Source organism: Notolabrus celidotus, chromosome 21 (genome assembly GCF_009762535.1).
Source record: "Notolabrus celidotus isolate fNotCel1 chromosome 21, fNotCel1.pri, whole genome shotgun sequence".
NCBI lineage: Eukaryota > Metazoa > Chordata > Actinopteri > Labriformes > Labridae > Notolabrus > Notolabrus celidotus.
Genome location: NC_048292.1, coordinates 15,614,108 through 15,758,286, shown reverse-complemented (window position 1 = coordinate 15,758,286; position 144,179 = coordinate 15,614,108). Strand labels below are relative to the sequence as shown.

The window sequence follows — 144,179 nt, the reverse complement described above, 5'->3', positions numbered from 1 at the left end:
ACAGTTGCGCGAAACTGCTACGCAAGCTGTTGACTCTCAGAAACTTGTCTTCTGATTTTGTTGTGGCTTTGGGTCTGCCAGATCTCTTCCTGTCAGAGTTTTCCCCAGTTTCGGAGTGCCGTTTGATGGTGAAGGAAATTGTACTCACTTTCTTTGCAATTTTTCTGTAGACTTACATCTTTAAGTGTTATGATGGTCAGTCTCTCTTCCATTGTTAATTGCCTTTTTCTGACCATTTCTAAAGCAACACACTACTTTCTGGAGTACAAGACTGTTCAAATAATGCTCAGGAGGGTATGGTACCACAGTGTGTCCCAACACTACTTTTATGCAGACAGAGGGAGTAGTAAGTAATCAAGGACAGTTGGTACACCTGTAAGAATTGGTTGCAGTTCGTCACTTACCTTTGTACTATTTCAAGCTATTCAATGGACTTGAACTGCTTGGATTTCAATAAAAAAGTGGAAAAATTGTGGTGCTCTAAAACTTTTGACCAGTAATAGTAAAAAATAAAAACAAATAGTTTCCTACACCTCACGTGATCAACTGCAACTTGTTGGGCAGCACTGGTTTAGAGACGCTGCTGGTCTGACAGTACTTCAGGTTGTTTTCTTCAGATTACCTTGATATGTGCAGAAAAAAAGAGATTAAAATATGTCTTTTGAATCTTGAGTTCTGAGTCAAGAAGATGACTTTTAAAAGACTCTTACCTGTGTGAAGCTCCAGAGCGACCTTTCGCTCCTCCTGACAGAAAAACTCTCCTCAAAGGTGTGAAGAAGACTTGAGCGGATTAATTAACACTCCATACCATCTTGTTTCTTCTTCTATGCTTAATATAGCACAGAAGAAGAAAGGGAGGAGAAGGGGAAGAAAAAGGGTAAAGAAGACAAATATAGGTAGAAGACAAGGATAAAAAACAAAGGAAGACAACATAGATGAAGAAGGACTACAGTGACTACATCTTTTTTATCTCAGGAATAAATAAACTCAGCTGTTTAAATCTTTATATTTCTGGTCTCTGGACACTCTAGGATTTACTCTATGTAACGTCTCTTATTCTCATTCTCAAGATTTAAGTTGTCCCTGTTCTTCTGAATGCAGAAGAACAGGTGTATGTGAGTATAAAGATCTGTGTACGCGTTAAAAGGACCCTGATCTCTGTCAGCTCGCCGTCCTCCTGCTGTCACCGAGCGTGTCGACAGGAAGTCTGAGGCTGTCGGAGCTGATCTGAGAGCAGCTGAGTTTGATACCATCAGCTGTGAAACATTTCCTCTGCCGTCCTCTTATCAGCTGACTGCAGTCACACTCTCACATCACACAGATCTCCGAGCTGATTACTGCTGTTTGGCTCTTTGCAGATATTTCACACATTCATCTTGTAGCAGACACACACAGAGTCTGAAGTTAAAGAAGTGCAGCTGAAGAGGAAAACTTCTTTAAGTCGAAGTAAAGGCAACTCGCTGTGATAAGGACTCCAGTCAGAGGGAGGACATAATGAAAAATCCTCTGCAGGAAGTGGGAAGTGTTTGGGGATGAATGCCTTCATGTAAATACTTTCTGATGCAATATTTTTGCACTTCCTTCTTGTTTATTTGTGCAGCAACAGAACCTTTGCAGAAGGTATCCTCGTAACCAAGCACAAAGCAAGTACATGGGTTAACTCTCCATAACAGGTGGTCTGAGCCAGTGGAAGAATGCAGGTTTGATCTAGACTATACCAAACAAGCATGTCCATTGGTTTGAATAAAGACATCTCATGTGTGCTCCCTCAGATTTAACTGTTCTGTTGTTTTCAATGTGTATTATACATAGACTGTATAAATAATGGACGTAGTATCCGTGACGTCACCCATCTGTTCCTGAGCGCTGTTTTGAAGCCAATCGTCGGCAGCAGCCATATTGAAAATGCTGAACTCAACCAAACCTTGTGTGAGGTAAAGGGGCGGAGTTTAAGCCTCCTAGCCAACAGCTACCCACATAGCAAAATTGGTCTGATAGGTCTGGGCCAGATCTGGCGTCAAGCCGGCACTGCTGGCTGACTGCTGGCATGGCAAGTGGTGTGTCAACCAGATGTGGACCAGGTCTGGCAATGATGGCATTGTATATATGATGGCATGCCACATCTGGCCCGATTGTGGCTTGGTTTATGTTGCCCAGATCTGTCCATGCCACATCAAGGCCGATTAAGGTTGAACTTGGGATTAAGCTGGCCCATGTTTGGGCCGTCTCTGGCAATCTGGGCCACTAAAGGGCTGTCATTATTTGCGGTATGTTGGCCGTGTCTAAGTGTATTGTGGGCCAGAACCGGGCCAGACCAATTTTGCTATGTTGGTATGTGTTCCCGCCTGTGAGTCATGTCAGTCATGTCCTTATTTGGGCAAAACTCATAATCTTAATATCTTCAGAACTGCCGTGTTAGAAAAAAACTCACCCCCCCGTACAGTGAGTGCCGATAGAGAAATTAGCTACGTAGACCTAAGCTGATTTTTAAACCAGGCTGTAAACATGTTTATTAATGCTGCAAAGGTCGTCTTTTTTGAATGGATGTCTAGGTGGTTTCTGGTGCTTGATAAATTGCAGTTTATAACACTTCTGCATGGGCTTCATATTTTGAGACCGGAGCTTTGCCGCTTGGTATTCACTGTATGCAGACGATACACAGATTTATTTCTCTGCACAAACCAACAACCTCAACCAGCTAACATTGATTTTCCAGCAGCTGTCAAAGAGTGAATCCCCCTGAGGTTCTCCATCTTCATCCTGTCATGACAGACAGACTTTTAATTGGGAGTGAAATGACTTCACCACTGCAGCACAGCTAATCCAGACTTTTGACAATAATGTCCTTAATCATGCCCATTCTTGTTTAATCCAGCAAAGAAATGCCACATTAATCAGATATATCTTGATTTCTGTGGTTGTCAAACTGTAAGCTCACAATCAGTTTAACATTAAAGTCATCTGCTGATCAAAAATCAAGCTTTGTAGCTTTTCTTCATCTTAACTTTCAGTTTAATTGTTAATGAAGTTGCCTGTTTCTTCTTAATGTCATCCCACTTTCTTAGATTACTGCTGCTATAATTGTACACCCATAAAAAAGTTGTAGAGCAGAAATAGCCTCAGGTCTTCTTCAGTTAAACCTTACAATAACAATCTGTGTGCAGACGCTCCCTGACTGTTAAATGTCCCACTCTTTGTGTCCCTTCTGTCAGCTTCTGTTTTTATCAGCAGCTCCTGAGACCAGAGGATGAAGAGGAGGATGCAGGGCCAATGAGGAGGCAGAGTTTGGATATTGTGAACAACATAGAGGAATGATATTCCGCAGAGTTCTGATATTTATCTGCACGTCAGCTCTCAGAGTCTCTCAGGATCTCAGAGAGAGAAAATATCAGAGGAATAAAACCGTTTCTCTGATGTCAGATGAGTTTAAAATCCTGCGTCATCGATCATGTGCAGACAGAACAATCTCACTCTCATCTGAACACGTGAACCAGAACTAGTCCTCTGTTTTATCATCAGATTCAGAGTCGCTGTCTGTGTCCTGTTACTGAGCTTGATCTCCTCTCTGTGTGTTTTTTTCTGAGTCAGTAAACTCTGTTGCCTGCTCCGTCACATCATTATGACCTGAACAAATACCAGAAGTCACGCTGATTCTCTGCAGCTGAAGCAGACTCAAAACCAAATGATACAAATACAAAAAGTGTATCTACTATTTTTTCGTTTTATTTGGATTGCAGTCTCTTTATTTGTAACCTGTCAGAGTCAGCGTCTGACATGTGAGGACTTGATGTTCCTCTCTTACCCCTTGTTGACTGAGGCAGTTTCAGGGCCGGTTTGGAGCCGGTGCCCAATTGAGAACCGGTTTTCGTGTTTCGACTGTGAGTGAACCGGCTCCAGGCCAGGAAAACCGGTTCCAGAGCTGCTCGAGGGGTGGGGTTGCCGGGATCAGAAACACAAACCAAACGTGTTTCCGCCATTGTCCTGCAGCGAAAAAATAAAAGAGACTGATGGATTCCAAGGCAAAGCAGTGGTCGGCCGAGGAGACAAGCTGCCGTTGTCCGCCATCGTTGTTGTTGTGAGGGAAAGTTCATACACCACACTACAAAGAACAATGACAAGGTTAGCTACTAGCTTGCTAGCTTAATTATAAATGTACACGGTGCTGCATTCTGACACTCACCTCTGGCAGGTCTACACACACTGGCACAGCACTAGAGCTGCACAGCGAATATATTCCTTGGAGAGGGGGCGCTCTAGAGCCACAAGTACATGTATCAAACCATTAAATACTAAAGCAAGTGGGAGAATATGCAACACAATACCCGTTACAAGGGCATGCAATGTTGCTATAAATACATTAATCTGATTCCATGTTTCATTAGAGGAAGTGTAAATGGAGTCTGACATTAGTTCTAGGCTTTGGCAATATTTCATTTACGCATATTTAAACGCCAGATTTTTCTGTGTTTACTCGCTCCATTTGTACAATTAACTCACTCTATTCGTGCGTACGAAAGACGAGAGGCAGTTCAATCAGGAGAGACACAATTTGAAGATTAAAGGTTATTTATTACAACTGAATGAATGATGAAACTTGACAGAAATCTTTGGCGTAAGGACTCTATGGGGATCATTTTGTGAGCGTAGGATGTGTGAATGTGGCAGCAGAAGAAATCCCCCTAGAGTCCAGACACTGGTGGTGGTGGTTGATGAATTCTAGGAATTGAAGACTTGCAGAGACCAGGTGGAGATGGGGAGGTGGAGGGGTGCGCACCATCAATGCAAGAAGGACCTAGCTGGAGAGAGAGACACATTTAAAAAGACAGCAGAAAGTTGATAGGCTGGTGATAAGGGCGTGCCACTGAGCTATTGGATGACAGCCGCCATTGATTAACCAATGACAGCTCCGTAGCATGATGCAGCTGGAAGCGGGTGAGCTATTGAACGAGGGAGAGGAGAGTTAAACAACTGCTGTAGTCTTCCTGTCTGAACTTTCGCTAGAGCTGCATTTGATGCGAAGCCGACACTTGCTTGCATAAACGATAGTTGTTACGAATCAAGTAACAAAGGATTTCATAACTTAGCAGATTTTAAAACAGCAGGTAGTGTTGCCCAGTTCAGGTTAGCGGCTCACTGACACTATCATTGAACCTCTACTGGTACGTTCTTGTCATCATACGTCACTGGGGGATCTCAATGCTGATTGGCATGAAAGACTCACTGAAGATCCAATTTTTCAAATCTGGCGTATAGCGAGTGAAACGAGGTAGAGCATTCAACGCGCTGTGAAATCCTGTTGCTCGTGTGTATAACTCACAAAATTTGTGCAATTCTTGTGCCCGACAAGAGCACATGTATAATTGCTTCTTTATATTGAATAACATGTAATTCACTCGCACGAACGATTTAATTATTTCGACATGAACACAACATTAGTGATTGAAGTGGCTAAGAATGAAAAGTGCCAAAGAGACTAAGTGGGCTTGTGTTTATGACGCGTCTTGCCATAAATCAAAATCAAAGTCCAAGGAAAGTTTTCTATTTATTGACAAAACACTCAAAATAATTCAATGCCCAAAAAGATGTAAATAATAGCTGATAACGACAATGACGGTGGCTGTCAACCAAAAATATTCAAACCCACTAACCCTCTTTGTAAACCACACCCATGAACCCAAAATCGGAAATGAAGTCAACCCAAAATAAAATTGGAAATAATCATGATTAACAAATATGACATGAAAATCAACATTATGGCCCCCACAGTGATCTTTCAGTTTGTGGCAAAAACTCCTTTTGCACTCAGACACAATCGTTCTCTTGAAACATTGCCATCTTTCATTGAGCATATCTTTTAGATACATAACTTGGGATCTAAAGGGATGTTCTCCTGAGATTATGGATAGAGTTGATGCAATTCGCCTCCAAAATATCTGCAATTTAGAGCATTTGCATTTAATTTGAAAAAAAGCCCTTCCCTTTATTGCATTTATTTATTATTGATACGTTATCTGATTAAAGGCTTAAAGAGTCTGTTAGATCTCAGCTGGACACGGTGAATAGCTAAATGCTCTGGCTGCAGCTGGTTTTGAGCAGATAGGTTCGTGGACGAATCAGATCACTTCCTGTTTCAAAGCAGAAAAGTAGAATACATTTTTTTAAAATCACCAGACCAGAAAAAGTCTTGATTGATATTGGCTCAGCTGAGTTTGAAAGTTTGACCAGAACGGCTGAACTTCAGGACTTGTTTGAATTTTTGTCAGTATAGTTAGTTGAAACAGCCCCTCGAGGTGTCTCCATCGTGTAGCTGGTAGGATAAATTGTAAGTATAATGTTAACCTGGCACACTGACCTGGTTTGAATGCTGCATAAAATAAAGACATAAATGAGGTCAGAGTTTTAACTCTACAGCCTCCTGTAGAGTTTAAAATCTAGTTCAAACTCATGAAGAACTTATGAAGGTTTCTAAAATCAAACCTGGATTCAGGAGCAGCTGCTGCTCTGCGGTCCTGATGTGTGCGGAAGATTTCAGCCTCTAGGGGGCACTGACGTCCACATTGACGTAGTTCTTCTCTGAATATTAAACCAACCTGATCTGGGAGAAGTTCTGGGATCTGTCAGAGCGGCTGGCTCACAGAACCGAATCCAGATGAGGAGCTTTAAATATTGAAGAATCTAAATCAAACATAAAGTCAGAGCGTTTGTGTCAGAGGAGATCTGCTCTGTGCGTTAGCATCACAGCTCAAAATGAATAAATAAGATCAGCGTGAGAGAAACCTCCACGGTGGATCCACCAGCAGATGCTCCCCTCTCATTTCACACGTCCCAGGAAACAGATATTAATAAGTTTGTACCTGAAATTAAAGCTGTAAGTCAGCGGTGATGAGCCACAATGAGGGTGTTCATTTATTCAGCAGCTGCACAGCTTCACTCTCTGACATTAATTAATAACAGCAGGGATGAAAACTGCATGTGAAGGAGCCGCAGCCTCCTCCTCATCATCATCATGACTCCAACACACAAACACAATTAAAGAGCGGAGGAGACGTCCGCAGGGAACATGAATGCAGATCACATACGAGAAGAATATCTGAGCTGAGAAAACAAACTGTAAATGAAGAGAGAATATCACGGCCCTCCCTGAAGGAAAGTAAAAACGAGAAGAAACCTTCAGGGAGGGAAAACGTGGAAGTGCTTAAAACTGCAGTTCCTGGAGTGGCCACTAAGTTCTACCTCCCAAAGTATCAGAGAACTGTACTGAAGTGCAATTTTGGGTAAATTTCTTTCCTAAAACAAGAAAACAAAAAAGTAACAAATTCAACGGTCAAACAAAGAAAACAACACAATAAAGTTAATGGACAACAAGTGAAATGAATAACAAGTTACAACTTTTCACCAAAGGTGGCAACAAAGATAAGAAGATACATAATGTTCTTATAATGTCAAAAGAAGGACTTTTTCTTGGAACTCAATAATTCTGCAGTATGTTCATGGTTAGCTGAAAAAATGTCTTGGTACAGAAACTTTGACCTTTAACCCTCAAATATAGTGTTAAAAAATGATAGCCTTAAAGGTGACAGCTGTCTCTGAGCAAACAAATCAAAAAGTCTCTCATACAGACATAGAGATATAAGAGATACTGTACATGTTACTGAACCTGGGGTGTGTCTGTCAGTCAAAAGACCTCTGTGAAGGCCGCTCTCGTGTACCCTCTCTCATCACTCCTCTCATTTCCCTCCTCTCTTGTCAGTCCTCTCTCCTCCAAGCAGCTTTAAGTGCTTTGGAATGCAACTTTGCATGGCGGGTCAGTAAGTATTTTCAGTTTGGCCAAGGACTGAGGACAGAGGAGATGTCGGTTAAGGATTGTGGGATCCAGGGTGTGTGTACAGGGTGAGCGATGACAGCCTCCAGTTCCTCCAGTGTCCACTAGAGGCTGCCTCCCAAAGTGGGTTAACTCCAAGAGTCCAATGCGGAAGTGCTAAAAACAGCAGTTCATTGAGTGTCCACTTGAGGCTGGCTCCGGAAGTACCGGAAACCACATACACACCAATTCAAAAAAGATGATCTTTACAGCAGAAATAAACATGTTTACAGCCTGGTACAAAAGACGAGTGTAGGCTGGATAGCTAATTTCTTGATCTGCACACACTGTGGGGGGGTACATTTTTTTTCTAACGCAGGTATTGAGATTACAAGTCTTCCAATGAGAGGCACAGCTGACTTGATTGACAGGTGTGAACACTGTAGCTGTTGGCTAGGAGGCTCAAAGCCCGCCTCTTTACATGACACTCACCAGTTATGTTTAATCTAACATTTCCAATATGGCTGCCGCCGACGATTGGCCTCAAAACAGCACCTCAGAACCAGATGGGTGACATCACAGATACTACGTCCATATTTTATACAGTCTATGGTTTACTCCCATCGAGCCCAATGTTAAAATGGCAAACTTTACAGTAGTAATACAAAATTTTACAGCCTGGTACAGAGACAGTTTTGGTCTCTATCGCTCATTTCTGTATTCATGACAACTGTGCAAGGGGCTGAATTTTTAATATAAATCACCTGTTTACAGTATATTAAGGATTCAAGTTGTGTGGAATAAGAGGCATGAGCAAAAGCATCTGAGGTTTTTTTTAAAAACTGATGTTAATGTTGTTCAGTTGTCAAATCTAAATAACTGAACCAATGCTGCACACAATAAAGCATGTTCTTTTGTCCTCTGTTTCTGTATGGTAACCTGGACTCTGCAGGGTAAACTTTTCCAGGTTGTTCTTTGAACTTTTGGGATGTTGTGTGAATTTGAAATGAATTCTTCCAATCATTGAAACACCACATGTATGCAGGGTTGGGTAAAGACAGGATGAAGGTGAATCAGTCCATGAGCTGACCTCACGGTTTCTTTCGTTCCTGCACTGAAGACGATTTGAAACAGTGAAAGACGAGCGTGTGTCACAGAGATGATGGAGCAGAGATTTAAAAATACCTGCAGGTGTTCTCAGGTGTCTGACAGAAACAAACTGATGAAGGATGAACAGGATGAATGTGGAGAATAAATCTTTGTGTCCTTAGGCGCAGAGACAGAAAGTCAATGTGGACACACAGAGGAATACAAGATAAGGACAATATCAAACTGCTCTCCATACGAAGGCAGGGGGGCGGTGAGAGACACAGGTGAAATAGAGAGGAAACTCACCTGCACCAATCCAGGAACACACAGCAGCATTTAAAGGTGACATATTATGCTCTTTTTCATCAAAATATATTGGTCTAAGAGGTCCCCAAAACATGTCTTTAAAGTTTATTGCTCAAAAAAACACTTTGAAATCAGATTTGGTATGCCTGTAAACCCCTCTTTTTCAGCCCTGCTCAGAACAGGCTTTTTTCTGTGTCTGTGCCTTTAAATGAGAATGAGCTCTCTGACCACGCCCCCTCAGGAAGTGGATGTGCCCTCGGCTGTCCAGCACGTTGATCTAATGTTTACATGTTGGCTGAATATACACGGCTGCTCACAGACCCGCGTTACTTCAACCTTCTGAATCTGATCCAGAATCTGATCCTGACGGAGAGGCGCCTGCAGCAGGACCTATCTGAAGGATTGGTCACAGATTTTGTGTTTCTTGTTGTTTTCTTTGTCAGTATGTCGATGTGTGTCTTCATACACAGCGACGAACATGTAGCTATGTGGCTATGCTAACTAGCACTTTTCTATGAAAAATGAAAGTGATCCACTAGATGCTCAAATCTTCAGACGTGGGGAGTAAAACTGACCTTTGTGTTTATTAAGACAGCCTACAACTAGCATGCCTCCCTCCTAAGCTCCTTGTTAGCACACATTTGTGCAGGTAATGGAAAACGGAGGAGGGGTTGAGTTGTATTTTATACAGTCTATGGGCTGAACCAGCTCCGAGCTCTGACTTCCGTTACAGACCGGATGTCGTTGTGACGTATGAAAAACACTGAAAACTGAAACAGCTAGTTTCAGCACACATTTACAGAAAGGTGTAGAAATCAGAACAGGGGCAGATGGATTTTTTTCATTTTCGGGGGGTTTGTAGACATGCCAGGGAAACATATTTCAGGTAGAAAACCATTAAAAAGTCAATTTTGCATGATATGTCACCTTTAAAGCTTTGAATCTTATTATTACAATCAAGTTCCTGCAAAAGTTGCATGATGTGTGTGTGTGTGTGTGTGTGTGTGTGTGTGTGTGTGTGTGTGTGTGTGTGTGTGTGTGTGTGTGTGTGTAGGTAAATGTGTGCATAAAGCATGAGGTTGTTAATTTTGGATAATTTGTTTTTTAATTTCATTCGTATTTATTTTCAATACAATTTTATTAAACACATAACTTTAATGAAAACATTAAAGGGGAAACTTTTAAAAATGATGTTACAGATTGTTTCACAAAAAACAGGAAGCATGAAAAAATGAAAAAAAAAGGCAATAAAAAAAATAATCAAGTATTTTTAAATTAAAACAGAGGAAAACAAGTACATAAAATTACTCGTGTGTATAAAACAGGGACTTAGTGTCTGCAAGTAAAAATTAAAGATGCTAATTATGTATGACTATAAATTACTTTACAACCAGCAGTAAATCAAATGCAAACAAACAGAGTATCATGGGGATAACTTTGGAGACCCTCACTATAGATGTTGAATATATTTACATATTAATTTGAATATAACTCTAAAATATTGACCATAACGCAGTCATATCAACAAAAAAACAAGAAGCTTGGTTCAAACATTAAATCTGTTCTGTAGCAGAGAAATAAAGCACAACGTTATGTTAAACACTGATTATTATTCAGACCTGTCTTTGTCTTTCCGCTCATCTTAATTCCAAGCTTTCTTTCTCACCGCCGTCACATGACCCGAGCGTCTCAGCTGATGATCAAAAATAGCTCCTGGATTCACTGGAACCAATTATTCCATCCTCACGTCGTCTCTGTTCTCGCTTTTAAAAATAGAAAATATTCAGAATGAAACAGAGCCGCTGCGACCTGCAGACCCTGAACATCTCATCAAGCATTACTCCGCCTCTTTTATCTTCATGATGTTTGCTCTATTTATAAAAAGACAACACTAAATCAGTGCTCCTGACGTCTGAACACAGCCTGAGGTTCAGTCAAGCTCCACAGACTCAGTCCTGAGGGGGGGACAGGATGCTGAGAGGATAAACCTGCAGTCTTGTGAGGGACAGACAGGAAGACATGTTCACCTTCAGAGGGCAGGAGAGACATTCAGGGGGAAGAGGACAGTGGATACATTCAGGAATGATATTAAGAAGACTGACGAGACTTTCATGGATGGAGAAGACTTTCAGGGGACTGGGGATATGTCCAGGAGAAAGTAGAGACATTAAGAGGACAGAGGAGAAGTTCAGGAAACAGGAGATGCGTTAAGGAGACAGAGGAGAAGTTCAGGGGGCATATGAGACATTAAGGTGACAAAGAAGATGTCCAGGAGAAAGAAGAGACGTTAAGGAGACAGCGGAGAAGTTCAGGGGGCATAGGAGACATAACGGTGACAGAGGAGATGTCCAGGAGAAAGAGGAGATGTTAGGAAGACAGAGGAAATGTTCAAAGGAAAGGAGAGACATTAAGAGGAGAGAGGAGAAGTTCAGGGGGCGTAGGAGACATTCAGAGGACAGAGGAGATGTCCAGGAGAAAGAGGAGACATTAGGAGAACAGAAGAGATGTTCAAAGGACAGAGGAGACATTAAGAGGACAGAGGAGAAGTTCAGGGGGCATAGGATACGTTAAGGTGACAGAGGAGATGTCCAGGAGAACGAGGAGACACTAGGAGGAAAGAGGAGGGTTTGGTTTTAAATTCAGATGTCCCTCCTCTTTAATGTCTCTGTCCATTTCTTTGTCCTTTACCATGATGACTCGAGTGAACTCAAAGCTGTAACCCTGCTCAGGACTCTGGAAGTAGCCCTGACTGCGTAGCCCTGACCTCACTGTCCATCTTTACGACTCTCCTGTCCTCCTCTGAACCCCCTCGTGTCTTCATTGTCCTCACAGGCAGAGTCCTGAGCTGCTATAAATCACTTTGGTGCTTAAATGTTATCTGGTGCAGAGCGGTGCTGGTGAGGGTGGGGGGGTTGGAAAAAGCCGTCACACCTTCACATTTAGAAGGACGTTGCATTGTCGTCAGTGTCTGAATATTCATGCGTGGCTGATTATCAGCAGGTCTGCGGTCAGCAGCCGTATTGATCGGCTCTGTGTGTTTGTTAAAAATAACAAAAGCTGCCAATAGCCACAAAGACGTCTCCATCACGTCTCTGACAGACGTGCTGAGGAAGAAATATTGAATCCCACTCCTTCTTCTGCTTCTTCTGATGCCTCTCTTCCTCCTCCTCCCCTCACACCTGCTGCAGAGCATCAGTCTGTTTTAAGCATAAATCTATAGGCTGCAGTCTCTGACAAATGATCCCAGTTTGATTTCCTCTGGGGAGGGGATGAAGGGGGTTGGGGATGAAGGGGGAGGGGAGATGGGTGGAAGGGGTCTGAACTGAATGTATTTAAAATTTTATCACATAACCAGCTTTTATTCGCCCTGAGAGAGGAAGATGATAGACGCTCCAAGTGGCTGATGGGAGGTGAAGCCCTGAGGCGGCGAGCAGGACGTGGAGAGGGGAGAGTGTTTTGGATTTTTCAGCTCTTTTTCTTTAAAAAATTGAAACTCTGTCCATGCAGATTCAGACAAAAAACCCAAAGTACAAAACACACAATGAAAATATAAAAGAATGTGAGCAGTGATAACCTGGAAATGGCAGGTATAAACTCCACTCTGAGAAAAGTAGAGTCAGAGTGTCTTTTTCTGTGTGGCATTTAAACGTTATTATCTTTCGTTAATATCTAATTAGTTAAAACTGTGTTTTCAGCTTTGTTTGATCATGTGGATGTCTGTACCAGTGGCGGAGCCACACAGTTTTGACTGGGGCACTGACTGTTAAAGGGTTGGCCAGGCGTGGAAAAAATTAGGGGCTTACCCCAAACCTAGGAGGGTTACTTCCAATAATCACATCTATTTTAACTTCTTTTTATAAAACAATTTTAAAAATGTTACATTTTTATAGATTTCTAACGTTAACATTAGAAATGTGACTCGACATGTGTCAACATTTAAATCTGCTGAACTGAACTCTTTAAGGACTCAAAATGAAGATGATTGTCCAAAGTCAGAGCATCAACAAAAATACAATTAAAATCCACAGAAACTACTGTCTCTGCAGCTTGCTGAAATGCAATAGCTGATTTGAATTTAAGTAATGCCTCTGACATGGCAAATAGCCAATCATGTTTAAGAATTTCAGGGTGGCCACAGGGATGGCCAATCAGTTTTCAGAGGTGGCCATGGCCACCCCTGGCCAACCCCAATGATCCACCACTGGTCTGTACGTATTTAAGATGGCCACTCACAAATGTTTTTGCAAATCGGCTCAAATGTCACTTTTTGGTAACAAACCTTCAACATAAGCCTCCATGTGAGCAGATTTTTGTTTTTTCATATCTTTCTGAGCGGTCCAGATTGGACCAGTCTGTTCCGACTCAAGTGTTAAAATGAAGCTTTTTTTAATCCAATCAGGCTATTATCCTGATTATGAGTGGTACATGTTAGCAATACTACTGTTGGAACCAGATGAAGTCATTGGAAAGGCTTGGTGTGATTCTATAGAGGGATTTTGTAGGTATGGTATCGTCTGCATAGAGGTTTAGACATCATTCATTTTTAATGTGTTTGCATCTGAAATAAACAATCCAGCGGCTCCAGCATGGAGCTAAAGGCAGCAGAGAGTGCGTGTGTTTCTACCTGCAACAAACAGAAAAATAAAACAGACTGACACACACACACACACACACACACACACACACACACACACACACACACACACACACACACAGGATCCTCTCCAGAGGCTCTGACCAGCAGTGTGAACCGAGCAGATTAGAGTCGAAAAAATAAAAAAAGCTTTAATAAGATGAGAATGTGTGTATTTGTCATGCTGTGCAGCTCTGTGCTCCCAGAGGGCCGAGGAGCTGGAACCAATGTGAGCTTATAGAAACACATGAGGCTCAGGGCATGAATGTACAATCTGATTTTAACCCTGTTCTGCTGCACAGACCGGAGACCCGCAGAGTCTCCACTGATTCCTGCAGGGTCAGGGTTCTGCACGGTCTTCCCTTAGAATCCTGCAGAGTCTCAACAGAGTCCTGCAGAGATTCTACAGAGTACTTCACTGTCAGAGTCTTGCAGGGTCAGAGTCCAGCAGCGCCTCCGTAGAGTCCTGCAGAGTCTACACAGTAATCCTGCGTCATGTGACCTCGGCTGCTGTAACACCTTCACTTCTGTGGATCTGTGCGATCCAAGAGCCGGGCGTGATTAATGACAGAAATAAAAGCTTTCAGAGGAAGTAAAACACCTGCAATCTGCTGGAACATTTTCTAATAGCCATCATTTAAACTATATAGAACACAGCATGTGAGGAAGAACTCATCACTACCTCTATCTTCTTTTGGGATGTTTTAATATTCATACCCTTGACCAATATGTGTAGTGATTTGCAAGGTAACTGATAAAACAAGCTACTGTGCACAAGCTGTGATAAATTTAAGCATGATTAAGTTTCATTGTGGATTCGCACACAAGAGGTAATAGTCCCAATCTCTAAAATGAAAAAATCTCATTCCCAAAGACATAATTTAAGGTGCAGACACAAATGCATTAAAGGTAAAGATTTCCACTTTGTGTTTATAAATGCTGAGCAGCAGCCTCAGCTTAACCTCTGCTCCTAAATGTTGGAGGCCTCGTTAATTAGAGAAGGCAGCTTGTTCCGGAGTCAGCACCAGAATACTAAAAACCTTATTTACTGCACAGATGGAGAGAAATTATGGTCGCAACATTTCTGTTTCTTTCATTAGAATAACTGCAATCAGTCTATCTGCTCACAGAGGTGAAGAGAATCTGAAGAAGCATGAGAATTTGCTGATTCAGAGAGGTAAAGCTAGAATGGTAGCCGTCTAAATCCACCTACTCTTGTCTAATCTTGATTTCTTTTGGTTATGACTCATACAAATATTTAATATGCAGACAACTCATGCCACTAATTGTATCTCAGTCAAACAATAACACAAGAGGGGATTTCATGACTTAAAGCAGTGTGGGAGGACGGTGTTATGGAGCCCAAAGGTGGCGGTCGCCATATTGGAAATGCTGACTTCCACTAACTTCTTGTTACAGATGGAGGTAGTTGGTGACCTCCATGGCTCCTAACGAGCGCATCATTGAGAGCACCTCCCCTCATTGCACCCAGCTTGAGCTCATCAGCCTGGCTACTCAATAAAAAGGAGCTCCTTTCCCTCAATTAGGGGTGTGCAACAGAGAAGACAACACCTTCAGTTGTTTGAAGAATGTTGTTGTGAGAGAGTGTGTATGATTGTGGAGGGAAGGAGGGTGGCAAAAGGATAATTAAAAAGAGGATTGATCTCTCAGGAGAGTTTTTGCAGATTACAGTTGGTTTAGGCCTGCTCCTTAGTTTATCTACTCTTTGTAGTAGAATTAGTGGGTGGCTGTGGAGCTTTACACCTTAACTCCACCTTTTAGACCCTAATGGCCTTACATTTGTTGTATATGAGGGTTTTAAGTTTCCTTTTGTTAGTGTCCCTGTCCATGACCTCTGTCCTTCATGTCATGCGACTTTAAACATAACTTTAACCCTTAATAATATAATATGAACAGGTGAGTTATGTTAAAAAAACAGCCTCATACAGTTATAATGAATAGATAAATTTGCTTTAGAGACCAAAACTGTTCAGGCTGTAAACATGTTTATTTTTGCTATAAAGTTTCACATTTGAGATCTATGGAGATTGACTCACTTTGGGAGGCAGCCTCTAGTGGACAATATAGGAACTGCAGGATAATAAACACACCCTGGATCCAAAAAACCTTAGGCCTACCTGATGTTTCCTCAATCCTCAGTCCTTGGCAGAACCAGAAGTACTGTACTTATGGACCTGTTGTGCAACGTAGTGTTCTAAAGCGCTTAAAGGCTTATACTGATGCGTCAATGTGTCCGTGACGCGCAGCAATTCACCGCTTGAGGGCAGTGCGGTCTCTCTGATAGCCAGTCGCTTGTTTTCGGGCCTGCTACGATCTCTGTTTACTTTTCCTCAGTAATTCAGGGCGTGTTATGTTAATCTACAGCTAATACATGTTGCTGTTCATAATACAGACATGATTACATGAAGAATAGAGAGGAGGAGATGAAATACACGACCGATGTGCGGCTGATGTCCGGGATCCCGGAAGTGCTGTAAATACGAGAAACAAATGCTGCTGAGCGGACCAATCACAGAGCTTGTGGTCTGCATCGATTCTACGGATAGTTACATTTTGGAGGAGGTGCACGTCAGCTACGTGCGTAGACCTCTGCGTAGATACTGGAGCTATGCGGACCACCGTCGGAGGCTCCACCGTGGATTCGACGCAGAAGTATAAATCAGCCTTGAGGCTGTTCAGAGCAGAGAGGATCGAGGAGAGAGGAGGGGAATTGGATGATCGATTTGAGAGGATACACAAGAGCAGCCCTCTCAGAAGCCTTTTAAATGACAGACACGCCCCAGTATTGGATATCATTCACTGACTGGACTGCAGTTTTTGGTATTCTCACACCAGCGTTCCAGCGGATATACCTGCTGATAGCTTTCATTCTAATAGATAAGCTGGTTAGCAGTGTAAATCAACGTGTTCTTGTTGAGCATTGCTTGTTGTAACAGTTATCTGGAGCATGTGGGTGCTTGTTATTTAATGTACACTAAGATCGAACAACTGTTTATCATTTTTGATCAATAACCCTGTTACTAATCGGTTTCCCCTCAGAATTTGACTCTTATCCTGTTATTTTTTTAAAGTTTATGATTTTCATTTGGAACCTCATCGTCAGTTTGTAACTTTTCCTCTTGCAGACCTCTCTGTGACCTCCTCTCTCTAACCTTTCTCTATAACTCTGAGTTAAAATCCTGCTCAGCCATAAAGCTTACAGGCTGCAGAGGGAAATAAATTCCTGAGGAGGTAATTACCCGCCGTAAGACTTGTTGGAGCTCTAATCGGCTGAATTACCCAGAGTTCCCTTGGTTATTTGTTGGAGAGGAGGGGGTAAAGGGGTTGCTTTCATTTCTCTTGTTCTGTGCTGATCACCACATTACTGTGGAGTGTTTTATTAACACAACATTAAACCTCAGATGAGGCTAACGGCTGCTTTTTATGTGATACTTCTGTTTCTGCAGTTTTAATGCTGCTCAGAGAGGCTGAGGCATGATGGGAAAACTGCAAGAGAAGGTCGATGAGGCAGGAACTGAAGCCTTTGTTGTATTTGGTTTCACACATTACAAGGTTTTAGAAATGACAACTGAGAGAGGTCTATAATATTCTCAAGAGCTTTTTTTTTTTTTACTGCCATTAAACTTCAAATACTTGCAGTTTTGTCTCAGCCAATCAGAGAGAGACTGGAGGATTACATCACATGGTCTTAAGGGGGGTACAGAATAGGCCTGATATTTGAAAGCATGGTCCAATTTCAACCAATTTGTGGTCTAAATGACTATCAGGGAAACAAACAGCTGTGACAAGGCTTTGTTCAAAGACACCGGACTCCATTGATAAAAACTGTGATTTTACCTGACAGACAATAGGGAGTTACTGCTCTACTGCAGCCTCTGATGATCACTTTCTTTATTGTGTGACTTTGGGGCTTCAAATTGTTAGTTAAAAGCCAACAAAATACTTCGAAGACACACAATTTTACAAACAAGGCAACGCACCGAGAGAGGTAGACCAACAACTCCTCTGTCCTTTTGAGGTAAAATCACTGTTTTAATCAATGGAGTCTGGTATGTTTGTAAAGAGTGATGGAACAGCTGTTTCTGGCTTAAAGATAATCTTACTCTTGAACAAAAAGGTATATCTTTGTTGGATCATTTCTGTAATGTTATCAGACACTAATGACCCTTTTCCACCGGCCTGTCTTAGCCCTACTCTACTCGACTCTGCTCGGTTTGTGTTGTGTTTCCACGGGTGCGGTACCTTATGTCAGAAACCAGTTTTTCATACCTGCTCCGCTCTGGTTCCAAGCGAGCTGAGCCGATACTAAAAAGTGACGTTGACGGACTGCCGGTCACTGATTGGTCAGAGAATGTCGTCACCAAAGAGTCATGAGCGCAACGCCCAACACAGGACTCAAACCCGCCATTTTTAAAAAACGACATCCGTACTGTACAATGTCTGCACGCAAAGTTTCTCCGTGGTCCGTTGACGGGGTTAAGGTTAGCAAGTACACCATTGCCTCCATGTCCTCCATTGTTTGTGAATGTTGTGTTTGTGTCACGTTCAAAATGACGTGAACGCAGTTTCGTGCAGCAGTTTCGCACAGCTTTGTTATGACAACCCCGCCCACCGTGAGTCGGTACTCGAGCTGGTGGAAAAGGTAAACAAACCGAGAAGAGTCAAGTCGAGTAGTGCCGAGTCGAGTGGAGTAGGGCTAGAACTGTGTAGTGGAAAAGGGCCATTAGAATGACAGCCTGAGCCTGTCAGGGACAAAATCAAGATCTTTTAGTGGACCCACTTTGATCCATCAAGGATTATGTTGCAGCCTGCTTACCTGCTGCAAAATGAATTCATCTGCTGGAGACATTTAAAACTTTAGAAACCAGTTAGTCATGTAGACCTCAATATATGTACAATAAGGGCCCAGTTTCATAACACTCATCTGAGCCAATAGCTTTCCTCTGTTCAATACTTTAATGTTCCAACAGCCTGACTTCAGCGTCAGGATGGAGATTAAACTGGAGTTATTAATGATGATCACACAGAGGTAAAGCTGTAATAATTGGAGCAGTGAGTTGTTTCCTCAGAGACGGAAAATAAAAATAGAAGCAGCTTTTTCTTTCTGTCCACAAAGAGACTAAAGAGGATTACTGTTGTGTTGATGATTCATTTTAACACTGTTATTATGTCTACAGCAAGGCTCCCAAATAATCTTCATTATTGTGAACAAGAGCAGCTTCTCAACACGGATTCATTTACACCTTAACAGGTTCATTTCAGCCGCACACATTTATCATTACTGCTATTACAACACAGTCAGACACACTGACGGATTCTGAGCTCTTTGTTAGCTGCGGTTATCCGAGTGCTGTTCTGAAGTAGAGTTTAAGGTACCTGACTTTTACTTCAGGCAAGAAATAAAAGATTAATTACTTCAGATGTTAAAACTTTTAAAAACAAAGGAAGAAAGGGAACATGAAAGAAAAAGAAACAAATTCAGTTCTCAAAGAAAAATAATTACAAAAACAATTGAATCATGGCTTAATATAGAAACTCTGACCTTTGACCTTTAAGTAATGGTGTTCACAAGAATGAGACAAACTGACAACTTATAGACCACAGCAGAAGTTTTAGTGAAGTACAAAGCACTGCAGCGTTCAATCAGTGAGTGATGTTCAATACGAGGGCATGTCTGTTAAAATGCGACCTGCTGTAGCGTACCCTCTCTCATCACACCTCTGATTTCCCTCCTCTCTCCTTGATCCTCTCTCCTCTGATTAGGAATAAGTGCTTTGGAATGCCACCGTCAATAAGTACTTCAAGTTTGGCCAAGGACTGAGGACCGAGAGGACATCAGTTAAGGGTTTTGGGATCCAGGATGTGTGCAGGGCATGCAGCAACATCCTGCAGTTCCTCAAATGACCACTAGAGGCTGGTCCCAAAAGCATGTTAGTCCCCATTTAGGGGTGGGAATTGATAAGATTTTATTAATGTCAATGACATTGTCAATTCTGCTTATCAATCCAATTCCTTATGACTTCTCCTAACGATTCCTGAGTATTTTCTTGAGGGGAAAAAAAGTTGTCTTACACAGTCTTCTGCACCTAAAGGAGGGATTTTATTTTTTCCAAAATTAGGTCTGCACAAGACTGAGCATGAACATATTCAACGTGAACATACTGAACAATAGGTTGACCTCATTCTCGGCCGTGTGAGTCCGGACATGGCCTCTCAAGACTGGATGAAAAGACTTTGAATTTGGAGAGGAAAAACGCTTTTCCTCCGGGGGTCATCGCGGAGGTATTTTATACGCTCTTGATGCCTCATTTTTGGCCGTGTGAGTCCGGACGTGGACCCCCGAACCTGGAGGAAAAGACTTTGAATTTGGAGAGGAAAAATGCTTTTCCTGACATTATCTGACGTGATGTGACTTGACGTCGTGCTGGGAAATGAATCATTAAGAAGAATCGATAACATTTGAGGTGATCAATTCGGATGGAATTGATCAATTGGAACCAGTTCTAAGTCAGATCCGGTTTTCGATCCCCACCACTAGTCCCCATAGAGGTCCATATTAAAATGTCTAACTTTACAGAAAAGATAAGCTTGTTTACAGCTTGGTACAAAAATAGTTTTGGTCTCTCTAGCTAATTTTCTCTATTTATGATAACTGTATGGGGCTGAGTTTGTTTATAACTCGTATGTTTACAGCATATTAAAATTAGGGGCGTGGCCTCTTTCAGTGACAGGTGGGAGTCTTTTGGAGATTTATTCATGTAAATAGCAAACATATAATCCGTCTTGCTTTGCACTTTATTGAACTAACAGACCGTCCAAGAAGTACGTCCAGTGCATACACTGGAGTGACTATAAATCTCTTTGATGAGAACATTCTGCCATCATGTGTTTCAATGATTGAAAGCTAATGAGTAACATGTAAATGAGAGTAGATGATCTTTAAATGCAGAGAAAAGTAAACAAGGTTTGCTTGAAGGCCGTGTGTTTGGAGCTGTGTGAAGCAGCTGTCAGTGTGAATCTGACGAGATGAACTCCTGAAAGAGAGTCAGACACAGAGCAGAACAAACATGATGAATAAATAATCTCATTTTAAGACTCAAACTCTGGATTCTGCTGAGAAAATCTCTTCAAGGCCAAACAGCAGCTTCCTTACAGTTCACACACACAAACACACACACACACACACACACACACACACACACACACACACACACACACACCCTCTCTGCCGCAGGCCCCAGGGGCTGATGGGAAACAGGAGAGGGGGGCTGGGGGGTCTGTTCACACCTTTTCTTTCTAAAATCGACCTGCAGACTTGACGGGAGCTTCTGTTGTCGAGTTTTTTTCTCTCCGTCAGCAGCAGAGACGCAAGGCCTCCTCTGGGTCTCCTCTTCCTCCTCTAGTCTGTGTGAAGACGAGCCCCATGGCCTTCTGGGAAATAAAAACTTTCTTCATTGTACGGCGCAGAGGGGAGCGACTTCAAACCGAGCGTCCCTGAGCTGATCTGAATGCAGCAGAACAAACAGACGGCAGGAGAGGAGGCTCAGTTTGGACTCAGGATGAAAAATCGTCAAAATCTCATGAAGTATGAGACGTGTACTACTAATACTAATACTTCAGAATCTGTTATGAGCTTCATATGAGACAGCATTTCAGCTCACTGCCTGTACATATGAAGGTGAAGAAACAGGGACATTAAAATCAGCGCAGAGAGGGACTAATGATCAATAATTGATAAATATTAAATAAATTAAAGATGTATCCCCCTTTTTCACTCCACTCTACCTTTCCTGCTTCCTGCTATTCAAAATAAAACACTTTTACAGATGAAGATATTAGTGTATATTACAAATACACTCAGAACATGAAGCAAAAGTGGGAAAAAGTTAAGGCACGTATGTAAATAAAATGATATTTTTATTTTCACTACTTTATCCTTTTTTTCTTCTTTTGTTTACCCTTTCTCCTTTTTATTTTTTGCACCCAAAAACAATTAAATATAATATAACTGAATATTTCTGGCCTCCTTTGGAGTGGCAGGAAGTAAAGTCCCGACAGCGTGGGTGGGTGGTTTTGAGTATTATTTTTCCTCTATGTTGTTGTTTTTGTTTTCCTTTTAGTGTTACTCACTACATCTGTTGACTTGAATGTTTGTTTGTTATTTTAGTTTTTCTTCATTTAATTGAAAAGGAGGAAAATATCTCTAACATTGAATGTTTTATTATTGCTACCTCAATAAAAAACATTTAAACATAAATAACATTTCTTGGGAAATTCATATATTAAAAAAATGTTAGACAGTTGGAAAAGTCAAGACTTGTACAAAAAGTTGAATTAACTACTTTCATAATCCTTCAATTCGTCATTTCTTCTGATTCAACTCTGACTTCATATCAAGCAAACTATTCCTTAATTGTGTGCCTCTCCTCCGCCTTTATATACATTTATATTTTGCTCATAAGAATGCTTACATATATTAGATATACTGAATATTCAACAAAGTAGGATAGGTTAAAACTCAAAGTGAAACACTGTTAAGAAACTACAGGAACCACAATCTTTAGTTTCATTTTTTAGCTGAGTCTGCCCCTCTTTTCCTTACATTTTTTTTCTCTACCTTAAACACTGTTTAAAGGTTGATTTTGCAAGACAACGAAAAATACAGCAGACAAACTAATAATTAAAAATATATAGCTTGAAGTATGAAGTTTTTATTTTACTATTACATCATACATATATTTATAAGGCCAGTAACATGGGCTTACATGACCCCATGACTTCCTGAAGTCCAGAGTCAGAGCGCACAGCAGGTCATGTCAAATATTCATTGTCATGAAACAGAAGAAGACAGTTAAAACAAAAGAAACACACATTAAAGTCACTACCATTTCTTCTTTTCCAGGCTAAATCGCCGAGATTAAATGTTTCAAACTTAAACAACCATTACACTGTTTGCTTTTCACAGTATGTCATGCTTTTTTTCAGGCTCTCTGAGGTCATTGTAGTTTGAACAGTGCAAAAGAAAAGGGGACTCAGTTTCCACTCAGTATAGAGGAAATCAGAAACTGAAGATAAGGGAAATAGTAATTAATAAACTGTTCGTGAAAAGTTGGAAAGTCAACACTCTTATAAAGACATTCACTTTGAGGAAGATTTAATATTTCTTCTTTTGTTTGTCTGGAGTATAAACATGCATGGAAACGTGTATGAGTGCTTAAACTCCAGCAGCTTCAGCAGATCATGTTCCTGTTTAAAGAGATAGTGATGGTATGAAGAATGTCTTTCCTCTACATAACCTCAAACACTGATCTGTCCGATGATTCCTGAGCACAACCCTTCCTCTGAGCGAGTCCAACCCAGCGTACAGAAAGCATCCTCAGCCTGAATAATGGAGGGAAAACAAAACGACCTCTCGTGTGAACGTCTCTCCGGAGACACAAACAGCTGAAGAGGTCGCTCGATATTTTCTGTTTGTGTCAAAGAGGTGTGAACGTTTCAGGACGGAGTCTCCTGAGAGGCTCGACGTGCAGGAGGAGAAGCAGAAGAAGAAGAAGAAGAAGAAGAATGGAGAGAAGGAGGAGAGGATTCATATTGATCACATTGATGTGTGAGAAGGAGGAAGTGTGAGGCCTTCTGGGGAAAAAGCTTCAGGAGAGATGGTTCAGGTTAAAGAGGAGCTGCAGCAACACTCAGTGACTGCTAATCACAAACATCCACCACTGAAGCACTAAATATTTCAGTTTATTCATTCAATTCAAAAACATTATTGATCCCTGCAGAGGTCATTTGTAAGCATATAAATATAAAACACATTTCTTTGATCCCTGTTCAGTCATTTCTACATATTAGCTGCTTTTGTTAGCTCGGTGCATATGTTCATGCAAATATCTGTTTGTAGCAAAACTCTGAGTGTGCTGGAGTTCAAGTTTATTACTTATTTATATGTTTAATCTGCGTGTGATGGCAACTAAGAATAAATAATTTCCCATGCATCTGTAACCAGCTGGCAAATGTCTGCAAGAAACACACTGTCATTTTTTGGTTGATTACATCCCCCAGAGGAGCATTTGTTCATCTTCGTCTGGTGAGTCTCAGCTTCACTGTAAATAGTAAGTTACACAGAGGCTATCGGGTAGGAGGTATGAACCCTGAAATAGAAACAGATTTTCTTGTGATTTTCTTCTAATTAACTGGTCTCAAGTTTGCTGAAATAACAACATCATGATGCAGATTTGTAGAAAGTCGAGCTTTGTCATGTCTGTCTTCAAGAACGAGAAGAAAACAACTTTTCAAATGTTTGTTGAATACAGGTCAGATGCATTTTTTCTGATGCATTCCAGGAAGTCAAGAAACCTACATGCACTGAAAAAAAGAACTTGTAAGATTTACTTTAAAAAACCTTGTCACAATTTGCACTCATAATTTTTCAGCAAATTTTACTGTTGTAATATCAATTAAAACTTACTTCCCATTGTCAAGTAAAATAACGTTACTTCATACATGTTACTTAAAGCTGCTGTGAGGAACTTTTGTTTTGTATCGATTCTGGCGCCCCCTGTGGACAAAGCGATACCTCTTATCTCTTGTCCTATACATGCAAAAGTAGTGTTTTCAACAAAAGCCTCATCCTGTTGTCTTCAACAGTCAACTTCATCAGGCAATGTGATTATTTTCCATGTAAACAGTCAAATGAAGTCTGTTTCTGAAGCGAGATGTCCATCATCTGGTCTGACACCTACCCCCTCAGGGCGGTTTCAGGCATTAAAAATGACAACAGAGAAGGTGTCAGTGTTGTTGCTAATGGTCTTGTTTGCTATTGAAGGTCATAAAGAGGCATCAGTATCATTTTCAGTCTGTTTCTCAGCCAGTTCAAAACTCCTCACAGGGCCTTTAATGTAACATGTGTGAAGACATTGAGTAAGTGTTACTTAATTATACTGATGTTATAATTTTGATTTATTTATAAATATCAAGTAAATATTTCTGTAATATTTACAGTCATGAAATAATTTATTAGATCGTGTTATTTTTTTCTGTTTGGTCATTTAAATTTCTGAGTTCTATTAAGTTATATTACCTAAATTAATTATGTAAATGTTGCCCATTGTTTTAGCTAAATATTACCAAATAAAAGAAATAATCACACAAATAAAATACAGTTCATTTATTTATTTAACATTTTGTCAAAAAACTATTATTTTATGGTGCATTGAGTTAAACATCATTTTAAAAGAACAGCGATAATAATAATGCATTTTATTTATAGGCGCTTTTCTTGACACTTAAGGTCACCTTACAACATTAAAACAAACAGAGTTTAAATAACAAACAGTAAATAAAACACAATTTAAAAAGTTTTAAGTGAATGGACAGTGGAGTTGTGGTCAGATGGAGTAAGCCAGTTTAAACAGATGGGTTTTGAGTTTGGATTTAAAATGTGGGAGTGAGTCAGTGTTACGGAGGTCAGGTGGGAGAGAGTTCCAGAGCTGGGGAGCAGAGCCTCAGCCGCTCTGCTCCCTATGGTAACAAGGCGAGCAGGGGGGACAGTGAGATGAATGGAGGAGGAGGATCTGAGGGTGCAGATGGGTGTGGCAGTATGGAGGAGGTCAGAAAGATATGGAGGCGCGAGGTTGTGTACGAATTTGAAGGTGAGGAGAAGTATTTTGTAGTTGATCCGGTCTGTGATGGGGAGCCATGAAGAGTATTGCTTCATACTGTCAATACCTCATTTCCTTCAAGAAAGATGGAAGCATCTTCTGCTTCTTCTCCATCAGAATGAATGTCTTAAGTGACACAGCATCAAGCCGATTTGTGCCTCAGTGTAGATGTTTGGGATGTCATTTTAATGGATGTGTTCTGCCTGCTTTTTTTCCTGCACACACAAAAGCCGGTGATACCTGATTGGTCAATACTACTCAGACTACAAACAGAAAGCTTAACACTTCTCATATTAAAGCCCAGACCCCTGTGTGCAGATTACACATGTACAGTCATGGCCAAAAGTTTTGAGAATGACACAACTATTAATTTTCACAAAGTCTGCTGTTTCAGTTTTTATAATGGCAATTTGCATATACTCCAGAATGTTATGAGGAGTGATCAGCTCAACTGCAATTAATTGCAAAGTCCCTCTTTGCCTTGAAAATGAACTTTATCACCAAAAACACATTTCCACTGCATTTCAGCCCTGCCACAAAAGAACCAGCTAACATAATTTCAATGACACACAGGTGTCACACACATTAACACAGGTGTGGGTGTTGATGAGGACAAGGCTGGCGATCAATCTGTCATGATTGAGTGACTGGACACTTTAAAAGGAAGATGGTGCATGACACCATTGTTCCTCATCTGTTAGCCATGGTTACCTGAAAGGAAACACGTGCAGCCATCATTGCATTGCACAAAAAGGGCCTATCAGGGAAGTTTATAGCAGCGAGTAAGATTGCACCTCAGTCAACTGTCTATCGAATTATTAAGAACTTCAAGGAGAGAGGTTCAATTGTTGCCAAACAGGCTCCAGGGCGCCCAAGAAAGTCCAGCAAGCACCAGGACCGTCTCCTGAAGGTGTTACAGCTGGGGGATCGGGCCACCACCAGTGCAGAGCTTGCTCAGGAATGGCAGCAGGCAGGTGTGAGTGCATCTGCACGCACAGTGAGGCGAAGACTTTGAGAGGAAGGCCTGGTGTCAAGGAGGGCAGCAAAGAAGCCACTTCTCTCCAGTAAAAACATCAGGGACAGACTGATATTCTGCAGAAGGTACAGGGACTGGACTGCTGAGGACTGGGGTAAAGTCATTTTCTCTGATGAATCCCCTTTCCCATTGTTTGGGGCATCTGGAGGAAGGCTTGTTTGGAGAAGACGAGGTGAGCGCTACCATCAGTCCTGTCTCTTGCCAACAGTGAAGCATCCTGAGACCATTCATGTGTGGGGTTGCTTTTCGGTCAAGGGAGTGGGCTCTCTCACAATCTTGCCTAAAAACACAGCCATGAATAAAGAATGGTACCAGAACGTCCTCCGAGAGCAACTTCTCCCAACCATCCAAGGGCAGTTTGGTGATGAAGAATGCCTTTTCCAGCATGATAGAGCACCTTGCCATAAAGCAAACGTCATAACAAAATGGCTCGGGGAACAAAACATTAAGATTTTGGGCCCTTGGCCAGTAAACTCCCCAGATCTTAATCCCATTGAGAACTTGTGGTCAATCCTCAAGAGGCGGGTGGACAATCAAAAACCCACAAATTCTGACAAACTCCAAGCATTGATTATGCAAGAATGGACTGCCATCAGTCAGGATTTGGTCCAGAAGTTGATTGACAGCATGCCAGGGAGAATTGCAGAGGTCTTGAAAAAGAAGGGTCAACACTGCAAATATTGACTTATTGCATGAATTCTGTGTAATTCTCAATAAAAGCTTTTGATACTTGTGAAATGCTTCTAATTGTATTTCATTATACCATAGAAACATCTGACAAAAACACCTAAAAACCTTGAAGCAGCAGACTTTGTGAAAATGTAATATTTGTGTCATTCTCAAAACTTTTGGCCATGACTGTATAAGTAGAATCTGTAAACAGAGATTTTAGCATCAACCTCCACAACACAGCATCATTTTGAAGACAAATAAAACTTGTTTGCAGTGTAAAAAGAGTTTGATTCCACAGTAAACTGCAGGGTCTTTGTATCTTTGCTCCCTGGTTTTCTCTCTTCATATCGAATATAAAGCATCAAAACAGAAACAGTGGTCTGTCGGAGGAGGAGGTGACTGTTAGAGAGGAGGTACAGATGAAGGTCAGATTCTTTTCATCAGGGTGTGAGTGAAGGTCACAGCTGAAGGTTTGTTTGGATGGTAAATGATTCTGTGCACTGCAGTGAATATTTCACCCTCTTTAAAGGCAGCTCTCGCTCTGATTGGCTGTTTGATTGATCATTATTACAGTTCAAAGTGAATCATAGAGCTCTCTCTCTCTCTCTCTCTCTCTCTCTCTCTCTCTCTCTCTCTCTCTCTCTCTCTCTCTCTCTCTCTCTCTCTCTCTCTCTCTCTCTCTCTCTCTCTGCTGCAGATTTCATGTTAATGACGGCAGAGGAACGGTTCATATTTAATCTGATGCTGTGGAGAGTCAGAGCTGCCTCAGGCTGACCTGCTCAGCACTTTGATGTCGGCATCATGTTAGTGGATCAAGACACGCTGCTCTGACCTCCATCACATCATACTGCTCCTCATGATGCACATGCAGAGAAAACAGCAGTTTGTGGTAGTATGTTTAAAAAATAAAACTTTGAGAAGCAAAACGAGGCCAGAGGAAGTTTGGAAAGATTAGAAGTTACATAAGTAAATAAAAGCAACCCAAACTCCCCATGAACATCGAACTGGACTTTATACTTTCACATTTCTGGCAGTGCATACATCAAACTTCTTCATAAACTTTTACATATACCCGGTGTGTCCAAATACCTGACAAACCTCAAACCTTCATCACTTTTTTTTGTTTTTACATCATGAGTATTGAACACTCATCTGTAGTCAGATTACCTGTTTTCATATATGTTACCTTCATCTTAATAACAATAACGAATCTGGAGCATAGACTGTTAACAAGAAGTCTGCAGTGACATCATCCATTGGTTTTGGGTGGAGCTGGAGCAAAGCGAATTGTTCCCTCACTTCCTTCATCGTAACCCCTCTGTCATGACAGTTCATAATAACATCCTGCTCCCCAGAGGAACCCTTTTATCTGTTTCCACTATTTTTTGTTATTTTAACCCATCATAAAATATGTTGGTTACTCATTTTCCTCAGATGATGAATTTTTGAAAAAAGACAGAATTCATCTGTCAGTTCATCAAGAAAGATTTGGATGTCCTTCCTACTCCTGGGAGGATGAACCTTTTGATTTTAACTACTGGTTTTATGCAAGTACTTAGTTCTCAGAGGATAAACCTTTAAGATTTTGATGATGTCTTGACCTTTGACACGAAACACAACTTATCTTCCTGTTTGTTTGTGCCAACAGTTCCTGATTTCTTCTTCTGGTCCTCGTAGGAAGAACCATTTGCATTTTAGCACCATATGGAATTTGGGGATATTCACGGTTTCAAGAGGATTAATCCTACTCTTTTAACTATGGCAAACCCCTGACATGATAGTAAATGCAACCACTCTGTTAAATTTTCCTTACCATTTCGGATCTGTACTTTTCTTCAGAGGATGAACCTTGAATGGTAAAACTGCTAGAAAATGTATGGCTGTTCAAGGCTTCAAGAGGATGAGCCCTTTGACATGAGTAATAACAAAGCCTACCAAACAGCTCCAGGTCTTCTTTTCTCTCCTCAGAGGATGAACCCTTATTTTTTCATCCTTAGAAAGCTACAAGAAATGTATGTTTATGAAACCAGGGGCTAAATCTCCAAAAGATATCTAATCAAAGTAATCCAAATCTACCTGACGCATGGTCCTGATGTTTCCTACACCTCAGAGGAAGAACCTTTTAGGTTTAAATGACTCTGTTCTAAAATGTCTCCCATGAATCAATCCTCCTGGTTCACCTTTTGCAGTTCAATCAGGTTGACCTTTGACCCGTGAGGTTCACAGAGTACAATTCAGGTTAGACCAGTTAGAAAGAGAGCAAGATAGGAAGAGAGGAACTGATCTGCAGAGAGAGAAGAACCAGCTGGAGGCTGCAGAGATACGAGGAGAATGTGCTTTTATTAGCCTGCTAACAGGTAAGCTGCTAATAAGGTAAGCAGGAAGTATAACGTTGCCATGGAGAAAGATGGAAAGCTGCTGTGAGCAGACGTCAGTAAGAGTCAGATTTTACATTTAAACTGAAAAGAAGAAGAGAGTTATGTCTTTATGTTTCAGAAAGCTCTTTAGTCAGCAGATTTGTCACATAAACACACACACACACACACACACACACACACACACACACACACACACACACACACACACACACACACACACACACACACACACACACACACACACACACACACACACACACACACACACACACACTTTTACTCTCTGTTAGCTCTGCAGGGAGACATCAATCACATGTATTGATTGATGGCTTCATGCACACAGAGAGGATCATGTGTGTAATGTAAACACACACACACACACACACACACACACACACACACACACACACACACACACACACACACAGAGCATTGATCAGAGCTCCTCTGGGCTCTTTTTGTTCACTGAATTAGGAGCAGAGTGAGACCTCCTCTCTGTATGCTCTGTTAAAACCTCAGCAGCTGGACAGAAGGAGCTGAATGGTGGTTGACATCATCACGACCACTGAGGAGAAGACCTTTGGACTAACCTGCACTTGATTATATCTTTGCTTGTTAAAGCTTTCTAATTTCAACCTGTATGGATGGATCAAGACAAAAAAACAAAATATGTCTGATATAAAATCTTTATTTGAAATCATAATAATCATGAAAAGTCTGATGATGCAAAAAGGATCTTTGGGTGTAAGATAAACCAAGAAGCATCGGAGCAAAGATCCTCTATGCATCAGTTTTTGACATCTAAAAGCATCACATCGACTGTGTTTGAATGAGCAAAAATATTTAACAGAAAACTACAAACATTTTAAGATTACAGATGAAAATTCACCAGTTTAAAATTGAATATTTTCCTTGATTTTAAATGTCACAAATACGCAAGAAAAAATCTGAAGAGAACGCACCTGCGATTTTGTTTCATATATTGTTTGTACAAGTTGAAGTCTGTTTTGAGCTGCCTCTAGTGGCCATTAGAAGAACTGCAGCTGTGGACACAGCTAGCTGAGGATATGACCTTTCTGACCAAGGGCACCGCAAGGAATTGGGGGCCTGTAATGAAACATCACAGTTGGCTTCAACACTCATTGCAGCAATAGTTTTAATAAAATCTAAGGTACCTTGCAAGTCAGTTTGGGGCCTGTAGAATCAATCTAACTTTAACACTAAAGACTACTCTGATATATCACATACATGTGGAATACTTGATTTCCAGTGCAATATCTCATAACCATGTGCAATATTGAATTTATTCCATAACATATTTTGTTATTACATTCATCAACTACATGTACACTCTGGCTTAGGCTAATTTAACTTATTTCATGTCTTTAAAAGTACTTCTATAACTTTCTTTGAACAGATAGTATTTTTATTTTTATTTAGGATTTTTGGATTTATTTATTAAATTATTTATTATATAGTTATTGCCCTTACTGTGTTGTTGTGTCCTTACTGACTTGTTAAGTACCAGTGTTCCATTCACCACGTCAAATTCCTTGTGTGTGCGAGCTCACTTGGCAATAAAGCTTTCTTGAATCTTGAATCTTCTCTCAAACATGGCGCCCTGCAGAGTCAGTTGAGATCAAAGAAGAAGAAAATAAATTCATCCTCCTTTACAAAATCGTCAGACTTCACCTTTTTTAAAAACACTTGTAAATCCTAAGCTGTGTAAGTTTCTTGTTTCTAAAATCTGTTAAAAAGTAAAGGAGACATTACAATTAAATGTTATTGTAATTAACTGATCAGATGAAAAATATGCTTTCAACAGAAAAACTTACAACTCTAGAGAACATCTAAGGCTTTTTCTCCCATTTTCATTATCTCATCAGTATTAATTGAAGCACTTTGTGTAGTTTCATTATCTGCTTATGTAAAGTGTTCTTCTGTATCTCCTTAAAACTTTTCTTGCAGAGGAAATAAAGTTCATCTCGACTCCCTACAAGTGTTTTTAAAAAGTTTATTTGCACAAAGTTAAAAGAACAATTAACAAAGAGGAGCTATTTCTCCTGCTCGTCTGCAGAGCTTTCTGAGAAAATTAAAACAATAAATGAAATTAAGGGTTATAAAGCTGTACAATTAAAGACGCAGCTTGAAAATAAAAATAAAGTCCTTATTAAAAATAAAACGGCTGCAGGGAGCAGTTAAACTCCCATCAAAACCAGTGTTATGTTCGACTTCCTGATGAATACTTAAAGTCTTCTGATTGGAGGAACTCTGTCACACCTGGTCCTCTAAAGACTGGTCTGAGGTCAGATTTAACTTGACGGATGTGACAGATCTGATCCGAGACCTGCTGACGGAGGGGAAACATCAAAATCTCCGCAAATGACAAAAACTTGATGACCCCGCCCCAGCTGGTTATCCTACACACACTGACACATTCTCAAACACACCCTGTCAAACACACCCTGACACACGATCACAAAGTGTCCATGAATTCATTTAAACCTGAAGGCGGCACCTTTCTGTCTCTGTGCGTAAAGAGGCGGAGAGTCAGCGGCGCGGGGTTTCTCCACGGACACGCCCCCAACGAGAGAGAGAGAGAGAGAGAGAGAGAGAGAGAGAGAGAGAGAGAGAGAGAGAGAGAGAGAGAGAGAGAGAGAGAGAGAGAGAGAGAGAGAGAGAGAGAGAGAGAGAGAGAGAGAGAGAGAGAGAGAGAGAGAGAGAGAGAGAGAGAGAGAGAGAGAGAGAGAGATGGTGTGCTGCCGTTTCCTCTCAGCAGCACCTGTGTGACCGGAGCACGAGCTGCTGCAGCTTCTCTTCCAGCTTAACATCTCCTCTCTCTCCTCTCTCTCCACTGCGGTCCAGCTCAGTTCGGTTCGGCCCGGCTTGGCTCGGTTAGGATCTCCCCTCTGCAGCCGCCGGTGTCACCTCTCTCCTAGGAGCCACTCTGTCGCTGCGGGTGGCTCTCTGCTGGAACACCGGGAAGAGGACCGGGAGACTCTGGCAGGGACACCCGGGGAGGAGCATGCCTGAGGCGGGTCTGAGTCCGCTTCGGGTCCTGGTCTGGAGCGCGGGATTCTCCTGATGCATGCTGGACTTGTTGCTGCAGAAGGAAACGCGCTGTTTGGAGGGAAAAAACAACCGAGACAGCACGAGAGGATTCACAGAAGAACCGGATTTAAGAAACGTATTTCAAGAGAAAACTGAAGCTCGTGAAGTTTGTTTAGCTTCTTTCTAAACATTCAAAGAGTCCGAAGCAACAACCAACGACTTTTTAAAGAGGAAAAACTGAACCAATGTGGATTTGTTTGTCTCTACTTTGATTCTTCAGCTTTTTCTTTCCGGTTCACGCTTCAGTTTCGTGCGTAAAATCTTTTTTTTTTTTCCTGGAGGAAACTCTGTTGATCATCCATCTGTTGCCTTCTCTCCAATTCTCTCCTGATGTTCTCTCCCCGCTTCACCGATTAGTAAACCTTCCTCTAACGAGCCCCACTGAGCTCCAGGACCAGGACCGGGCTCCAGGAGCACCATGGCAGCAGGAGTGGCGGCATGGCTGCCGTTCGCCCGCGCGGCAGCTATCGGCTGGATGCCGGTGGCGGGCGCGCCCATGCCGGTGCCGCCGAAGGAGAAGCAGCGCGGGACGGACTCGCTCATCGTTCTGAACGTGAGCGGCCAAAAGTTTCAGACGTGGCGGGACACGCTCGAGAGGTACCCGGATACCCTGCTGGGCAGCACGGAGCGGGACTTCTTCTTCCACGAAGAGAGCAACGAGTACTTCTTCGACCGGGACCCGGACATCTTTCGCCATGTCCTAAACTTCTACCGCACGGGGAAGCTGCACTACCCGCGGCAGGAGTGCATCTCCGCCTACGATGAGGAGCTTGCCTTTTTCGGCATCATCCCAGAGATCATTGGGGACTGCTGCTACGAGGAGTACAAAGACCGGCGGAGGGAGAACCAGGAGCGGATCCAGGATGACGATGAGATGGACCAGACCAACGACCTGGTCGTATTAGACCTGAACTTCAGGGAGACCATGTGGCGCGCCTTTGAAAACCCTCACACTTCCACCATGGCTCTGGTCTTCTACTACGTTACGGGCTTCTTCATCGCAGTGTCGGTGATGGCTAACGTGGTGGAGACGGTGCCGTGCGGCGCCGCGCCTGGCCGCGTCAAGGAGATGTCCTGCGGGGAGCGGTACGCGCTGGCTTTCTTTTGCCTGGACACCGCGTGCGTCATGATCTTCACGGTGGAGTACGTCCTGCGCCTGCTTGCTGCGCCGAGCCGCTGGAACTTCGTGAAGAGCGTGATGAGCGTCATCGACGTGGTGGCCATCATGCCTTACTACATCGGCCTCGTCATGACGGACAACGAGGACGTCAGCGGCGCCTTTGTCACGCTGCGCGTTTTCAGGGTCTTCCGGATCTTTAAGTTCTCGCGTCACTCTGCGGGACTTCGCATCCTGGGCTACACGCTGAAGAGCTGCGCGTCAGAGCTGGGCTTCCTGCTCTTCTCCCTCACTATGGCCATCATCATCTTCGCCACGGTCATGTTCTACGCTGAGAAAGGATCCTCAGCGAGCAAGTTCACCAGCATCCCTGCGGCCTTCTGGTACACCATCGTCACCATGACAACGCTGGGGTAAGTGATGCTGAGGGTGGGGTTGGGGTGTGGCTTTTGGGTGTGTCACCTGATCAGCTGAAGAGTAGAGGTGAGCTGGGTTGATGATGAAGAAGACAATGGTCTGTTCTGCATGTCAGAGGTCAGTCCAACAAAACAGTATTTAGATTTCGTCACATCCAGAGTTCGTTTGTAAGAGCTGTCGGATCGAGAGAAGCTGTTGAATCAGAGATCAGTGACACACCTATGAACTGTTTCTGATCGTGTTTGAGATATTTGACGTGCTGTGCTTCAGAAATCATAAAACTGAAGAAGCGTTATCGGCTGGGATGAAGTCAGCTGATGTGCTCATCTTAAAGGAAATGTGTCTGTATTTAAACTTCATTGAGAATTTCATTTGATTGTTGTCAGGGTGTGGTAACATCGAGCTGGAGATGATGTAGATGTAGATGATTACTCTACAGGCCCTCAGTGTGTGGATACTGGTTTGAAGTTCCTTAAAGGATGAGGCCTTGGAACAGATGTATCTGTGTCTTTGAGTCTTGTTTCTGCTGGATGCTTGAAACTCTGTGGTTTGATCAGACATTAATGAAGTTGAACCTGAAGATTTTCAGGGCCCTTCACCAGCCTGACTGAAAAACTAAAATCTCTGTGTTCCTCTCACATTCCTGGAAGTCTTCGCCTCCTGTCGGCTGTCTTTCTGCTGTTGTTGCTGTTTTCTCTGTCCATGGTGCTGAAATGATCCAAATTTCCCTCTGCTGCTGCTGGAGTTGTTTTACATAAATTCTGAAAAGCTCACACGACACAGAAACCTTTGCTTCCACTTGGTGTTAACAGGGTCTATATTTGACTCAGAAAGTCTCCCAATGATCTGTGTCAGTATTGTCCTCTGACCTCTGACCCTTGAATGCTGTTTTTTCTTTCCCAACATGGCCTCCTCCTGCAACTGATTTTCACTGAACTACAATCCTTCCTGCTCTGAAGTTTGATGTGATTTCATGAGGGAAACCTTTGAACTGCTCACTTTCTAAGTCTACACACTGCTGCTAATTTAAACTGTTAAAGTTGAGAAGAGAAGAAGAACTTTAAGGAGTCAAAGTTTAAAACTTTCAAATGTTTGATCAGAAAGTTTTGTGTCTGCGTGAGAGAATCGACTTCAAAGAGAAACAGTTTTTCCAAAACTAACTTCCTTTCAATGGAAATTAACTGAAACTAGTTCAAGTCACAGTCATCAATAAAATGTTTGTGTGTGTGTGTGCAGTAACCCTGCAGTAACCTCCGCCTGCACTGAGCGTGCTCCGTGGAGTAAATCTCTTCAGTTGTAGTTTAATTCAGTTTGAGGATCAGTCTGTCAGAGGGAAACAAAATCACTGACTGCCTCTCTTCCTCCTCCACCTCCTGTTCCTCTCTTTCTTCTCTTAACCTCTTTCTATCAGCCTCTGATGGCAGTCACAGCTCCAACATGGACTTTTTTGGTCTCACATTTCATTCAGTGTTTTTTGAGGTCAGCTCTTTGTCTCTGTCTGTGGTGCTGGAACTCAAATAAAAGCCCTGTTAGTCTTTGACTGAGATCTGTTTGACTTGATTTAGTGTTTGTGAAACAAAAAGGGCAAACATTCTAGTCATAAAAACTTAAAATGGACCTTCAAAAGCAAACAAGACCATCAGCAACAAGATTCACAACTTCTATACTGTCATTTTTAAGGCCTGAGCCTGCTGTGAGGGGGTAGGTGTCAGACCAGATGATTTACAGAATTTAAAGGTTCATATCGTGTGATACATGGTACTGTTAGAGACAGCAGGAGGAAACGCATTCACAGGGCAAACTCAGCAAAGATGTTAGATGTTTGTCCAGAGGTGGCGCCAACATCAACAGAAACAGAGAGGTCCTCACAGGAGCTTTAAAACTCTTCTGTCGTTCTCTGTCCATGGTGCTGAAACGCTCAGAGATCTAATTCATTTATTTTATTCATTGGTTATTTTTATTGTTTTTATTTTATTTTGTTTATTTATTTGGTTAGTTAGTTATTAATTATTTATTAATTATTTTTTATTTATTCATTACATTTTTTTATTGGTATTCACAGGGTTATAAAACAATGGGCTAAAAACAAAAACTTTTTATAGTGTGCCATCAACAGTGCACATATGACTCATAAAAAAAAGCACAAAAAATCAATTTGGATTTTCTTTCCTTGTTATATCAGGCTGCTCAATTTTTGCTGACTCATCACTTTCAGAGGCAGAGCGCTGCAGCAGAAGAAGTGAGTATAATTTAGTGACTCTGAAACATAGAAACATAATTCTGTGATCAATGTGAGCTGATCTAAAACTACAAGTCTCATTGTTAGGCATTCTCCTTCTCTGTCCGGACTAAAAATCATTCACTCTGTTGACCTTTGATTCCCTTAGAAAGAATAAAACAGATTCTCTTCAGCCCAATTAAAATGATTACAAATCATTGTCACGCCTGAACTCAGTTGAGTTACTTTTCACCAAAACAGATTAAGATTTGTTTAAAGGTCTAAACAGCTACTTTGAAACAGATTGAGCAAACGATCATGTGTGTATAGAGTCAGATGCGTTCTGTGCTCTGATTGGCTGAAGGAGTTTTAATGTTGACGGATCGTCCCCAAATAATGGTTTTATTCAATTATTTAAAAAAAGGAGTGGGCATCAAGCAGCAACTTGAAGTCTAAAAGAATGAATGTGTGAGTGCCAAAAACTGCAGTTCCTCAAGTGTCCACTTGAGGCTGTCTGCAAAAGCTCAGAAAGCGACATACATGCATTCAAAAAAGCAGATCTTTACAGAGAAAAATGAACATGTTTTCAGCCTGCTTCAAAAAACAATTATGGGGGCGCTGGTGGCCTAGCGGTCTAAGCTCCCCACATACAGAGGTTACAGTCCTTGCCGCAGTGGTTACTGGTTCGATTCCCGGCCGGTCGACCATCTCCTGCATGTCTCCCCCCTCTCTCCACTCCCCACATTTCCTGTCTCTCTTCAGCTGTCCTATCAAATAAAGGCAAAAAAAAGGGCAAAAAATATAACTTTAAAAAAAAAAAAGAATTATGGTCTGAATAGCAGATTTCCTATCCACACACTCTGGTGGATATTTTTTAGAACTGATTAGTTTTTAAGATATTAAAGTCACTAGTTTTGAATAATTAGGGGCATGGCTGACTTGAATGACACGTGGGCCACTGTAGCTGTTAGCCAGGAGACTAAAGACCTGCTTCTTTGCCTCTTGTTAGGTTGACCAAGAGTTAGGTTGAACCAGCTTTTCCAATATGGAAACCGGCATCAATAGGCTTCAAAACTCCACTTCAGTGGCTGATGTCATTGAGACAGAATGAGGGATTTGATGGTTAATAAACCTTGTCATCTTGTTGCTGTGCCTGATGCTGGCAATGTTCTGCAGCTGGGATTTTCTAAAACCTGTTATATCTGTTTACCAGACTGCTGCTAATTCATGAGGAACAAACTGTTGCAACAGATGCAGCTCCGACTGTAGACTCTGCAGAATCTTAGGGACTATTTTTAGCAGAAGTAATAAAATATTTGATTTACAACCATGAAATAATTTCATAATCCATATTTATGTGATCCTCTCTGGCTCCTGCTGCTTCCTGTTTGGTTTCATTTGATGATAACAACCCACTCACTGTGCCTTCTCCCTTTACAAAGCCACTGAGAGGTCAAAGGTCATCATGTGTTTTCCTTAAAGAAGTGACTTCAGGCAGATTTTACTTCTTCTATCAGGGAGGAGGAGGTGAACGAATCAAACACGCTTCTTATTCTGTTCTTGATTTATTTCTACTGTATGTTTGTTATGAAATTATATTTTACCCTGTGTGTGTGTGTGTGTGTGTGTGTGCGTGTGCGTGCGTGCGTGCGTGCGTGTGTGCGTGTGTGTGTGTTTCTTTAATCCATCAGCTTGTATAGAAGCAGCTGCAGTCTGATGTTCTCTTTGTGTTTCTGCGGCTCGACAAGTTCACCTACAATACCAGTCTTTGTTGCGCTGTGTAAACACACACACGCACACACACACACACACACACACACACACACACACACACACACACACACACACACACACACACACACACACACACACACCTGCTGCTCTGATCCCAGGTTGTATAACCACAGAGAGGAGAAAACCTGGAGTCAGACGGTAAAGATCTTTTCGATGTTGGTGTCAGTTTGAATCAGTCAGTGAGGATGATGAGGATGATGATGATGATGATGATGGTGGTGATGAAAGTTCTTGCATGATGAAGAAAATCAAACATTTACACCAGCTTTCAGACGTGTGTCTTTTGTCAGCCTGCAGACTGAAGTGAGGAGGAGGAAACTTTAAAAATGTCACTGTAGAGACATGAATAGTCTCTCCTCCTGTGTGGGCGGAGCTTAATGTTCCCTGTCTCGATTTACTGTCGGCTGTTTGTCTTTTCTTTGTTGAAACCCTCCTCCTACTCGCCCTCCTCCTTCTTTTTCTTCATTAATCGTCATGTTCCTCCTCCTCCTCTAATTGACTCATTACGTGTTTTATTGTGAGCGAGCGGTGATGCTTAAACTCTGTTGACACTCTAAGCTGATCTCAGGTCTGTTTGTTTTACCGTCATGAGAGACAGGAGTCTTTAACAATGGAGAGCTTCTCCTGTTGATCTTAGACTCTGTGGGTAGAAAGTGTGTCACTGTGTGGGGGAAATTATCTGATGGGAGTAACTCTAACATTTATAGAAGCTGGTGAGAGGAGGAAGAAATCAATCAATCAATCTTTATTGGTATAGTGCCAAATCACAACAAATGAGTCTTTACAAACATAGCAGGTCTAGACCGTACTCTATGTTATATTATTAACAAAGACCAAACATCAAGACAGGGTAAGACTGTTGTATCTCATCTTAATCCACCATGAGCAGAGCACTTTGCAGCATTTAGCAAGTTACAGCAGTGAGGAAAAACTTCCTTTCACAGGCATAAACCTTGAGCAGAACCAGACTCATGTTAGACAGACATCTGCTGGGACCGACAAACATCTAAAGTATCTCTGTTGTCAGTAGGGTTGCAAAGGGCTGGAAAAATTCCGGAAAGTTTCTGGTAAATTTCAATGGGAAGTTAAGCTGGGGAATTTTGGAAATATTCCAAATTTGAAACTTTCCATGGGAATTTATGGGAGTTAACTGGGAATTGAGGGTCATTTAATGGAAAGGTATCATATCCAAGCACAAATATTTGGGGGTGGCAGTAGCTCAGTCCATAGGGACTTGGCTTGGGAACCGAAGGGTCGCCGGTTCGAGTCCCAGCATGGACGAAGTTTGGCAAGTGGACTGGTGGCTGGAGAGGAGCTGGTTCACCTGCCTGGGCACTGCCGAGGTGCCCCTGAGCAAGGCACCGAACCCCCAACTGCTCGGGGTGCGCTGGTTGATGGCAGTATCCTCACTCTGACATCTCTCCCTAAGCATGTTCACTGCATGTGTGTGCATTTGTATGAATATACCAAAAAAACTGTATGTGTAGCATGTCCAAAATAGCATGAGTGAAAAAATTGAATTCCCCCCCCTGGGGATCAATAAAGTACCTTTCTTCTTCTTGTTTTGTTATAAGCAGACATCCATCCAAAATAATACAATTAAAACAGATTTAGTTGTAAGTAGAACTTTATCAAGTGTTAAATATCTTATTGTACAATCAATTATTTCATTGAAGAACAAAAACATGAATTTTGAGTTAAATATTACTCATCCCCAACCCATCCAAAAAATTAACAAAAATGCAATCCCAACAAAGTCCCATTCAAAATGTTAAATGAAAAGAGCCCCTCTCCCTCCAAAAAAGTCCAATTCAACATGCAAATAAAAAAGCATCTTCCCTCCAGCTTCTCAAGCCTCTGCAGGATTCTAGGAATCATCTGTGCATGTGATGGAGGAATGCACAGTGCATGTAGGGGGCGTGGTCTCAATAACCCTGCAGTAAGCAGTGTGCTATGTGCATATGATTGAGGAATAGTATAGATATTTAAATGTCATTGCATGAAATCTGGTTGTTTTAGTCAGGATTATGCTAAAATATATTTTCCCCAACTATATTTAAGTTCCGTATTAAGAGCCAACCTTCAATTTAGTAAATTCCTGGTTTATTCACGTTGAAAGTTTCCATCTTTGAAAATTGCCAGAATTTTGCCACCCTAGTTGTCAGGGAAAAACACTGCTTCTTCTATTCAAGTACGCTTCTGTAGTGCTGTAAAGCAATGCCTCTGCTTCAACATGTCCACTACTGACAACAACAGAGTGTCATCTTCCGAAAGAATACTTCCACATCCTGTGTTTATGAACAGAACCAGTTACCAGAGTCCCCTGTGGGTCTCTCCCTAATCACCCGCTGCTTCCCTGCAGTAGCACTGCGCTCATACTTTCAGCCCCGCCTCCACCCAGCATCCTCCTGCATATATTATCTCATCCCTCCTCAGATTTCTCCTGTAAAATAACTTGAGAGGGGTGAAGGGGGCGGAGCCTAACCACAAATGCAAACGTGAGTTGTCTAACTGAACTTGACGTTGTGGTTCCACCTCCAGAGGATCGGAACCCTGTGTCACATGACGGGCCGTGTGCTGGTTACAGACACACGCCTGTATACGTGTGTGTGTGTGTCTCATGTTGCAGCTCAGTGACCCTTCTGCAAACCTACACAAACACACACATGTTTTATTCAGTCACATGATGACCTTCTGCTGCTGTCTGCAAACGAACCCCTGTATCTGGTTTAACAAATCCAGACTATCAGGATGTTATCTGGTTAACATGATCCTGGTTATGTTAATCTGGTTGTCTGACAGGAAGTTGAGGTTTGATTTGTTGATCCTGGATGTTGTTTTAATAAATAACAGTGGACTCTTATTTCAAGGAAGAGGCAGAATGAACAGAGAGCTGCGGGCTGTATATGTTAGCATTTACAGCTGTGCTTAGTCTCTAGAATTATTTTAGTTTCTGAATCTCATACCACTACACGCATATTTCCAGCATATGTCGCTTATGTTTTCTTCTTCATCTGTTAATTATTGCGGTTATTAAACAGCTTTAAGAAGCTCTTTAGCCACCGTCTGGCAGGAATTCCGTATTACAACCAGGCACCAGTGAAAACGATGAAAAAATGTATTTACAAAATGAGATGATATTTATTTTAACTCTTGGATTTTGAATTAGTTAGCGAATAATCCGAGCATTGGAAAGTCATGTCCCATCCCTAGTTGAAACCAAGGGCTTGGAATTATGTACGGACTGTATGGACGTGTCCCTACCAATCTCAATCGATGGCTGAAATGTCCCCACCAATATTAAGGTTGAAGGGGGAAAAAAAGCGCATCATGCGCCACACAAAAGGTTAAATCCTTTCCCACTTCATCACCGCCTCCCAAATACGTCTTTCAGACCGGTCTGTTTTTTGATTGGCTTAGCTCCCTGTAGGCTGTTTCGCTTGCAGGTTTCGCCAGTGTTGACGGTGCACTCATGTCTGAGGATGCCGGCAGGCAAGAAAAGAAAGATGTAAATTAGAAGCTATTTCAACAAACAATGTGTAAGTCACCAGAGGAAAATAGTCCCCCCTCTTAGGCAATCGCTAATTAATGCAGCGTGCACCAGGGCAAAACATTCATTCATAAATAAGGTTTTCTGTTGGGTCCCATAGGATGTTACTTTTTTTTTATGATTCTGAAGACGTTTGGGATTTCTTTGGGTTGGATTGAACAGCAGGAAACAGGAAGTCAGATTTTGTCTACTTTTTATCAGACTTGCAGAAAACAGAGAGTTCAGTTTGATCCACCACCAGGCTGAGTTTCATGTTCTGTGTAAGAGTGATAGAAACTGTTGCAGGTGCAGTTTCTCCAAAGGTCGCAGAAAGGAGGTTTGATGGTATCCAGTCCTGGTTTGGACCTCTCCAAGGCCGCAGATGGGAGGTTTCCTGTACTCCCATCCTAGCTTTCTCACGTAGCTTGCTTACATATCCTGTTATGCTCTCTCATGTGTCCTGTTTTCTACTTAGCCAATAATCTCTGTTAGACTAGAGGATTCTACCTTATTTGGAAGAGCTTCCTGTCATATGCCACATGTGTTTTCACTGGTTCATATACTCTGTTTTCATGCACTTTCGGGGAAGAAGCCTGACTTCAACTGAGAGAAGTTCACTCGTCACTGCTTTCTCCCTCTTTGCAAAGAGTGTTGATAATAAAGACTCGACTAAAGACAACCATTTGTTTCACCATAAGTTTATTTCATCAATCAGGCTGACATTTTAACCTGAACAAGAAATGGCCATTACAGCTGTAAAACGTTTGGTTTAGTTTAGGGATGACCACAATTAATCGATTATCGATTAATTGATTGTTAAGAAATTACTCGAAACACGCATTTTTGTTATCAATTTTCCGTCACGTGGAACAAACATCATGTGGTCTCATATTACACTCATCTATCAGGGAGGTGTTTTATGTTTAAAGCATGTTTGGATGTGAATCAGCTGTTAAAGGTGTTGCGCACAGCAGAGACGCTAAGCTGGTGGCTGCGCATCAGGTCTCCATGCGCGCTTTTTCAAAGAGGATCAATACAAAACTGCTGCCAACAACAACACGGACACAAAGGTTGACAACTTTAAACACGACATTTCCACCTTTGGATACGAAGGCAACAGACAGGTGGGAAATTACGGTACGCTACCTTTACAGACCAGCAACATCAGAGCCGTCTGAGCTTTTCTGCAGCTGGACTGATTATGACCCGGTTGGGCTCCCGGCTGACACCTGATTGAATACACATGTTTATTTTTCTCAATAAGAACGAGTAGACAGAAAACTGGACACTGTGAGTCTGAAGTACTGTTCTGTTTGTAGTCTCAGCCTTCACTTTATAAGACTATGTCCACTGAGAATATTTTTATGAGCCTGATCGTTGATATTCTGCGTGTCAAACGTGTGCCCGTATTCAATACCGTCAGTGATATGCATTTTGTTGATGTAGAAAATACAATTTGGGGGGAAAACAACGTATTTGTCATTGTTTTTGACGTAAGAATAATAATGTTTTTTTTAATCAATTAATCGATAATTGATCGTTAAGATTTCCAAAAATCGATCACGGAAAATATTTAAAATGTACATCCCTAGTTTAGTTTGGACCATGTGAGAACAGAAAGTCCGGTTCAGTTTTGTTTTGATTGGACCAGCAGGCAGTAAGTCAAGGTTTGATTAGTTCAGACCGGACCAACAGACGGCAGGAAGTCTGGTTTTGTGGACTTGTGATCGGACTTACAGAAAAATAAAAGCTTTACTTTTGAGTGGACCATCAGGCAGCAGGAGATCAGAATTAGTTTGGTTTGATCCATCACAGGGCTGTGAAGAGTTTGGTTTAGTTTTGACCAGTTTAGAGCAGGAAGTCTGGTTTTGTATATTTTGCATCAGATCAATTAGAGGTAAAAGTTATATTTAGTTAATCTCAAAGTGGACCAGCAGGCAGCAGGAGGTCGGGCTCTGAAGACAGCGTCAAAGAGTAGGGATGCACAATATCATCGGCACATTATCAGTATCGGCTGATATTGGCTTTAAAATGAACTTTCGCATATCGGCCAACACGCCGATATCAGCCGATATAATTGACAGATAAAATAATGGGCTGCTGCACACATGTTGGGCTCATGTTTTAAGTTAAATTTGAATTTAAGCAGCAAGCTGACTAATTTAGGCACATTTACTGTCAGAGTAAACTATTTAATTTAATTTGGGTTTAATTGCTGTACAGTTTCACTTTTCACATGTTCCCTGTGAACAGAGGTTAGGTTTACTTACTATGTCAAATGTGAAATTGGCCGAATTTGCCCTGGTTGTGAGTTTTGTTATGCTTGTCTCAGGGAGAGCGTCATCCAATTTTAAGTAGGATGTATCTTTTTGTATGAATTTTGTTTGACAGCAATTGTCATAAATGAATATGCAGTTTTAAGTATAAGTATTTTTCTTATTTTGCACAAGAAATTAATATTACATAACAAATATGATAAGAGTATCACCATAATACTGTACTCTAATTCCAATACAGAAAAGAGTTGATGATCTCTGTAATTAGGTGTTCAGAAAAAAAAATCGGCATCGGTATAGGTAATATGCAAAGTTAGTTGTAAAATATCGGCATATCGGATATCGGTAAAAAATCCAATATCGTGCATCCCTATCAAAGAGTCAAGTTTAATGCTTAGGTTAATTCGACTAGGCGCCCAATGTACAGAAGCTATAAGCTAATTTGGCAGCCCGGATTCAAATCCAACCAGCGGCTCTCCAGTTTCCTACTCTCTCCCATCTCTGTAAAAAGGCATCTAAAGCCTAAAAATCATCCTAATTAAAACTCAAATTTAGTTTATTTTCAATTGGACCAGCAGGACGAAGGCTTCATCAAGTTTAAATCAGACCACCAGAGAGCAGGAAGTCAGGATCAGTGTGGTTTAGAAAGGACCAGCAGGCAGCAGTAAATCAGGTTTTGTCTCAATCAAACAAGCTGTCAGCAGGAGTTTGGGATTAGTTATGTCAGATTGGGCCAGCAGACAGCAGGGATATGGGTTTTAATTAGATCTGAATCAACCAGCAGGCCAGGTGAACAGAGAGTGGATCAAGATGGGTTTGGATCAAGCAGCTGAAAGTGTGGTTTAGTTTTAGTCCAACCAGCAGGCAGCAGCATCGTCATGCATGCTCAAGAAGCTTCATCTTTGCTTCCACCTCCAGTTATGTGGAATTATAAGCAAATCAGTCTTCAGTCTGTTGTTGCTTGCATAGAGCTGCAGGTGAAGCAATCACAGATAACAGGGCCTGATCATCAGACCTGCTGGTATCCACCTTCATGTTGAAACACCTCTGCACGGCTCCTTTCAGGGTTACAGTTTCCTCTCTTCCTGTATTTTTTTCTCTCAGTCTCTGTGTGGGATGATCCGTCGTTAATGCTGCTAATTAAATTAATGCATTAGCTGCTCTGAACACACACACTCACTCACACTCTGTCTGTGTGTGTAAGTGATTATTTTTAATGGGCTCTGTAATGAAGCCACCTCAGAGGAGCAGCCGAGCAGAGAAGATGGTTTGTGTCGTCAGATCGTCCCTGAACGCTGCTCCTGTTTAATTTGGAAATGACCGTTTTAATGACACTTAGAACGACTCAGAGCCGAGTGATCCCGGACGCCCGACGATTAGACGTGGCTGCCGAACAGTCTCATTAGGGGGAGTAGGAGGATTTGCATATTGGAGAGAGTGATGAGGCTTTTCTAAAAACTCACAGACTGACAGGAGGACAGATGGTGCTGACCTGAAAACCAGTCACAGGGCCGACTTCACTGGGCAGAGGGCCCTGAGGTTACACTGAGGATCCTCATCGCGTAAAAGCATATCCTAACACTGAACACTCCCTGTATGATCTCATCAAACAGCCGACAGGGAAAGTTCAAACATCTCTTATTGAGGAGTTCCAGTGTTTCCAGGAACATTAATAATTAATGTCTGACAGCTGACTTCATAAAGTCTTTCTTTAGTTATCACACTTTCTGCTGTCTGATGCTGCAGTCTGCACACTTTACATCTCTGTTTTCCTGTGACACGGTATTTAACATCTTTACAGCTTTAGTCCTCTTGGTTTTTAACTGCCTGGGTTCTGTGGGTTCTTTGGTTTTGCATTGAATTCTGTGTTTTGTGTGATTTGTTTTCTTGGCTGCTGAAGCACTCTGTGAACTCTTGCGCTGAAGGTGCTTTATAAACAAACTTATCATCATCTTTCATACGCAACCACTTAATCAACATCAATTCATAAAGTGCAAGATATTGAAAAGAGAAAAAATCCAGCACACTGCTCTCGCCGAGCTTTACAATTTATCAGAAGAAAACACGTTTCAGTCCCTCTGGACTTTTTTCAAATGTGCTTTGAATGCACATTGTGTTTCATCACCCTTTTTTTTAACAACTCTGTAACACTGCTCAACAGTCCAGGGCATCCTTTGTTTTACTTTTTGTGTCATGATCAAGCGGCAACCTCAGGTCTCAAACTATGAAACCCATGCGGAAGTGTTATAAACTGCAATTCATCGAGAATCCGCTTGAGGCTGGCTGCAGAAACACCAGAAACCACATAGGCAAGGCAAGGCAAGGCAGCTTTATTTGTATAGCGCATTTCATACACGAGGGCAACTCAATGTGCTTTACATTAAAACATTAAAAGCATTGGAGACATTCAAGCATAAAAGAACACAATTAAAATGACAAATATGATAAAACAGAAAATAAAAGGAAAATTATAAATATATTAAAAATTACATTAAAATGTTAATTTAAAGTGGGTTAAAATAATCTAAGATAGGAAGGCAGTGCCAAATAAAAAAGTCTTAGTCTTTGATTTAAAAGAGGTGAGAGTTGGAGCGGACCTACAGCTTTCAGGGAGTGTGTTCCAGGTATGTGGTGCATAATGACTAAACGCTGCTTCACCATGTATCGTTCTGACTCTTGGGACTGAAAGCAGACCAGTACTTGATGACCTCAGAGGTCGAGATGGTTCATACAGTAGTAGCAGATCAGCAATGTATTTTGGGCCTAAACCATTCAGTGCTTTATAAACCATCAGCAGGATTTTAAAGTCTATTCTCAGACAGACAGGAAGCCAGTGTAGGGATCTAAGAACTGGAGTGATGTGGTCTACTTTTTTGGTCCTTGTTAGGACTCGAGCAGCAGCATTCTGTATGAGCTGCAGTCGTCTGATGGACTTTTTAGGGAGTCCAATACATAGACACCAATTCAAAAAAGACGATCTTTGCAGCATTAATAAACATGTCTACAGCCTGGTTCAAAATACGGCTTGGCTCTACATAGCTCATTTCTCTATCAGCACACACTGTACGGGGGGGGGGGGGATTTTTCTAACGCGACGGTTCAGAAGATATTAAGATTAAAAGTTTTGCCCAAATGAGGACATGACTGACTTGACTCCAGGATGGGAACACATAGCTGTTGGCTAGGAGGCTCAAACTCTGCCCCTTTACGTCACACTCTGCCTGGTTGAGTTCCGCATTTCCAATATGGCTGCCTCCGTCGATTGGCTTCAAAACAGCGCTCTGGAACAGATGGGTGACGTCACGGATACTACGTCTATATTTTATACAGTCTATGGTCATGATGTGCCAAATGTTTCCAATAGGTGACAAGCAGGGACTTCAGGCAGGCCAGTTTAGCACCAGGGCTCTTCTACTACAGAGCCATACTGTTGTAGTCAGGCTTGGAGACCGAAAACCAAATTTCTCACAGTCGTAGATTTGATAAGGAACGCACATTTCGGTTCCGCTTTCCGGTTCCTAGCTTTTAGGATTAAACCTCAGTAAGAATTCTGCAGTCCACAGAAAGCTTCCAGACCTGTTGTGTCAGTGTAACATTACATTAGGTGTGACGCAGCATGTCAACAAAGTCGCAAGGAAAGGATCATGGCAGACCCCAACAAAGGATCTGAAGTTTGGCTAAGCTTAAAAAAAATGATACCAACACAGCACAAGGAAGGGAAGACCGTCCATTGCGACATTTACTTTCACATGGCGTGAATTTGAGGGAAGCTCTGTCTTTGATGTGCTGCGGTCTCATGTGCAGAGTATTAGCATTGTCTTGCTGAAATATGCAAGGTTTCCCTTTGATAAGCATTGGCTGGACGGCCGCATATGTTGCTCCAAACCTGTGTATATAGACTTTAGCCTCCCAGATGCGTAAGCTACCCATTCCATGGATGCTTATCCACCCCTATACCACCACGAATGCTGGCTTTTGAAGTGTGTGATGATCACAAGCCGGGTGGTCCCTCTACTCTTTAGAGCTGAAGATGCAGTTTCCAAGATTTCCAAAAAGAATGTCAAATTTTGATTAGTTGGACAACAGGACAGTTTTCCATTTCACCTCAGTCCATCTTAACTGGGCTCAGGTTCAGCAGTATCTTATATAGTACAGTATTTCACTATATCGTAGATTATCATATTGAACTGTTTATTGTACAGTATTGTATAGTAGTGTACTGAACAATATCATATAATAATGTATGATGTATGAAGTAACTCAAAAGTGTAGTGTAACTGAAGTGTGTGCTAAATAAATAACAGTGTATGAGCAGGGAGAGCTGTAGGCTGATTAAGCTTTAGTTTAATGATGTCCATAATTATAATTATTTTAATTATTTTATTAATTTTAAATTATTATTATTATTTATTTATTATCTTTATTTGTATTATTATTTTCTATTATTATACGCATTATTTGTATTATTGTTATTTTTATTTATTATTATTATAAACATTGGTTTTATTATTATTATTATTATTATTATTATTATTATTATTATTTTTATTATTATTATTATTATTATTATTATTATTATTATTATTATTATTATTATTACCACCAACAGGCTGCTGTCTCTACAGCTTCAGACTCTGTGTTTCTACAGCGACCTTTATAGTGTAAGGAAATCTGTGTTGTCAGATCAATTCTTCCTCTCTTTTACCTTTTATCGCTCGTTCTCTGGAGGCTTAACTAACCCCCCTCATCACCACCACCACCATAATCACACACACACATAACTACCCTCCTCCCTCCCTCCCTCCCTCACCATCATCTCCTCTTCTTTGTGACGAGTCAGCCAAAACCGACAGAAACAGTTTATCTGAGTCCTCTGTTAGAACAGGAATGGAAATAATCCTATGAGAGAGAGAGAGAGAGAGAGTGTGTGTGTGTATGTGTGTGTGTGGGCTCATTGATCAGAGCTGGCTGTGCATATCAATGACAAAGTGCTAAACACACAGCTGCTGCTCACACACACACATACAGAGAGAGGGAGAGAGGGAGAGAGGGAGAGAGAGAGAGAGAGCGAGAGAGAGAGAGAGGGAGAGAGGGAGAGAGGGAGAGAGGGAGATGAGAGAGAGAGAGAGAGAGAGAGAGGGGGAGAGAGGGAGAGAGGGAGAGAGAGAGAGAGAGAGAGAGGAGAGAGGGAGGAGAGGGAGAGGAGAGAGAGAGAGAGAGAGAGAGAGAGGGAGAGAGGGAGAGAGGGAGAGAGAGAGAGAGAGAGAGAGAGAGAGAGGAAGAGAGGGAGAGCTCTTTTATTCAAAGCAGCAGATAAAAAGAAGAAAAAACACCCCAGAGGCTGTGAGCTCTTCATCTCTCCCTCAGCATGCTGGGAGCTCGGATCGGCTGATGTCAGCAAAACCGGATCATCAGAGCTGGTCTGAGCTTTAATGTGGACCTGATCGGAAGTGGCCTGATGGTCTGATGTGGATCTGATTTTTACTCTGGTCTCATAGAGTCTGTAGACCAGCTCAGTCAGGATGGGTCGGCATGTTCAAGAAACATAATTTTTAAATACTTAAAGTCCCTTTTACTCATCTAGCAGTTTTCTGTCTTATTAATTGACAACATATTTACAATGTGTGATTACTTTTGGACTACTTGATTGCTTGAGCCAGTTTCCCTCTATCATAGGACAAAACAAGAGCCCTTTTTTTTAATATTGTCCAAACAAAAGTCAGAACTCTAAAACAAGAATGAGGAATTAAATGAAACATTTAAAAATAACTGAGGAGCTGTGAAGTGAATGTCTGTGTGGTGCTGACAGGGTGGATATTTCAGGAAAGTTTCTCCTCTTTTATTATAAAAACCTAAAATATTAAAAGTTTCTGTCAGAGCGAGATAAACACAAAGCTTCTTTATGTCTCTGACTGATAAATAGACTCTGACTGTTTCTGAACACACTGAAGTTCTTCTGGAAATCCTCAAAGGATGAAGAAGTGATGAAGAGAATGGTTTTTCTGTCTGAAGTTTACAGTCCGGACTCTCTGTAATCAGGATCAGACGGTTCTTTTGTTAGACTGAGTCACATGCAGAACTACTTTTTCAGGTACCTAACTCGGGTCCTGTGTCTCTTGTATAACAGACCTGAGATCCGAGTTAGTGTGTCCTCGTGAGTCTAACGGACTCAGGTGAGAGACCTCCATCACTGCACGGACTCACAAACCTTCAAACTTCAGAGTTTACACCTCTCGACACGTGCTGAAGTTTAAGTATCACCCTCTGTCTTTCTTCAGTAGCAGGTATGACTCAGCGTTTCTAAACCTGCAGTCACGTGTCCTCCACGCTTTCAAGGAACAGGGGCCCCCTGGGGCCCCCCTGTTATGATATGTGTCTGGATCAGGATCAGGGTCAGGATCATGATCAGGTTTCTCTCCTCTCCATGTGCTCTGTGTGTGCTGATCTCTGCTAAGTCCACCACGAGGGGATCGGGTCACTCCACAGAACACCTGTCTGCACCTGTGACCTGTGGCCCCGCCCCCCAACCCGAGTCCCACCTGGTCATGTTGAGGAGCAACACGTTGCTGCAACGTGATGACACAACTCAACCTGTTGCATCATGTGTCTGAAACAAAACAACCATCTGAATATGAAGCACTGGCCACTAAGGCTCATGGGTACTGTAGTTCAAAGTGTCAGAGACAAAACTCAGCTTTAATTATAAAGCAAATTTTATATAAATGAGCGCACAGACTGGAGGGATTCACTGAGGAACAAACAGACGGGAAGTAAGAGGAGATATTTATAGAAAGGTTCAATTATAGAACACAGGAAAGAAAAGGAGTTAACAAAACAGATATCCATATGTCAATAAAAGTTCTTCAGTAAAAACAATAACATATTAGAAATCAATAGAATAAGTCAAATGCAGTAAAAAGTTCAATAAGTCATGAAAATCAATTTGGAAAGGTCTGGATTATGAGATGGGTACAGTTTTTTGTATCTCTTTTTATTTTATTTTATTGATCTTATCTTATTGAAGTATTTCATATCCACGTTTTACTTATTTCTGTTGTTTTTTGTCTCTCTGTTCTTTTGTGAAGCACTTTGGGCTGTATTCTTTAATGATAATAATAATAATAATAATAATAATAATAATACATTTTATTTATATAGCACCTTTTAAAAACATGTTTACAAAGTGCTTTACAGAGTGCAAGACATAGCGAGTGAAAACACTAAAGCACATGACAATGGTTTAAGAGAGCTAAAATTAGTTAAGTAAAGGACAATAATAAAAACCATGCAGAAATTAAAAAGTCAGTGATGAGTTAAGAAATAAAAGCACATTTAAAAAAGTGTGTTTTTAAAAGAGGACAAGGATGTGGCTTGCCTGATCTCCTCTGGCAGGTCATTCCAGAGTGACGGGGCCCTGACTGCAAAGGCCCGGTCACCTCTGGTTTTTAACTTTGCCCTTGGGAGTGTAATGTACGAAAGGTGCTTTATAAATACAGTTGAGTTAAGAGTTGAAACTCTCAATTTGATCAAGAAATTAAAAAACACAGAGTTGCTTTTTAAGTTAAGTGCTCTATAGATGAAGCATGCGCCGCCTCAGTCATCTTCCTCTACCCCTCTCTGCTGGATTCTTTTTTTTTTTTTTTTTTTTACTTAGTCCACATTACTGATGTTATACGCCAGACATTGTGGACCTTGTCTCTCTCTTCAAGCAGGTAACTGGCTGTACACCAGTGGTGTCGCTGTGTTCAGTGTCTGGCATTGAGGGAAGAGGCCGTAAATTTAATAGCCTTGTGTGCAGGCAGATTTCCTTAAAACCCTGCAAACTAGACATTAGAACTTAGCTTAGAATCTCTGGATTCTCACTGTATGTGTTGATTACTTCCACTTTAAAAAACAGTCGTAGTTTAGCTTAAGCTCTGTCTTTATCACTCAGGAAAACTCAGTCTCACATTGAGGAGGAGGGAGCACCACACACACATAATAAAATCATAAACAAGCTCTATGAAATAAATCCAAATTAAAGTCAGATTAAAAAGACAAGTCTTATCTCTCTTTATTTTCTCTATAAATACTCTGTTTGATATCCACACAGTGAGTTCCATAGCTTTGGTAGATCTAAGCAATGAATGCTTCACAAAACAGAAAACTGAAAAGATTTCACATGAAGAGTTAAAGTTAAGATCATATTTGCTGAAGTCATGACAGAAAGTCCTGAACTCCCTGTACCCATGTGTCAGGTGGGAACTGACCTCTGCAGGAATCACACTTTGAGAGGACAGCGTGAGAGTTCAGAGACAGACCAGAGTGGAAAGAGAGGAGACAGGAGGAGGAGGAGGAGGAGGAGGAGGAGGAGGAGGAGGAGGAGGAGGAGGAGGAGGAGGAGGAGGAGGAGGAGGAGGAGGAGGAGGACAGTCTGAGATGTGGCGACAGGGGACAGAGGAGACAGAGACAGAGAGACCTAACATCGCCCTGCTGCAGTCAGTCACCACTGAGGGAAAACACAGCTTTAACTCCTTCTGCACCTTTCTTTCAGCCACATCTTATAGTCCTCATCGAGGATTCAGGGTTCATCATGTGGCCTGAATCTGAGACTTCACTCAGGAAACCAGCAGACACACATTCCCCTATTTTCTAGGGCTGGTTCAGAGCCAGTGCCTTAGCTCGAGCCGGTTCTTTGTGTTTCCACCACCAGAGAACTGTCTGTCAGCCAGAAAATAACAGTTCCACAGTAGCACTAACTCTTTTCTCGGGTTATCAGAACTAAAACAACACAATTTTTTTCATCTATTTTAAAGGAAAAATTCTGGCGAACGCAAACTAAGTGTTCAAGTGTTGCTCAGAATTCAGAGATGTAATCAGTGTTTGCAGTGACAAGATGACATGGCTCTTTTCTGGCCTTACATGTAGAAAACCAAACTGGTTCTAAAAAAGTTTGCAAGTTGAACCAACTCTGAACTAGTACTAGTACCAGCCCAGAACTAGCACCAGGTTTATTTTGGTGGAAAAGGAGTAACAGAGGTGGGGACTCTAACATCGGACTTCCACCAGATCCGTGTCCTGGACATCTCCGTGCTCTCTCGTCCGTCAAAAACCAACGGCTGAACGTAGCACAGAGCTGCACCGATGGACAGCTGGACTCATGTGACCAAGTTTTGCAGTAATTACTGAATTATTGAATAACCGACTCTTCTCCTCATCCATGTTGTCTTTATTGTCCTCTAAAAACCTCTGACCTGTTGACTCCAGGCCTGGCTCCGCTCATTAAGACAGTTTAGTGTTGTATAAAATACGATCTGGTGATAACACAGAGTGTTTTATTCTGAAAATTAACTAGAGATTTTAATGTTGTTTTGGTGCCTGACTTCCTGTCCCGCTTGATCTGCTTTGTGAGATTGATGGTCGTGTTCCTGCATCCGGCAAAAATAGAAGTCTTGCGTATCTGATCCGGCGGGCTTCGACCTGCCAGATCAGATACGCAACCAGATCGCAACGGAGCGGATCCAGTGGAAGTTAACACATTGAGTAGAATAGAAACCTATCAGAGCCGGTGCTGTGACGGATCGGAGATGGACCGGACACGGATCTGGTGGAATTTGGCTGTAAGAACGTTTGGACTCTTAACTCTGAACTAGTACTAGTACCAGCCCAGAACTAGCACCAGGTTCATTTTGGTGGAAAAGGGGTAACACAGGTGTAATGGACTCTTACTGTCTACCTCTTCTCAGTCACATCTCTGTTGGAGTTGCTCTCCTCGCTCCTCTTGGCTGTGTTCTCAGAGGTCTCAGTTAGAAAGCCAACCATGCAAACCATCCAGTCATGTCAGCATGCTTGATGCATCAGAGGTCAGTCTGAGGGAAGATATTTTTCAGGCCTCTGTGTAAATATCTGAGAGTTTGGAGCACAGACAGTTTGATTTAAAGGGTGAGTCCTGCTTTGAAAGAGTATTTAGATGATATAACATCATCTGCAGGTGTAGTCAGGTGTTGACTGAGGTGTAAACTCAGAGCAGCAGATTAGTGTAACCCCACATACATCATTCTGTAAGTACGTCACCTCACAGTTCAAGCTGTGTCTTCATCTCTGATTGGACGCCTCAATCCCAGTACAGTTCAGGTGTTTGGCTCCTCCCCCTCCACCTGTCTCTGTCACACCAGCAGGTGACATTCAGACACCCGATCTCAAGCTGCTATCCATGCTTTTTTTCCCCCACGTGTACAGACATGTTGACAGAAGCATGATCACATGACCTCACCCCTCTGCGTGCACACCTTCAGAGATGTGTTACATCACTGCAGGTGGAGACTGTGTCGGTGCTGCAGTGTGTGATCACTGGATTCATTGATCATCTGTTTGGTCTGTAAAGAAGTTCCTGTAGAGTTTGTGTCTGCAGGCGTAAACATCCTCCCCCAGGTGTTTCCTATTTTCATCACATCACTTGAGTGTTTAAAGCTTCACCTGAGAGGTTCCTGCAGCACTTTTTCGTGTCTTAGCCGATGGAGCGACTCCTCCTGTTTGTTTCCCGAGATTAAAAACAGACTCAACGACTCCCCGAGGACTGTGAGGAACAATAAAACTCAATAAATCTCAATAAAACCCCATAAACCCTATAAAGCAGCATAAAACAGGATAAAACAGTGAAAACATGGTGCATGTGAGTTATAAAGCAGGATAAACGGGGTGAATGTGAGCAGCAGCAGTTTATCAGAGGCGGTGCGGAGAGTGATTGATGATCTCTGAGAGCACAATCCGAATATTTTCAGCTCTTTCTGATGTTTTTCTCATTAAAACAGAAACACAATAAGTCCATTAACACATCATCACTGCAGCGTGGAGGAACAGGAAGCACATTAAGCGCTAATATGCAAACGCTGCTATAAATCTAACAAACAGTAATAACTGCAAACAGGAGACCAAACTCCTACAGCTCCCTCTTATTAGAGTGGAGGAAGACTTTCTGATTTTGAGGCTTTCTGCAGAGTTTCTGCTGCTCGCTTCAGACCTGAAAACTCACTGAGATATTCTGAGGGATCACTTCCACATTGTACTTCGTTGTATTGATTCAAGTTGACCTTCAGTTTTCTCTTTACCTTAAAAATAACTCTGCAATGGCTACATTTACATGAGACTATTAATTCCTCTTTAATTCAGAATAAAAATTAAAACCTCTTTAAAAGGATTAAAAATGACCTTGTAAACACCTAATTCCAAATGAAAATGAATGACCACTCCGAATTAAACTTAAATCCGAAGTAAGTGGCTGGTTTATTCGGATTTTGAATCTGAATTGAATAATTCCTCGATCATGTATACGTTCATTCCGCTTTAAATTAATTCCGGTCGTTCTGCGCATGCTTGTTTCCTTGTCCTGTTGCGATGACGCACATATTCCTTGCTGGCGGGCACATATTTCAGGATGGCCGCCCGAAGCAAGCATTGGACTCGAGCCGAGACTATTTATTTATTATTCCTTGCATCGTACTTTCATCCACTGCTGTCTGGCCTTGCGAGCGGGATGTGGCAGTGGGCTGAGGTAGAGCAGTTGTACTAACTGTTGGCTTTGATTCGCCAAAGTCCGGTCTTCCGCCACCCTTCTCTGGTCCTCTATCTCTCTTCGCCTCAGCTGACGAAAGTGAAGCAGTATGTTTGTGTCGAGCTGCTAATTCAAAACTATAATCAAAATCAAAGGGAAAATTGTACTTATTGCATGGTCTTCCATGTTGTAACCGAAAATAAAAGAAGCAGGAACTGGAGTCTGTTTTCTTCCGGTAGACGTAAATACGTCACTCCCGCCCCTGTCCAATCAGAACCCTTCCTAACCCCCAGACCTTAAGCAGAATTGAATAAAGACGATTAAACGCGCTTTCCATGTAAACCTCAATTCAGAATTACTATTTCCATGTAAAGGCGAAGGAGAATACTTTAATTCAGAATTATTTAATTCTGAATAATTAATTCTGAGTTAAAAAACATCATGTAACCGTGGCCACTGACATACCCTGATTGATCACTTCCACAACGGTCCTCTTTGTATTGATTCAAATTGACCTTCAGTTTTCCCTTCAAAACAACTCATCAATGGCCATGGTTACATGAGTTTTTTAAATTCGGAATTAATTATTCAGAATTAAATAATTCGGAATTAAAGTATTGCATTTAGTAATAGTTGTTCCGAATTGAGGTTTACATGGAAAACATGTTTAATCGTCTTTATTCAATTCCGCTTAAGGTCTGGAGGTTAGGAAGGGTTCTGATTGGACAGGGGCGGGCGTGACGTATTTACGTCTACCGGAAGAAAACAGACTCCAGTTCCTGCTTCTTTTATTTTTTAAGTTACAACATGTCAGACCACACAAGTGACAAGTCCCTCGATTAATTTGAACGCTATAGCTTTAAAAAGGTCCACATTTTAATGCTTCCGTCCATTAACTCTTTTCATGATATCCATTTATTCTAAGGCTCATATTAAATAAATAGTCTTGGCTCGAGCCCAGCGCTTGCTTCGGGCGGCCTTCCTGAAATATGTGCCCGCCAGCGTGGAATATATGCGTCACTGGAGCAGGACCAGAATTCATTTAAAGCGGAATGAACGTACACATGATCCAGGAATTATTCAATTCAGATTTAAAATCAGAACAAACCAGACACTTACTTCGGATTTAAGTTTAATTCAGAATGGTCATTTTCATTCGGAATTAGGTGTTTACAAGGTCATTTTTTATCTTTTTAAAGAGGATTACATTTTTATTCTGAATTAAAGAGGATTTAAAAGTCTCATGTAAACGTAGTTATAGACTCATTTTTAAATCCCTCAGTTCATCGCAAAACTTCAAAACACCACATCCAAAGAATACTTGAGACAAGTGGAATAAGATGACCCTTAATCTACAGAATGATCTTTTACTAACAATAAATTGCATAACTGATCTGTGTGCATGTTTTTTCTGCAATCAAATCTCCAATTTCATCCTGAGTTTCCAGACGTCTTTCTTTGTCCATAAACAAATAATGACAAAGTTGTAATTTACTGTGGAAACAACGACAAATGAAATCTTCACTATAAAGGAGATAAAAAGCTGCAAATGTTTGACATCAAGCCTTAAAATGACAGAAACAAACCTTGTAATAGGCAGCCACAGTGACCGAAGATATGAATAAAGTTTAAAAAAGGAGAAAAAAAGCCTCCTTCAGGCTAATAAATTCTGATCTTTAGTAGAGTGTAGTTATTATTCTGATGAATCTTCAACTTTATTGTTCATCTCTTCTTTGGCAGAGTACTCTGAATACGAGCTTGGGGGGGGGTGAGGAGAGTTTGCGACCGTAATTGTACAAAAAAATTAACAAGAAAGAGCAAGTAAACTGATGATGAATAGAGAAAAGGCAGCCTGATAAACTGAACATAACATATGACAACGATATGCAAACTGAATCAAATCACAAGCTGGTGCAGGGATGAGATCTGAGATCTTTGGTTTAATGTCCACTGATCATGTCTTTAGCTTTGTCCCTGTCCATTTGTCGTTTTCTCCTTTTTGCAGTCTTTGTTCTTCTGCATTTCCTGCAGACTGGAGTGTCCTCAAACGCCCCGTCTTTAAACGGAATAAAAAAAACCTCCCAAACAGGCGAGGAAACTATTTTTGGAGTACTACGCTGTCATCTCCACCAACATGATTAGAGCTACTAATAATAGCTAGCTGACAACCGAGTCTTCTTTTTTTGCCACTGCTGCTTCTGTGTTTCGGCGGGTGACAACTTGCCTATAGAAGCACAAATGCCCACTTTTATGAACCAATGGATTACTTGGTATTACTGTACGCTCATTTTTAGTGTGACGTCAACATTTAAGTTCTTTTAAAGACGATTATATTGCAACAGCATTAGTTTGTCCAAAGGTTTTTTTTAATATCCCTTTGTTCTTGACGCCATTGGAAGTTAGGTAACCATTAATATCTTTTCATGATTAAATAAAGGTTTGAAATAATTTAGTAATTGAGTAAATACACATCTCTGGTCATTTTAAAAATAAAACCCCAGAAATTACATGAATAAACAAAAACTAAGTCAGTTTGACCGAAAGATGCAAATAGTATTTTCTCTGTTATACTCTGTATGAACCTCTTATCATAAATCAGCCTGTAACACACCTGTTGAGTGTTTTTTTCTAATGTTTCACCTCATGATATATACAGTATGTGTGTTCCTGTGTGTGTGTGTGAAGCAGTTGAAGACACAATCAGACATTCAGGCCAAAGGTAAATGTGTTGCTATGGTGATGGCAGGGACCTGGTCAGCTGATAGGCTCTAAACTGGTTAAGTCAGAAAAAGATGATATTAAAACCATCTGTAAAGCAACTGTGTGTGTGTGTGTGTGTGTGTGTGTGTGTGTGTGTGTGTGTGTGTGTGTGTGTGTGTGTGTGTGTGTGTGTGTGTGTTTGTGTGTGTGTGTGTGTGTGTGTGTGTGTGTGTGTGTTTGGAGTTGAACCTGGGTCAACCGATCCTTACAGACTAACAGCTTCTTCTTCTTCTTCTGGTTCTATTTCATCATCTTATGAATATGTCATAAACATGTTTAAATCATGAAGTTCAGATGGTTAAATAACAGAGGAAGTTTGACCTTTCAAGAAATGTGATGACATATTTATTACACTTTTTCATCAGTTGTTAACAGTCAATGCTGAAATGAGAACCGTTGCTGTAAAAACTGTCCACACACACTAAACTACACAAAAGATGAAAAAATATTGTAACTAGAAAACACGTTGGACACCTGTTTGATCTGACAGGTTTGTGGACAAGTAATGAGTCCATCAAAAACTACAAGAAAACCTTTGAAACATGTTTACTGACACGTTTGTCTGCAGATATGTTGACAGTAAGTGTGTTTTTGACAGATGGAGAGCAGCAGTGTCCTTATAATGTATAAATATTTTAAACACACATGCACACATAGACACACTCAGGCCGTGAGTCAGTGTCTGGAGAAAAGCTCATCCTGCTCAAATATCTGAGTGTGTGTGTGTGTGTGTGTGTGTGTGTGTGTGTGTGTGTGTGTGTGTGTGTGTGTGTGTGTGTGTGTGTGTGTGTGTGTGTGTGTGTGTGTGTGTGTGTGTGTGTACAGATAGTACAGAAAGTACAGAAACAGACAGCAGGTTGCTTTTATTCATTCGCAGCAGCAGCCTGTCTCCTACACATCACATTTACTCGCTGATAATCTCTCACACACTGGTTACTCAATAGAAATGAAATAACTGACCTGCAACTGTAAATACACTCTGATGGAAATCCTTACATGAGATTTAAAGCTGCAGGACCACGGCAGAGAGACATGTTTACGGTGACCAGACACTTGTCTCCTGTTGTTAAACAATAGAGAGACAACAACAGGACAATCTAGATCAGGGGTTCCCAAACTTTTCAGCCTGCGACCCCCAAAATATAGTTGCCAAAGTCTTGTGACCCCCACTGTCCCTCAAAGTGATTTAATGTGGCTTAATTTACCTAGTCTGCAGAAAATTACCCTACCTATATGAGCATGTGTCTGGGTTTCCCGTGCCATTATGAATTAACCTGCTGCTACTGATGCTTTTGTTAATTAACTGTTTACTAACCCTAAACTTAGGAGTCATCTGGCAAAATGAAGGCAGAAAACTCATTACATTTTCTATTTCAAGGGTTTAATTTAAGTTTAGCTACTATTTTTGTTGATATTTTTTACTACAATGGCTAAAATCTACTATTTTTAGATAACTTTTAAAAAAACATTCTGGATGACATCTCAAACCCCCCCATTTATGTCTCGCGACCCCCCAGGGGGTCCACTTTGGGAACCCCTGATCTAGGATATCTGCAGACACAGATGATGGAAGTCAGACATGCAGGGAGCATGTGCAGGTGTCTTTGTTCTATAATCACTGTCCTTTTTCCCCATAATTAATCACTAGCTGTCCCTCTAGGCTGATGATTTGTTCATTTTTTTTATGTATCTTCTCCAAAAAGTAAACAAAAAGCTCAGGACCTTAACACTTCACACATCTGTCGCTCTTTAATAAAAGCTGATTAGCTTATTAACTTGTACAGCTGCAGATCATTGATGAAAGTGGTTCATTATTTTTTAACCTGACTTTAAACATGTTAGTTTTTGCCATGAAGATTGTTTTTTTCTTAATGGGTGTGTATGCGGACTGCATCTTTCAGCTCTTCTTCATTTGCTTCATATTTGAAAAACGGAGGTGGTCATTTGCTTCAGACGAGACGAATTGACATCCTAAAAGAAAAGTCAAAGTCAGATAGCGCCCTCTGCTGTTTGTTGATGATATCAGTGTTCCTTTTTCATCTCACTGATTTATAACTGTCTCTGAGGTAAAGCTACATCCCGGCCAAATCTCAATAATCTGTTTTCATCAAATGACTGTGAAAAAAATTAATCTGAAGTTTCTAGATTGAATAAAATGATTCTTAAAGCTAGGGTTGGTAGTCTCGGTAAACCAGCATGAATTTGAATGTAGCTTTTCCTCATGACTCCGTCTAACCCCTCCCTCCTCCCTCGGAGCTCCTCAAAAACGACGCCCCCCCGCTCACATGCACGAGCGCCGCTGATTCTCGACCATATGATCGTGACTGATTCAAAACCGGTCCTCACCAAAACATTATCATAGTGAAAGTTAAAAACACAAACAAACATGGCTGCTGTTAGTACTCACAACTATCATGCTAGCATTATCCAGTTGTTGACACGATATCAGGAGAAAAGTTATAATACATGTAATACTGTGACAACTCTCCTGTTTGTTAAACCTGTTCAGTGTAGATGTTCTTAATTCCTACAGTGTTGACGGTCAGTGAAGGCATCAGGAGAGGTGTAGAGTGTGCGAGCTGGAGAGAGGAGAGGAAAAGTTTTTCATTCATTCAAACATTGATTGTTGCTTTGTTGGTTGGCGTGATCACGGCCGACAGTGACCGGTTATTAAAGCTCAACGTGTTCACGAATCGGCTCATCATCCCTACAGCGTCCTGACGGACGCTACAATAAATATATATTTTCTGTAGGACTTACTGAACGTCATTAATTATTCTGCTTGTTGGTGAGAGCTTTTTAGACTCTGATCCGGACTACAGTCCTGAGCAAAGCACCTCATCAGGTCAGAGGGGACAGGCCCGAGGACGAGCGAGAGGGGCAGTAAATAGAGTCAGGGGAAGTAGAGACAGGAGACGGGGACTCGGAGGAGTGCACGCCGGGGGAAATGTACGCGCAGGAGGAGGGCAGAACGGCTGGACGGGATTTGATTGGTTTAAAATTTGGGGACCCAAAAAACGGTGATTGGTTGGTGTTTTCCCAGGTTTACTCCGGCTGTAGATAGCAGCTTTTTTTCACTCTTTTTTAGGAACACATCATGTAATGATTGCCATCAGGACATAAAGATCATTTTAACCAGTATGACAAAAAGTGTATCTAAATCTGATTACCAACCCCAGCTTTAAGTTATAGAGATGGAAATAAGGTGGTAAGCATAATGACTTTAGGTAGAGCTGCTTGTTTGAAACCCACTGTGGGGTAAATTAGAGTGATTCTTTGTGTCTGAGTAGGAGGTAGAATCCGAAACCACCCTTTTTTTTTTCAGTGATTTTCAGTCTGACAGTTTTTTTGCTGCCTGAAAACTTTTAGTGGAGAAAAATAAGAGAAAGTAAGAAAAGAGAACAAAAACAAAATATGGCTCCAGCGGTGAGTGGTGCTGCTGTGGTTTCTTATGAATAATTCTGAATATAGAAACATAAACACACCATGAAGCTCACAAACAGGGTTGCCAGGTTTGTGTGACAAAATCAGCACAATGGCCAACCCAAAGCAAAGCAAAAAAATAAGCTCAATGCCAAAATTCAAAATAAGCCTCTAAACCTCTGCCACATACAATTTGCCTTCAAAATGTATAGCAGTATTTACAAAGTAACACAATTCACTGATTTCAACTGAAACACCTCATTACGTTGCTTCACTATGTCTTAAAACTAAAATTGAATACAGTTGTAAACAGGTTATGTATTACCTGTTAGCACGTTGTTTACATGGTTTCAACTGATAGACCTTGTCCTCTTAATTCACCATGTCTGGTGGACCCATTTGCTTCATGCTTCACGTGCCAAGTTTGGATGAGAGTGGATGCAGAGTGGGCGGACGCCGGCGGCCATGGCTGTTGTGCATGCAGGTGGAGCTGCTTCTGTCTGTGTTTACATGTTCATTTGGTTGTCTGACAGTCATCTGTGTACCTGCTTATCTGCTGGTTGGATTAACAACATTAACAAAGCAGTTTATGTATAATACTGATTTTTATTGTTCATTTGCTTGACATCACAAAAGATCCCCTCAACACACTCATAAAACAAATCTTCCCTCGGCAGCACCCATAAAGTGGCCCAATTCCACAGCTCAACCACAGACCTGGCAACCCTGCTCACAGAGGAACAGCTGACATATTTATCCACCAATCAGAACCAGCAGAATAGAATAAAGACGCTCTGACAGCAGCTGGTCCTCCTCCTGAGAGTGTGCAGGACAAGAGCTCCTGAAATAAACTCCTCTGTTTGTTTCTGCTGTCATCCTCACAGCCAACATCCTGTCCTACCAAAATAAAACGGCAGGATAATGAGGACAGTGATAACTGAGCTGTCAGTTTGGGGCTGTACTGGATGTTGTGATGGAGGGTTGGACAGGTTTTAAAGAGTTTCATGACTCTAGGAGTCATTGAGAGGACTGCAGACCCTCAGTGTCAGCTACAGAACAAATAGGTCAAAGAAAAGGTAATAAGTGTGTGTTTGACTCCATTAAGGGCCACGTGTGTTTATCATAGTTATCTAAAACTCATTTATGCTTACTTTATGTGTGACAATGGACCCTTTTAGTGTCAGTAAACAGTCTAAAATGTTTTAGTGGGCGGGGCTTAGCTGGAGGCAAAAAAATCCTATGGACACGTTAACCAGCACTACCTAGCAAAGTGTTTTAGCTGGTTTTCGACAATAGAGAACCACAGATTGTTCTGAATATGTGAGGTCACTTACTTTAAGTTATATATTTTTTTGAGAATTTTTGCCTTTTATGTATAGGACAGCTGAAGAGAGACAGGAAATGTGGGGAGCAGAGAGAGGGGGAGGACATGCAGTAAATGGTCGAGGCTGGAATCGAACATGCGACCTCTGCGACGAGGACTATAGCCTCTGTATATGGGGCGCTTAGGCTGCTAGGCCACCAGCGACTCAAGAGGTCACTTACTTTAAAATTAAAACTTACAATTCATACCAGATTGGCCGACCTGTACGCTCAGCAGATGGATGAATTGACAGGTCTACTAAAGGTGAAATAGCCAGATGTTTATTCTGAACTGGTGAAAAATCAGGTGTGTTTAGTGAAGACAAACTGAGGGCGTTGAAGTCTTTAGATGCCTTAACTGTTGTGGTTGATTACTAAAGCAATCGTACAAACGTGGAAGGCAAATAAAGGGTTCACTCTGTTTTTTCTTTGATTTCTGATTTATACTTCTGCATCGAATCAACGGCATAGCCTACGCCGGAGGTCCACGTAGCTCCCGTAACTACGCAGAGTCCTACGCACATAGCTGACGTGCACCTCCTCCAAAATGTAACTACGTGAATCGACACGGGCCGCCAGCTGTTTGATTGGTCCACTCGGCAGCATTGTATTTCCTGCATATACAGAACTTCCAGGATCCCCGCTCATCGGCCGCACATCGGCCGTGTAATTCATCTCCTCCTCTCTATTCTTCCTGTAATCATGTCTGTATGATAAACAGCAACATGTATTAGCGCTGTGGAAAAGTAAAAAGAGAACGTAGCGGGGCCGGAAGCAGGCGACCGCCTATCAGAGAGACAACACTGACCTCAAGCGTTTCGGTGGAGAATTGCTGCGCGTCACGGACACATCGACGCACAAGTATGTGGTGCTCATGTCCGTGTCAGCCCCTGCTGCGTAGGGGCGACGCAGAAGTATAAATCAGCCTTAAGGCTTCCCCAATTTCTAATTAGGGGGTGATTGTTACCCTTAATGTTCGTTGTGTCAACCATCCATACAGCAGTAAGTAAATGCTATACAAAGTGTGCACTGCACACACAAGCCTTTTTGATGATCGCCTGCGTCCTGTCCTTACCTCCACTCAGTTTAAGGACAGATATGAAACATAAGCACATGCAGTTTAAAAGAATACTAAACAATAATAAAAGATGACAGACTGATAGGATTTGAAATGATCCTGCTGTGTCTCACAGTACATTACTGTATAATAACATCATGTTACAGTCTATAATACAGTACGAGGGGAGTAGATTAGAGCTGCTCTGTTTCAGCGTCTGCTCTCCTGCAGTCAATAAAAGAGAATAAAAAACTTCAGCAGCAGCTGCTCTTGTATTTTTAGCTTCATTCAGATAAACATCAGTCACGCGCACACACACACACACACACGCAAGCACACACACACACACACACACACACACACACACACACACACACACACACACACACACACACACACACACACACACACTGATGTAAACACAGATCTCTGAGCACAAACAGATCCACTAACCATGTGTCTCTTGGTCTGTCTCTGCTCTCAGTGGAAATGAACAAAATCTGTTTTTATTTTTAGATTTGAGACAAAATAGTTGAAAAGCTGGAAAGAGAAAGTTGCGTTCAGCAGAAGGATCAGCAGGTCACAGGACATATGTATGTGTTTATGATTATAGGTCAGCCCCTTCAGAGGCTATAAATCAGCCTGTGTTAGGAACATTGTCTCTAATGGTGCCTTGAAATGGGGTCGTGTTTACCGTGTTCTTGAGACCACATGATCGCCCCTTTTTTATGGTATTCACAACATAGTTTGTTGAATTATCCCAAAGCTTAGATTTTACGAATCATGACGTGCCTGGTAATATTCTCAGAAATGGCAGGGCCCAGTTTGATTTAAATTGAGTCATTTTTCTTTGTAGTTTTCAAATATATTTGGTTAAAATGTCAGCTACACTGAAAACTGTAAAAGTCGTATTACAACATTCTTTCTGTTGTCATGCAGAGTTAACGTTACTGCTATATTTTTCAGCAGTCTCTTGTTTTCTCTCACATTAGCTTAAATTTGCTAAGTCATCGTTGCTAACATGAACAGATAATATGGCCTCCATGTTGCAGCTGTGTTTCCATTTGGTTACCACTTGAACGCCAACACAGCAAAATCTCCAAATCTTACCAAGTGAAATTGTCTCATTTTTAGACAAAATGTCTTATCCCACTTGATTTAAGATACATTTACTTAACAAGTAACATTTCAGCAAGATAAAGGGACTTGTTTTAAGACAATGCATCTTAAATATCTTGTTAAGACAAACAATCTTGAAATGATCTTGTTTTGAGTTGTAATTTAGAAGAAACAAGGTTTATTTAACATTTCATACATTTTTCAAGCTGAGATCTTATTTGTAGAAGACAAATAATCTTAATTTAAGACAAGCCCTTTACTTATTTCAAGGTAAAGGTATCTTGAAGTAAGGTTTTTTTTCTTGTTTTTGGAAGGGCATTTTTTTCCAGTGAAGTCTTTCCTGTACACGACTTAATGACACAACATTAACAATAAAATATGAATAATCGTTAGCATCTGTTGCTTTATTGCTTATCTCATCAGTACATCTCTCCCCACTGACCGCTGTGAAGCTCACCACAGTCTTGCTGTGACAAAATGCAATTTCAATTCTCTTTATCTGGGTTAACTGAAACAGTAAGAAGTCTGGAAACAGATTATTTTTTATCATGTTTGGTGAAAAGAGCTGGGAGAAAATGAGGTTGAACTGGTTCTGGGTAAATCATGGTGTTTGTTCAGAGTGTGACCTGGTTTTAAAGCATTAAGGGCGAGTGTGTGATGATCAGAAAGAGAGCACAGCGACAGCGACAGACTGATGCACAACCAGTGTAATGGTAATAATCAACATCGTTACATGTGCTTCATTTAAATACAGACACAAACTTTTACGAACAGCTGCATATTTTATCATTGTCTTTTTGTCTTTCTAACACACTTGTTTCTGCACACACAGTTAAAGATGCTGGTTGGCGTCCATCTTTCTTTTGGGAAAGAAACACGTGACAGTTACTGCTCAATGTATTCAGTTTGTGATCCTCCCTGTGTCTCAGATAATAAACCATAGGTGTTTTTCGACCAGAGGAACTATACCCCAGAACTACTACTGGTGGACCCAGGGTCTAAATTTAGTTCAGGGGTAGTTAATCTCCCCCCTAAAAAGCCCCTGCTAGAGGGGTAGTACTTTTCAAAGGTCCTGGGGCTTTTGGCTACTGCCCTCTACTGGTCTGGTGGTGTAGTGCATTTACTTTGTTTTTTCTCCATACGTCACTGGCCTGATTTGCACAATCTACCTGGGACTTCAGCCTGCGGTCGAAACCCAGGCAACAATGGGGGGCACAGAACCTTTTAGTTCAGGGTAAAGTAGTTCTGGGGGCTAAAAGACCCCGGAACCCTTGGTCGAAATGCACCTCATGTCCATGTTGGTTTGTCTTAGGAGCTTCCAGTCTTTAGCTGATGTGCACCAGACTCATGAAGTAGTGACCTTCTGAGTTGTGACACGACTTCCTGGTTTGCTCAGTCTCTTCTGACATGTGACGCTTTGTTTATTTGGTTGATTCTCTTGGAGTTGTCCTCGGGCTGTGTCTGGATGTGTGTCTGTTTGTTTTAAATGTGCTGATAGGTCAGGTTGTGTTCTGATAATGTAGTCTGAGCTGATTTATTAAACTGAGTCAGGTTTGATATTTTCTCTTTTTAACCTGATTAAACTTTGTTTGGAGTTTCAGTCTGCTGATTAATTCAAAGCTTCGTCCTCCTCATCCATCAGACTTAACAGGTCATTATATCACCCTGACAGCTCTGCGTGTGTGTGTGTGTGGGTGTGGGTGTGTGTGTGTGTGGGTGTGTGTGTGCGTGTTTGTGTGGTTATACAATCCTATTTGTCCCAGAGGGTAATTACAGCAGCAGGTGTGGAGCTGAGAGGAGGAACTCACCTTGTTTCTGTACGTAACATTACACACACACACACACACACACACACACACACACACACACACACACACACACACACACACACACACACACACACACACACACACACTATAAAACAACAATACCTGCTGACAGCTGTTACCTGTAAACACCTACTGATCTCTCTTTGTCTCCTGTGGAGGATAAACGCTCGCTGTTTGATCAGTTTATCTGAAACCACAGAAGAAGAAGAAGACGATGTGTCATTATCCTACACTATGTGTCCCAGTTACACACTGACTCTGTTCTTCGAGGTGTGTGTGTGTAAATCAGGTCATCAGGGTCCTCGTGTTCTGTGAGTGGCTCTTGTTAACACAGAGGAGGTTGAAGAGGTTCTGTAGGGGCTCCTGGTGTCACTCAGGATCTGCTGTGGCTCCTGTCGGTGGCTCAATGATGGGCTGTAGTCATAACATTAGGAGACCTCAAGAGGTTCTCAAGTTCTCTGTTTTTAAGAGCTGTGTTGCTGACATTTTAAGAGCTTACACTGAGTCTTGTTTTGCTGTTTCCAACCTGGACACGGTTGAGGCAGATGGCTGTCTAACATGAGTCTGGTCCTGCTGGAGGTTTCTGCCTGTTAAAGGAAGTTTGTCCTTGTTGCTGTAACTTGCTAAATGCTGCGAAGTGCTCTGCTCATGGTGGATTAAGATGAGATCAGACTGAGTCCTGTCCGTAAGATGGGACTGGATCTTATCCTGTCTTGATGTTGAGTCTTTGTTAATAATAAAACATAGAGTATGGTCGAGATCTGCTCTGTTTGTAAAGAGTCTTGAGATACTGTTTGTTGTGATTTGGCGCTATACAAACAAAGATTGATTGATTGATTGATTGATATTGTGCTAACGTTTACAGTAGGATGTATAAATGGTGGTTGTTGGTACTGAATTGGCTCTTGTGTTCCACCAATCATCGTACACTCACTTATGGAGGTTCTGGTGGTGTTTTTGGTCATTCAGGTGGTGTTGGTGGCCATGTTTGTAGATCCAATGGTCCCAGTCTTTCCTTTTGTCACAGAGGACGTTGTAGTTTCTCTAAGGACAACCTCAGTGTATGTTCTACATAACTCAAGCAAGTGGCTTGCGATCAATACTGCGGTTTCAGTACACACACGCATGTTTTCAGTGATGTATTTGAGTGTGACTGGATTGAAGCAGGTTGCCAGCCTGTGATAAATCATGCGGTGTGTTTGCATACAGTCTCTCAGTGATAATGTTATAACCTCTGATGCTTCTGCTCTCTCACTTTATTGGAAGAACAGAACATTCGAGGTATGAAGCGCTCATCTTCTGATTATGTTGATGAGAACAGCTCAGCAGAACAATAAGCTGTGTTTCCTCTGTGTGTGAGTGTGTGTGTGTGTGTGTTTGAGGTAAATGAATGTTGGAGCATGATGAACAACGTGCTGCTCTGTGTTTTTCATTGTTTCTCTGCGTTATATCGATCCCTCCGCTGTAATGTACTCGCCTGTTTAATGTGCTGCAGGAGAGCAACAGCTCTTTGTTTCTACGGCAACAGGCAGGATGGGGGTTCGAACCCTACGTTGACTCTGAGCACTATACCGCTTTAAATTCTGATTATCAAACTGCGGGAGGATTACTCATACTGATATATGCTATTAACTCATCCCTTTAAACCTTTACCTTACAGTTCATGTAAAATAGAGGGTTATTCATACTTAGACTGAGGCGTGCACTGAAATATTTCACAACATAACCTCTTCATATCGACCAAATTATTGGACGAGTATTCAATTCAAGGATGTCTTTGGTGCCTTTTATCCCATTTTAACCATCTTTCAACTCCTCAAGGCCAACCTTAACTGTAAAACAGAACTGCTACAAACCTTTAAAGAAGTTAATTCCATTAATGCATCAATGACAATGATCTGTGTAAATGGTTATGAACCTCCAAAAGTAACATAAAACACAGTAGTTAGCAGCTGAAAGAAGATAAATCCATAGATAAATCCATATTCCCGAAGAGGATGGTTTTTCTACATGAAAGATCTCTGAGGTGTAAAAATCTTTAAATATACAAAACAACATGATAACCATCCAATAGGGCCCATTAAAAGACAATATATGACATGTATAGATTACCTCTACAATCATTTAAGGTTCCATGTTTCCAGAAAGTAAGACATTTTCATTGTGATGTGTTTTTTCTTATTTTTGCTTACAATGGATGATGAAACTGTGTCGATAATAACGGCAGAAAGAATTAGGGATGACGTGCAGGAATAGGCTGAGGGTTGCTGCTGACACAGTTGAACATGTGCAGCACTTAAGACCAAGACAAGGTTCCCCCAGGGGATAATACTGTGTGTCATATTGTACTATATTGTGCCTTTCACCTCCTATTGTATCGCTTAATGTTGAATTGTATTTTACCGTATGAGTTGCTTTTGTTTAGTTTGTGTTTTCCTCATTTTGTATTCTATTGTAGTTTTATTTTCTAGATGTACCTTGTGAGTATTTGTTTGTTCTTTTATTATTAGAATCTTATTCTGTACATGGGTAATCCTCCGTTTTTCCCCATGATGACAGTATTATATCATAGGGCTGAGCACACGCCCATTAAGCTATTATTGGCATTCTTTTTTCATTAACTATCACAGCAATTTATAAAACGACTATCAAAACCTTTAACTTCCTTTAAATCCAGTTTTCTGGGGCGCCGTTGGCCTAGCGGTCCCCATATTCAGAGGCTATAGCCCTAGTCGCTGAGGTCGCAGGTCTGATTCCAGCCTCGACCATTTACTGCATGTCCTCCCCCCATCTCTCTAATCCCCACATATCCTGTTTCTCTTCAGCTGTCCTATCTGATAAAGGTGAAAATGCCCAAAAAACATTTTGTTTGTCAAAATTGCTCCAAAATGACGTTCGAATATTCGCTCTAAAAAAATCCCATAGGTTCGAACCATTCGAATATCTATATTTGCACATTATGTCGGAACAGGTGGACAAACTAATACAAGGAGACATAACTACTTGTATATGTATTTTTATTTAAGATATAACATGCCTAAAACATACCTACACATTACAAAACAAGTTACCTAATGGTCTATACCGAAACACTTTGAAGACCGGAGACCTCTCGCTCGCTCGCTCGCTCGCCCCCCTCTCTGTGCGCAATGTGCTGAGTGAGTGCAGAACAAGACTTGTGCGAGCAATTAAAGGTCCCGACTCTTGTCCCTAATATAGGCAGGCTTCATTCAGTGATTGAAGCAAATATTATTAACATTAATTGAAGTTAAAGTTAAAAATGAAAAAGTAGTCCACTTACATTCTTGGCGCTTGTCCTGTATAAAAAAAATTTAAGGAAAAACTGCATTTTATCCCAGTGTCACTGATTGTCGGGCTCTTTTAGTCCACTGTCAATGTAGGGTCTTAGGCCTGACAGGTTATTTGCCAAAAACACAAACAGTCCACATGTGAAGAGGCCCGATCTCTTTTTATTCAGTATATTCCCAACAGAGGAAAAGACGCGTTCAGAGCGCACTGAGGATCCGGGGACGGAAAGATTTCTCTCTGCCGTCTGCTTCACGCCGTACATGTGTGACTCCTGTGACCTGTCTCTGACCCGTCATGCAGTGCGCCCACTCGCAAAGCAGCCACCGATGTGTTTTTTCCACAGTCGAATATTCATTTTCACAATCGAATCTCAGTTTTTTTTTTATATTCGAATATATATTCAAATTTAGAATATTCGTTGACAGCCCTAGTAGTCACTGAATAAACATCTGTTCAGAGAGAGGGACTTTGAATGTCAACGCTATCCCTCCAAACCAGATTTCCTGTTAGCCCCAAACACAGATCGGCAAGTGCAGTCTTGATAGTGCCGGACTAATAAACCAATCTGAGGACGTAGTAGAGGCCGCCCCCTAACCAATCAGGACAGAGGATTGGAGATTAGCTATGATTGGTCTGTCATTACAGGAACAAGGGGAATAATAACATTGCTTGATACAAAGGCATAGGAAAACACAGAGATTTCATGATACTCTAAAATTACTCCACTTACTGATGAGCACTGATGGGCATTATGAACTTTTCTCCAAACCCAGCAGAAAAAAAGTCACGTTTTCTACACCATTCCCACCAACAGCAGCTTTAAATTCAGTTTTCTTTAATGTTGTCATTTTTGCGTTGCCTCTCTTCACAGCAGGATTGCAGCACTAAGGCAGCAGACAGCATGTACGCTGTGTAGGATGCTAACGACTTGGCTCTAAGAGCCGGCTCTCTATAGCCAAAATGGTACTATGAGGACTCGTTTGAGCCGGTTCTTGCTGAGCCAAATGATCTGCATCACTAAAAAGAATTCCCATAGCTCGAAGCATCTACGCTGAGGTTGTTTAGAAAGAAGAAGGATCCAAACCCTGGTCTTACAGGGTGGGATAGATCACAGAAAGCTTGAGCAGAGAATACGGCCTTCGTAGTTTGGAGTCGTCCGTGGCTCTTGATATAAAGTGTTTGGATTTAATCTTTTACTGGAAGTGAATTTCCTTTAATTTGAACAGAATTAATGGATTAACATTTAATGGGTTTCATTTTTTGATTGATTGTGCCCAGCTCTGATCGTATTATATTGTATCCAATCATACCATATCCTACAACCTCACTAAAAGCATAATTTACAATATAACGTACATAAACTTGATGTTTTACGGTGTCCTGGTATAGAGGCTTTTAACATTAATCAGACGTCAAAATAAGTAAAACTTGTACCCTGTGCGCACTTGAGGAGCATTTCTGCTGCAGAGCTCTGAGGGTCAGCCAGCAGTCATCCTGACGCTGCTGATCAATAATTATTTAAAGATCAATACATCATTTGACAGAATTAACGAGAGGTCACCACCACGTGCAGAGTGTTTCCTCTGCGGATCAGAAACATACACAGGAGATCTTACCTGCATCTGACCTGTCGTTGAGATGCCAAGCCTCCTACCTGCGTGGCGCTGCTCAAAGGACACAAACAGGTGATACCTCCTGATTAATATGTACAGGTTTATGTTGCATAAGATCGATGCAGGTTTATAAAAAGATGTCCAAAGTGAAAGTGTCCACTTGTCCCTCCCGTCCTTGTCTCACATGTTCTCACAGGATAAAGAGAGTCAGAGTGAATGTGCAGAGTTTAACTCATTTATTCTCCTGACGTTATCTGATGGTATCACGCTCACCTTGGAGAGAAAACATTATCATGGAGATAAAGACACAACATGAGCCTGCTGCCTCCCTCCCTTCTCCCTCTTCCTCTCACCTTCCTCCCCTTCTCCTCGAGCGGAGAGTCGATGAGGTAGATCTCTCTGGGTAAAAGTGGAGGTGAGAGCTGAAGGATGGTGGAGTTAGAGAGGAAACCAGAGAGGATTCTGATTGGACACAGGGGGATCATTTGATAAACGATGAAGGATGAAGGGAATCTAGAGGAGAGTCAGGTCCTCGACCAATCAGAGCGCAGAGCAGTCAGAGATCAAAGAAGTGAAAGTCTGTGTTACTGCGCTCACCTGCTGCCCATCACATGACATATAATGAACGAAAAACTCTGTATTTTCCCCTTTATTTATCACACTTCATTATATTTAGACCTACTTCATTATCAAACAATTAAATAAAATCATTGAATTTAAAAAAATTTCAGAAAATGAACTTCAAACAGAAAACATTCATTATTATTCTGTAATTATTTCACAAATTATGACAATAGGAGATATAAAAAGACCTCGAAATGACACTTATTTAATGTTTAATAAAAACTGAACTCATTATTAAATAATGGTAATTATGCTATAATTTAACATTTTATAAGAAGTGATAAATTAACTATGACATACAGGCCTTACCTTATTAAAACCCTTATATTTAAATTAAAGCTCCTGTCAGGATTTTTTTTTAACTGGTTATGAAACAGACTGAAATTAATATTGGTGCCTCTTAATGACTAACAAAAGCAAACAAGACCATCAGAATGAATATTGACTACTTGTTGAATTATTTTAATGTTTAAAACGACTGCCTGGGGGTAGGTGTCAGTCAGTGTAATTATCTGTGCACTATGGAAACTACCTTTTTGTAACCTTTTCCCAGGTAAAGACTTCTAATGAGTGGTTCCTTTTTTCTGTTAGAACAAAGAAGGGTGAGAAAAAAACAGAGGTCAAAATTAGCAAAGAGATAAAAGATACGGTTGTCCACAGGGGGCGCCAAAACATGCAAAAACTAAAAACTCCTCACAGGAGCTTTAATTGAAGGTGAACTTTTGAAGGCTTTACTCTTTAAAAATCTTTTCTTCCACGTAGAGAATTCATGAGGCGTACATTATTTAATTCCAATAATTAATCCATAAATAATTCCAGATTAGGGTTGAACCTTGTGTTTTCCTCCTGATTTAATAAGTGAAGGTCATGTGAGGACCAAATTAGAGTCTGTTATTTCCTGCGGCTGAAACCTGTTCACTAAATTAAAGTCATAAATAAGTTTTTATCTGCAGAGAGTTAATCAGACTGAAGCTGCTGCTGCCCGACACATCATATAATATATACACAACGTGGGTGTGTGTGTGTGTGTGTGTGTGTGTGTGTGTGTGTGTGTGTGTGTGTGTTATATGAATGAAATCAGTGTGAAGGAGTTCAGGTTGTGGAGTCAGCAAATTAAAATGTCACAGAAGAAGAAGAAGATAATGTTAATGTTTCTGGTCTTAATCTATTAGCTGTTTAATCAGACTCAGTTCACTATAGTTATAACCATTTTAGTTATAATTGTATTATAATTCATTTTAATTATTTAAAGGAGCAATCTGCTGATTTCACACATGAAGCTCAGTTTTTCTGGTCTTTGTCACTCCTGCTTCAGTTGTAGGTAATATTTCATCTGTTTGACTTTTTCTCATGGGAAGATGTGGATTTGTTTTCAACATTTATGACCCCAACTTCTTACTGTTGCTATCTTTGCTAACTCACAGCGACCCATCGCCATCTTATGCTGACTCTTTGCTGACTTGTTGCTCGATTATTGCTGACCTGTTGCTGAAAGTCTTCTGTTGCTGACATGTAGCTGACATGTTGCTAATGTGTTGCTGACATGTTGCTGACATGTAGCTGACATGTTGTTGATGTGTTGCTGACATGTTGCATATGTGTTGCTGACATGTAGCTGACATGTTGCTGACATGTTGCTAATGTGTTGCTAATGTGTTGCTGACATGTTGCTGACATGTTGTTGATGTGTTGCTGACATGTTGCTGACATGTAGCTGACATGTTGTTGATGTGTTGCTGACATGTTGCTGACATGTTGCTGACATGTTGCCGTTGTGTTGCTGACATGTTGCTGGCGTGTTAATGGCATGTTGCTGACATGTTGCTGACATGTTGCCGTTGTGTTGCTGACATGTTGCTGACATGTTGCTGACATGTAGCTGACATGTTGCTGACATGTTGCTAATGTGTTGCTGACATGTAGCTGACATGTTGCTGACATGTTGCTAATGTGTTGCTGACATGTTGCTGACATGTTGCTGACATGTTGCTAATGTGTTGCTAATGTGTTGCTGACATGTTGCTGACATGTTGCTGACATGTAGCTGACATGTTGCTAATGTGTTGCTGACATGTTGCTGACATGTTGTTGATGTGTTGCTGACATGTTGCTGACATGTTGTTGATGTGTTTCCGACATTTTGCTAATGTGTTGCTGACATGTAGCGGACATGTTGTTGATGTGTTGCTGACATGTTGCATATGTGTTGCTGACATGTAGCTGACATGTATGCAACATGTAGCTGACATGTTGTTGATGTGTTGCTGACATGTAGCTGACATGTTGCTGACATGTTGCTAATGTGTTGCTGACATGTTGCTGACATGTTGCTAAAGTGTTGCTGACATGTTGCTGACATGTAGCTGACATGTTGTTGATGTGTTGCTGACATGTTGCATATGTGTTGCTGACATGTAGCTGACATGTATGCAACATGTAGCTGACATGTTGTTGATGTGTTGCTGACATGTTGCATATGTGTTGCTGACATGTAGCTGACATGTAGCTGACATGTTGCTGACATGTTGCTAATGTGTTGCTAATGTGTTGCTGACATGTTGTTGATGTGTTGCTGACATGTTGCTAATGTGTTGCTGACATGTTGCTAATGTGTTGCTGACATGTTGCTAATGTGTTGCTGACATGTTGCTGACATGTTGTTGATGTGTTGCTGACAAGCGGCAACCTCCGGTCTAAAAATATGAGTCAATGCAGAAGTGTTAGAAGCTGCAGTTCATCGAGGATCCGCTTGAGGCTGGCTCCGGAAGTACCGGAAGTCACATACACATGAATGGGAAAAAGACGATCTTTGCAGCATTAATAAACATATTTACAGCCTGGTACAAAAGATGAGTGTAGTCTGAATAGCGCATTTCTCGATGTCCTCTCACTGGGAGGGGGGTGAATTTTTTTCTAATTCGGCAATTTCGAAGATATTGAGATTACTAGCCTTCCAATGAGAGGCTCAGCTGCCTGCAGGAACACTGCAGCTGTTGGCTAGGAGGCTCAAAGCCCGCCTCTTTATGTCACATTGGCTCGACAGAAGCAATATGGCTGCCGCTGCCAATTGGCTTCAAAACAGCGTTCAGAAACAGATGGGTGACGTCACGGATACTACGTCCATATTTTTTACAGTCTATGGTTGCTGACATGTTGCTAATGTGTTGCTGACATGTTGCTAATGTGTTGCTGACATGTTGCTGATGTGTTGCTGACATGTAGCTGACATGTATGCAACATGTAGCTGACATGTTGTTGATGTGTTGCTGACATGTTGCTAATGTGTTGCTGACATGTTGCTGACATGTTGCTGACATGTTGCTAATGTGTTGCTGACATGTTGCTAACATGTTGCTGACATGTTATTAATGTGTTGCTAACATGTTGCTCACGTGTTAGTGAGTTTTATCCTGAATTGTTGATAACTTTTGGGTAACAGTTTTCGCCTGACTTGTTACTTACTCAAAGCTTTCAAACCCTTGCAAACCTCTTACTGACTTGGTAAAGTCTCAACTCCTTTTTTACTTTTCTGATTTTACAAAAAGATGTTTCATAGCTGGCTGATCTTGAACCTTTTGGCACTTTCGACACTGACTCACTGCCAATCTTGTTTCCAACTTAACATCAACCTAACAAAGACTTGCAGCCAAGTGATCATCAACTTTTAGGAACTGAATGGTGACTTCTGATCAATTGGCAATTTGTTGCCAACATGTTTCCATCATGTTGCTCCTCTTTATAAACTCCCTGCGTATTTATTTCCAAACTGTTTCCAACTTGTTGCTACATTTTCTGGACTCACTGACTTGTGGCTGATGTGTTGCCATCTTTTTGTCCAGTACACGTTATGGTGTTAACTTAAGGGGGACTGCTTTCTTGATACTTTCAGTTAGGGACCTTTTTTGACAGCTTCTTGCTCATCCATTTGTTGCCAACTTTTTGCTGAGTTGTGGCAAGTTTTTTTAAATAAGTCATCAAGTTGTTGCAAACTTATGATCAACCTTTGATCACGATACCTCAACCCCTGAAGCAGCGTGCTTCCAATCTATTGTCTTTCAGTTGCTGTCTGATTGCTAAGTCTTTACTAACTCACTTGTTGCTAACTTGTTAATTTATCATCAACCTCCCTCCGGTCTAACCAGGAACTAAATGGCAACTTGTTTCTAATTCACTGGTGCTCCATTGCCAGCTCATTTCTAACTAACTGCTGACTTGTTTCCTGCCTCTTTCGGTCCTATGTTGTTGCTCATTTCCATGTTTCAAACCCGAGACGGTCTATGACAGTGTTCATTCACCTCAGTGTGTACTACAGGGAGAACTGTTTTCATGTTGACCTGCTCATTGACCTGTGACATCATCAGGTGCTTGATGTGGATGAATAAACTTGATGTTCAGAGTGTCAGCAGGTCACTGATCACATGACCAAATGATGTAAATCAGGTGGCACATGTTGGCTCACACGGTGTGTGTGTGTGTGTGTGTGTGTGTGTGTGTGTGTGTGTGTGTGTGTCTGTGTGTGTGTGTGTGTGTGTGTGTGTGTGTGTGTGTGTGCGTATGTGTGTGTGTGTGTGCGTGTGTGTGTGTGTTCAGAGCAGCAGAGCGTGAACTGTAAACTCCTTGCTGTACTGTACCGCCACAGAGACCAGATGGTGCTGCTTGGAGACTGTCTCCAAGGTGACCTGAAAGCTGTAGGAGGGCTGACGTGCATCACTCACACACACACACACACACACACACACACACACACACACACACACACACACACACACACACATGTAATTCCTGACATGGACTGAAAAAGTAGCCCTGAACTTGGTCTAAAGTCTGAAACAGAATTTGGAGATGTGAAGGTCAGCTGAAACGCTCAAAACTAAAGGAAAGTGGAGGTAATTCAGTCTGAGGTAGGGTTATTTTCATGTTGGGGCTGAGGTAGGGTTAACCGAATTCATGGAGATGTAAACCAGCCAGGCCTCACCCTGCCGCAAAAAAAAGAAAGGATGAAAGAATGGAAGGAAGGAAGGAAGAAGACAGAAAGAAAGAAGAAATGGGGGAAGGAAGGGAGGAAGGAAGAAAGGAAATAATGGTGGAAGGAAGTGGGAAGGGAAGGAGGAAGGAGGAAGGAAGACGAGAAGGAGGAAAGAGAGAGGAATACAGGAAGGTTGGAAGACAGAAAGGAAAAAAAATATGAGAGAAGGGAGGAAGACAGCAAGGAAAAAGACAGAAAGGATGGAGTACCGGAAGGCAGCAAGTTAGACACACAAGAAATGAAGGGGGAAAGGAAGAAAAAGACAGGAAAGAAGGAGGAAAGGAAAGTAGCACGTGAAAGACAGGAAGGAAGGAGGAAAGGAAGGCAACAAGGTAGAAAGACAGGAGGGAGGAGGAAAGGAAGGAAGACAGCAAGAAAAAAGTACAGGAAGGAAGGAGGAAAGGAAGGAAGACAGCAAGAGAAAAGTACAGTAAGGAAGGAGGAAAGGAAGGAAGACAGCAAGAGAAAAGTACAGGAAGGAAGGAGGAAAAGAAGGAAGTCACCAAGGAAGAAGGGAAGACAGACAGGAAGGAAGGAGGAAAGGAAGGCTGCAAGGAAGAAAGAAGGAAAGGAAGGCAGTAAGGAATAAAGACAGAAAGGAAAGAGGAAAGGAAGGTGGCAAGGAGGAAATAATAAAAGGAAAGAGAAAAGGAAGGCAGCAAGCAAGAAAGTAGGATTGCAGAAAGAGAGAAGTAGGCAGGAAGGTAGGAGGAAAGGAAGAAAGACAGCAAGGAAGAAGGAAATACAGACAAGAAGAAAGAGAGGAAGCAGGGAAGGAGGTAAGAGGATGGAAGGATTGAAACAGTGAATGTGGGAAGAAGAAAATAAATATAGAGGAATTTAAAAAACACCTGCTGTGAATTATTCAGAAGTCTTTGTTCATTCAGAGTAGAGAGACGGGTCAGTTATAACTCTGAGGTTATTTCCCTCATGAAGCTGAAACATGAACACATGAAATCACGTACATGTTCACACAGAGAAGACAAAAATACACTCCTGATTCTGAATCCGAGTCCCTGCCATCAGAGTGGTTCTAATGAGGCAACTACACCACAGAGCAGGAGAGAGATGTTCTGGTTTGCAGGACTCAAACTAAGTAGAGAGAGAAGGAGCGTAACGTGGTCATAATGTAGTCATACACAGTCTCTCTGCTGCAGAGGATCAGATCTGTCACCTAACTGAGTGATGAAAATAAACACAAAATGACTTCTGGGATAAACAAAGTCATTTTATCAAACCCTGACCCTACAACACTGAATAATCTGATGAAAACATGACACCCCCTGATACTCCTTTCAGACGCGATGAGAATCTGTTCGCTGCTGTGAACTCTGACCTTCATTAGTGTGTGAACAGAGTGTCCCTGAAACCAGATTGAGTCTTCAATAACATGATCAAGGTTTCTGCAGGAGTCAGCAGAGGAGGAGAGAGAAGAAAACAAACAAGTTCAGGGAGGAGAAAAGGAGAAGAATCAAAATGTTGCAGAGCCTATTTTCTGTCAGAGTAAAAAAACACTTCTATGTAGATTTATCAATAATCAGTAATCCATATAACCTGATGATCAATATGTTGTTCTAAATCTCTGTGGACCTGTGTGTCTCCTCTGGTTGAGTGACTTTTAAAATGCTTACATCACAGTTAATGAGCCAATCAGGACGTTTCATGTAAATATAATGAACTCTGCAGCTCTGTTATTGACTGACCTTTGACCTGTTGGTCACATGACCACGGATAAAATATCTACGATCAGATGGAGAGGAGGATGTTTGTTTTCTAATCCTGGAAGTTGTTTTCTGTGTCCCTCCAAAATAAAATATTTGATCATCTCTATCATCAGGGAGAAAGGAGGAAAAGAAGGTAGCAAGGAAGAAATATAGAAAGGAAGGGAGGGAGAAAGGAAAGAAGACAGCAAGAAAGACAAGAAGGAAGGAATGAAGGAAGGAAGAAAGACAGAGAGGAAGGAGGAAAATAAGGCAGCAAGGAAGAAAGATAGGAAGGAAGGAAAGAAGGGAGAAAGGAAAGAAGAAAGACAAGAAGGAAGGAATGAACAAAGACAGGAAGAAAGACAGGAAGGAAGGAGAAAAAGAGGCAGCAAGGAAGGAAGACAGGAAGGAAGGAAGGAAGAAATAAAGACAGAGAGGAAGGAGGAAAAGAAGGCAGGAAGGAAGGAAGACAGGAAGGAAGGAAGGAAGGAAGAAAGAAAGACAGAGAGGAAGGAGGAAAAGAAGGCAGGAAGGAAGGAAGACAGGAAGGAAGGAAGGAAGGAAGGAAGACAGGAAGGAAGACAGGAAGGAAGACAGGAAGGAAGACAGGAAGGAAGACAAGAAGGAAGACTGCAATCTTTGAAGTTGTTCCTGTTTCCCTCCAAAATAAAAGCTTTGTCTATCAACAGATTTATTCTTCTCACCTGTTGACAGTTAGATTTCCTCCATATTTAATCCATATTCTCTTGAGTTTTCAGCGTAGTTTCAGAGTTTCCAGATGTTTGTTTCATCTCTCTCTCTCACTATGTTCGATCTCAGACGGACTTCACATCAGACTCAACATGTTTCAGTTTGTGTGTGAAGCAGAGACATCATGAATAAATCAGGGCTAAAGCTGGCGAGGAAACAAAGTTTGGATGTGTTTCACTCAAACTCCTCTCTCTGTCTGCGTGTTCAGAGGAGCCTCTCTGCGTCTTTCTGATCGATCTCTCCTTTCCTTCATGTGTTTCATGTTTTAGTCGATGAAATCATCAGAACGATCCGGAGTCGGTCCTGCAGAGAGATAACGAGGGAGAAACTCGGCATGCAGCGGCATTAAAAATTCAACACCACACTGTACGGTTAATCTTTGCGATTCTACGTTTACATGCAGGAAAACAGCAAACACTGGAGGAGATGAAACAATCCAGGAATAAAGAATCTCTGCACATCGGTGGACTGATTGAGAAAGCATTGTGTTATCAGGTTTAACAAAGAGGGAAAAGATGAGAAAGTTTCCAACAGAAATCAGGTTGTAAGAACTTATAATCAGAGTGTATCTTGACCGCCCGTGATGTGTAGATGCAGAAGGAATCTTCGTGACACTGGCTTGCTTGCATAGTAATACGTTTATTACAAGAAAACAATACCAGTATCGAACAAGCACCCGGAATGCTTGGGAGAACAGCTCTGCAAATCTGCTGACTCCCAGAATGCTGTTGACCAGCACCTTTTATAGGTCTTTGATCCAATGACATAGCCTACTACCAAGCCCAAACTTATCTTGATCTCTAGTTATCTACTTTACCCTCCTGGGCTCTGCTAGCCTAATGGTTACAAAACTTGTCCATGCATGTCACTAAATTGGAAGGGGGTCTCAATTCAATTTCCTTGAGAGTCTGGGAGAACATAGGTTTCTCCTTGACTTGTTTTACGTCAGTTACTTATTAACTATCAGATACTTCAAGAGTTTTTAGGTAGAAATGTTTTCCTGCTGTGTGTATTTATCTTCACTGACTCAGCTGCTTTATTCCAAATGTCTTACCTGTTGCTGCTTAGTTTTTTTGCTGTGAGGAACTGACGTCATCACACACTGAGCTGCTGTGTTGTTGTAGGCTGTAGTTTATATAATCTGTATGTTTTTTGGTGCTTTCAAAGACCACGTAAATGCCCCCTCTCTTGTGGTATTCACAACATTGCCAGTCAATTTTTCTGAAAGCTTTGAGTTCACAAGTTGTGACCATAGACTGTATAAAATATGGACGTAGTATCCGTGACGTCACCCATCTGTTCCTGAGAGCTGCTTTGAAGCAAATCGACGGCAGCAGCCATATTGGTAATGCGGAACTCAACTAGGCAGAGTGTGACGTAGTGTGAGTCTCTTAGCCAATGGCTGTGCGTTCACGACCGGGAGTCACGTCAGTCATGTCCTTATTTGGGCAAAACTCATAATCTTAATATCTTCTTAACCATCACGTTAGAAAAAAACACACCCCCCGTACAGTGTATGCCATTAGAGAGATTAGCGTTGTAGGGCCAAGCCGTTTTTTGAACCAGGCTGTAAACATGTTTATTAATGCTGCAAAGATCGTCTTTTTCCCATTCATATCTATGTGGTTTCCGGTGTTTCTGCAGCCAGCCTCAAGCGGATTTTCGATGTATTGCAGTTTATATCACTTCCGCATTGGCTTCATCGTTTGAGACCGGAGTTTGCCGCTTGGTTGTGACGTGCCTTATGACGTCTTCAGAAACGGCCAGGCCCAGATAGTCCAGTTTTTATTTACATTCAATCCTTTTAAGTAGTTTTAAAAAGTATATCTAGAGAAAATGTCCGCTACACTGTAACATGTAAAAGCTGTATTACACAACCTTCCTTTGGTCATGCAGATGTAACAATAACATTCCGTTGGTCTCATCTTCTCTAACGTTAGCTTAAACCAAACAGCAACCTCCGGCCACGAGAATTGAAGCTAATGCGGAAGTGTTAAAAACTGCAGTTCATCGAGTGTCCACTTGAGGCTGGCTCCGGAAGTACTGGAAACCACATACACACCAATTAAAAAAAGCCGATCTTTACAGCAGAAATAAACAAGTTTACAGCCTGGTACAAAAGACGAGTGTAGTCTGGACAGCTAATTTCTCGATCAGCACACACTGTACGGGGTTGAATTGTTGTAATATATGTAAGGAAAAGTGTATAGTGAGCAGGTGCATTATTTGAATAATTGTCGAATAGATGCCAACTATTATCGAATAGTATTTTGGCTTGGAATGCCCATCCCTACTTGATTGTTGAAGGTATCGAGAGACCAGTGATTTTCAACTACTGTGCCGTGGCACACTAGTGTGCCGTGACAGACCGTCAGGTGTGCCATGGGACATTATCAAATTTCACTTAATTATTCCAAATAATTAAAGTATTATTCATATACTGCAAATAATTTGGGTCTGTGCCTGCAGTGTAGTGACTGGTGGAGTAATTAAATACTTATCCATGTACTGACCTGCGCTCCCCACTCACTGGGTGGCAATAAAGCACACTAATGACCTTTTTACTTTAAGACAATAGAATTAATGATGCATGCGAGAGGTGTATGTGACAAGACGTAGGCGTACAAAAGCGATGGATAAATATTCAAAAAGGAAAAATAAGTACTCCAAACAGGGCCTTGGACAAATTCTAACCTGGATGAAGAGTGTAATATGTGTGGTGGAAAAGGCAACTTTTATGAGAAAAACTACAACGGTGTCTGCGAGAGCTCTCAAAGCTAGCTACTTAGTTGCTGAACTCGTAGCCAAATCAAAAAAGCCACTCACTGTGGCAGAGACATTATTATTACCTGCAAAAGCTATTGTAAATAAGATGCTTCGCTCTGACACAGTTAAAGAAGTAGCCAAAGTCCCTTTCTCAGATAAATAGATTGATAAATTGAGAGACTAAATGTGTCATTTTGTAAAACTTTTGGTTGGTGGTGTGACTCAGGGTTTTTTTAATGTATGAAATGTGCCTTGGCTCAAAAAAGGTTGAAAAACACTGCGTTAGACGACATGAACAGGACTTCTGCAGGAATATTCATGTTGACATTTCAGTCCTCATTCAGCTCTCCTTCTTCTCAGAGCTTTGCAGTTGAGACACCTTTAAACGTAAATGAGGCAAATGTCAAAATGAATGGTTGAAGTTTCTTTGCAGAGATCTCCAGCTCTGGATCACAGGGCAGGATGTTGCTCCACTCCTCCCTGCCAGAGATGGTTGTGGTTCAGTAGCTCCTCATGCTGCTCTCACAGCTGTGCCCACTCACTGTCATCATGTCCCCACTTTAAGGACCAGCCTGAGACAGACACTAACATTTTTACCACATTGTCAACAGGCAGAGGTGAAATGTGCTAGACTCTTTTACACGGATGGATTTCTTTTGACGTGTGCCATCACTCATTTTGTTGCTGCATCACTTTAGCTGTTTAGAATGAATCACTGCTGTTATGGGGCTTTGACCAATCAGAGTCAAGTGGTAACACAGCCAGCTGATTAGCAACAGAGCCGGGTGATAAAACATAATGGTTTAATCAGTTGTGTTCTGTGTTAGTGAGAGAAACAGAGTATGAAAGGGCTGAAATCACCCACCTGGCTGCTTTCATCAAGTGTGTAGTAAACAGTGTGTGTGCTGTTGTGTTTTCATCAGGGGTGTAGTAAAGTGTGTACACAGTGTGTATCGTTGTTGTGCAGCCATGTGTCTGCAGAGCCCCTAAACCACACACTGGACAAATGAAGTCAAACGGTTAAAAAAACCAAAACTACAGCAGCAAAGAAGAGGTTTCCACGGCGACAGCAGCATCCCTCAGGCTCACCAATGTGATTACCCCCCAAAGTACATCACTTCCTGTACTCAAATTAGGAACGAATGCAGTTAAAGAAAGAAGAAGACTTACACAGAGAGGATGATGAGTTTCCTTTTCCATTTCCGATCAGCTCACAGCTGATTTATACTCACTCAGCTGATCTCAGGACAATTTCTTCAGCCAGCTGCAGCTGATCTTGTGTCTGCAGAGAAACAAACACATAACATATGCAAGGAAACAAGGCCACAAGGTCCTTGAGGAGGTTTCAAAGATCTTGAGAGTGTTTATGAGAGAAGCTGCAGGGTCTTTGAAAGGCACCTGGGGAGTTTTTTTTTTATTGTTTATCTTTAGGTCTTGAGATTCCTTGAAGGAGGCTCCTTGAGATTATTTCCGTTTTCGAGCTGGTGTAGAGTCCAATTAATCACGTTTCTATAGAAATAGTGGATCAAGGACCCAGCTATCGTCCTTGAGGAGGTTTTAAATGCTCCTAGCAGAGCTTTGAGAGGTCTTTGAGATGCTCCAGGGATCCTGAGATGGTTGCAGAGGCCCTTGGTTGGCTCAGAATTTCTTAATAATGTTGCATGAGGCACTGAGGAGAGATTTTTAAAGGTCTTGATGAGGGTGTAGGATCCAGAGAGGAGTTATTGTGTTGGATTCAACAGTTTTTCTTAAGGAGGTCCTTGAGGAGGTTTTGAAGCTCCCTGCAGAGAACAGCTCCAGTAGTGTTGGAGGGGGTTGCAGAGCTCCTTGGATCAGTTGTTGGGTCCTTTAAGGAGCAACAAAGAAGGTGCTGGTTGTGTTTGAAGGGTATTCCAGGAGCCTCAGAGGCAGCATAGTTCTTGGACGTGATATTAGATTGTAATGTGCATGGAATATTAAATGTTACCTTATACTGTATGTCGGCCGGCAGCTGCCCTGCTCTCCAATTATCGGTATCAGCCCTTGAAACACCGTTATCAATCGACCATTACTGTGTGTTTGTGTAATGTTTGAGTGACAGGTTCTCTGATTTCATTATTTCTAATAAAAAACTGGACTTATTCTGTAGAACAAAGTTTAAACAGGAGATTTGGCACTGCAGAAGTTTGTGTCTCCTCTCACAGAGACTGAAACAAAAAAGACCTGCTGAGTTTTGCTGTCACTGTGTGTGTGTGTGTGTGTGTGTTTGAGTGTGTGTGTGTGTGTGTGTGTGCCGGCACCCCCACCCACTGTGTCTGACACCTGATCGGCTGACACGTTGTTCCACCCACTGGATCACACCTGAGGCCTCGCTCTCTGCTGACACTCACATCACAACTGTCTCACACCTTTCCTATTCTTCTTCTTCTTCTTCTTCTTCTTCTTCTTCTTCTTCTTCTTCTTCTTCTTCTTCTTCTTCTATCTCTTCTCTGTCTACTTCAGCAGCTCAGACACTCACACTGCCTGTTCAGCTGTCACTCAGAGTTGCATGCACATTGTATGACACCAGTTCTATGCACTATGTCTCCAGTAGTACTCACTGCATAAAATCCACTGTCTGCAGACTCTGAACTATCCACAGTGAAAACCCAAATTCTCATGTGTCTCCAAATGTGCAACCCTCGGCTGTGTGTAATTCAATCCATCAACCTTTATTTATACTCCAGAGCTCATTGAGGGGAAACCCTCATTTACAATGATATCAAGTCAATTATAGAGGCATTTAAAAATCAACAACAAGGCATCATCAATGTTATCAAATGGGATAATTTGCAAAATGAAGGTAAAAACAACTGAAAGATAAAATAAGAATAAAAAGAGGTGGATGAGATTGAATGCACTAAAATGCGAAGGGACTATAGATTGAAATGATACAATAAATATATTAATACTTAACTAAAACAGTTAGAAGAAGGGGTTAAAAGGTTGAAAATCAAGTTTCCAAAGAGGTAAAAGTGCATTTAGTTCAAGGAGCTGCTGCAACTAGTTTCAGGAGTCAAGAGCAGAATAACAAAAAAAAAGTCTATTGTCCGAATATCTTCGTTTCCTGGGTATTCATTAAAAACTATCAGCTCAGCAGCAACACGCCTAAAATCAACCTGTATCTCTGTTTTAATGATTACTTTTGCCATCTCGACTTTATTTTACTTGAATTTTTGTCAATATTTGACAAAAAGCAAATTTTTTAAAGCCGAGAAATGAAGTAATCCAAAATAAAGTAAACATTTTTAAACTGACAGTATCATTATTCAAGAGATTATAAATGTGTACCAGCAGTCTGGTGAGTTAATCTTCATAACCAATAGATATTGTAAACACAGAAAAGCATAGAACTGAGATGAATAGATCTGCCATTTTGATCGGCACTATATATTAGGGGTGTGCCAAAATATCGATACTACGATATATCGCAATATTTCGTCTTGCCATACGTTATCGATACACTGGCACCAAATATTGCGATATTTAAACAATAAACATACAGCCGTTCTAAACAGATTCTCTCACAAAAGCCTGCTACAATTTTGATTTACAGAGTCACTACTTCAAGCCTCCACATGATGGCGCTTAGCATGAATAAGAGTGGGTGCTGCGGTAGAGTACTCTTTGAAAGGAAATAAAAAGAAGAAGAAAAAGAAAATGGTGCAAGGCGGAGGATTAGCAGCAGAGAAAAACACTGGAAAGATACACCGTCGAATTTCAGATCTAAAGTCTGGGCCCACTTCGGCTTTTACTATACTGACAATGGAACCACACTTGATAAAGAGTTCGCAGAGCTTACCGTGGAGGAGAGGACGGTTCACGACGCTAATGGTAACGTTTCTGCAAGCTGGCAAAGTGCCACTCTGCAAACTGCTCCATAAACGAAAGTGAAAGTTAAAAAGTGCAGTCGCAGCAGTGAACTCTAAGTGACCCAGAAACATGCTGTCTGCGTGTCGTTGGCACGGAGACAAGTCGCGGTTTACACGTGCTGACCCGACCAAAACATATAGTGAAGGAATAACAGTACGAGGGCCACAAATAGGTGGCCGGCGGGCCGGATGCGGCCCAGGGGCGCCTATTGAGGGCCTCTGATAGATACAAGACAGATACTAAGCACATATGGTCTAAGACTTGACTTAGACCACATGTGCAGTAGATACTTTGTTTTACTTTGCTGTCATTCATGTGAATTGATTGACAATGATTTGTAATTCTTGTGAAATGGATTCAGTGCAGTCAATACATTCTGAATTTCTTCAGTGACACAGATATCGTGATGTATCGTGGATGATATTTCTTGCAATATATCGATTATCGCAGAATCGCAGTATCGTGATAGTATCGTGATAGTATCGTTATCATGGGCAAAATATTGTGATAATATCGTATCACCAGGGACCTGGTGATACCCAGCCCTACTATATATCGGCGCCTTGTCGCCGATATCCGATCTAGCTTTTTGAGTCTGATCTAGCCAATATCCGATACCAGGGTCGGATCGGTGCATCCCTAGTTACAACACCAGTTTTGGTCTCTATTGCTTATTTCTCTATCCATGACAACTGTACAGGCTGAATTTTATATAACTCGTTTAAATTATATTAAAGAGGTGGCATCTTTTTTTTTTCAAGTTTAAATGTTGGATGTGAGATTTGCTCAATTTGTGACATCACTTGTTGCTGAATCTCCTTAAAAAGGTAAATTGGTCATTTTAAGAAGAGAAACAGAATCTTGTCTCATGGCAACAGTGAAGGAGGCTTCTGGAATGCTTCTAGAAAGCATTTCAGACAGGATGAATGAGGGGTTTCAAAGCAAGTGAGTTAGCTGTTTGCGTAGATGGCGGACGTTGTAGCAGTGTTTGATATTTGTCTGTTAACAGCTCCATCACATGTTCACACAGGCATAAATGAGACTACATGTGAGCTGATTTATGAGTTTGTTTCATGTGTATATGAGACACTTAAGGTGAGCTATAAATAAAAAGTGAAGTGAAGTGTGACAGAGATAAACAGAAGAAGACAATCTGTGCTGACAGGTGGAGGTGCGAAACCTCTCTGTTCTCCTCTCTTCTTCTTTCTTCTTCTTCTGTTTGTTTGTTTCACTCTGAGTACACGCTGTGTGCTCATCATGCTGTCATTACAGATAAATTACCCACAATCCCGAGCTGTGTTCCTGCGTCCCACTTTGTGTGTGTGTGTGAGGAAGAATGTGTCGCCCTGTCTGTTGTCGTGTTTTCGCCGAGAGGATAACGAGCCTGAAAGTCATAAACACGCGTGATTAAACATGTTTATGGCATGATGCACTAACACATGTGCATGCTGACAACATGCTAATTCAGGCACACGCTGCAGGACACACACACACAGATCCATTAATAAAGACAAAGAGAGGTTGATAATGAAGCAGATCAAACAGATCCCCCACATGAGCTCCGACATGTTCACTGTGCGACATGGAGGCAGACACGACGCGCGGATTCACTTTGATACTGAAACACAGATTCAGCCACAGAGTCTCTGCTGCTCTTTTTATGAATCTAAACAGACACGAGGATGTTAATGAGTCTATACTCCTTGTTTTCACTTCATCTTGGTGTTGTTTTTGGCAGCTTAACAAACATGCACACGTTATTTTCATGCTGCGGCAGAAAGATTATTTTTGGTGCAATTGATTTCAGAGAAACTTCCTGAACAGCAGAAAATCATTACCTCAGTAGTGTTGACATATGAAACAGTGAAACAATGATTAAAGCTGCACTAAACAACTTTTTGTTACCCCACATTCCAAAATACCAACAGTGTGTTACAGTGCTTTCATGTTCCACGTGTATCAGCAAGGTGGTGTCTGTTTTGAGGTACCCTCTGTGTTTTTTAAGAACCCTTAACTTCTGACCCAAGGTACCCTGACTCCTGTTTCTAGGTTTCCTCAACCTCTATTAGAACAAACCCTAAGCCCCTGTTTCAAGCTACCCCAATCTTCTGTTTCAAGGGTTCCCTAGCTTCTATTTGAGGTACATCTTGTTAGACGTTACCCATGTTAAGTTACTTCCTGTTTTAAGGTATGTTTAGTTTTTTAAGGGCTTCCCTAAGCGTCTGTCTCACAGTACCTGTATCCTTGTTTTTAATTTTCTCTCATCTCTGCCCTGGGTTTGAGTTACAGCTCTTGCAGCTCCCGTTTTAAGGTACCCCTTAAAAGTTGTTCTCAATGTCATCATACATTCTGTTCTAAATGATCTTAGCTTGTATTTCAAGGTTCCCTGAGTCCTGTACAAAGGTTATTGGTTCCCTCAGGTTGTGTAGAATGGTACCATGAGTTCTGTTTTAAAGTATCTAAGTTTCTGTTTTAAGGTATCATTTGGATCATGTTCAAAGGTTCCTGTAGCTTCTGTTTCCTGGTACCCTCTTATTTTACCTTGGAATCAGTTTTACGGTATCTGTTTTAGGGAATCCCTTTGAATCAGTTTTAAGGTATCTGTTTTAGGGAATCCCTTGGAGTCTGTTTTAAAGTAAATGTTTTAGGGAACCTTTGGAGTCTGTTTTAAGGTAACTGTTTTAGGGAACACCTTGGAGTCTGTTTTAAGGTATCTGTTTTAGGTAACACCTTGGAGTCTGTTTTAAGGTATCTGTTTTAGGGAACACCTTGGAGTCTGTTTTAAGGTATCTGTTTTAGGTAACACCTTGGAGTCTGTTTTAAGGTATCTGTTTTAGGTAACACCTTGGAGTCTATTTTAAGGTATCTGCTTTAGGTAACACCTTGGAGTCTGTTTTAAGGTATCTGTTTTAGGGAACACCTTGGAGTCTGTTTTAAAGTAACTGTTTTAGGGAACACCTTGGAGTCTGTTTTAAAGTAACTGTCTTAGGGAACACCTTGGAATCTGTTTTAAGGTATCTGTTTTAGGGAACACCTTGGAGTCTGTTTTAAGGTATCTAAGTTTCTGTTTTAGGGAACCCTTTGAGTCCATTTAAAGCCTTATAAGGGTTTGAAAGAGTTTTTGTGTCAGAGTACCCGGAGCCTCTTTTTCAAGCAAACCCAAAGCGTCTGTTTTAGAGAGCACTTCGCTTATTAATGGGTCTCCTATCTTCTGCTTTAAAGTTAACTTTTCTTACCCTATATGTCCATTTCAAGGACTCTTGGCACATGTTTTAGGCTGAACAAAGCACTTGTTTCGAGGAACCCATAGCTTATATTTCAAGTTTCTTTCTGCCCTTTAAAGGTATATATTTAGCTTCTGATTAGACGTTGTCATCGTTAAGTTTTCAAGACACATTCCCTTTGTGTGTATGTGTATGTGAATTTTTAATAATAAGCGCCAAAAACATCTGTTTCTAAGTACCCTACGCTTTTGTTTGAGAGATATGCTAATTATTCTATATTTAACTAACCCCTACCTTTTTTGTATAGTATCCAGATACTGTACATTCAGTGTTTTTCAGGCTTCTTCAACTCAGCCTTAAGGTACCCAAGCATCTGTTTTGAGGCACCCTTAGCCTTACTCTTTAAGGTACCCTTAGAATACGTTTTAAAGTACCACTTACTTCTGTTTGAAATTCTCAGGTTATTCTTTCAAGGATCTTTAGCTTCTCTTTAAAAGCACCAATGCATGTTTCTGGGTACCTTTGATATACATTTTTAAGACTTCCTCATCGTCTCTAAATCTTCTGTTTCAGTGTGCCCGAGGTGTCATTTTTACACACAGTTTTCTGCAGCTTCTGTAGGTTGGATTTTGTGCTAGATCATCTTGAAATTTCTGTAATATTGGGATAAATGGTGCGGCTGTGTGAATGTATAGATTGGTTTTCTGTTGTGTGCTGACTGGGAGGAAACTGTAAAGGTCTTCATGTCTGTGGGAGGACTGATGGAGGTTCAGTCGTCTCATTAATATCCTCTTTTTCAAATTAAAACCTTATTATTGCAGTTTCCCCTCCTGCTTCTCTTTCGCAGTCATTATTCAAACAGAGCCGTAGCTTTCAGAGCTGCACGGATCATTCTGTGTGTTAATGTTAGAATAATGTCAGGGATCAATCACATCTGATACCTATCATCAAACTGTGCTGATGCAGAATCAGAGCTTTATTTATTCTTAAATCACTGACATATAAACACATCCTGGTATTTAACATCTGATCTCTGAGTTTGTTTTCCCATCAGCTGGTTTAACCCTTCGCTCTCGGCTGTTTCCCCCTCTAATTACTCCCCCTCCTCTTCTTCTTCTCTCTCTGCTGCAGACCGGTCTGTTGCAGAGCGTGACATTCTGCTGTAACGAAGGGCTGATGTTAGGAGCTGCTGCAGGCTCTGATGCTTTGGGGAGGGGGTTAAGTGTGTGAGGATGAGGCAGGGGTCTCTGGTGTGTGTGTTTGTGTGTGTGTGTGTGTAGGGGGGTTTACAGCCTGAGGGAGCTTTTACACTCTCACACCACAAACACTGTTTCTGTTCTGCTGAGCTGCAGGAAAAAAGTGTTGAATACTGAAGGATGCAACAATACTATAAATGACTATCAATAAAAACCTTAGAATTAGACCATGGTTAGACTATGACTCCAAGAGGATGGCTGAATCCCTAACACGTGTTTTCTGACACTCAGTGAGAACAACCGCAGTGACCCCCCCATACCGTGACATCATCTGCGTATACCTCTATATTAAGTGCCACTCATAATTTATGTAGTTAAATCAGTACTTCATTATCATCGGACTAGAAGCCACTTTTTATCACTGATTCACCGGCAGATAATTTTAATGACTTACAGATGAATCTGTCGTCTCTGTAATGATAATTAGGATAAATCTTTTCAGTCATTTTGGAGCAGAAACGTCCAAAACGTTATGGTTTCAGCAAGCGGCAACCTCCGGTTTCAAAATATGAAGCCCATGCAGAAGTGTTATAAAATGCAATTCATTTAGCGTCTGCTTGAGGCTGGCTGCAGAAACACCGGAAACCACATAGACACCAATTAAAAAAAGACAATCTTTGCAGCAGAAATAAACATGTTTACAGCCTGGTTAAAAAAACGGCTTAGGTCTACATAGCTAATTTCTCTATCGGCACACACTGTAGGGGGGTTGAATTTTTTTTTCTAACTCGACGGTTCAGAAGATATTAAGATTACGAGTTTTTGCCCAAATAAGGACATGACTGGCTTGACTGACGGGTGGGAACACATAGCTGTTGGCTAGGAGGCCCAAACTTCGCTTCTTTACCTCACACTAAGTTTGGTTGAGTTCAACATTTCCAATATGGCTGCCGCCGTCGATTGGCTTCAAAACAGCGTTCAGGAACAGATGGGTGACATCACAGATACTACATCCATTATACAGACTATGGGTTTCAGTCTCTGAAATTTGGGGATTTGCTGTATTTTTTTGTCATTTTTAGATAACAGAAAGGTGCCGGTAAAGTTACCAGAAGTGCTCAGATGGTAAAAGGGATGTGCCTGCTAGTGACGTGACATGATATGACTGTTTCAGAACCGCCTGCTGCTATCTAGGAATGTTATATGCAATACGTACAAAAGTGGAAGTAAACAACGGCCAAGCTAATTACAAAACTGCTTCTTTAGTATCCACTTACGATTAAAAAAGTCAAGAATTGGTTTATATGTAATTTGATAATTTTCACAGTCATGAAGTTACATGTGGGATGGATATATCAACCCTGTAATTACTGGAAGTTATAAGATTCACCAGCGTTTCTTTGGCATTACTTAACTGTAAATGTAATGGACTGTTAAACGTCTGAAACAACTCCAATACAGTACAGGATGCTAATGCACCTAAAAACTGAGCGCCATCTGTCATAAAAGGAAAAAAGAAGGAGAACGTTAGCTCTGTGCATTGTGGGAAACCATACGTGAGGGAGACTGGTCCGCTGCATACTGAGACATTTTCCCGAATCAGTACGAAATCCGAGCTGTTGTGGCATACTGCAGATTTTGCTCTTGTTCACATACCACATATTGATTATTTGGACGGATCAGTACGTACAGTACTACTAGTGAAGTAGGCGGTTTCGAAAACAGCCTTTGATTGGCTATACGTTTGCATGATGGTGTTTCACATTGTGATTGGCTGGATGTCGGAGTGTGTATAGATGTGTTTTTTGTGGCCTCCATTGAAAATGAAACAGTCATTAATACATAATGGTACAGCCTCCCAGCTCACAATAACCAAGGCTTAAAAATGGGGACCACAGGGGCACTGGTGGCCTAGCGATCTAAGTGTCCCATGTATAGAGGCTATAGTCCTCGTCGCAGAGGTCGCCAGTTCGACTCACGGCCGGTCGACCATTTCCTGCATGACATCCCCCACTCTACTCGCCACATTTTCTGTCTCTCTTCAGTTGTCTTATCCAATAAAAGCAAAAAAGGCCCCCAAAAAATATAACTTTAGAAATGGGGAACACAACATATAAAAGGGACGCCACACAAGATATGGAACTAAAACCCTGAGCTTTATTTGAACATATGAAACCCTAGAAATATTAAAGAAAAAAGAAAATAAAGGAAACAAAAGAGACTTGAGAACCTGGCCAAAATGAATAAAAGTGGACCAGCTGTGAATAACTAATAAGTAGAAACTGAACCTCTCCTGCCCAAACTAAAATAACAAAACCCAACAATCTCAAACATGCCGGGGGAAGAAAAGTAAGAAGGAAAACACACCAAACACTCCTCCCTGCATGCTGCTCAGTGTGTCGGCGAGAGCCACTCTAAATCATCTCCTCCTACCTGAGCGCTCACAGCACTCAGGTACACAGCTAGCAGAGCGAGGAGGGAGACCAGAGAGACAGAGAGATGGAGGGAGAGAGGGAGAGAGAGATGAGCCAAACATGACACATAAAACAAGTTAGAGCAAGGTGGAGTTCTCAAATATATACCTCAAATAAAGAGCATAAATGAAGCGTTTCGCAGCTTTTTTACTTTGAGAAATGGACATAGTTCTGATGTGCTGCTCAGTGTCCTTTCTTAAAGCTATAAATTAAGGTTTGGAAAGACTGGATTTGGCACCGTTGAGTATGATGAATGAAGTTGAGAGCTGTTGGTTTTACAACAGTTTGAAAATATCACTCTGTGCTTTGAAAAATGTTAATGTTTCTGAGGAGGGATAAACTCAACATTTAATCAGTTCATTCTTAAAGTTATGAAGTTAACAGTTTCTTGAAGGGATTTTTAAAAAGCAGGAGATATCAAACATGTCTGACTGCCTTGTGATGATTTAATAAAAGAATGAATCTGTCCCCAGGTTGGACCTTTAATTAAAACACAAATCTGAACCTGATACTCTCTGAGGCTGTTCAACACATCTCTGTAACCATGACAGCACTGACATGCAGCCAATCAGATGTCACCCTGAAGGTGTAAAAGTCAAAGTGTTATTTCACACATGCACACACACACACAGTGCAGATGGACTTAATCAGTGCAGGTTTTTTTCTGATTTTCTTTCATCACATGAACCTCCTGTAGTCACATGACCTCATAACTCCCACCCCCACAGAATCCTCAGGTATACAAAGGACAGTGTGGTCCACATCTGACAGCATCGTGATGATGAAGACTCAGTGGACTTCAGACTCTGTGAGATGTGAGATGTATCTACATACATAAATCTGACGCCAACAGATAATCTCTTCTCTCCAACAGCTTCATGATGAGATGCCACGCTATGATTGGCTGAATGAAGTCCTGATAAATAACAGCTCCTCTGCAGAGAGCTGACACGTTAATCTCCTGCAGCTCAGAGCACCCGTTTACACCATCCTCTATCTTCCTCCTCCATCATCATCTTTTATCATCATCTTCCACTTCTTCTTCTTCTTCTTCTTTTGTAGATTATAGGCTTTTCCATTTGATTGATAGATTACAGAATCTAATTTATAATACAAAATAAACTAATGAGCTCCTCCAGTGTGTGTCAAAGGTTAAATGTGAACCATGATTATTAAAAGGTATCCTAACACACACAGCCTGAAGAATACTTTAACATGTTAATATTTTAAATATTCAACATTAAGTTTTGAATATTACATGATAGAATGTTTTTTATTATATATATTTTTAATAATTTCAATGGATACAAATGTAAAAGAAAAATCTCCATTGGGCAAACTCTTAAAATTCATCTTTTTTTTTAATCAAATCTTTTTATTTTTATTTTATTTATTTTTTTTATAAAAATGAAAAAATAATGACACATAGTGTACATTGTTATCACATTCGTAGAGTCAAGTAATTACATTGGCTAAGCAGCCGCACACAAATTTAAGTTTGGGTATACATACATAAATGTACACTTAAAATAAAATAAAATAAAACAGAATAAAATAAAATAAAATAGAATAAATACATACCAACGAAATAAAATAACAAAATTGAAAGAAAATAAAAGCCCACCCAGAACAAACTGAGACCCCCAGCTGCATCAGACCACAAAATTAAACATTTTTACTACAATTTCCCATCCCAACAGAGTCCCTCAAACTAACCGTCCTATCCTTGTGTTTTTGTCTCTAAAATCAACTTTTTAAAAATTATAACCCTTTCTTTTTTCCAACCCTCGTAGTCTCGACAGCAGCAGATGTGAACCTGTCAGCGTTGTCAACTGTCTTGTTTTGTTTTTGGGCGGGGGGGTTGGTGCACAGTTGAACTCTGGGAAGTCGGAGAGAAGTCATCGAGAAAATGTTGGGTACACAGAAATAAAATATGTGCATTTTTATTCAGATTTTCTTCTCCTGTCCTCCATCCTCCACATTTCATTTGTTTTTCAAACGTATCCAGGGCCCCTGCTCTGCACAAAACAAACCTTGATATCCACACACAGCTCTGAAATATACTGAATCAAAATGAGCTCAAGGTTCAAGACAGAAGCCAAGACTCCAGAACACAAAGGTTAAACCAACAGGGTGCTGCACAGCGCCCCCTACAGGCAATAACTAGGATGATTTCTCTCTCCTTCAAAACTGAACAGAAAAAAAGTTTAACTTGAAGCCTAAAGAAGTAATTTACATCTAAAGGGTTCATCCTCTGAAGAGCAGGAACAATCAAATCCAGATTACTCCCATAGAAAGAGAGCAGATTTATTTCTTTACTCTGACAGAGACACCACCTCACGCAGAGAATAAACAGTACGGTCTTCTTTTCACCCTCTGTTTCATAAACTTGATGATCCGGCTTTAATGAGAACCGGACAAAAAGCACAGAGGCTGAAGCTTTGATTTTAAACAAACCGGTCTGAAACTGTGTTAAACGTCTTTAAACTCAAACTGTCAGTATATTTCAGCATTTATGAACATGGCAAAATAGATTTCATCCTTGAGAGATTTTATGAAACTAGCTTTATAGAGTCAGCAAACATATAACATTGTATCATCTGCATATCAACTGATATACATTTTTGCACAGGTCATCTTTAATTTGAATAAGAATGTAAAATGAAGTGGCCTTGGTATATAACCCTGTGGTACTAAGTTGAAAACATGGTCACTTGACTTTTAATTGTCAGATAGTAGTCAGCTAGAAATATCTGAATGTAAACTCTGATGGACGTTCTTCTAACTCGGGACCTCCACCAGATCTGTGTCAGGTCCGTCTCTGATCCGCTGCGGTCTGGATCCGTGCTCTCTTGTCCGTCAACACCCACCGGTTGCGTTTTCGGAACGCAGCACAGAGCAGGACCGCCAGACAGCTGGAGTCATGTGACCGAGGTTTTCCCGCGGCAATCACTGAATCAAGGATTCTCCTCCTCCTCTCCTCATCCATGTTGTCTTTATGGTCCTCTGAAAACCTCTGACCTGTTGACTCCAGGCCTGGCTCCGCTCAAAATGACATTTTGTTGTCATAGTTAAGTTAAAAACGATCCAATGATAACACGTAGTGTTTTATTCTGAAAATTAAACGGATGTTTTAATTTTGTTTTTGGTGCCTGACTTCCTGTCCCGCTCCATCTGCTCTGTGCTGAATTGATTCATCTTGCTCCGGCATCCCATAAAAATAGAAGTCTTGGGTATCCGCTTCGTTGCGTTCCGACCTGCCGGACCAGAGACGCAGCTGGAACGCAACAGAGCGGATCAAGTGGAAGTTAACACATTGACTAGAATAGAAACCTATCAGATCAGGTGCTGTGACGGATCGGAGACGGACCGGTCATGGATCTGGTGGAAGTGGCTGTAAGATGTACAACTCCAGCATCATGTAGTCTCAGACAGGAGTTGGATGTTGGGCTGAAAAGGGACAGATGCGCAAAGCTGATAACTGAACAACTTAATCTAATTTTACTGACAAATTTCTGAGGACAGCCTCGAAAAAATGACCATTAAACTTTTATCAGAATGTAAAGAGTTCATTAAGAATTTGCGAAGTCCCTAAACACATACTGAAAACAGCAGGGTTTCACTATTGTGAGTCTCACAGCTATGTGTGTGTGTCTCCTGGCAGCTTATTAAGAAGCTGAATGTCCACCTGTGAATGATTCTGTCCTCCTGAGAGGAAATAACTCAAACAGCACTTTTTAAAAAGAGGAAAGAGCCGCTGTGATTGGCTGAAATTTGAATCAGTAAAGTTTAAACATGATGTTTAAAGAGTCCACTTTTGTACAGCTTCAGATAATATTTAACCACAGGCTCTCAGTGTTGATGTTGGATCAGTGTAACACGCAGCCCGGTCTCTTCTGTCAACACTGAACCTCTGCTCTACAATCTGGCACGCTCAGAAACCACATCTCCCAGAAGGCCGAGCCATTATCTGATGAGAGTGAGCGAGCGGAGGCCGTGCCAGCTGATCCCTCGTTCACAGGCGCTCAGTAATTTAACCCACAGCGCTGATTCAATTATTCACACAGCAAAGCCACACGCACACATCACACAGGAGGGCTAGAGGGTTTAAATACGACTCAGTGAGTAACTCTCTGATATACATTACACACACAGCTGCTCGCTCTGTGGGGAACACTTTGGAGTGACTATAAAGTAACAACGATACAGAGAAAAGAGTTTTAGTTTAGGTGTTGGAAGGTTGATTTCCTAAATAAGTCTAATTGTTGAATTTTCATGAGTAAGATATGAGCGAAACAAAACTGAACCATTTTGCACATTATTAAGATAGATGTAAAACTAAAAGCAACAGTAATACCTCCTATAGGCTTAACTTATCACAGGACAGACTCATTCTTTTTTTTTTAAGTTATATTTTTGGGGCATTTTTGCCTTTATGGATAGGACAGCTGAAGAGAGACAGGAAGTGTGGGGAGCAGGGAGAGGGGGAGGACATACAGTAAATGGTTGAGGCTGGAATCGAACCTGCGAGCTCTGGGACGAGGACTATAGCCTTTGTATGTGGGGTGCTTAGACCGCTAGGCCACCAGCTTCCCTAGGACAGACTCGTTCTTGTGGATTTAGAGGCATATGGTAAAGTTTTACTTTGTGATTTTTGTTTTGAGCTCTGTGTGACATCACTCAAATTGATTTCTGATTGGAAGAAATGAACATGTGTTAAAAGAGAAGCTAGAGGTCCTTTTTGACTAAATTCAGTCTATTCTCTCAATTTAGCAGAAACATGTTCCCGCTCTGACGCTGAGTGTTCCTGTCAGAGTTCACACTCACTCTTTAAACTCTTTATTTTACAGCCTGAAACTCCCCAACTACTCAATTTAAAGAGCAGAGGATAGTTAACTAAGCTGCAGATAAAAGGCTGTGTGTGTGTGTGTGTGTGTGTGTGTGTGTGTGTGTGTGTGTGTGTGTGTGTGTGTGTGTGTGTGTGTGTGTGTGTGTGTGCGTGTGTTTGTGTGTTTGTGTGTGATCTGTCTTTGTGCCCCCAGCTGAACGTTTAGTTTTTCTGATGTTTGAGACAATAAAAAGTGAAACTGAGCGCGTGCAAACTGACTCAGATGTATGAGATGTGGAACCAAGGGATTGCGTGTGTGTGTCTGGGTATGTGTGTCCTCCATGTTTAATTAACTCTGTCACCCCCAAGGATTTCTACTCATCTCCCTCTGCTACAGATACTCACATTATACACACACACACACACACACACACACACACACACACACACACACACACACACATACCCACACACACCACCGACCTCATCTTCCTCTTTATCGTTCTGTTTTTCTTCTTTAAAGTTTCACTAACCTCTCCAGAATCTGTTCCCACTAACACTCCTCTAACCTTTCCTTTAACACGCTCTTTTAAATGAAATGTAATGTTGCTCCTTTTATGTCTTGTTTAATTTTAGATGAGTTTAAATGTGAGCTTTGAAGCAGCTGCAGGTCTGACTGAACAGATTCTGACTGAAGGTCAGCTTCTCTCATGTTCTGATACGGACATTTATCTTCTTCTCTTTCTTCTTCTTCTTGTGTTTTCCCGCATGTTTCAGACTCGGGTGTATCTGTACAGTCTGTTGTGTAGTTTTTTTCTCCAGTTGGACATAAATTGTATGTGCTACTGATTGAGGAGAACAGAGAGCAGTAAAACAGAGGAATGGCTCATGAGGGAATAAACTGGCCTGTTTTCTCTCCGTCTCTGTATCAGAGGTCTGCCCATGAACCATCTGAAGGTTTTTATGAATCTTGGAGCTTTCTCTGGGTGTGGTTGCTGTCAGGGGGTCTGCACATTTTCTCAACCTTGAGCTCCTCTCGGCTCCCAGCTCAGCCGCATTCTTTTATCTTCCTTTAAAGCTTTAAGAGAAGAAGAAGAGGAGGAAGAGGAGTGGGGGAAGGGTCGATGTATAAACCCCCTTTATCTCCACACTGTGGCTCATCTCCTCCCTGCATTACATCTCTCCCTCTCTCTCTTACTCTCTCTTCATTTTTGAGCTCTGATGATAATGTGCTGTCACAGCCGGCTTGAGGATGTTCACTGCAGGGTCCATCAGACCTCTGAGGACCCTCAAACCCTGGAACAGGTCCTGGATTAGGTCCTTGAGGACTGGTATATAACAGCTCATTTATCTAAAGAGAGTTATTTTTAGCTTCAGAGCGCTGAGGGAGGCAACTACACTCTGAGTTCATGTGTGACAGAGATCCTGTTTGTGATAACATCTGTTTGCATCTACAAGTAGACTGATGTTTTGAAAGCAATAAGGACAAAATGACCACATAGATCACTCACACATGATTGGTTTACAATCTGCAAACAGACCTGATTCTATCTGAAGTCTCAGCTTCTAAAAACAGTCAATTCTCATATTAAAGCCACAGTGAGGAACGTTCAGGTTGTGATGATTTTAGCGCCTCTTGTGGATTAAATGGAACACTTTAATTTAGTGCTGGGCGATATTGAAAATGATGTTATCACAATCGTATATTTCATATCAGTCGATATCGATAATTATCATGATATCATTATTTCATTTATATTTAAAGTCAGATCCTGAGTGAAATTTGAAGATAGCTGTGTTTACATTCTGCTCCAAATGTCATTAAGCCCTGCCTACCTCTCATCCTGCGACATGATTGGCTGTTCAGTGCAGTCTTCTTCTGTCTAATGTTGGGTGGCAACTAGCATTTAATGCTCACTGGCGCCCCCATTTCCAGTGGTTGGGGGGTGTAATTACAGGATTATTTATATCAAATTTGTATCAAACATTTGTGATATTTATATTGAGAAAAAGTATATCGCGATAATCATCTATATCGAATTATCGCCCAGCCCTACTCTAATTATTTGCAGTTTGTGTTTCAGTGATGTTTCTGACGAAACCCCTCGTTCTACTTAATGTGAAATGTTTAACATGCAGTAACAATGTACAGTATGTATGAAAAAAAAAGACCATCACAACAGCAGGGGTGAAGGGGTAAATAGAAAAACTATACATCTGTGTCCACATGTATGTGGATATTTTTGAGGAACTAGTTTTGGCCTTACGCCCATATATCAACGCTGATTAAGGTCACTCAAAACTGAGGTTTTGGAAAACCTTTTTGAGGTGGAAGGGGAAAAAAACCAACTCAATTGCATCGTAATCATATTAACAGCAAAAACAAAACTATGTCTGTTGTAGGTCAAACACTGGAAACATAGACAACTCTCCAGCTCTCTATCTTTCGTACGTACGAATGATACCATACATCCGTCTTGTGAACTCTTCTACTTCTTGTTTTGTTGAGATTTGGTTCACAACCCATCTTCCTTCTATATATTTATTAAAACATGGATAACTTAAGACAGCCCTATTCAATTAGGGGCCGTGGGCCACATGTGGCCTGAAAGCAACCCTTGAGTGGCCCGAAAGCAACTGCCAGAGTGATTGTGACTTGGGTCCAGCAAGAAAAATATCTTTTACTAACACTGACAAGTTCTGACAAAAATTCCAAGATTATTACTAACATTGAAAGCATCTGTCTCAGATGGGACCAAATATGGACAGGGACAAACTGTGTTTTTTGTTATTTCAGAAGAAGAAAAATACCTCAAGTTCTGAAAAGTTGCTTTGAAACAAGTTACTTTTTTATGCACTTTCAGATGTGACCAAAACAAAAGATGGTGTTCCTAATCTGCACTTTGTTTTTTGTTCATCACACATGTGCTTGTATTTATCTGTCAAAATGTGTTGAAGTTCGGTGTTTGAAATGTAAAATTTAAAGAAGCAGCATTTCAGCATAGGTTTAGTTTAAGTACTGCTCTTTTATTGTGTTTATGCCCTTTTGGATGTGGCAATAAGTTCATAAACATCCAGTGTGTTTGTTATCTTATCTATTTGTTTTTCTTTTAAACGGTTAACTTTGCTCACTGTCTGCTAAAAATGTCCGTCCCAGCTCATGTCCTTAGTCTGAAAATCCGTCCCGACCAAATATTTAATTGAATAGCCCTGACTTAAGAGCTCTCTATCTTTCATACGTAAGAATGATACCATACATCCATCTTGTTAATTCTCCTTCTTCTTCTACATCTGTTGAGATTTGGTTCACAACCCATCTTCCTTCTACATATTTTTATGGATCGACCTCCAGGTCAAAGCCAAGTGTACTAACTGTGGAGCATGCTCAGAATGTCTAGTCCAGTTTGGGTCTGATTGAGGTGAATACATGCATGAGAAATTGATCCCTAACTGCATTATCTACGTATGTTTTTGTGACTTTGAGAAATTTAATGTAGAGCGATTTCAGTCAACCTAACATGTTTACATTTTTTTTTAAAAGTCCACTTTTAGTCAGACTAATGCAATTTCTTTAATGTGATGTAGATGCTTGAATGACTGATGGGAGTGTGTTTGGGTTAAACATTTTGCGTCATGAGTACAATTCACAAACCTATTGACAGTTAGAGCTCCAGTGGCTTTACTTCTTGTATGCATTTCCAACCTTTCACATTGTGCCCATGCATGTTTCTACTCTGCAGAAAAGTCTTTTTGAGCTCTGCTGTTTCACTGCCGTCCTTTATGTCGGGTTATTTGTATTATGTCTGGTTTGAAAGTCTGGTTTTCTGTTGATGCTGGTGTTTCGTGTCATTCTACGAGCTCCTGCTGTGAAACTGAATCACCTTATTGGGCAGTTAAGATAATATGAGTAGACAATAAGACGACATTTTAACCTTTTCAACATTTTATAATGTAATTTTAATATTAATACAGCGCTGTGGAGAAAAACAAAGAGGCATGACGTGATAATGAAAATCCTGCTGCTTTTTAGACTCCTGGTTTCAGCAAATTTGAAATAATTCAACAGTAATGAATCAATATTTTCAATCATAGACCCTATTGAAAATGAGTCTATCTTTAACATTTTAGCTGTTTGAAGATGCAAAAGAGATTCAATGTTCAAATCATTAAAGAGAAATAAATTCATTCTGATGATAAAAACAGTGAAATCTAACTTAATTCTAAATTCTGTGTTGTGGAAATGTGTTGACCTCTCAGTTTTTTCTGATGAATCTTCCCTGAGCTGACCTCTGACCTGGTACCAGTCTTTGGGATGATAACAGTATTGTGTTGTTTTGTGTGCTTGTGTGTTGTAACCTATTTTGAGCTGCCGTCTTAGCCAGGTCACTCTTGAAAAAGAGGTTTTAAATCTCAATGAGTCACTTACCTGGTTAAAGAAAGAAAGAAAGAAAGAAAGTCAAGCTGAGAGATGCGATGAGGAGTTGTGACCGAGCAGTGAACTGACTTTTATTCTCCATAAAGATGGAAACATGAGCAGTAAATGTCTGTTTGTCTTTATGACTCTGCTCTGAACCAGAATAAAAGAATCAAAAATAAAGTTTGATGTTTTGTTGAGTTGGCAGACTTTCACTCTGTCTCCTGTGTTCTTTTTTTTTCTTCTTCTTTCCTCGTGAGACCCACTTTCACTTTCACACTTCAGATCTGAAACTTCAGAAATCTTGCCCACTTGGCTCAGATTTTCCGTTTTTACAACCTGGAGCTGATTTTCAGACGGGGGTTTTGGCTCTGATCCTGACAGTTATGATGTAAAGTGCTCAGATTCATTTCAGTTCTGAGCTCTGACAGGCTGCCGGATAATCAAGAGGAATGGATCTGAGGTCCTCACTGAGGAAACGTGTCCTGAATGTGAACTGAGGTAAGACAGGACCGCCTTGCCAGTAGGGGAACAAACACAGACCCCTGAGAGGAAACTTTGAATATCAGGGTTTGGTCTGGATGTTTGCCTGAAAGATAACAAGTGTACTCCAATAATATTCTGACAACGGCTCATCTCTCCCGGTGTCCCAGCGCTCTTTGTCAAATAAATATGATTACATTCATAATCATAAAGTAAAATTCATAAAGTTTAGCTCCACCGCTCATTTACTAACACATTTTACTATTGTTCGTTGACGAGCAGACCTACCACAGACTGAAAGAAAGATAGACGACATAAAAGTTACTACACAGTGAAGGCAAAACATTTAGAGCCCCCTCTACTGGCTGACTTCGGGCAGAACCAGAATCATGTTAGACAGCCATCTGCCTTGACGAGATGGGTCTGGAAAGAGGGATAGAGGAGAATAAGAGATAGAGGGAGCGGTGATAGTGATGAGATGAGTGGTAGAAGCTGTTGCCACTAAAATCCAGCACGTCTGAGTCAGCTGGAGTCTGGAACGTCCACAGTAGGAGGGCGTCTACTGCAGTTCAGAGGAACCTACAAGACAAGGGAGCTCAGGGACTCCAGAAAGTTCTATGGATAGTAACTGTAATGGGACGGGCATATATCCTGTAGCCTGTAGTCTCAGTTACCCCTTTTTCCACCAAGTCAGTTCCAGGGCTTGTTTGGAGCAATTACCTTAAGTGTTTCAACTACCAAAGAACTCACCCTAAACTAGGAAAAACGGTTCCTGATTAGCACCAACTCCTTGCTGGGCTAGAAGAAAGAACCGCTTACATCAGGGGGTAGAGGCAGGGTGATCGTGAAGTGGCTCTCTTGTGGCTCTGGCCTGTGGAAAAGCAAGCTTGAGGTTCTCAAGTTGAACCAACTCTGAACTAGCACCAGGGCCACTTAAGTGGAGATGGGGTAAGTGTCATCACCCATTGGTTTTTGAAGGGGTTTTTTGAAGCCCAAAGACACCACCATGTTGGAAATGCTAGCACCAACTAACTTTCTACTAATCTAGAGAAAGGCAAAGAGATGGAGCTGAGGACATGGAGCCTCGCCCCCTGGCTAATAGCTACAACACACCCACCTTTCAAATTAGCCATGCCCCTAGTTATACATGACTTTAATCCTTAATATAATGTAAACAGTTGAGTTACAGATAAGTTAAGTCCCGTAGGGATGTCATGAATACGGAAATGAGCTATAGAGATAAAAAGTGTTTTTGTACCAGGCTGTAAACATGTTTATTTCTGCTGTGAAGTTTGACATCGTTAACATGGGGCTCTATGGGAGTTGAATCACTTTTTGAGACAGCCTCTAGTGGACACTCTGGGAACTGCAGTTTTTGGCATTATTGAACACTACTGGTTTCCTCGATCCATGCACCATTGGTAAGCCTCAGCTTGTGATTAAGGTCCCCCCTCTTCCCTGTCTGATTGTGTGGTAATTGTATTGTCATTTTTACTATTTTGTCTAAATAAAAGGACTTATTTTGTTCAACTTGGAACCACGTCTCCGGCTCTTTAAGAGGTAGAACGAACCTGATTGCCTTAAATGTAATCCTTCTTTTTCACTAATTCTTTGGGCGAAATTCCCAAGGTGGCGTTGCTGCCTCTAAAACCATTAAGGACAAATTATACCTTTAAAACAAAATAAAATCTGTCCTATTTCACCCTCGAGTTACCACAATCTGGCTCTCAGGCTCCTCGACCCCCCCCCCCCCCGGGGCGGCTTTCTGATTGTCTATGACCGTGCAGAAGAGGTGATGCAGCGGATGAAGTTGATATGGATGATCTGATGAATTATGTGGCAGATGAATTGGTTGATGTGATGAGTGTTGATTTGGATGATCTGGATTCAGACTCCTAAGAGGATCTATGGTGGTCCTGAGGCTCTGGAAGCTGATCCTCCTCCATGACAGCCGCTCTTTAAACACTTTACAGTAATTAGTGAGAGAGCTCAGGGAGAGTGAGAGAGTGAGATCTCTTAGCTCATTAGGATGATTTTCATGCTCGGAAACCCAGAGGCCTCCTGCAGAGGTCAAAGGTCAGCGCTGCAGCAGACACACAATATGACTTTTCGATCGAGTTCCACAAACTCCCGGGAGAAAAACAGAGGTACAGTTACAGGATGATACAGAGCTTTTCTATGTTTCTTCTTCTGTAGTTATTTCAGCATCCTTTGGACCTGTTTATAATTAGATCACAGTCGTATGAGTTTATTTTGGCTTCATAGCACTGCAATAAGACAGATTCCAGCCTTGTTAGATACAGTGAAACTGAGACTCAACAGAGACAGATGGACAGGCACTTCACAGATGACTTAAAATACAAACAGAGACACAGAATGAATGAAAAAGATAAATTGTCATTTAAAAAAAAAAACATTCCAACACTCAGTGAAGAGGAGCATCTTCATCATTGGAGTGTGTGATTGTTTTAATGTGTCAGAGAGGTGATGAAACAAGCTCATCTGAAAATTCCCTCATGAAATATGTGTGTGTATGTGTGAGTGTGTAGAGCTGGATTAGCATGTATTGTGTTAGCTGTAGGGTAAGAGGATCAGGCATGGTGATTAAACTGCCACTGAAGGCATTTTGGGCTTTTAATCTGGCCAACAAACAGACACGAAAACACACATATACACACACACACACACACTCACATACACAACCTGAGGTGTTATATCTTCACATAAAGTGAGCCTCCACCAGGAGAGGAAGATTGTTTTGAGCTAAAACATCAGAGGTGTGAGAGAAAATAAATCCTTTCATCTCAAAGTTTCAGTCCGTGAATTTCAAACAGAGTGAGACTTCACAAGAAAACTACAAAGATGTAAAGAGGGACAGAAAGTGAGCTGATTTCAGATCAGATCAGAGATTAAACAGCTGACTGATGTCCACTGTGTGTATCTTTGTATAACGTGCGTTTCTCCACACTTAATTCAACAAAATGAACGAAACATTTGGACTTTTGAAGTTTTACTCGCTTCAAAACCAAAAGATTCAACAGCAGCAACATCTCTCAGGATAAGATGGTATATATCTTTTTACATAGAGAGGTATTTTAAGATGAGACTGACTTTGGCAAAATGATAAAGCATCTTTCTTAATCTTTTATGATGAAGAGCAGTGATGAGGAGGAGTCCTCTCCATCGTGGGGTTAAAAAATCGTCCCCCCTCTGCCCACTTCGACCATTCTGTCAGTTTCAGTGCAGGAGTCTTGTCGATGGACGAGCTGACAGATGGAGTGTTCAGAGCTGCAGCTCAGTCCAGTTATCGCCAATCGATAGATCAATATACCACCTGCGATATCATCGGTCAACTGGTGGTCGTGCAGAGATGGACCAATCAGAGGCCAGAGCTCAGACGGAGACAGATGGATTTATAAACGCAGATTCAACTGCTCCCAGAGTGATTTATAGTTCTCTGTTTTCACATCAATACCTCATCTCTCACTCTGAGCTCTCATTTAGAGACTTTACACAAACAGTACTGTTATTTTTTGACAACAGTAAACAAGTTTAAACTTGTTTCACCTGCATCATTTGTTCCAAACATCAAAATACTGAAGTGACGACATCTTTTTACCATCCAGGGAACGATCTCCTGAGTCCTCATTAGCTCTCCACAGGGGTTTGATTTTATCATTCCTCTTCCAACACTTACTCACGATTCAACCTGCAGTTTGCATAAAAGCTCTCTCTATATATTAATGATTAATGATATGTTCTTTTCTTCAGTAAAGGTCCGCTGCAAAGTTATTTTGTTGTTTTGGTGGGTTGTTTTATTTCATGTTCCTTTATTTTTGACTTTGTGTGGTTTCTGTATCTGCAGACTGTTCACTCCGCCTCAGTATTCCGTGCAGCACATGTTTCTCTGATCCCACCATGTTTCCATCGTTTTGTTTTGGACTTTACTTTGACTTTTTTATTTGCATCTTCTCTGAACTCGCAGTCTGGTTCTCTTTAAGCTCATCATTTGGCTCCTGCAGTGTGTCCGCCTGTTATTGGTCACTGCACTGAGCCTACGCTCTGTTGTATAAGGTTTTATTTAAGTAAATAAAACCACACAGGAGGTCTGTTTTCTTCATGTGCTGCAGCTTTAATGATTTTATAAAAATGTTGAATTTGATGTTTAAAAGTTGAAAGGTGTAACCCTAACTCGGGTGTAAGTTTTATAAAGACTTTCTGAGACCGGGGAAAGACTTTGTCTACTTTTAATTCCTGTCTGCAATAGAAACCCATCCATATCAGAGAGTTAGCATAATCAGCTTTTCTTTTTTTATTACAGTATTTTTAAGTGTTTCCTTATTATAATTATTACTATTATTATTATTAGTAGTAGTAGTAGTAGTAGTATTTTACTACATTGTGCAGCACTTTGGTAGGCTTTATTGTTGTTTTTAAATATGCTATTTAAATAATGTAGATTAGATTGGGATTAGCTAGCAACATTACATTTTAAAGGTTAAACCCTCACCAAGGATTGGGAGTGAGTTGGATGCTCTCAGAGTTTGTCATATTGATAGAGTTTCTGTGATTATCTGTAAGCAGATACTGAAATTGAATTTTTGAAAATTTGAATCTGAAATGCTCAAATTGAATATTTGAATTGAAAACTTGAATTCGAATCACTTGATCGAATTTGTATAAAAACCTGAATCTGATGAAACATAATATGAAATAGGACTTCAAGTCGATTAGTCGGACGTAAGGTTAAACCCAGGTGTAAGGGCCAAGTTACCTTCATACATGTTAAAAGTAAATAAATAATCCGTATAATTTTGGGTTGAAAGTTAATCTTTATTTTTGGGATTTCATTGTATAAAGTGTGTTAAAAATCAGCTAAGAGTAATTTGATTTCACTCAAGTGGATCTTACGTACAGTTAAAAGCAGTATGGTATTGCTGCTGCAGCAGTGAGTTTGGTTACTGTCACTTTAAGAGAGAGAGAGCTCTTTAGTGTTGCGGTAGGGTGAGACTGAAGGACCGAGCCACATGGTTTCTTTATATATGTGTTTATATATATTTCATTGTTTAGGAAAACTTGATTTTGAATCATCCAGTAAGATTGTTTAAAGGTGACATATCATGCAAAATTGACTTTTTAATGGTTCTTTACCTGAAATATGTTTCCCTGGCATGTCTACAACCCCCCCGAGAATGAAAAAAATCCATTCTGCCCCTGTTCTGATTTCTACACCTTTCTGTAAATGTGTGTGAAACGAGCCGTTTCAGACTTCCGTGTTTTTGTTACGTAACAACAATATCCGGTCTGTCACGAAGTCAGAGCTCGGAGCTTGTTCAGCCCATAGACTGTATAAAATAATACTGAATCCCTCCCCCGTTTTTCATTACCTGCACAAATGTGTGCTAACAAGGAGCTTAGGAGGGAGGCATGCTAGTTGTAGGCTGTCTTAATAAACACAAAGGTCGGTTTGACTCCCCACGTCTGCAGATTTGAAGATCTAGTGGATGATTTTTATTTATCATGGATAAGTGCTAGCGCTAATTAGCATAGCCACATAGCTACATGTTCATAGCTGTAGCTGTAGCTGTAGCTGTAGCTATAGCTGTGTACCAAGACACACGTCGACATACTGACAAATAAAACAACAAGAAACACTAAATCTGTGACCAATCCTTCATAAAAGGTCCTGCTGCCTTTATGGCAGAGGTCGGTTTTACTCCCCACGTCTGCAGATTTGAAGATCTAGTGGATGATTTTTATTTATCATGGATAAGTGCTAGCGCTAGTTAGCATAGCCACATAGCTACATGTTCGTAGCTGTGTACCAAGACACACGTCTACATACTGATAAATAAAACAACAAGAAACACTAAATCTATGACCAATCGTTCAGAAAGGTCCTGCTACAGGCGCCTCTCCGTCAGGATCAGATTCAGAGGGTTGAAGTAGTGTGGTCTGCTAGCAGCCGTGTATATTCAGCCAACATGTAAACATTAGATCAACGTGCTGGAGAGCTGAGGCCACATCCACTTCCTGAGGGGGCGTGGTCAGAGAGAAAACAGAGTGTTCTGAGGAGGACTGAAGAAGAGGGTTCTTCAGGCAGACCAAAATCTGATTTCAAAGTGTTTTTTTGAGCATAAACTTTAAAGACATGTTTTGGGGACCTCTTAGACCAATATATATTGATGAAAAAAGCGTGATATGTCACCTTTAACAAAACCGTGGAATAAAGGAATTTGTTTATCAGTTTTTCTTCGGAGTCCTGTGAGAGTTTTTTCCTCTTCAAGTGAACATAGACAAGTAAATCCAAGACCTTCTGATCTTTAACCCACCACACCAGGCATGCACCCAGCTGGTGCTCTTGGCCCCAGTTGTTACGGGAAAATAGTTGTTAGACAGCATGAGTAAAGGAGTGCTGTGAGCCTGCGCTCGATTGCTCTTTCCTGTCGACTGGATGAGTGTCTGAGAGAAAATGAAACTGAAATGTGAAGAACTGAAACAGAATCATGAAAACTGAGTGTGAAATTTGAGTTTTCAGTGTGACGTGAGTACAATTGCAAAATATTTGCCTCAGTTTCAAATTAACCGAAAATTCAGTGTCAAACTATGAAATTCAACTTCAAATTATGTTTTTTCAGATTCAGTTTTTCAATACGCATTTAAATTGTGATTCAATATAAAAACAATTTTCTGCTGACACAAATTTCTGCCCAAATTAGCAGAGATATTGATGATCTTTAAAATCTTCTTCTCTGGTAAAAATAGATCAATGGTTCTAAAGTCTGTCTGAATAAGCCTCAGTCTATCATTTGAATGAGTCAGTCTCTCTTATCGTGACTGTTAAAGAGATGGCTCCCTGCAGCGGACAGTGACGGTCAGTATCAGAGTAAAATCAGTCATCGTCAGCTAAATACGAGTCTGTCTGAAATCAGGACTCACTGTTCCCTCACTCTGTGAGTGGAGAGGAGGATTTGACTTAAGTTCAGATGTTAGCAGAGAAACACTGACAGGTTCATCTGCAGAATAATGTGATTTTCCTCCGCCCAGACTGCTCTTTACTCCTTGCTCTTCCTCCTGCTGCTTCCTCTTCCTCCCTCTCTGATCAGAGGTCAGAGGTCGGCCCGCTGTCGGAGAGGATAATTGAGGTTTGAGTTTGTAATTAAGACGTGAGCAGAGATAAGCTGAGAGCGGAGCAGGTAGTTTTATCGTCCTGCAGGAGAGTGGGATTAATCCTGTACAGACAGAGGACAGAGAGGACGAGGCGGAGACTCTAATACACACTTCACGTCCGCCAGTCTGCCGACACACACACACACGTGAACTACATCGGATACTGAGACTACAGGAGCACTGAGAGACTCTCCATCAGAACTGATCTGGTACAAGAGTCAGGATGTTTTCATTGCATGAGATATTTTATAGAGGAATTGAAATTTACGAATCATCACAGTTATGAAGATTGATGAAAGCCGGTGAGCTGCAATCAGTATACGAGGCTGTTAACGCAGTTTTAAGAGGTTCCTGTTTTATTGGAGTTGATTCACTTTTGAGACTACAAGTCTTTGTATCAAGGACTAGAACACATTTATTTGATAAGCATTCAACAGCAATATATGTGCCTCTATGAACGATGGTTGACTTCTCTGGCTTTCTGGTGTGTCCAGCTCATGCTTCCCTTTCTCTGCGCTGCATTGTTAACAGTCCAACCAACAAATGTGTGTTCAGATCAAAAGAGAAGTAAAATTCACTCAAGAAAATGTGTCTGCTGAATAAACGCTGTCATTTCTTGGTCAGAGGAGCACCCATTCATCTGTTTCTGGTGAGTCTCAGTTTCACTGTAAATAGTAAGTCACGCAGAGACTTCACTCTGGCTTCCTTCAGTGGTACGAACCTGAAATAGAAACTGATTTTCTTGTTATTAAAAGGTCATAAGTTTACATGAATCACATCATGGGGCAGATTTGTGGAATCTGTGAATATAAATTAGCGTGATCTAAGAACAAGCTGCTTTAGCCCTTGAGGAAGCGGATCTTCTTCGTCTCAAAAGTTTGACCAGGACTGATTTTTCTTTAATCCTTCCCCCATAGCTTCTTGTAACACTCCTCATCAAATAGGAAATTTGGAGAATCTTTGGCACAGGGTGTAAAATTAAGACCCGCCAAGCGCCAATGGCGGGTAAAAAATTAGTTTGGCATGTAAAACAAAAACTCAAACCCGCCAGTGGCCAATGGAAAATGTTGTATTGCATGTGAGGTTTTGTTTTCATACTTTCGCCCATTTCTGCCGACTGTCAGGGTATTTTGACCCTGGTGGCGTGCTGTACTTGTGTTGTGATTCGGTATGTGGGGAACGGCGTGACGTCAGCTACTGGAGTTCTATTCATTCCCTTTGCTTGAAGAAGCACGGTGGGAAGAGCATTTCGAGGAAGATGTGGCAACACATTCCCGGCGTGAGGCAACCACAAACAAAAAGGAATAACACAGAGGGAGGAGACGATCCAGAAGAGGAACAGACGGCTAAACGGAGTAATGTCACTGTACGACGCCCATCCATCCATCCATCCATTATCTTGACCGCTTATCCTGTTAAGGGTCACAGGGGCTGGAGCCAATCCAAGCTGGCTTTGAGCGGAAGGCAGGGTACACCCTGGACAGATCGCCAGCCTATCACAGGGCTAACACAGAGAGACAGACAACCATTCACACACTCACACCTACGGGCAATTCAGAGTGATCAATCAACCTGGTGAGCATTTTTTTTGGACTTATGGGAGGAAGCCGAAGTACCCGGAGAGAACATGCAAACTCCACACAGAAAGGCACCTGCCCGGCTGGGGATTTGACCAGGAACCTTCTAGCTGTGAGGCAACAGCGCTACCCACTGCACCACCGTGCCGCCATGACGTTTCAAAGAAAACTGGAAAATTGACGAGGCTGGCCATCCTCGGTCCTGACTGACTTATGACCCGACAAACCACACCATGAGCTGCAGCCTTTGAAAACGTATGGTTATTATTTCAAATCAAATAAGGCATCATTTTTTCATTTGGCCAGTGAAAAATATTTTTGGCCGGTACATTTTTGGAGGTCACTAGCCAATGGCTGGTGAGGTAAAAAGTTAATTTTACGCCCTGCTTTGGCATCACTGTTCAACAAATGAGTAACAGGTATGAAAACAGTGTGAGAAAACATTTGTAGTTTACTTTGAAAACTCTAAAAAGTTATTGTCCTCAAGTCTGTCGAACCTGTCGCAGATTCAAATCCTGCCACCATCATCATCCTTCATCATTAGCGTCGTCTCATCCTTCTCCCGATAGTTGTTGCTATCGGGGGTTTGTTCAGTTTGAAGGTCAGAGTTAATGGAAAAGTTTCTCCTCTGTGAGCTCTGAGGGATGTCTCTGTGTTGGTTTACAGTCTGTTAGCAGCAATCAGGAGATTATAACCGTCATTCACACAGAGAGAAAGAGAGAGGGGTACACAAATTCTGAGTCTGACTCCACAGATGATAAACAAAAAAAAACCATACAAACTACAAATGGGAGGTACTCAGTGGATCCCAGTGCTCATGTGAGAGGATCTTGCATTAACTGGGTCATTTAGAAGTCACTGGAGGCTGTGGTGGTCAATAATGTTCTTTGACCCTAAAGGGGGTTTTAATGGTCCTCTATAACGTTTTATAGACCCCTGATATGGTTAAAGGGGTCTATACCATCGTGAAGCGGTCTTTAAAGTGACCTTAGGGGTATAAAAACAGGTTATTAAGGTCACATGAGTGGGTCCTGATGACCTGTATAGCTGTTGTAAACATCTAAGGGGTTCTTATGGTCATGAGGAGGTTCATGTTTATTTTCATCTATCACATGATGGGTGATAGATTTTTTTTATTTGGTCCAGTGTGCAGATCTCAGCGGTAATAGCAGCAGGCAGAGAGCTGAAAACTGTCCTGTTATTCTTAGAGTGAGAGTTACCAGAACACCAACTGACTCACAACACCGGTGTTACAGAGAAACGTGAGCGCACACGGCGCTGCTGCTGGTCAATAAAACCAACTGTGAAAAAGACTGATGGAGTGTGTGTGTGTGTGTGTGTGCGTGTGTGTGTGTGTGTGTGTGTGTGTGTGTGTGCGTGTGTGCGTGTGTGTGTGTGTGGTAGTAGTTCTATTTTCAGTCCTTATTAATGTGGAGCATCGACAGCTGAAGAATAAATTTGCATCCTCTCCCTCACTTCTTCTCCTTCTTCTTCTTCTTCTTCTTCTTCTTCTGTTCAGCTGCTACCTAATTGGTATTTATATGAATAGCTGTGTTTGTGTGTGTGTGTGTGTGTGTGTGTGTGTAGTATAATAACAGCCTGATAGAAAGGGAAGATAAAGCAGTAGAACAGGACAAAGAACAGTAAGTGGAGTTTAGATAGATAATTCCAAGGACAAACTATAGATCAGTGAGAGCAGATTATCAACAGCACAGCAAGAACAAAGACAGATAGCTCAGCTTGTTCCCTAGCTTCCTCGCCAATCACCTGTCTGTGTTTAATACTCGATTGTGATTGGTCAAAACCCCATAACAACAGAGATTAATTCTCAATAACAGGGGCGACACCAGGGATCACACAAGCTGTAACAGATCAATGAGAATCGGTCATATTTTACCTCTGCCTGTTGACACTGTGGCAAAAAGGTTTGCATCCATCTCAGGCTGGTGATAAGAGCGAAAAAATGAGAGATGTGGCCCTATTCCACTACACAGTTCCAGCCCTACTCGACTGGACTCTACTTGACTTGACTCGGTTTGGGTACCTTCTCAACCAGCCCGAGTACCGACTCACGGTGGGCGGGGTCATCATAACACAGCTGCACGAAACTATGTTCACGTCATTTTAAACACGACACAAACACAACAATCACAAACAATGGAGGCAATGGTGTACTTGCTGCTCGGTCTGTGGCTTTTTGCCCCAGGCAGAAAGTTTGCGTGCAGACATTTTACAGTACTGATGTCGTTTTTTAAAAATGGCGGGTTTGAGTCCTGTGTTGGGCGTCGCGCTCATGACTCTTTGGTGACGACATTCTCTGACCAATCAGTGGCCGGCAGTCCGTCGATATCACCTTTTAGTATCGGCTCAGCTCGCTTGGAACCAGAGCAGAGCAGGTACGAAAAACTGGTATCTGACACGAGGTACAGCGCCCGTGGAAACGCAACTCAAACCGAGTAGAGTTGAGTCAAGTCAAGTAGAGCAGTGCTAAGATGGGCCGGTGGAAATGGGCCATAAGTGGGCACAGATGTGAGAGCAGCTGGAGGAGATACTGGACCCCATAGTTCATGTTACTACCACCCACAAAGAGGCTGATAAGAATACAAAATGATGGAAGTGCTACCTAAAGTGGAATCAGAGGGACTTTTTTAGCATCTTTAGCATTTTTACATTAGTATTTTGTGCCAGCTGTGTAATAAGTGGCAGGATAATGTATAGCGAACAGGTGCTTAGACCGCTCTGCTTTCTTAATGACTTATTCCTATCTTAGCTTTTACTTTTTTCATTGCTCTTTTTTCTTCCTGTCTCATTCCTTTTCTCTGAAGGTTTCTTATTTCTTAACCTTTTCTTCTCTGTTTCTCCCCTGCTGTGTTTTCACAGTTTCACTTTTTGTCCCCCCCCCCCCTTAGTCTGAGTCCATAATAACTGTAATGTCCTGCTGCTGCTCAGATTGATCTGTTACGTAATACGTTTCTGATTCATGTGTTTGTCATAACACATTTTGAGAACTTTTCTTTTACAAAAAGCTAAAAGGTCAAAAATATTCCTAACATTAAAATTGTAGGTAGTGTATAGGGCAAGGAAAAATCTTCAAAAAATATCCAAAGATTGTTCTTTGAAAGAGAGGGGGGTTATAACTTAAGAGGGAAGTTAAGATTAAAGATGGTGAGTTTTCAGACCACAAGGGGAAGTTTTTGTATTTCAGTCTGTGGTGTAAAACTGTGAAACAGACTCAATGTGGAGCTACAGCAATGTCAGAACATAATCCAGTTCAAGAAGAAGTATAAAGAAATAATTTTCATGAGGTACAAGCATAGACTGTATAAATATGGACGTAGTATCCGTGACGTCACCCATCTGTTCCTGAGCGCTGTTTTGAAGCAAATCGACGGCAGCAGCCATATTGGAAATGCGGAACTCAACTAGGCAGAGTGTGATGTAGTGTGAGTCTCTTAGCCAATGGCTGTGTGTTCCCGACCGGGAGTCACGTCAGTCATGTCCTTATTTGGGCAAAACTCATAATCTTAATATCTTCTTAACCGTCATGTTAGAAAAAAATTCACCCCCCGTACAGTGTATGCCATTAGAGAGATTAGCGTTGTAGGGCCAAGCCGTTTTTTGAACCAGGCTGTAAACATGTTTATTAATGCTGCAAAGATCGTCTTTTTCCCATTCATATCTATGTGGTTTCCGGTGTTTCTGCAGCCAGCCTCAAGCGGATTTTTGATGTATTGCAGTTTATACGACTTCAGCATTGGCTTCATCGTTTGAGACCGGAGTTTGCCGCTTGGGTACAAGGAGGAAGACAAGTGTTGAGAATCATGAGGGGTTTGCTTTTGATTGTCGGTGTAAATATGAAGATTTGTTTTGTGGGAGTACACTAGTCTAACGCCAGAAAATAGTGAATGAAGGGGTAGGATTAGATAAGTTTTAACTTCTTCCTACTCCTTTTCGCACATGTAAAGTAAAATGTTTCAGTGCTTTCTAATGGAACTGATTTATTTTGTTTCTTTTGTATAACTATTTCTTCTTTTCTACTTGTATGGTTTTTTTCTATTTTACTTTTACATGATCGAAATAAAGACATCAATCAAACAAACAAACAAAATTTTAGTTGAGCTTTGTTCAGCATGATAATCTTAACCAGTGAACACCACTTTGGGATTTTAGAAGCCTGAATGCTTCACTACAGGAAAACAGCTTATTATGGCTTTAAAGGTGACATATCACTCTTTTTTCATCAATGTATATTGGTCTAAGAGGTCCCCAAAACATGTCTTTAAAGTTTATGCTCAAAAAAACACTTTGAAATCAGATTTTGGCATGCCTGAAAACCCCTCTTCTTCAGTCCTCCTCAGAACACTCTGTTTTCTCTCTGACCACGCCCCCTCCGGAAGTGGATGTGCCTCAGCTCTCCAGCACGTTGATCTAATGTTTACATGTTGGCTGAATATACACGGCTGCTCAGAGATCACGTTACTTCAACCCTCTGAATCTGATCCAGAATCTGATCCTGACGGAGAGGCGCCTGTAGCAGGACCTTTCTGAAGGATTGGTCACAGATTCTGTGTTTCTTGTTGTTTTATTTATCAGTATGTCGACGTGTGTCTTGGTACACAGCTACGAACATGTAGCTATGTGGCTATGCTAACTAGCGCTAGCACTTATCCATGATAAATAAAAATCATCCACTAGATCTTCAAATCTGCAGACGTGGGGAGTAAAACCGACCTTTGTGTTTATTAAGACAGCCTACAACTAGCATGCCTCCCTCCTAAGCTCCTTGTTAGCACACATTTGTGCAGGTAATGAAAAACGGAGGGGGGATTCAGTATTATTTTATACAGTCTATGGGCTGAACAAGCTCCGAGCTCTGACTTCGTGACAGACCGGATATTGTTGTTACGTACCAAAAACACGGAAGTCTGAAACGGCTCGTTTCACACACATTTACAGAAAGGTGGAGAAATCAAAACAGGGGCAGAATGGATTTTTTTCATTCTCGGGGGGTTTGTAGACATGCCAGGGAAACATATTACAGGTGATGAACCATTAAAAAGTCAATTTTGCATGATATGTCACCTTTAAATGATCTACCCCGCAGTCACATGACTGAAAACACAATGACATGATGTTGTGTAATGATTTAACAGTTACAGAATCAAGTGTTCCTGATATGATGACTACATTCAGACTGTTATATTTCTCCCTGTTCTAAAGTAATGGACCTGAGACTTTCCTCTAACAGTGGATGTTTCTCTGTGTGTGTTCATGTTACAGTGTGTTGATTCAGCAGCTTACAGAGCAGTGCTTTTCTGTTTTCTGTTCTGCCTGAAGCTAACAACCATGAGTTTTAAACAGCAGATCAACCAACAGAAGAAATGCTGAACCTACTGATTCTACTGATGTTATAAAGTTTAAGGGCTGGTTTGAAGACATAAAATCATACATCATATGACTAAAATTCATGGAAATAATGCAGACTGATGACTGGAAGTATTAGAAAACCTGCACATAGACACCACGACTACATCACATTATTATTACCAAGTACAATATTTACAGGGGGCTTTATGGAATTTGGCCGTGGGGTAGAGCTTAAAATATAAGCCTCTAACAGTCGTGGGTGTGTTCAGGTAGTCTCAACGTCTTCAAGAATTTCTACCAGTCCAGTTGCCTTCCGGATCAAGCTTTGACTTACCGTGACCTGGATGACTGAGAACCTTCTCAGATTAGTTGCTGCAGTGTCTGTGGTGCTGCTATTATATGTGTACTCACAGCACCACTGCGCTTTTGAACGCCTGGCTTCAATTTAAAAACTCCCAGACAGCTTATTTGACAAGTCGAAAGTAAATTGCCCTTTGTGTCAAACAGAATCACAATTTCACCAAAGAACTGTGAGCTACCACCGAGCTAAGAATACAATGCAGCGTATCACATAGCAGGCAACTGTATCACAAAAGCCAGCAGAGAACTATTTTGGGGTGTGTGTGTGTTGATACATCACACCCTCTCACACAGCCTCCCCGCCTGTCTGATCTCAGGTCGTCCTCCTGTTCTCGACAGAGACACGAAAGAAGAGTTTTTCTTAAAGTCAGAGACAGAGGACGCATCGACTGGTTGAGATCCACGTGTGTGTCCTGATGATGGATGTGTCTCTGATGAGTCCCTATGTTCAGAGGTCAAAGGTCAAATAAATCAAGGTGCCTCTCTACATGTTTCATGAGCAGGATGGATGATTTCTCTGGGAGATACAATCTGTGCACAAGATGAACTCTGCTGAGCTCTCCATAAGCATCATCATTTTTATCATCACATTCTTCTTAACCTTTGTTTACGTGCTCCTCAAATCTTTTTCTACTTTCCTTTTATTCCTCTCCTTTCCTTTTTCTCTCCTCTATTTTCTTCTTTTTCCATCTCTTCCTCCTTCTCTTCCATTATCCTTATTCTATTTCTTTCTTCTCCGCTTTTGTTCTCTTCCTCTTCATTTTCATTTTTTTCTTTAATTTTCCTGCTTCTCTTCCTTTTTGTCATATTTTCTTCTGTTTTTCTTCCTCATCATGTTTTTCTACTGCAACTCCCATTCTGTTTCATCCTGCTCTTCTTTTACTTGTTCTTCTTTTCTCTTCTGCTTCGTCTTCTTCTCCTTTCTGCAAAAATGATCCCAAGAGAAGGACTTGGAACTCTCTATATTCTCTTTGGCTTTCACTTCGGTCACTTACATACAGTAGATGTATATGGTAGAGATGGGATTTATGGCTCTTTGAAGAGAACCAGATCTTGAGGAGCCGTTCCTTTCAAAGAGCCGTTCAAAAGACTGGCTCTTTGGCTCATTGTTATATTTATTCATTTTTGAAGTCAACCAGGGGTAACTCGTTTGTATCAGGGAAACAATCACTGGTAGTAGTTATAAAATGAGATTAGGATCAGAATAATTCAAATTTACACATCCCACCAACATACAGTATATACTCTATTGGTGGGAATTATTCTGAAATATTATTTATAATTTCATTTGGCATTGTAAATATTCCATAAGATGTTGTCATATCCCCGTGCTTCAACAGTGAGATCACTTTTTTGAATTTTCCCTCACCTGAAAAACTTTGTGGCACTATAAAAACTAAGCAGGCTACAGACAACTTCAATGCAAAACAATTTTACTATAAAATTTTCCACACAAGAACATTTTAACAAAACAGAAAAAATATATGAAAATAATAAATAAGAACAAATATACATGTATATAAAAAATATAAATACAACTAGGATAAAAATTAGGACATTATAAAAATGTGAATGCAAAATCGTACTACCCCACCTGGTGTTTCTACACCTGAACTACTTTACAAACAGGAGAAGTGTAGACAATAAGTGTGAACAAAAGACTCATGGGGCACGCAGGTGACACGTGAAGGCAGCGTGGGCAATGTGCATATAAAAACGGCTCCCAAATGAACGGCTCGCAACTGCGAATCAGTTCTCATCGTTCACTTAAAAGAGCCGTTCAAAAGACTGACTCTTTCGTGAACCTCACATCTCTAGTACATGGCTGCCCTGTAATCACTGACCCTGCAAACAGTTGTTGTAGACATCTACACTCTTTGGTGGTAGTGGTCCTGGTTGTTGGGGTGGTGGTGGTGGTCTTGGGGTGGTGGTGGTGGTGGTGGTGATGGCAGCATTAGTTTCAGGAGTAGAATTAGAAACTGTCTTGTCACGGTGAGAGTAAACTGACCTCCTTTCTGTGTTTCTAAAAGCTGTTCGGGCCCCAAACTGTTCAAGTGTTCCAAGTTTGATGTTAGAATAAAAAAAATGATAGCCTACAAGAGGATTTAAAAGGTGCTCTGAATGATGAATGATTTTTAACTTTCATGTAAACCGTCACTGAATAAAAACTGAGACACTCAGCAGGTTCAAGTGAAAGCAGCAGCCGCTCTGAACACAGGGTTTAATGTCTCACTCTGCAGCTCTGACAGTTACAGCAGGAGCTTTACCCACGTCTCTGCTGTTCACCCCGCTGTTTGATAATGCTAGCCTGTTAGAGTACTAGTCTGTTAAACTGTGAGAACGGGAGCTTTTTTAGCATGTCAGCTCTTGTGTAGAATCAGATGGTGTTAAATATGAATATGACCTGCTCATAACCCACTGGTAGATTGTCATTTCTAGATCAGGAGGTCCCGCATTGGTCGATCCCGGGTCTGGTAGCTGTTTACGTTCTGAAGTGTCCTTGGGCAAGACACTGAACCCCTAAACTGCTCCCATTGGCTGCACAGTTGATGTGTGTATGGGATTACTTACCACTGATAGGCTCTTTACAAAGCAGCCTCTGCCATCAGTGTGTAAATGGATGAATGTGACGTGTAATTTAAAAGCGCTTTGAGTAGCTAGAAGACCAAAGAAAGAGCTATACAGTTCATTAACCATTCACACACACACACACACACACACACACACACACACACACACACACACACACACACACACACACACACACACACACACACACACTGTGCAGTAAATCCTGATCTATAATACATGCTGCATTATATAGTGAGAAACATATTACTCTAACACGTTTCTGAATGGCACTGTATTACTGTGTGTGTGTGTGTGTGTGTGTGTGTATGTATGTGTGTGTGTGTGTGTGTGTGTGTATGTGTGTGTTAATGGAAGAGTAGAAACAAAGCGTCCTTTAAGATCGAAACATTAATGATTCAGAGTCAGAGAAAGTAACGTTAATGCACTGTATGAAACACACACACACACACACACACACAAACGAACACACACACACACACACATACACAAACACACACACTGTTTCCATTCTTTTGACGTTCTGAGTTGAAATTTAAAGTCATGAACTCTTCAGTGTTTGTATTTTGTACTGCTCTTGTTGCTGTGTGTAGCCTTGATGATGATGATGATGATGATGATATTTGCTGCTGTGCAAACCTTCATTAATAAAATTTCTCAGATGAATGTAGACCTTTAGTTGTCAGTCTGTGTTTTAGGGCCCCTGTTTGTGAGTGTGTGTGAAGGTAGGTGTGTGTGTGTGTGTGTGTGTGTGTGTGTGTGTGTGTGTGTGTGTGTGTGTGTGTGTGTTAAAAACTGTCTCCTCTGTAGGAGGACGTTGGAGGTAAACTTTAGATGTTAGTGGATGTGACACCATGTTCTCTCTGTGTGTCTGCTGGGAGAACAAACTGCTGACTACTGCATCACACACACACACACACACACACACACAAACACACACACACACACACACACACACAAACACACACAAGTCTCTACAGGCTGTGTGTGTGTGATGATGAAGGTGAGTGTGAGGATGATGAGTTGTCCTCTCCCTCTGCAGTAAACATGATCTAAACATTTAACACATGACTGTGTGTGTCAGAGTGAAGGAGCTGTGTCGCCCCCTGCAGGCTGCTCAGCTCATTATAGGCAGATTGAACACAGACAGGCTCAGCAGCAGATAAAGCTGCAGTATTTAACTGTTTCAAAAAGTTGATGTTTCTCATATCCTCAGGAGGCATAAAGTTTTATTTCTTCTTAAATATGCGGTCTGACCAGTCATCCTATGATGAAAATCTTTTGTAAATAAAAACAAACATTATAATAAATGTGAGCAGATGCTTAACGAGACGTTTTCCATAAGTCACCAGCTACACACTGTTCATTAGAGCAGAAACACAAAAACAGTTGCAGTATCACAACAAAATATCATCAAACAACAACATAACAACACAAGAACAACACAATATCAGTCAAATATTGTTACAGTAACAAAAAATCTACATAACAACTTTAAAACGACCACACAGCATCAACAATACAACATCAAAACAACTCAATATCGATCTAATGTTGAAACAACAACAAAATATCAACAAAACAACAACTCAATATCAAAAAATCAACAACACAACATCAATACAACTTTAAAACGACAACACAAACAAACAAATAAAATTCCACCTCTCCCACCACCTTCAAATCCCGCCTAAAAACTCACCTTTTCCACCAAGCATAGGCACTCTTATCTGTCTCTTTGGGACTGGAATGACTTCCCCTCCCCCCTTTCATTTTTCTAGTTTTGTATTCTTTATTTTAATGTATTTATTTATTTACTGTTGATTGTTGCTTTTATTATTGGTATGTTGTAAGGTGTCCTTGGGTGTCCGGAAGGTGCCTATAAATAAAATGAATTATTATTATTATTATTATTATTAACACAGCATCAACAATACAACATCAAAACAACTCAATATCGATCTAACATCGGAACAACAACAAGCTATGTGTTCCCGCCTGTCAATCAAGTCAGTCATGTCCTTATTTGGGCAAAACCTCGTAATCTTAATATCTTCTGAACCGTTGCGTTAGAAAAAAATGTCACCCCAAATACAGTGTGTGCCAATCACAGACTGTATAAAATATGGACGTAGTATCCGTGTCGTCACCCATATGTTCCTGAGAGCTGTTTTGAAGCCAATCGACGGCAGCAGCCATATTGGTAATGCGGAACTCAACCAGGCAGAGTGTGACGTAGTGTGAGCCTCTTAGCCAATGGCTGTGTGTTCCCGACCGGGAGTCACGTCAGTCATGTCCTTATTTGGGCAAAACTCATAATCTTAATATCTTCTGAACCGTCACGTTAGAAAAAAATTCACCCCCCGTACAGTGTGTGCCATTAGAGAGATTAGCGTTGCAGGGCCAAGCCATTTTTTGAACCAGGCTGTAAACATGTTTATTAATGCTGCAAAGATCGTCTTTTTCCCATTCATATCTATGTGGTTTCCGGTGTTTCTGCAGCCAGTCTCAAGCGGATTTTCGATGTATTGCAGTTTATAACACTTCCGCATGGGCTTCATCGTTTGAGACCGGAGTTTGCCGCTTGGTGCCAATAGAGAAATTAGCTATGTAGGGCCTAGCCGTATTTTGAACCAGGCTGTAAACATGTTTATTAATGCTGCAAAGATCGTCTTATTTGAATTGGTGTCTATGTGGTTTCTGGTGTTTCTGCAGCCAGCCTCAAGTGGATTCTTGATGAATTGCAGTTTATAACACTTCCGCATGGGCTTCATATTTTGAAACCAAGGGTTGCCGCTAGGTTATAACCTGTAATTCAGAAACAAAGTTACAAGTTCGAGTTTGAACAAATAACTATGTTCAAAGTAAGTTCTGCAGTCGATTGTGTGTGAGCGAGAGGTGTGTGTCAGAGCTGAATCACACAGACAACAAAACCTTCTACACAGAGATCAATGATCAAACAGCAGGTCCTCATAAAGACACAAACACAACCAATGTGTGTGAGAGGTGTATTAATGAGCACACACACACACACACACACACACACACACACACACACACACACACACACACACACACATATACACACAGGCTGTGACTGGCTGTGACTTACTTTGAAGGTCTGTGGGAGGAGACGAGGAGATCTGTCACTGACACACAGTTCAGACTCACACGGAACAGAAACTTTAATTTATTCATTCTCATTTTCGCCGCTGATTTGGGTAAAATAGAAGTGCTGACAGCATCTTCGGCTGTCAGAAACGGAGAGGAAGATGTGTAGAGGAGGTCGGAGCGGAGCAGCAGTCACAGACACTGTCAGAGGAAGATTTATGTTAAAGTTTCTCTCTGCTGTATCTTGATGTGTATCTTTAAACTCAGTCTGAACACAGCGAGGAGCATATTTAAATTCACAGCAGGAAAATAAGTCAGAGCAGATCTCTGGCTCCTCCCTGTGGGCACAGACTGAACTGCAGCTTCATTCAGAAAAATGCTGAGTCAGCTTCAGAGTTCTGCTGATTGTCTGGAAAGTTAAACAGAGTGTTTAATCTGAGCACAAAGTTAGTGTCAGCAGCTCAAACTGAACTTTAATATCTCTGAGACAGACTGTATGCAAAACTCATCTGTTTAAATCTGCAGAATCACGGACAGATCATCACTCTGCAGGAGGAAATATAAAACTCTGTGCTCATCTTCATACACTGTAAACTCTAGAAACTTTGCATTTTATTTTTAATCCCTTAATTTTTTTTTTTACTTTGGAGTTGTCCACATTTAATTTTCTCTTTATAAGCTTCATGCTGGTTAAGCCTCTCGTGATGATCTGGATGTTATTGTGGTTTTTGGTGTTGTCCTGGGGTCGAGCTCTGATCTTGGATGTCACTTTGTGAATGTTAATGTACCTAAGTAGTCTAATCTAATCCCTCCTTCTCTTTCTCTCTCTGTCAGATATGGCGACATGGTTCCAAAGACCATCATGGGGAAGATCGTCGGCTCTGTGTGCTCTCTGAGCGGCGTGCTCGTCATCGCCCTGCCCGTTCCTGTCATCGTGTCCAACTTCAGCCGGATCTACCACCAGAGCCAGAGAGCCGAGAAGAGACGGGCCCAGAAGGTGAACACACACACTCTTTATGAAACACAAACTTCATGTCATTAACAGAGGAAAAAGAGAGGGACTGTCTCTTTAAATTAGCTGAGTCTACAGCAGTGTGGACTGAAATGAGAGACTGAGGGACTAACAGTGAGAGGAGTCAGGTCTGTCTGTTCAGCTCTCCTGACAGGTGAAGCTAACCAGGTGTGAACAGACTGTACACACTGTGTTTATGTTAATTATTAATGTGCTGCTGTCTCTGAGGGTTTACTGCAGAGATCATCAGGAGTAAGAAAATATGTTTAAAGAGACACAAACACAGACATGTATCTGACCACAGCTGTGTTTGTACTTGTGTCTTCATGTAGAAGTGTTAGCCCGTTAATAATCCACAGGAGAGAGGAGAGGAAGGCAGAGAGGAAGCTGAGTGCAGATCTGCTTCCTCAAAACATCAACCCTTTATTGGTTGTGTTGGAGATCTTTGTTTATCCCACAGAGAGAAACAAGATGTGGGACAGTTACAGCTGAATCACGGTCTGCTGCTGATGTGATCACCAGCGAACTCAGAGACACGCACTGTAAAACTGCATTCACAAAAATACAGTAATCACATGTTTCTTATTTTAGTGTGACAAAATGTACATTGTTCTTGCAAGTAAGCATTTTGTTGCTCATATATTGTTGCCACAAGTGTTGAACGTTCAATCTTGTTCACACAAATTAGTATCTTGTTAACTTTTGAAAGATAGTATCTTGTTTACAAAAGTTAATTCCTTGCTTCCAATGTTACTGTTTAACACATTAGTATCTTGTTCAAAAATGTCAATCCTGTTTTCTCAAGAAAGTATCTTGTTCACAGAAAATGGTGAAGTCAGATTCTTGTTTACAATGTCGTTTTTACCCTCACATAGGTATCTTGTTCATAACATAAGTATCTTATTAACACACTTTAGTATCCTGTTAACACAAGTTTACATATTGTTGCCCTTGTTATCTTTAATTATCTTTAAATAGATTATAATCTAGTTGGCCATATAATCTTGTTGACAAAAATTAGTATCTTATTCACATGGGTCAGTATCTTGTTGAACTTTTAATCTTGTTCAAACAAATTAGTATCTTCTTACCTTTTGGAAGATAGTATCTTGTTTACAATAGTTAGTTCCTTGCTCACAATGTTACTATTTTTTTAAACACAATAGTATCTTGTTCAAAAATGACGATGCTGTATGCTCAAGAAAGTATCTTGATCACAGAAGCTGCTGTTTTGTTTACAGAAGTTAGTTTTTTGTTTACAATATTATTTTATCACACACTTTAGTATCTTGTTCACATGCTTGTTCATCTTGTTGCAACAAGCGACTAGCTTGTACACAAAAGTATTTTGTTAACATGAATAAGTATCCTGTTAAGATAAGTTTACATCTTGTTGCACTTGTTATCTTTAATTATCTTTAACCCTCCTGTTATGTTGCGGGTCAAATTGACCCTTTTAAAAGTCTACTTTAGGTAATATATGCCTTCCAAACCAGCTAAATGCAGCATAAAAATCTGGGCAGCTTGTGACAGAAGAGGTGCCGTGTCAATTTATCAACATCACTTTATAAAAAAAAAAATAATAATTCAAAATAAAATAAACAAAAATCTGTCATGTAAAACTATTGTGTCTATATTTAGGTCTTTCCAATGTACATAAAAAAAGTTTTAACATTAATTTTGAAGCGGCTCAGTTTGTAAGGTGCCGCAGAGACTAAATGGGGTTGTGCTTGCGACGCGTCTTGCCATTAAATCAAAATCAAAGTTCAAAGTATGTTTACTATTTATTATCAAACACTCAAAATAAATCAATATCAAAAAAGTTCGAAACAAACAATGAAAATGACGATGACGGTGGCGGTGGCGGTCAACAAAAAATACTCAACCCCACTCACCCTCTATGTGTGTGCCCCACCCCCAACTGAACAGGTAGATAAAAGGTAAACCACACCCATGAACCCCAAACCGGAAATGAAGTAAGCAATAAAAAAAGGAAATAATCATGGTTAACGAATAAGATAGAAAATCAACGTTATGGCCCCTACAAATTTAATTAAACAACAAGTGAGTTATCCTCTTTGAACCATGATCTGTGAGAATTACAGAACACCAATGGACTAAATATTGATTTAAATGGTTAGTAATGGAGTTAAAAATTAGATTTAAAAAATGTGTATTGGGATTTTTGGTTGTTTTGACACTTTTGGATAATTGAATATGCCCCGGGTCAAAATGACCCAGGAACATTATTGCTGTTCCAGAGAAACTAACATAACAAGAGGGTTAAATAGATCATAATCTAGTTGGCCATGTAATTTTGTTGCCAAAAGTTAGTATCTTATTCACATGAGTCAGTATCCTGTTAACACAAGTAATTGTCACATTTAAAAAATAATCTGGTTAAACATACAACCTTGTTTAGACAAATTAGTGTCTTGTAAACAGAAGTTTATATCTTGTTCAAATAAGTATTATGTTATCTTTTAACACACGTGAGTATCCTGTTCACATGAGTCAGTTTTTTGTTCTGACAACTAAGTATCTTGGTTACCATGTTGGTTACTAGTTGCATATTTTTGCTTCATTATTACCTGATTGTCACTACAACCTCTTAAGCTTTTCAGAGCCCCTTTTCTTCTACCAAAAATGTCAAACCTCAGTATTACATTTATAAAACCTTCAATATTCAGTCAAATTCACAGACAAACACACACACACTACTCAAACACACATTACTGGACGGGCTAAATGGATGTGTATGTGTCCACAAACAGAAAACCAGGCTTGCTAGAATTCACGCTAAGAAGAGCGGAGGGGCTAGCGCTTATTTGCAGTTCAAATGCAGCCAGCTGCCGATTGACCTCGATGAGGAGGTAAACCACGGAGAAGCAGCCGTCGTCGGGTGGTGCTGGTGTTTTTTTTATTTCTTCTTTCTTTGCTGAATTTTCTTTCTCTTTGCTGAGCTGTGACAGAGCCTGCTGCAGGCTGCTGCAGGCTGCTGCATGCTGAATGCTCCATGTGAACTGGAGAAAAATGTTTTCTTGACTCCTCATGCTGCTTTTACTCTGTTTTTATTCAGTTTGTTTCCACCATGACTTTTTGTTCTCATTTTTCTGTCTGGCTCAGCAGTAAAACTTTCCTCTCCGAAGTCAATTATTTTACATAATATACTCAACTAAAAAGTTTGGTACTGGTACTGTAAAATGGTCACAGTGTTGACCTGATCAGAGCTGAAGCTCCAGATTGTTCCAGCTGTCTTGGTCCTGTGTCTAGATCAGTGAGCATCTTATGTAACCTTGAAGATTCATGAAACTCTCAAAGATTACACTCACAGTTTCTTGTTGTGGTGTGTACAGGAAGTATTACTGGTGAGCTTTCTAATTTTAGAGTGTGTGTGACTTCATAATTTCTTTATGCCCATTCCTTTCTGTCAGTGTTGCTCTTTCTTCAGTTATTCCATCACCATAACTCACTACGTGGCCTAGTTTGAACACAATTTCTCATTTAGGATGGAGTTTACACTCTACTAACGTTTTGTGCGTTGCACCAGCTGAGATAGTTCCAACTTCAGCCTAAGTTACGACTTAATTCTTACAGTTGGCTCCTAGTAGGTGTAAAGTCTTCCGTAGAGTATACCGGTTGCCATGGCGCGTCGTTTTGAAAGGTGGGATGATTTGGAGGATGAGAAGATACAGAGGGTTCTCCCAGCTAGATTACTTTGGCTACTAGTTATCTAGTTATATAAGAGATCAAATCCTTTTGAAAAATATGATGACCAAGATTTGCTCTCCTGAGTTTTAACCTATGTTTTAGTTGATAATTTTACCACACGATGTCACTGCTATAACACACACACACACACACACCGTAGGTTAAGGATTTAGGCTATAGTTATCACCTTACTGAGACACTTTATCAAGACTTAGGTACCTTTTTTTTTGTTCTGCGACTTTAGCAGCAGTTGGCGGAAGTTTGTTTAATCTGTTGGTCAGTTCAGAGACGATTAAGCACAAAAGATAACAATGTTACAACTAGGGATGTACATTTAAAGTATTTTCCGTGATCGATTTTTGGAAATGTTAACGATCAATTATCGATTAATTGATTAAAAAACCCACTATTATTCTTACGTCAAAAACAATGCCAAATACGTTGTTTTCCCCTAAATTGTATTTTCTACAGCAACAAAATGCATATCACTGACTGTATTGAATACGGGCACATGTTTGACATGCAGAATATCAACGATCAGGCTCATAAAAATATTCTACGCGGACATAATCTTATAAAGTGAAGGCTGAGACTGCTAACAGAACAGTACTTCAGACTCACAGTGTCCAGTTTTCTGTCTACTCGTTCTTATTGAGAAAAATAAACATGTGCATTCAGTCAGGAGTCAGCCGGGAGCGCAACCGGGTCACTATCAGTCCAGCTGCAGAAAAGCTCAGACGGATCTGATGTTGCTGGTCTGCAAACATAGCGTACCTGAATTTCCCACCTGTCTGTTGCCTTCGTATCCAAAGGTGGAAGTGTCCTGTTTAAAGCTGTCAACCTTTGTGTCCGTGTCGTTGTTGGCAGCAGTTGCGTATTGATCCTCTTTAAAAAAGCGCACGTGGAGACCTGATGCACAGCCGCAGCCGCCAGCTGAGCGTTTCCGCTGTGTGCAACACCTTTAACAGCTGATTCACATCGAAACATGCTTTAAACTTAAAATACCTCCCTGATAGATGAGTGTAATATGAGACCACATGATGTTTGTTCCACGTGACGAAAAATTGATAACAAAAATGTGTGTTTCGAGTAATTTCTTAACAATCAATTAATCAATAATCGATTAATTGTGGTCATCCCTAGTTACAACCCCTGCATAGAAATTGGTGCTTTCCTCTGATTGGCTGCTGGAAGTGTAAACGTCATATCTGCGAAAATGTTGTGATTAGTCTTGTAGTGGCTTGCTTTCGCCAAACGAAACAAACACCTATAAGCCACTGAGGGGCTGCTTTACCGGGACTCAGTTGACGCGTCCTCCTCGTCAGGATGAATGAATGAAGTCTGCTCGTGCATTGACATCAACGGGTTTATTAGACACACAATATACGCACAGCCGATCAATCCACACTTGCATCTAATCGAACTTGTAGAATTACAGGCTTACGTCTATTGTAGACAATACGATGACAATGACGTAACAAGACGGAACGAGACGTTCGAGACGATCGAGACGTTCGAGACGGTCAAAAACTGTTTGCTACCCGGTAGGCAGCTCACCTGCCACTGATTGGGTCTTCTTCCCTATATGCTTTCTAACACCTGGTTTGACACACCCGCCACCTAGTGTCCACACAAGTGCATGAAACACACAAACAGTCCACACATAATATTGACACACATATGGCTCTAACAAGTCTGGACGTTACGGTCTACTTGTTAAGGTGAACCTTACGTCTCTGTGGTGAAACAAAACAATGACACTGGTAAAACAGGCTGCAGGACTTCAATAACAGGAGCAGCTTGGTCTGAAGCACTCAATCCACATTTCAACTCATCGTCTCAGCGGTGTCTTCTTCTTCTTCCCCTTCTTCTTCTGTGTTTAGTTTTGATTTCTGTGCATTTTGATTTGTCCTCTCGTGTGGCTCGGCAGCTGACTGACTGGCCTGCGCTGCTCATAACATCACCACAATGCGCCTTTGGTTCCATCAAGTTGTAGAGGAATGAAGTACGGCTGCTCAGCATGTGAATAAGCCAGCCAAGCAGCATGCAAAGGGGCGGGGTCAGTGTGACGCAGAGGGGTCGGCTGCTCGAATAGACTGACCTTTACAGGAGCGGTCTGACATTTTGAGAAAATAGCTTGTTGATATCCTACCCAGAGTCAGGAGACAAATCTGAAAGAAAGAGTGTTGTAGGTAAATGTCAAGCCGAGCCAGATGTTAGAGCTAGCTCCAGGTGAGCCTGTCTCTGCAAATAAGCATGGATTATGGAGTCCCAAGCAACAAGATCTTGCAAATTCTCTTGGGGTTTCTGGGAGGTACCTTAAGGGTCTGATGGCAGAGGACAACCACTTCTTTTAGTGTCCCCAGATAGAAGTTTTGCACTTTGTAAAGTGTCCCAGTTTAGGCATTGCACATTGTTCAGGAATGAGACATGGCACATCTGTCAGAGCCAAAGGCCTTAAGGAGGAAGAGTCAGTACCTTTGGGTTGCTTCAAAGGCTTATGACTTGTTAAAGGTCCCTTTGTTAGGGTAAGGATAGGTGGGAGGTAATTCTCATTCTGTGGTGTCCTAGTCAGGAAGTCCAAAACTTAAGGGTGAATTAACAGTAGACGGGCACCCCAGAAAGGGATGTGCAAGTCCCTTGAATGTCCCAAGCAACAAGGTCCAAGACTACCTAAAGGATTCAAAGGAGTATGGTCATGACTGACCTTCTCTAGAGGTCCAAAGCCAGCTGAATTGAGACTCTTCTTCAGTATCCAAGTGTAAGGTGTGCTACTTAATTTGGAGGACTAAAGGATGATGAGCTTGCCTTTAATTCTGGTACTTGGGATTTGGGAAAATCACTTCCTTCAGGGTACCCAGGAGTAAGCTGTGTCACTTCTTATAATGATCCCAGGAACAATTTTCAGGACATCCTTTGGGGTTCAAATAAGGGGGGGTTCTAAGATGGAAGGTTTGTGACTCCTTCTGAGGTCAAAGGTTTGGGGTTAGGTCAAGTGCAGTTGGGCTCCTAGCAGCAGGATTTACCATCCCCTTTAAGACCCCTGATGTAAGGTTCAAGGTCTTATTTATGGTTCAAAGGGGTTTGGTCAAAGAATGGTCACCTTAGTGTCTTCAGTTTAGAGGTGCATTGCTCCCCTTGGAGTCCCAAGAATAATGCGCTTGGCTTTTGCTGGTGAACAAATGACCCAGGATCATGGCTTCCAGGATTAAGTTTGTCTTTTCTGATCAGGTTCCAGGGTGTGAGGTTCTTGAATTCCCAAATGAAGCCAGGACTGAGGTCTGTCAGTTTGTTAGAGGTCACAAAGGGTTAGAGACTTAGAGTGCCTTATTTGGGCTTCTCAGGAGTAAGGTCCATAACTGGCATTGGTGAGCCTCTGATGTTTTCATATTGAGGGTAAGGTACAGGTTTGGTACCTAAAAGAAATCCAACCAGTTCTCACTCTCTGATTCTGGGAGAGACAGGCAACCAGCATACCTCCCGAGATGTCAAACTGCTTTGTTATCAGTCCCTCAGCCCGTCCATCTGAGTCACACTCAGTCCGAACCCTGAGCAGTGTGAGTGCGGTGGCTCTCTTGGTTTAAATGAGGCTCAATTCAAAACAGGCAATAACACACTCAGAGAGGCAGTGATACAGATGCTAAACGGCTGCTTTCAGTGGTCTTATTTTGAACCAGTGAGCAACCCATCGCTTTCTAACTAACTCTGAACCAGGAGGGGGTTGTGGGTAGAAAACTGGACAGAGGAAATGTTCTTACAGCAGGGTGTCGGAAGAAGAAGGTGAGAACGTTAGCCCTGTCCCCGAGGGCTGCAGTGGGACTCCTCGTCTTTGTGCTGTGGTTCTGGGTGGTGAACTGGCTTGTCCAATGAAGGGCTCACTTTGTGGTCTTGTGATTTGTGTTTGTGCCCTGAAGGCGTCAAAGGAAGCAGGACAGGCGCTGGTGTGTAAGGCCAACCCCAACTTTGAGGTGCACCATCATCACCTTCTGAACTGTTTGGAGAAGACCACGGTGAGTACAAACACACACAAAGACACATGTCCAAAACTATCATCTCTTAAACCGTCATCAAACACGTTTCACCCTGATGTCCTCTAACATCATGCCTCTGTATCTGTCCACAGAATCACGAGTTTGTGGATGAGAAGACGTACGAGTCGAGCTGCAAGGAGGTGACTCTGCTGAAACAGGTGTCTCGCTCCTCCTCCATCTCCTCTTCCTCACCTCACGGCTTCACCTCCTGCTGCAGTCGCAAGAAGAGGAAGACCTTCAACGTCCCCAACTCCAACATGTCTGTGGGTCTGCAGGGCAGCATCCAGGAGCTGAGCACCATCCAGATCAGAGAGAGACCATTCACCAACAGGTAGGACACATGGACCGCTGTCTTTTAAAGCTGTTGATATGTTTACATCTCAGTTCAACAAACATTTATGCAGTCTGATCATGTTTCTGTAAAGGAAGCAAAACCAATGATTGAAATAAGGTTCACTCAGTTTCACTCAAAGATCTACCAGATATACTGGGAGAGATGGTGCAGATATTATCAATCAATCAATATTTATTTATACAGCGCCAAACACAACAAGTGTTATCTCAAGACACTTTTACAGAGCAGGTTAGACCACACTATTAGCCCTTTTCCACCGGCCCATCTTAGCCCTACTCTACTCAACTTGACTCGACTCTACTTGGTTTGTGTTGCATTTCCACGGGCGCCGTACCTCGTGTCAGATACCAGTTTTTTGTACCTGCTCTGGTTCTAAGCGAGCTGAGCTGATACTAAAAGGTGATATCGACAGACTGCCAGCCACTGATCGGTGAGAGGATGTCGTCACCGAAGAGTCATGAGCGCGATTCCCAACACAGGAATCAAAAAATTGACATCAGTACTGTACAATGTCTGCACGCAAAGTTTCTCGGTGGTCCGTTGATGAGGTTCAGACTTTTTTGGGTCTAGTGGCCGATGAACGGATCACCGCTCACCGTGAGTCGGTACTCGGGCTGGTGGAAAAGTCACCCAAACCGAGTAGAGTTGAGTCGAGTAGGACTGGAACTGTGTAGTGGAAACGGGTCATAAGTTATATTATTGACAAAGACCCAACATCAAGACAGGATAAGATCCAGTCTTATCTCATGAAACTTCTTTTTAACAGGCAGAAACCTTGAACAGAACCAGACTCATGTTACACAGCCATCTGTGTCGACCTTGTTGGGGTTGGAAAGAGGGATAGAGAGGAGAGAGATAGAGAGAGAGAGAGAGAGAGAGAGAGAGAGAGAGAGAGAGAGAGAGAGAGAGAGAGAGAGAGAGATGATATTGATGAGACAGATAGTAGTAGTTGAAGTCTGGTGTATCCATAGCAGCTGGAGTCTGGGGCGCCATCTACAGCAGTGACTCGGAGGAACCTACAAGACAAGGGAGCTCAGGGACTCCAGAAAGGTCTTTTGGACGTTTTAAAGGAATTACACTTTGTTGATCGTCTTGATGAGCAAAAATAAAGTAACAATGATCCTTCTAACAAGGTTGTCAGCTATGAGACAACCTTCTCCTCTGCATTCCTCTTAATAGTAACAACACGCTAGTTTCAAGCTGCTTCATTAAAAACAAGACGACGGCAAAAGCTACAAGGCAAGGTGCTCGACCTCCATCCTCTTGTAGCACTGCTATGATGTCACGTTGGCGAGCTTCACGTTAGCTGTGCTGCTTTTTTGTCATGCTACTGAGGGTACAACCGGCGCCTCAAGCATGAAACACCAAATGGGATTAGATTAAACCACATGTAAACAGAAGACACAGCATCATCAATCAAGAAGATTTTAATCAGAATAGCAAAAAGCGGCCATGAAAACCTGCCGACTGTGAGCTGACAGAGCAAACAGGGTGGAACAGTGCTGTGTGTGTATAAGTGGAACTCCTGCTGTGTGCTTACTTCTCCTGCTGTTCCACCGTTACACATTGTGAAATCACACACTGGGACACCATTACTGAGACGCTGTGGGATCAATATGAAAGTACAAAGGCGTGATGACAGCACAGCCTTGTTTCGGTGCCGTTGCAGACTCACAACATGAAGAGGGCTGATGTCAGCAGCAGATGTTTATCTTGTTGTGTTGCATGTTTTTTATGCTGACAGGCACGTATAGGCTACAGGGTACAACATGGCTGCTGATTCAGAGAGGAAAGGTTTCATTGGATAGAGTTGTAAGACATGTTCCAGTGGTATTTCAGGGGGGTGACTGCTAGCAACTATTTTAACACATCAAATCTCAGAGCTCAAATCAGACACGAAGAGTTAATAAAAAACATTGGTTTTGAAATCGCCAATCAGCTAAATTGTCATTTGAAATATTGGTATCAGAATCAGCTCTGATTTTCCCAATCAGCACATCTGTAGTCATTTTAAATAGAATAAAATAAAATACATATATAAATAAAATAAAATAACATACTGCCACCATATCATACTGTACATTCCAAACAAGGAAAACCCAGCCACCAGATAACTCCCCCCCACAGGTTGATGTCATGCATATTGCCATTAAATACGTTTTTGCACACCAAGTACAAGCAAATATAATACCTGATAAAAAAAAAAAAGGCAAAGCTAGCTAAGCTATACCGACCATTTTAGATCTTTAGGTAAATAACTGAACACAGGAGACAACATGTCAATGAAGTGCCTCTCATTGCCCCTCAGAACCACACCGATCCTTTCGTGAGGAAGGACCCTAAATAACTCTTGATACCATAGCGTAAAAGTTGGCGGTTTAACTTTAATCCAGTTTATTAAAATACCTTTTCTAGCCTACAACAGCAGTTTGTCACACAGTTTGAAATGTGGTCGTGTTAATGCAACTGATTTGGAGGGGAAGCCGAGAATGAATAGGCCTTAGTTTAATGCAGGTCCAGAAAATGCCACTCAGTTCTTTTGAAATTGCACCCCAGAATCTTTTGATCATCTGTAGTCTTACGTAATCCACAGATTATCAGCATATGAATGCAGTATCTGTAGATGCAGGAAATTATTCTTGGTGTTTGTGTTGCACCAGCTGTTATGCAATCCAAAGAACCTTTGGGCTATCCCATAACTATAAATAGATACCTGCATATATATAAATCTGCATGAAGATTCAAGAAATGTGGAACAACTCCAGCTTACAACCAAAGGCCTCAAAATGTAGCTGTTGCCCAAAGAGGCCATGCCCCTGTCAGACGATACCCAATGGGTTCTGAGATCATGTTCAAGGTACGCTGCAGAAAAACCAATGCAGGGGCTGAGCCGTGTCCTGCAGCAACATGGGAACATCCATATGATGACCAGGACACTTGTCTCAGTTTGAAAAACCAATGCACTATCTAATACATTCACTGCATGCATACTGATTGGTACCTCATTTAACCCCACTGTAAACATCCTGAACTATCATTATACAAATCTGTAGAGTTCTGAGGATCACTGTGAGGGCTGCAGAGGTCCTTTAGAAAGGGTTGTCATGGTGCAGAGGATGAAGGTCCTGAAAGATGTTCAAAGAGTCCTTGAAGATAAAGCCAGTCTTTTGGGAATGTTTAGAGGTCTTTGTGAAGGTTTCAAGTATTTAATGAATTTAAGTAAGGTGTTCGTTAGGTAGATCCCCAGGTATTTGAGTTCAGTATCCATAACTAGACAACCAATCAGGGAAATTATTGGACATGGTACAAAGGAAAACACAAAAGCTTTATATTTTTTACTTAAACCTTTGTTGTAAACTTTTAGTTCAATAGCGAGAGATTCAGCTTCAACCTGAGAAAACTCTGAGATATTAAGCACTGTCTTACACAGCAGCAGAATGAGCCACACACTCTCCTACTGTACATAAACACATGGCCCCAGAGATCATGTGACAGTGTATTCCCATGTACAGTCAGAGAGCAGGAATCCAGAATATGTCCAGCTGTGTGGGAGGCTGTGGGAGGTCTGGGAGCTCTGGGAACTTTCTCCTAAACATGGACAGCTGGGAAACAAGCCGTCTCCTGTTTCTGTCTGAGACCCATGAGTCACAAACCATCACTGATGAAGCTCTGGTTACTCTGCCACCTCTTGTATCCTTATGGTTAATTTGGATTACAGATAACAATGCAGATTAGATTCTATGGCATCAGGCATCAGTTTCTGTGGGTCAGTACATCCTTAAGACATCTTCCTGACAAACTTCCCCTCTCCAAAAAGCATGCTGAGTCTCTTCTGTCTCCTCTCTCACTAGTCGCTCCAGTCGATCCAGCTTGAATGCCAAAATCGTGGAGACAGTCCCTCTGAACTGTGAAGAGTCCTACCTCACCGCCGCCGTCATCAGCATGCCCACACCACCCGGCACCACCCCCGAAGGAGACGATTCTGCCAGCTCTACCAATTACCTCCAAGCTAACATCGTGCGGGTGTCCGCACTGTAGAAAGCGCCATCCAGCTCCAACACAGAAACTCCACCCTCCCAGGTGGACGACGGGGGGGTCAGGTATCAGGGGTTAGGGGTCAACAGCCCTTGCACCACAACAGACTCAGAGGGCGGGGTTTCGACCACAAATCCAGGATGGGAGTGACAACTTAGCTTGGACAGTTCAAACCTCTTTGAGAGGGAGCGTTCATAAACTCAGCTAGCATCCCGAGGATTTTTCTTTAGCCCCCTCGGAGAGGTTTTATTCCAGCAGTCAAACATCTGAGAGCAGAGGGACATAGCACATGACTGATCTCTGTCTGAGACAAATTTAACTCTTCTTCTTTTCTTTTTCAGTCCTGTCTAAATTTGATGTCTTAAAATCTAGAGGTAGTTGATGCTAATGTAGATTTCTTTATTCTGGAGGCAGCTCAAAGGAAACGTGCGACATTTTGGGAACATCACTGTCAACTATGTAAGAGTGTCAGGCCTAGCTTAGCACAAAGGATGGAAGCTTATTTCATCAACCTTCTGACTATTCAAACTGTTATCAAGCTGGTTACCGATCGATCCTGAAGCCAAGAACCCCAAAACCCAAAATTAAACTTTCACATCAGGTGTGAAATACTACATCTCAGATAATCGTCTTCCAATCTGTGAGTTACTGGCTTTTCTATTCAATAGATTTAAACTGAAAGCTCTCAGTTATGAGAGAAAAAGACCTACGAGAGGCTCAGGCGGATTGTTTTTGGCATAAAACATAAATCAGGTGACGGATTGTTCTTTTACTGTACCTGTTAAATCCGGCAGCAGGATATTTTTCCACACATATCTGATCCACACTCTGCCTCAAGTCTTCAAATACTGTCCGACACCAACAACTGAATCCAAGATGCTAGGGAAATAAACTGACTATTGATATCAGTATGTATTGTAAACATTATAATGAATCTAAAATATAATTGGTTAAATTTGAAACAGGTTCAGGCCAACAAATAAAATTAAAAATTAAATTCACAATACATTTATTTTTATTGGTGGAATTCGACATTTTATATTTTTCTAATTATTTGACTTATTTATATTAATTTATTTTATTTAATTCAATTATTTAATAAGAATTGTACTATTTGTTATTGTATTTTTTTAAATTTGTATCTTTTATTCTTTATCAAGTTACTTATTTTGATTGGACATTTTCCATTTGAATATATCTGAACATGTTAATTTATAAATATAATAATACAAATATTCACTACTAAGTATTTCAAACCAGAGCCAACATGATGAGGGTGATTTATTGAACAAAAAAATCACGACTAAAAGAAACAGACGTTCTTATCAAAATGACGAACTTTTCCTTTAATTAGCTGCTCCTGAAGGACAGGTTTTAAAAAGAGGAACTCTTTGAGCATGCTCATTGTCCCTGTCTGTGTGTGTGTGTGTGAGAGAGAGAGAGTGAGTGTGTGTGTGTGTGTGTTTGTGTGTGTGTTTGTGTGATGGATCAGTGTGTATCCATGTGTGTCTGATGTTCCTCTGCATGTGAATCTGACTGATTCAGCCGATCAGTCTTTGTGGATTGGAGCAGTCCTGGTTCTGGTCCTTACTCTGTAAATACTCGTTTTTTACAGGACCTTTCTGTAAGAGTGGACTGCCTTCCTCTCTGCTGTACAGAAACATGAACACACACATGAACCGTGCACACCTGAACTGTACACATCTGAACCGTGCACACCTGAACCAAACACACCTGAACAGCCATCCAGAAAACGTTGATGTCAGTTTGTAAAATCTGTTTCTGTCTCTGAGCCGGTGTGCGTCTGTTGTCTTGCTTGCAGATTAATTTTATGCACATGTTGCCTGATAATGTTTTGATTTGACTTTTGTTGGTGTGCTGTCAGCAAGGTTAAAGCTCTGTGGAGCAATGATATCACTGTTTTATGAGACAAGAAGTATTTATAAAGTTTCAGTGATGTTAGTGGGAGGATTCATTGATTCTGTACTGTATTATTTTATACTGTTATTATTACAATCATCCTATTAATGCGTTAAACCCCTTAAACCCCACGAATCAAACAGGCAGGATGCAGTTTGCTGCTTCTTATAACTCTTAAATCGACTTGTATTTTGTTCATTGGCGATCTACTGTCAGCTGTTTGAGAAATTACACCCTGTATTGTCTTAATATTTAAAATTGATCAAAGTGCACCTTTTTACTTTCCATAAAGACCAACAGTGTGATGAGTCTGTTGGTTAGTAATTTATATTTATATTTATATATTTTAGCATTAGCTGCCTGTGCATGATGATTTCAGCCCTGTGTATCGTAGCTAGCTAGCATTCCACACCATATTTAGTGATGGCTAAAGCTAGCAGATGATAAATAGAAGTCTGAATTCCTCAGTTATGCTTTTAAGCACATTACGACGTAACAGATTCATCAATCTCACAATGTAACAAAAACAAAAGTCTTGACGGAACCAAACCATAGTCTCCTGGGCAAAAAGAGTAGCTTTGTTTCGGTTGCAGTAGAGCAGAGCGGGGGCAAGAGGCAAATACTGAAACCATTGTTCCAATGCGTGCCTATCATCCTTTGTGTTCTACTTGCTGCCTCAGATATAGTACAGCAAAAATGGCAGGCACTAGCATTAACAGCAAACAGAGAGACGACTTTGAAATAGTGGATATTCCAGCGGCTTTTAAATCTGACATGCCGCTTTGAAAAGCATACCGTGGATTTGTTGTCGAGGTATTATCTTATCGTGAGGTTTTTGAAAATGTTATATCCCTACATATATCGTTTGATTATTTTACCAAAACTACTATAGCTTGATACTGTGGAAACACAAATTCCCTACTGTGAAGACTCTGGCTGCAGAAAATGTATAAGCGTTCTGGAACGGGATATTTTGGCTTCAAAACTGTACAATGGGAAAAGGCGGAGTGACGCTGGTCCATTATATATACAGTCTATGGCTTTTATCAACAGACAGCTGAAGAACATACAGTCTGTCTGACCAAAACCAAAAACATTGTCTTTTCTGTTTGTGTGCACATACAAAAAAAATCTGATATCAGTAATGCATTGAAAAGTGTTAGCAGGTCTATTTGTGGAACTCTCACTGAGCTAGCTGTTTCTCCTCTCAGCTGTATCCCAATTCAAAGTTAGCATCCTGCTAAGGACCCAGCTTCTGTAGACTTAACTTGCTCACTTGTAGGGTTGCAAAATTCTGGGAATTCTCAAAGTTGGAAACTTTCCATGGGAATTAATGGGAATAAACCAGGAATTTACTAAGTTGAAGGTTGGCTCTTAATAGGGAATTTAAATATAGTTGGGGAAAAAATATTTTGCATAATCCTGACTAAAACAACCAGATTTAATGCAAGTACAGTTAAATATCTATGCTATTCCTCAATCACATGCACATAGCACTCTGCTTACTGCAGGGCTATTGAGACCAAGCCCCCTACATGCACTGTGCATTCCTCCATCACATGCACAGATGATTTCTATTTTGGATGGATGTCTGCTTATAACAAAACAAATATTTATGCTTGGATATGATACCTTTCCATTAAATTACCCTCAATTCCCAGATAATTCCCATAAATTCCCATAACTTCCCATGGAAAGTTCCCAATTTTGAATAATTCCAAAATTCTCATACTTAACTTCCCATGGAAATTTACCGGAAATGTTCCACCCCTTTGCAACCCTACTCTCTAGCGAGTTAAGCTAGCATGAAATATCCCTGTATTTCTGTTACAGAGAATTGAACACCAAAGTCTGTAAATATTTAAGATGCCATTTCAGCCTCTTTTGTGTTTTAAAACTTTGAAGTCCTGAAGGATCTGTATTCATGTGCACTAAAGTTCTCAGATCGATCTGGTAGTAATGGTGGTCTGTGTTCTCTATTCAGGTCTAACATAAAGGGAATATAAATTGTATTTAATGGCACAAATCTGTGTTGTAAAAGTACTCACAAATCAACCCTAACCACCGGAAGAAAATTAAGGATTATTTCAGGATCCTGAGTTTTAGACATTAGGAGCCAAGCTAGGTTAGCTGTGGATTAGTTAACAGGTGGAGGTTTTCACTGAATTTTATTTTTACATTATTTAAGTTTGCAGCTTTCCATACAAACACACCGTGACTCTGCAATCACCTGCACCTGTACCTCTGGGCGGATTTTCTCCATCTATCTGGATTTGTTCATTAATTCTGGATTCCCCTGCTGGATATTTGAACAGCAGGATTTAAAGAGCACAGCAGGACTTTTGCCTTTTTTTAAGAACTCTGAACTCTGAATCCGTCATCTACAGCTGATCTTCATTTTAAGGAAATTAAACATGCAAAGGATTTCTTTGTTTTTTATAAGATGACTGACTGAAGCTGTTTGACATATTTGAAGGGAAAATGCAAACGACCCACCCTGCTAGTAGCCCCTGAATCATGCACACCTGCAGACTCTGCAGCCTGTACAGTGACATATGCAACTCTTTGGTTTGATTTTTAAAGAAGCTTGACGCTTTAAGTTTATGAATGAGGGGAAATGACAGACACATAATTTTGCAGATCATACTCTTGATTTGTAAAGGAGAGATTATTATTATTCTTACTGTTGCTTGTGCACATGTGCTGTAATTGTTGGTTATGATGTAGTCAGTATCTTTCAGTTATTTCCATGAGAAGCTGTAGCTGTGTGTCTGTAAGTTCACATTCACATGATATTTTTCTAAAGCCTTCCTGATGAAATGTGCATGAGTTCAGACCGCTCAGAGAGGGAGATATAAACCTGTACATTGAAAATATGATGGATGATTATTATGATTATATTTTTGGTTTCATTTCCGCTTGTGTTTTATGGATAAATTATGAATAATAGAGGATAAAAAGAAAAGAGAAGCTTCTTGGTTTTAGTCCGGTGCAGTGTCTGAGTAAATACAATAAAATATTAAAACAAACTGAGCATCTTTTTTCAATCGTCAGTGACAAAATCAAACATTAATGTGTCCGTTTGTTATTTTATTTCAACTATGTGTTTTTTATTTTGGTATTTTTAACATTGAGGAGGACTTCTGGTAAGAAATAAGTAACTATGTTACATTATTTTATACATTTGACATATTTTATATTCTATGGCGCCTATAATTTGAATACTTTAACATTTTGTCACCCTATTAAAATAATTTTTTGACGAAAATGAGTTTTTGGCCTAAATGATCCAATTCTGGCCACCTCTGGTAAAATCGCCTTAATCCTTATTTGAAAGGATTACGCTCTTTATGCCCTATAGGACAATGGCCTATGTCAAGAGGGTGACTTAGTCCATTTTATTCTTCTCCTAAGTCAAAGTTTTTGATTTTTTTAGGATAAAATGTCTGACTTGGGCAATTTAACAAGCTTTCATGATGGCAGCTGCTTCAAGAAGCAACAGAATCTATAGTGCAGAAAAAAGCTCTAAACATGATTCTTGAATCACTTTCTACCAGTGAGTGATAAGGTTTACTATCAACCTGACATTTGTTCAATCTAGGTTAGAGTTATTTACGTTTTGAGTAGGGATAGACTGATTATAGGCCGGGCCGATATTCAGCATTTTGACGCATATCGGCAGCAGCCTTTTTTAAAAAGCGGCCTTTTTTAAAAATCCGATGGCAGATAAGAGATCAATTTAAAACTGGGTTTTTTGGCTCAAAATTCACTAAATCACGAGGCAGAAATGACACAGTCTGCAGAAACCGTAGCCTAGCTTCTGTTCCATTTCTTCTGCAGTTTCTCATTGCAGGGGACGAGCTGAGCAGCATCATGGCTCCTACAACTACTAGTGATTTAAAACTCATATAACCCCACTTCAAAAAATCTGAAATACCCCCATAAAACAAAGATAAGTGGAAGATTAACATTTCAGTTATACTGACAATTTTGAAAACTTTATTTACTGTCAAAAACTTAAGGGAGCTATTTATTTCTTTAAGTTTTCATTTAACTTTATAAGACATGCTGCTGAGCCTGGGAGCTCCCTGCACTTTGTGTTTAGAATTTAAAACAAAGATGTCTATCATCTGAGATAAAAAAAAACTTTAACATGTTGCAAATCTGAAAAGCTGTTTAATAAGCATATGCTTAAAGGTATTGAAACAAAGTTAAGTGTTGGAGTTTGTATTATTCAAAATTTTGAGGCCAATGTTTCCCCTTTTACTCAAAATGAATATCGGCTCCAAATATCGGTTATCGGCTCCTTGACTACTAATAATCTCTAGTTTTCAGTTTGCTTTATGGAATCAAAGGACAGTGAATAGTCAGGTTTCAAAAAGTTGTCAAAACTGGATGTTGGAAATGGGTTAAGTTCAATAAAAACCCAGAAAAGAAGACCTGTAGAAGTGAGGAAAGGGACTGCCTCCTGACCAATTTGATTTACCTGACATTTGTTTAATTTAACTCAGGGTAATTACAGTTTTGAGTTTGCACTATGGAATGAAAGGGCAGTTAAAACCAGGATTAAAGTTGCCGAAGTCACACTAGAATGTTCGAAAATTGGCCTAAGTCACTTTATTCTTTAATGTTAATTGACACACAACGTTCTATGTTACAGTCATCCACTGTCAAGGCCTTTTTGATTGAAATGATTAGTAAATATCATATGCTCTGCATTTTGTAAGGTTTTTTTGTGTTTTCCCTAAAACTCAAAAAAATGACATAGGCCATTATTTTAATAGGGTGACGATTTACAAAATGTTAAAATGTTCATATTTGAATTATTATTGTATTATTGTTGAATATATTTTTCCATGTCTGTCTTCAATCATGCTCCTTCTCCTCTCTGTTGCTGTGACAGACTGTGACAGTAAAAAATGATCTATTAATACTCTGTACAGTGGTGGAGGTTGAATTTCATCCACACTGGACGTTAAGAGCTTTACACCCCGAACAGCTGAGTGTATGTGTGTGTGTGTGTGTGTGTGTGTGTGTGTGTGTGTGTGTGTGTGTGTGTGTGTGTGTGTGTGTGTGTGTGCTTGTGCGTGTGCGTGTGCGTGTGTGTGTGTGTGTGTGTGTGTGTGTCCCCTCTTTCTCCAGCAGCTGCAGACGCACTGAAGAAGAATGTGTTTAAGTTGAGATCTTTCTGCTTTCAGGCCTTAAAGTCGATCTCAGCAGTGAAGCTAAAAAAACCTGCAGTTCTTGAAACATTTACTCTGCACCAGGTCAGAGAGAAACGGTTTGTACTGTAACAGCTGAATATGAAAAAAAGACATATTCATAATGACAGATTGGACCAGAGACGCCTCGAACCTTGTTGCATTCAAACATGAGCAGTCAGAACACACAGGTATGTGTCATTACTTTCCCTTCATTTATCTTGTCTTGTTTGAAAAATATATAAATCACATAAACATGAATAGGATTTTTCTTTTACAGGAAAAGCAATGTAAAGATGCAGCA

General features: G+C 41.1%; 1 protein-coding gene across 1 annotated transcript; it reads left to right on the top strand.

Annotated features, from left to right (window-relative positions):
• Nucleotides 1–32,346: 32,346 nt before the first annotated feature.
• kcnd2 (potassium voltage-gated channel, Shal-related subfamily, member 2) lies at nt 32,347–137,738 on the top strand. Its single transcript, XM_034674152.1, has 5 exons — nt 32,347–34,234; nt 124,445–124,607; nt 132,248–132,343; nt 132,457–132,695; nt 136,571–137,738. The coding sequence occupies exons 1-5, from the start codon at nt 33,123–33,125 to the stop codon at nt 136,755–136,757; spliced, it is 1,797 nt and encodes a 598-aa protein (XP_034530043.1). The 5' UTR covers nt 32,347–33,122; the 3' UTR covers nt 136,758–137,738.
• Nucleotides 137,739–144,179: the final 6,441 nt, after the last annotated feature.

Bases quoted from the DNA above. Each gene is read 5' to 3' on its own strand.
- kcnd2 (XM_034674152.1), top strand. From the start codon at position 33,123: ATGGCAGCAGGAGTGGCGGCATGGCTGCCGTTCGCCCGCGCGGCAGCT. The intron at 132,344-132,456 runs GTGAGTACAAAC...ATCTGTCCACAG, and splicing joins ACTGTTTGGAGAAGACCACG to AATCACGAGTTTGTGGATGA. The intron at 132,696-136,570 runs GTAGGACACATG...CTCTCTCACTAG, and splicing joins GAGAGACCATTCACCAACAG to TCGCTCCAGTCGATCCAGCT.